This window comes from Eupeodes corollae, chromosome 2, assembly GCF_945859685.1.
Source record: "Eupeodes corollae chromosome 2, idEupCoro1.1, whole genome shotgun sequence".
Classification (NCBI taxonomy): domain Eukaryota; kingdom Metazoa; phylum Arthropoda; class Insecta; order Diptera; family Syrphidae; genus Eupeodes; species Eupeodes corollae.
This window is the reverse complement of record NC_079148.1, coordinates 154,266,546-154,388,466: the sequence shown is the minus strand read 5'-3', so window position 1 is coordinate 154,388,466 and position 121,921 is coordinate 154,266,546. Positions and strand designations below refer to the sequence as shown.

The window sequence follows — 121,921 nt, the reverse complement described above, 5'->3', positions numbered from 1 at the left end:
CTTTGGGACATTGCAGTATTTTTTGCCGTAATTTTTGGTCATGTAAAAATTTGGTCCGTCGAATATGGGCGTTGCAGGCCTTCCTGGCTTGCTTGAACTTGTTTGTTTTCCTTAGTAGGATTGGCTTTAGAACAACGGAAACTTACCTTTTTAACCCTAATAACCTCTTTACAGCTCGCATCGAACCATGCGTTTTCCTTAGGTCAGATGCTTTTAACCCTATTCAGGATAAAAGTTCTCATTCCCAGGAGAATCAAACTTTTGATCATATCAGCGCTGGCGTCAACGTCACTATCGAGGAAGCATAGTGACCAGTTAAAGATCCTGAAGTAATTATTGAGACCGTCCCAGTTGGCTTTCTCGCATTGCCAAACGGTTCTCTTAGGAGCTCTTTCTTTAACTGGAGAGTTTTTACACGAGAAATTTGCTGATATGACACAATGGTCAGATGTGCCTAGAGGAGATAGAACACTAATAGTGTACTTACCAGGGTCAAAGGTAAGAAACAAGTCAAGAGTGTTTGCTGCTCGACCTACCACGTCCGATATTCGAGTGGGCTCGTTGACCAGCTGAGTTAGGTGGTTTAACTCAGCGAAGATCTCAGCACACACTCCTTCTGGTGTTAACTGGCCCGAATGTTGAAGCCATGAAGAATTGTGTACATTGAAATCGCCCGTTACAACGATTTCAGTGCGAGGATAGGACGAAACAATTCTTTGCATTACTTGATTTGTTATGTATTCATCATAGTCTGCAACGGGATGGGTCCGATTTCCCGGATTTTATATTTGTTTCTTAAAATCCCGTTTTTTTTAAATCCTGCTTTTAATAATCCCGATTTTTTATAATTCCGCTTTTTGTAATCCCGTTTTTGACTGTTTTCATATACGACGCGAAAAACCAGGATTCAAAAACACTTCTTAATTTAACTATCAAACCTTTGGCTTTGATTGTCATTTAGTATTTATTTAAATAAAAAACGGGATTGTCTGGATTTTTCGGGATTTTAAATATTGAGATTCTTTCTAATTGATCGGGATTTTGAATAAGCAGGAGTTTAAAAGACGGGATTTTAAAACTTTTTTTCGGGATTTTTTGAAAGCGGGATTCCGATACGCTCCCGTCTGCAACCTATATACGTACATAATCGTGTCAATTTATTTGGAATGCCGAAATCTCTCCATGAATTTGTATAAGGATCTGTCCTGGCTATATCACCGCAGGCGGCCTTAAAGTCCAAAAACATCAGGTGATAACTTGGAATATTAAATTCTAGACATTTTTTAACATATAATAATACTTTTACCATTCATTATCAAAAATCTTTACGTAAACTATTTCAAATTTTTAAAAAGCTTGATATCTAGTCCACAAAGTATTTACATATTTATTTTATAACGACCTTCTCTGTCATTTATAAATCCGAATTTGATTCTACATGATAATTAAGCTTCTTCTTTTTACAACATATATACATGTGTATCTTATAGATAACTCGTATTCTATGAATGTAGAATGTATCTATATCAAACCTTCTTCAGACGACCATCATCATTACCTAAATGTAAATTTCTCTCGTTAAGAACTCGCAGTCAAACTGCAAATTGGTTTTATTTATATTTTATTTTCGTCAATCTTCGAAGTTTGTCGTCTTCGTTTTCGTCTTCATCGTCGATTGTATCTGATGCAATTTCCCATGTTTTTTTTCGCACTCTCAAACACGTTACAGTTTTAGAAACCACAAAAGGAATCGCAATAAGTACTCAACTCAGTGATGAATAGACCGATTGCGTGTTATACTCGAGTACCAAGTCGTACCGACATACAAGTAGATACTACCTATACAAAAATAAAACGCTCTTCCTCATTGTCATTCAAGTCAGCGACAATCACAATCAGATCTGAATTTCCAAAAGAGTATTATTACCTACATAAAACTGTGCGACTGTTGGTTGCTGTTCACTCATAATTCATGAATTTCGGTTAATTTAAATTCACTGTTTAAGCCCCCATCATCATCATCATCGTTGTCCATACAGCTACTCTATACTGGTTCTATATGACCATATCACGATCATGCGAAACTGGCCGAAATAAAAATACCAATCAGGAAAAAATTTAAATTCTGTTGAGGGCGTTCTGACACTACTCTGTCCATTTTTAGTACAGGTGCGTTTGCGTTTGTATAGTGCTGTCAGTTCAGTTGGTGCTCGGGACTACGGACTGGGACTTGGGGCTGAAGACGACTGGGGATACTATAAAACACTATAAAAGAAAAAGTCCAAAAGCCATTTTAAGCTGTGAAACAAATTAGATCCTTATCCAGCATAAAGTATGTGTCAGAGAACTATGTGACATATGTAAATCATTTTATAGGCTCAGCTAGCACGTATACCTACCTTAGTTAGGTACCTACAAAGCAGCCCAAATATGCAAAGTATTTATTGAACAATGATCAGAGAACGTTCGCTATAAGAGAACGTCAGATATAAGATACATATATATACATACTGATCGTATAGTGAAAACGAGGAAGGAGAAAGATCTTTTATACCTACAAAGAAAAAAGTTGACTTTTACCATATCCATCCACTCTAGATTTTTGGTACATGCGTTGTCGACCGACCGACCGACGAACGGCGACGTCGACGTTAAAGTTGATGTCGTCGTCGTTGTCATGTTGTTCGATCACTGAATACCTGTATTCTTTCTCTTATATACCTCACAGTTTATACATTATGTACATCTACTTGTAGGTAGGTAAGGTATATAAAATGTATGTCCGTTTATTCGATATTTTGTGAGCCCCCGAAGTGTATAAATAAACAGAAAATAAGAATTTAAATGAACGCAGCGGCAATCGACTACGATGATGGTGGTGATCATTTTTGTTTAAGCCATCCTCGGCTATTACCGGTTAAAATATAAAAAAAATAATAAAATACAAAATAACCCCGAGATACAGGTTCAGGTATGCACACGGATTTGGACAACACACCACTCAGAGAAAGACTCCAGTCACCATCGCCACCATCATCACCACCGTCACTGATTTACCAGTATGACTATGGTTGCCAGATTTTGAAGAAGTCAATGATTTTCTCCTTTTAAATTTTTTTAATGTTGGTTAAGTTTTAAACCTACTTCAAACAGTACAACCAGGGTTGGGAATAAACGATTAAAAACAAAAGAAACTTATCATAAATTAGTGACAGCTGTCAAAAAGACCAACTCCGAGAAAAATATAAAACTCTATTGTCGGGGAGACTCTACGGAGGCGACATCTATAGGCTATGACAAAGTTAGCTCATGCAGACCCATGCAACAGTTCCACACAAACGAATCCGTCAAAAGCGTCAATCGGACTGCGGTTGATAAGTTTGACGCTTATACTTTATGCTCCGTAATTTATTGAGTATTTCAAAATCCGAATATTTGGAAGTTAACAAAGACCAGCGTATTCTTAAATCTTCTTCAAATCCACCATGGTCTTATTAAAATAACTAGTTTAAATGTTTAATCTACAAAATTAGGGGTCAGTAAGGCTTTCATTTACTTAGTTTTAAGTATGTAATAAAATACTGGTTTTTATGTCCATGTTAATTTCAGAGTTTAAATAAGTATTCTACAATCTGACAGGTAAATGGCTGTTTTGTGCTACAAATGGTAACGTAGTGTGAGTGGTAGATGTAAGAAAAGGGGCAAATAACGTTTGAAAATTAAGGAAAAAGAAATAATTGTATGAAAGTCTTGAACCCGTGGCTTGGCCTCCAAGATTGTGCGATTTGACGCCGCTGGGCTAGATAGATAAGATAGATTGATAAATTCTTTATTTTTTTCTTATTAAAGTTTAACAATAATTCTGAAGTAAGATTAAGGACTTGGAAATTCTGCCGTCTGCCTGGTTTGACATTTTATAATACAAGAAAAATATTAAAAGTTAACTAATTGAACTAAATAATTAATTTATAATTTAAAAAATTTTAAGAATTAAAAAAAAAACAATAATAATAATACAACAATATGGTTGGATTCGTATAGTAAAATAAATTATTTAAGCAATAGAAAAAACTTGGTAAGCAATCATTATAATAATAACAATAATAACATTTTTAATATAATTAAAACATAAGATCAATTGAAACACAAAATAAAAAAGTTTGAAATAATGGTAAATGGCCGAATGATTAGACTTTACGTTGGGAAACTATTTCGGAAATGTAGGGCGTGCTTACAGAAATTATACAGGATGGACCATCCTGGCGAACCATTTAATATCTCCTGAAGTCTGTTTACAGTGAGATGGCTTTTATTTAAATGTAATCGACGGATTTCCTGTAATATCAAAAATAATGTATATCTTCTATTTTTCGTCTGTTACATAAATTACAAATTTGTGGAAGGCACATAGTTAAAATTGAAAATTTCAACTCGTGCCCTGAAGATATAACTTATAGCTTCGGGCGATAATTCATTATTGAAATAGTTAGCTTTTGATGGTAATTGGTGATTGAGGTTCCTATAGGTGTTCCTGAAGGATGTTGACGATGCTTTAAAAAGATGCTGATTGTAATTTCTTTCATCAATTTTAGCAGTAATATTGGCAAACATAGAGCTCCATTGATCTACATTTGACTCCTATAAAGTTAAGTTAGGTTCATGTGAGATAGCTAGCTGACTCCATTCTTAGAAAGGGGTTTTAGCAAGATGGTTTTACGAAGACTTCTTTCATCTCTTTTTATTGAGGTATTGAGTTTATATTGGCGTTACGCCAGACTTCACTTAAATAGCATAATTTGGTGTTGAATTTGGTAGTCTAAACAAGCGTTTGAAAAATGTCTTTGAATTGCTTCAAACTCCACGAGAGCCAAGTATCCAAAAACTTGAGCACCGTAGCACAAGATGACACAAAATTGATTTTTGGATTGACAAAAAACTTTGGCCATAATACCCTCAACGCAATTTTAGCCTCTTTGCTTTTTTGTTTGACATGCTTAGAAAAATTTAAATGGTGCGTAAGCAAAACTCCAAGATATTTAAACTCTTGTACTACTTCAATATGTTCTTTATTGAGTGACCAGTTCTCTTCCGGCAGCCTTCTTTTTTGACGCGCTTCAAAAATCATTATTTTCGTGCAAGCTCCACCTCTCCACCAGAATTGGTTTAATTTGTTTATTTGTAGCTGCAGAGTGAAAGGATTTTCAGCTAGTACAATTAAATCGTCTGCGTATAGCAAAACTTTCACTTGGATATCGGCAAAAAGTATTCGTCCTGGAAGTTCATCGCAGATATCGTCGACAAAGCAAACATTATTGGGCACAATAATGGACTATTTTTTCTAAAGTCGCTTGTCTACACAGATAAACCCGAGACAATTGACGCCTTGCATGAGAACATTAGTTGCGTTTTGTTCCAATTCCTGCCACTTACCCGAAGTCTTTTTTAAAACATAGTTGCGAACCCTTATCTTTATTTTTAAATTTAAATTTAGACAGCGCTTGTAGAAAACCAGGGTCTAATGATTTGCAACTCTCAATTTCATTCCTGTGCTCAAGTAATGTCAGGAAGTGAGGGACCTACAGTTTATATGTTGAATTCGAACGGCTAGTTTGAGAAAGCTCTTTCCATGAGAAGAATTACTCTTAGAGGATTTATCAATTACTCGAAAAATACAGTACCCGTAAAAAAATTTTAGGTGGCACAGAGAGGAATTGAATCCAAGACGTCTGGCATGGTAATCATATTAAATATTATCTGTTTTACGTCTTCTCGAACACCACACGTCTTATAAGGCTATCTTGTTTTTTACTTTTCAAACACTTTCTGCCTCTTTTCTTTCAACTACAGTTCACACTACCTTACCATTTGCATTAGACACCTAGCCGCTTATTAAGATTTCAATACTAAATGAAAATTCTTGCTTACTTTTGTACTATAAATTAAAATAGGATTTTTGAATCATCTCTTTTTGTTTAAAATGGCGCCCAGGAGATAACTTCTTAATTTAAAATCTGCTTCTTTGCCTTTGTAAACCATTTGATATCACTGTTTTTTATCACTCTTGGCAATCATAAGACATCAACGTAGGTATAACTGTCGGTTGGGAGAAAATTATTCGTATCTCTTGGAAGCAATTTAAAGAAAACCAGTTCTAAATGTTTCAGCCATATAGGAATACCAAATTTTCTGTACTGCCTGTTTTCCCTCTTTGCTGAATTATAGTCGGGCCTGCCAAGCAACATCATTGACTTTTTAAATCCACAGACTATATACCTCCCTAGGGAGCATATACCTACAATCTTATACTTATATGTATAACTATATACTTCTCTTTTACCCGATGAAGTAAAAAACGATACGATGAAAATAAAATAAAAATTAAATAAACGTCCAATCGATTCGAATCGGAAAGACAATGTTTTTAACCTTCATTGAGATGCTTTGCTGTTGCTCTAGCTTCAGCCAGCAGCGGTGGCTGCCGGCGGCGGTGGCGGAGTTGCGTTGTCTTCGTTTATAAACTTGGCTAGCTATGAAATGCGTACATATATTCAATTTTATTATTTACTTTTTTGTTCTTTCTTTTTTAAATTAATGATCAATCGAATGCGAACAAGTTCTATAATATATTTATTGGTAGTATACGTACAATGCGTGTGTACTCTGCCTACAATTATAGTTATAGTTATTTCAAAAGTATTTACACATTTTCCACAATTTAAATTTACCGACTAATCGTTAATGATTCAATTAGATCACCGTTTATAACGACGATGTGATAGAGCAAGTGACGATGAAGTTGCTGAAAATGTTATACTGGATTAGGTGAAGTTAGAAACGAATACAGGGAGCGATAATATTTGAAACATTAAAGTACAATAAAAGGACATTGACATGGTGTTATATTTTTATTTTATTTAAAAGTTTGCTCTTGATTGAAGTTTTTTAAAGCTTAGTTTATACTATGAGGCAAAATGAAACTTCTATTTAAACAATTCCAGTTCGTCCATAGTATAGTACCTCTGGTGTTATAATTAGCGCGTGGGATTTCTTAGGGCCGAAAGGCATTAGAATTAAACATTATTGTTTAACTTAGAGTATCCATATCTGAACAGTAAGTTAGTTGTAAGTTACTTAGGCTAGTTTTATGAATTTAATTTACTTTAACATAGGTTTAAGATTGAATTAATAAAAATGAATTAAAACAAAGTGCGTAGGGCTGTAATGCCAGAGGTCTTGGGTGCAATAATTGCCTGAGCCATCTATAGTTTTTTTTGTTCACTGGTACTGCGCCTTGCGAGGAATTGACAAATACTCCAAGAGTAATTATTCTTGTTATAAAAACTGTTTTCTCAAAAAAGTCATTTGGATTTGGCATAAAAACTATAGGTCCCCTGCATACCTGACATTACTTGCACAACGAAATAGTTGAGAGTTGTGTCTCTACGAGCTTATGCGCCACCTAATTTATTTTTATTTTTACTCTCACATGTGCAGTCGCATACATATGTCCTCGAAAACTTCAAGATTCTCATCTTTAAAAAAAAATTAAGGTTTTCAATCCCAAAATATCGGTGGACACTTGTGATAAAACGGTCATAACAATTTTCTTTTCTTTTGCAAAATTGTGTAAAAATTTCACCATTCTGGTAGTAAATTTTATCAATACAAATGCGTTTTTGAAGAGTCTATCGTTCCATTTTATGTAATGGCGTTCTTATGGGTTTAATTTATAAACGCAGAAAATCTGCGATACTACAATAATTTAAAATATTTGTATCAAAAAATTATCAAAATATTTGCCATTACTTACATTCTTTGTTGTAAAAATTATTTTTTTAATTCCCGCTCTTTCTGCAGCCAAGGAAAATTCAGATGCACAATCTGCCCGACGCTGACAACAGTCTGACGTTTATGAACGGTAGGTACTGCAGTTCGACTAGTTTAGTTCGATCGAAAATCTGACTTTATGAATGCAGATAACTCAGTTCTTAGTTACACTGACGTTTATGACTACACCCATACTTTTCACATATCGAAAGATGACAATCATATTCAAAGTGACAGCTGTCCAACTCACAGACTATTATTCAAAATGATACTTCTTATTGGAAAAACCTATATTAGCAGGTCTTATAAAAATGTTAAGAACATTAATGATTTTTCCACATCAAAAAGAAAAAATTAGTTTAAGGTTTTTGCTTGTGAAACTTTTTTAAAAACTTTAACTGTGAAGGAATAAAATCTTATATAAATACTAACACAAAATATACATAACTGTTGAAATATCTCTTCTCCTGGTTTCAGTAAAAATCTTCTTTTTTTTCTTTGGCTTATTGATCTACTAAGTGATCTGAATTGACATTCAAAAGCTTTCCAAATGTATTTCTTGCATTAACAATCTATCCAATATTCAGGTCTTATCGGTGCAAAGGAAGAATTTTTCTACAAAAAGAGATTCGCAAGGTACATTTGTGTAGTCCTAAGAACATGATGTGAAAAATATTGTTTCAGAGATATTCCCTGCGATCATCACTCCACGATCACATCGTGTTTAAAAAGTTGTTTTAGTTTGGTATCGATTTAATGTATTCCAAAAAGGTAGATTGAATTGCTGAATGAAGTCATTAATAAATGTTATAAAAACTAAAGCCTAAAGAAGTTCTTGCAACAGTTATGGTGCATTTTACTGCAGTCAAATTTCGATTGGGTAAATTCGGATTGTGTGATGTAAAGCGAGTCTTCTTACTACACCTCATGTTCAAAATATCTTAATTTAAGTGATTTTTCATTATAATAACAATTCTCCATCTTTTCCTTTTCAACAATAGATCTAAGATGGTGTGATGATTTTTCTTATTTTATTAATGTGTAACTACATTTTTTTCAGTTAATTAATTGTCTTGATGAGGAAAAAAATCCCTTTTTAAAAAAAACTCTCTCTAACCCCTTGTCAAAAGAATGCAGGAAAAAATGATTAATGAAACAATTTGGAAAGGTACAATGATTTGATTTGATTTTTTTTTTGGAAAATCTGAATAGAATTATGATTAAGACCAAAATACCTTTAGCCTATACATAAATCTGATGTTTATTTTTCTTAAATTCATTTAAACAAATTGACTTTAAATGAATCTTTCTTACAGGTACATATATGTACATATATCCCAGCAGTTTAGATACTTTGAAAGATCAGGTAAATTTAAACCCTATATAGTAACATAAAAACTTGAACTACCTGTTTCTTTGTCAATAAATACAAAGGGTGCAAACACTTTCAAAATACGAGTATATCCTATCCTGTGTGGGAATGGTTCTTTTTTTTCAGATGTTTTTCTTTTTTGGTTTTTCAAAGAAGGGTGCACATGATTTAATGTTATAATATGAGGTTTACCATGTTAAGTTAGAGCTGGCGATTTAAAATATATGGATGCAAGAATTGTACTTCTCAGTTAAGTTTTTAAGTTAAAATTCTAGCCACGCAATCAAATTGAGTTTTTTTTGGAACAAGGTGCAGTCATTTGGGTCTCCTGGAAATATTTCGTTTTCGCAGCGTTTTCAGAACAAGGTGCGGCTATTTTGCTCTCAAAATTCATATCGAAATACTTCGTTTTTGCAGAATGTTAATAGAGCCTTAAATTACTTTCCATTTTACGAAATCTTTGATTTTTTTAACTACATAATACGAAAACTCACCTTTTCTGGGTATACAATATACTTTGTTCAGGTACACAGATTTTTTGTAGGACAATAAACAATATTATAAATTATATATGTAGGTATAAGTACCTGTTTTGTTAATACTTACCACTAACATTTTCCAAATTAAGGAGCACCAAATAAAGTTCAAGACGCAAGAAAAACAAATACAAAGCTTGAACTTTCTTTTCATTACCTTTTTATTATACTCGTAATATTAAGGGATATCAATGTCCAGAGCAACAAACCACTAAGATTGTTATTATTCGTGGTGTTAGCCGTTGAAATCAATTAACATAAATTGCCGAATCAAATTTAAGGAAACATCACAAGATTCAAAGGCTAATTTATCGAAAATATCAATCGTAGAGCGTTTGTTAGGACCTTTTTTGTAGAATACTAAATTTTTTATAAATTTTTTTTTTTTTTTTTTTTCTATAAAACTTGCGATGTAAGTATAAAAAATAAGAAAAATGAGGAATATGGAATTGCGAATACACCCTACTTTTGTAGAAGTTCTGAGAAAAACACCTTCAATTGACCAGAAAGTTATAATACCGAGTTTTCCAATAGGGACTCGACAACTTTATATTCAAGCTGTGAACACACCTATTTATTAATCATCAAACTGTCATTGTCAATTTATTCAGCAAGTTCAACATTTTCATCCTGATAAGGTACGCGAACATGCAAGGTCTAAAAATTATATTAAATTGAATTTTGTCCCAATTCTCGCCCTAGAAAACAGACCCTTACAGCATCAAGGTGACTCAAAATTGAAGCCAATGGGTTATTTGAAGTGATGTAAGTTCTCCAATTTTGGAAGAGATGCACCAACATTTCAATCCAAAATTATCTTCAGTGCCAGCGCTATCGTGTAATAATTACTTATTATTTTTGGCCCGAATTGGAAGATATCGGAATTGACTTGACCACATATGGTTTTAAGGCGATGCATAATGCCACAAGCCACATTTTTGGTAAGTTTGATGAGCGTCGATTGGCCGCGTCGTTTGTACCTCTAGGCTATTTTCTTTATGGCTACGTTAAGTCATTGGTTTACGCAAACAATCCGATGCATGGCGTTTAAAGTGCTCAAAACTATAACATTGAACATGAAATAGCAAACGCTTTAGACGAAATGTGTACCCGATCTAACGAAAATTGGGTCTAAGCAATCTACAGCTGCAAAGTCGAGTCCATTCATAAATTTTTTTATTCTACTTCAAGTCAAAAATAAGATTTTTGAAATATCTCAAATGGTTTGTTTTATTTTTAAAATAATTTTAATAATTGTCATAAGCCCTTGTATAGGACATTTGCTATAAAGCACATAAATCTGTGGCGTGAAGTTCATAGTCTTTGTTTCGAGCATTGATTTGTTTTCTGATTAAACTCGATGGATTTAAAGCTCTTCTCAAGTCATTAACGAAACACCATTTGATGATTTTTTGTTTTATCATCTAAACATCGACAAAATTTGATAAGGAGCTTTTTTAAGTCATTGGTTTTTGCCGCCAACTCAACAGGTCTTGACGTAATGGAAGGTAATTTTCTAGTGAAAAATTGGCCTGATTAAATTATATTAAAACAAAAATGTAATGAAATTATTTAACAGTTTTACTAAAAGAAATGAATTCCAACAATATTTCTGTCTAGTATTATTACACACTTAAAGTTCTCAAGCTCATAAAAAAACACCCAATACATAATATGTTGCAAAATATAATTAAAAACAATTATTACTACAACTCTAGGTACATGTCCATAAAAAATAAATAATAATAAAAGTGATTAATCCAATATTATATGGAACTGAAAAATTCTTGTCTACTATACCCAGCAATCTCAGTATCATAACATCTCTATATTTTTAAACGATACTTACATATAACTAAACTAACAATACATATATTACTAAGTCATCACTTTTGTGATCAAGATATCATCTGATTAGGCATCTGAAAATAAAATATGACATCACCTCACTATCGAACGTCCGTTCTGTGAAAAGTGAAATCAATAAAATATAATATAGAGATCCAATAATGATTCAACGATTTTGATTTCAAACCATAATATTTTTCAGAGATCAGATAGTGTTTTAGAAAAATCACACATCTTGTGATTTATGTTTTCACACCTGGCACTGACACTGGCACTTTGACACCTGCCACCTTTTCAACCCACATAAAGTAAGGCTGTGAAATGCAATGTTTTTGTATTTATATTTATTTAAATTTTTTGAAAGGAGTAACATTTCTTCATCGTGTTCGCATCCATATATACGATCACCGGTCAAGATCACTTATGACGGACCGGACGACCGAACGTCGACGGACGCGACGACTAAGGTTCGGTTCGGTTCGATTACATTGGTATGTGCATTTTTTATGGCATTCTTATTTTTTTTTTTGTTCTCTCTCTTTTAATATATTGTTACAAAAAATGACCCCTCCTCCTTCGCCCCATCCACTTTTGAAAACCAAAAACAAATTAAAAAAACAAAAGGAACCACCAAAAACCTAACAAAATATCAAGAAGAAAAATCATTATACCCAAAAAACCTAACTCCTTTTAATTTTTGTTTCTTTTTGTTATCTTTTTTTGTTTTTCTGATTCTTCACAGTTCATCCGCATTTCACATTTTTTTGAAAATTTAAATTTCAAAAAAAAATAAGTTAAAAAAAAAATCTCAAGAAATGTACACCGAAAAATGCCTCCACCGAGTCCACATCAATCCAATCCATATACAAACGATTATCATTCACCATCTTCTTCTTCATTGCAAAGGTATACAAGATCCATTCGAGAGGTTTTTGCTGTACATAGTTGCTTAGATACTTTACCTACGTGTTTTTTTTCTGTTTTACCTTTATATACATACCTACCTGTATATGAAGTATCCATCAGATACTCTCACATTTATTTATTTAGATGGGAGTAGGTAGTGTAGAGGTACCTCAAAAATAATAAAAATAAAAATTAAAAGAAAAAATCTCTACGTTCAAACTGATTTTTTGTCTTTTATACGTTGCCGCTCTTACAGCGCTGCTCTGCCGCTGCTGCCGCTGCTGCTGCTGCTAACTCTGCGCTGTCCATTCTCTGCTTTGAATCTTTGAGATATTGTTGTTGTATTATTCTATCTTACCTTTAGTCTTTTGCTTTTCATTTGAAAAATTGTTTAATGCTGAAAACTGGTTTCTCTCCTTCTCTCTTATTCTCTTAACTCCCGCATTTATTGAAGAAAAGAAAAAAATCAATAAAGGTAAGATAGAAATTATATTACGACCAAGACTTCACCTTTTTTCCATCCATTGTATATTCATACCTGTAGCTAGGTATAACAGGTAACAAAATACACGATCCACGAAACACACGAACTTAAAACAACAACACTAACAACATTAACTGAGAATGAGAAATCCAACAACAAAACTATCTTTGCCGTCGTCGGCGTCCGCGTCGTTGTCGTCGCACAGCACAGGTATGGAATCACTTCGAGAATTGATCTGGAGCCCGATCGAAGTCTTAAAACCGAAACTAAAATTAGTCTAGAAGTGTTTGGCGTTGAAGGAAATACCAAATTAAGTGAATCCGAGCATATTGCCAAGTTTATTTATTTTCTGAGCCCGGATCTTTTTACAATTTTTATACCTACAGTATTTGACTTTGCACGGTATTTTCTTCTTCTTCATGATCGAGATATTTTTTAAAAAAGTATTACTTTCGAAATATAAAAGTTTTTTCTCTCGTTAAAAAAATATTTTCTTTCAAAATTTTGTCCTAAATTATAACTAAAAATAAACCCATGACGTTATCATAACTAATTCGTGTGAACACAAATTTCGTACCTACTACATCCGGCTTCTGAAATTTTTTCTGAATTCAAAATATCCTAAATATTAGAAAACGGACCTCATGATGATAAAACTACTAACTTACCTCTGATTTTTAAATGTGTTACAAGTACGAGTAATTTTACCGAATTTAAGTTCTAATTTTATATTTTTTGAATATTGTGTGATGATGGGACACTTTTAGAAGAGAGTGACCTCGTGGAAGGTAAGCAACATAATTTTATTAAATTAAATATAACAATACAAATTTTATTAGCGCAATAATAGTAGTTGTTAAATAAATATCACACCACCACGTGGTATTTAAATAAGTTATAAAAATTTCCCGATGCTTTGATGGGAAAAAACGTTGACGTTCGATGGCCGCAAGTATAGAAGCTCGCGCTTAGCCGGAGTTAACGTGTTTTTGTAGTGGGGTTGTTGGACTTCCTTATTAGCTTGGCTCTGTAGGTATGATTATTGCGATGATCATAATGTAACTACTCTACGCGATCAGTCATACTTACATAGTACTTGTTTTGTTAATAAAAATAATGGAATGAAAATAGTTTTGCAATTTTGTTTTTTACTTTATTTGTCATATTTTCACATAAATGTACGGATGTTTGCATGCGAGAATTTAAGATGCGTCACTAACTTGATAGGTATAAGCTTTTTTTTAAATTATTTATCGAATTTAAATTGTGTTAGTTTTAAGCGGTAAAAGCAAGCTAGAGGTCGCTTTAAATAATTAAATATTTATCAATTTGCACCAATTCTGGTGAAATTTAAGTGAGTGAGTCAATATTGCTAGTTGTTGATTTTTATAACGACTTGAAAGTTTCTATTAAGTTAAGACATAACTAAACGTTAATATGTACAAACTTGTTTAAAACGTTATGAAACCAAATTAAATATATTAACTTGTTTTTTTTTTTTTTTTTTTTGTGGCAGAAGTATTTTAGCATTGAATTTTTATTCGTTGAATTGAACATTTTTATTTTTACATTAAAATTAAATTTAAACTAGTTCAAGCTTAGACTTTAAGAAACCAAATATTGAAAACTATATTCAAAATTGAGATAAGTATCCCCTTTTGTTTGTAACTGCGGGAGACTTTTTATCTTTACATATTCGTATGTAATGTCGAGGTTTTGCCGCCAAATTTCCATACCTATACGACGCATTTCCAATATCCCATCAGAAAACAAATTACTCAAAACATATTTTCGTGTTTTGTTAACTTAACACCTGTTAACAATAATGGAATATTTTTAATTATTACTTTAAACTTTTTGTTACTTATGAAACTAACTAAAAACATGTTCTGGTGTTCTGGATCATCATCAAAAGAAATCAAAGAGAGTATTTCGGAAGTTTGTAAACGAAAACTTCTAACTTTAAAAAAAATTTGTAGATGGAACTGAAAAAAATTGTTTTAAAAGAGTAAGACGTTTGTTTTTTTCATACTATAATTAAGACATCCGTCTACAAAACCGAGAACATGACTTACTTTACTTAAATTGGTGCTATGGTCTGATAAACCAACATACTTCTGGAGCCATCTAGGTCCCAGGCTAGATGTCTCCAGAACATAAAGAAAAACTTAGTTTAAAATATTTTGTTCTTTAAAATATATTTAAAAAGTGAAATTTTGAATGCGTTGAAATTTGCAGAGATGCAAGTAAGTTCTTACTATTTCTACCATTTTTGTATACGTCTTGTAATTATTGACACCTTTCCGCCATTTTATCGTATCACATTCTAAATAAAAATCAAACTGAATTTATTAATTTAACTTAACCTAAAATGTGGCAATAGGTTAAATGGCTTTATTTGTTACTAAAGCAAATTTGATTTTCAATAATGTCTAAAGGCATAAATGGTTTCTTCGACTAGCAAGCTTTTGGTTCGTAGCCAACGATACATATTTTTTCGCGCTTATGATAATTTGGTGGAAAGGGCTTGACTCCATGTGAAATAATAACTCCAAGCGAAAAACAAGAAGTCCCATTAAAAAGATATCATTGTTAAACTTAAAGGTCTATAAGGATATTTATTATACACCCAAATGAATGTCTGCGTATAGTAAATTCAAAAACATCTGACATTTTTTAAACTCAAATAAATATATGAAACTCTCAAAGAAAAACATAATACTTGGGTTTTTCCATAATTGTCTTAGAGATATTGAAATTTGTCAAAGAATTTTAGTGGCAAGAGTTTGAAATAGAAATAATTGTATTTAGTGTTTTTTATCAGTAATTAAATATTACTCGTAAACTAAGTTTTCAAAGCAGGATTGTTATAAAATTTATATTTTAAATATTGTTTAGTTTATTGTATTTTTTTTAGAAAGGTGCATGCTTACTCCTTAAAATATGAAGATTTTTAGGTAAACATATAGAACCGGCTGATTTATTCTAGTTGTATCAAAAGATTTCAACTCTCTTTGGTAATACTTTAAATGATTTAAAATTTGTCTTGATAATATTTAAAAATCCATTATCAGTTTGACTTAATTTGTGTTGCTTACGGACTTTTAAATTATTTTATTCTTAGAGTAAATTTCCTCAAAATTCAATGTTTAACATTTAATGAAGACTTTTTTAAATCGTGTTTTTTTTCTCCAAACTGTTCTTTTTCTTTGAAAATAGCTTAAATTTCTAATTTACCTTTTTTCTTAAATCCTACAATTACTTATTGTTCTAAATAGAATCAATGACTCGTATTCATTATAAAAGTTTTCCTTATTCCCACGGAAGTTCATTAACTCGAGTAAGACGATGCAATGCATTCGAACTAAATAAGCTCGTCTTTGATTTCTAAAGAACTTTGCGGTTTTGCTTTTGTTTTGTTAGCATATAACATTTCTATATCTTGATTTTGCTTAAAAGATTCTATCATTTTCTTTTGTTTTCCGATTCATTAAATTAAAGAACAATCAACAGTTAAAGTACCCACGCAGTTGAATGTACGCATTCAACCCACAATTTTTTAACAATGAAAAAATTATAAATACAATTCAGATTTTGTTGTTTTTTCCATAAATAAATTCTTAGTTCATCTTCATTCGAAATGACCCTTGAAGATTTTGAAAAGTTTTTTTTTCTTTTTATAATAAAACAACGCCCAAAGTGTAATTTTTGTATGATAATAGCAAAAATAACAACAACAACTTGCAAGCTATAAGACTTAGTGAGTATAAGACCAAAGGCCTTTATGATGAGAACTCGATCTTTAATTTGACTTTTGTTTGTTTTTTATTTTAATGAAACTGAAAACAGAAATTCATGGTTGACCAAAAAGTAAAACTGAATTATTCCATCGTTCCAGTCACTTGACCAACCGAAACACCTAAAGAATGCAAACTTACTTAACCATCAGGAAACAAAGTGTATTTTTCTTTTCACTTTGTAAAAAAATGAAGAATTATTTAGTCTTCAGTGGAGTTTTGTCCTCCAGTCTAGAACTAATTGTATATAATTGTTTCTCTATTTACATACATTTTTTTTCTGTTTTTTGTATACCAAAAATTACGTTAATATATTAAAAATGAATGTGTTACTTTTCATAGCACATTTTGTGCATATAGTGTGTTTAGTTTAGTTTGTACATATTTTTAAAATTGTGTGAATTATATTTAAATTATATTGATACAAAATTTAAGAAACTTTATTTTCAGATAACAAAATAAAAAATATATTTAAATTGTGCTATGGTTCTCTTTGGTTATCTAGCTGTATGAGTGAAATATAACGTCATAAAGCTAGCTTACCGAAGTTAATATTAGCGCTAAGTCCACCAAATATACAAAAACATTTAAATAAGATTCTTTTTGAATCAAGGAGTATGTGTTTTGAAAATAAAAAATAAAGTAATAAAATCAAGGTAAGATGTTTCATACATAGTTTCTACATCGAAGTGAATACTAATCGAAATCTAGATAAAGTTTTAAAAAATAAATACATTTGGAAAATATATTTTGTTGCCGTTAAATTGTAATATTTTTTTTTATTATTTTGTATTTTAAAATATGCGATTATTTCCTTTAAATTTAACAAACAAATCCTGATAGAGTGGGTAATGTAAACATAAGATGTTATATTTAACACATATATTTGGTCAAAGAAGTTTTACTTTTTTTTTCAAAAAGCAACTAAAATGTTCAAAATATACATATATGGCACACAACTTTGATTTAATTTCAATTTCTGAAATTAATTGGCTAACAATCTTAAGAAAACAAATAATCTGAAATGCAACAAATTTTAGCAGAAGAAATAATTTAAGGTTCGCTAGTCAGCTCTTTTGTTTGTTAAAACAAATTTTACTCAACAATGGATATATTTTTTTAGTTTTAGTTTTAGTTTTTTTTGTACTACTTAGAAGAGTACAAAATAAGTTCTTTAAATATGTAAATTTAGATATATGATGCGGAAGTCGAGTGTCTTTGGTGCTTTAAAATTATTTGTCAAGCCTAAAAGGTACACGCGCTTTACAACGCTATAAGCAGTATGCTATACTAATTTTTTTTTGTATTTATTGGACTTTGAGAAAATAAAAGTTGATCATTTATATTTACTTGAGAAATAATTTCTACATTTCTTTAAGGTTTTTTTTACAAATTTGGACATAAAATAAGTGAAGAAGAATTAAGCTTATACAAAATTATAGACGAAAGAAACATTTTTAAAAAAATCTGAAACAAAGGAACATTTCTGAAATAATTCTAAAATGTGTACGTCATTGGTTATTAATGTACATATTAAATGTCATAAAAAGTGTGGAGCAACGAGAATGTTACTCAATTGATGAAATGCAATTTTTGTTGAGATCCGAAGACGAAGATTTTAAAAATAAAATACAAAAAGCCGAAAATGTGCCTAAAGGTCGGAACATATACATAAATTATGAAAAAGATGAGTTAGCAAATAAAATAAATGATAAAACACTTGTTACCTTTAAACAGTCTATTTTCTACTCTTTGAAACAAACGAGAAACATTTCAAAAACGTTATTTTAAACAATGTTTCTGAAATGTTGCTTTGGTGTAAGCACATATTATTAGGAGAGGTTTTAAATTCTGTTAATTTTAATTTTCAAAATTCTGAGTATTTTATTATTTTCTGTCATTTTGTTCCTTACTCTGCCTTGTTTCAAACAAAACACATATGTATGTAAATGTAGCAATATCTGATATGTTTCAAAGATTAGTCATGTGTTTAATATTTGCAAAATAGATACATGCTCCTGATAAAAATAATAAAAACACATTCGTTCTTTCTAATTAATGTCTATTTTTAATCACAAAAAATACATTTGAAAACTGCAAATTTTAAGGCAGCAATCAATAAATTAATAGGTTGCTAATTGATCGCAAACTAATAGCTACAAAATATATTAGTCACTTATTTATTAACATCACTTTGCATGGAAAATACGTTTTTGTTTCAAGATATTTTCAAACACAAAACAGACCATTAAACACTCGAAAAAATCACGTGCTTATATTAAGTTATCTTACACTGATGAGAATAAGATCTTTTTCTCCAATTTACATATATAAAAGTTCAACTTACAGTATTTGATAGACTAAGAGAAAAAACTAAACTAAAAAGGATAACATACAAATTAGTATTAATTTTGTTTTAAAAAATTTAAGACGTTTTAAGTATTTTTTTCTTATTTCTTTCAATTATTTTCAAAGCCTCTCAACCATTAAAAATTTGAACTAAAACACCAAAAGCATTTGGAATTGAACCAGAGGCCATGAATCACAGGACCCAAAGCGCAATAGAAAAAATATTACAAAACACCGGTTATGGACTTAGTTTTATTATTTTAAACATACTTTCATTGTTAATTTCGGAAAACTATACTTTTCTCCAACATTTTTCTTTGTAAAATCAAACTTATGCTATGCTCCAATTCATTTCGTTTATTTTGTTTAGTTGTTTAAAATAAGTTTAAGATATCTTTTTTATCTACGTAAATAATTTGTACCTTAAAAAAGAATTGGTAGGCTAAGAAAGGTAAGTTTATATCCTCAAATTGTATTCAAATGCTTATTTTACAAAATCATAGATACGATATTTCTTGTATTATAAAAAAAACTAACCAAATTTAATTTAATTTTTCAGATTGTTGTACATTTTAATGATAAATCAAAAGTGTTTTGAATTTAAAAAAAAAATCCATATATAAATAAAGGTTTTTTAACGAAAATGGAGTAAGACAAACAAAAAAAAATATTTTTATTCTTAAACATATTAAAATATGATTAAAATTTGTGTTTTCGTTACAATAATAAAAATCGTAAAATTTATTTAAAAAAATGTATGTTTATCTCAAAATTAACCCAATTCTTAAATTAAAATCGTCTTCAGCTATCAAAAGATTAAATGGATAAATTTGCAAAAAAGAAAAGAATGTTTAATTAAGAAACTTTTATTGTTAAATATTAGTTTAAGCTTTTTTATTTTAAGGTTTAATAAAAAAACATAAAAATGCTAATACACCCTAAAAATAGAAAGAAGCTTAAATTTTATAACTCAAACTAGACTTTTCTGATATGCTAATACAAGTATTTTGTCCCAAAATATTTTTGATTCCCCCAAAAAAGGATTGTGTAAGCACTAATAAGGTTATAAACCCTTAATTTAAATGGAAATAAGAATCTTTTAAATAAACTTATGGTTACAGTAATTATAAACCATTAAACGCGCCAAAACTTGATTTCACTAAAAAGAGTTATTTATCTTCCTTCATTTAAAAAAAAAAAGAAACAAATGGGTAAAACCATTTACATGCCTTGTAAGCTATTCATAGAATTTAACCCCTTAATAATGACGTCTTCATCTGGGACTTCGATACAAAACTTGAACCACTTTTAAGAAATGCCACACCTAGTTGTAGGTTGTTAAAATTTGTATGTACATATACACTTTTGTATCTTTCAATCAAAACTATTTTAAGCTCCAATTTCTCAATGTGCAATATTTTTGCACGACCAAACGATTTTATTTATACACATATCTGCGTGTGTACAAAGCTACGTACATTTATGTATCTATATGAAATGAGAAACTTATGTATTTTGTCTTTATGTAAGACAAAAATCATAAAAAAAAACAAGTTATCTTCGAGCGCAAAATAAAAAAGGCGAAATGAATTTTTAACTTCAGGTTATTGTGCTGTTAGTTACGTCTACGTGTAGCCTTTCCAATCTCTAGAGATATGCATAAATATTTTGTATTTGAATATTATGGACTCATGCTCTGAAGTGGCAACCCACTTAATTTTATTTTAAAAGTATTTTTATTCTGTTTCTCTCTCCTTTCTCAAGATTTCACAAATACAACAAAATAAGAAACAATTTATCTACATACATATATATTCTTTTCATGGCGCGATATTTAGAGTAAAAATGTATAACCATAGAAAATAACTGAAAGACTTAATTTTTATACACGCATTTTCTATGAATAATTGTCTTTTTGATTATCAACAATGAATAGTTCTGGGTTTCTTAAAAATACTGTGTAAAAGCCACGAACATTTTATTTAAACCCTTGACTTGATAAACCTGATTCAAAAACCAATTCAAAAATTAACCAATCTTACCGTTCTACATTAGAGCAGAGAGGAATCAAGTATGGATAGTATGATAGTGGAATATCGTGTGTGCCGGTGCCCAGTAAGTTACTTTAAAATTAAACTTCTTAGCTGCCACAGGTAGAATGGAACATGCATTACCATCACGAGAGCGTTATGAACCAACCGTGCCCATCACGTCATCATCATCATCAACATCAATTGGGACTGGGCTTGGGACTGGGAGGCAGGATAATAAATGGTGTTTAAAAAAGAATTTGAACTCTGGATCTGGATGGCAGCTACATTGAATTTGGAAATGAACGAAAGATTGAAGTAAAATGAAATAAAAAAAGAAGGGAAGAGAAGATAATATTGAGTAGGTACATTATGTGAAAAATAACGACCTACGTAAAATTTTTGACAACCTGTAATCATACAAATTCCATTTTTCGGACATACGCGTACATATGTAGCATGTACTGTGTAGGTAGGTAAAGAGTGGACAAATAAAATAACAAATTACTACAAATTCAAGAGAGAAAATAAATTAGTTATCATTAGGAACACCATTTTAAGTTTTTAGTATCGCATTTTTACATAAAAATGCACTTAAAATCGAGTGTGTTGGGTTTTTAAGTAGTGAACCCACTGGCAAACAATGTAATACGAAAAGTCATATCATTTGACATTTTGAACGATTGTCTTTTTGCAAAAATACATGTTAAAAAATAAAAATTGACATTAAAAGTAAAGAAGTTCAATATTAATAAAGTTTTTTATTTGCATTCAAGAAGCTAAAAGCCACTGGACGCTTAAAAATACTTTTTCTAATTCTAAAAAAGTGTAGCTTTTCCCTAATTAGTTAGTTTTTTTTAAGTAGGTATGTATGTATGTATGTTTGTTTATTTAATTTTTCCAACTATTAATTTACACATTTTATAATATATATTCCTGTTTGTGCGTGTTTAAAAAGAGCAATATGTAAATAATTTAACAACAAATAAATAATTTAACAATAAATATGTAATTTAATAATTATTAAATTAAATAATAAATAAATAATTTAAACAATAACTTAGATATGCAATTACTAATTTTGGAGTTTAACAAAGTTTATAATGTTCCTTTTAAGGCTGTTGTAATTGGTTTCGGATTTTAAAATTATTTGGCAACCTGTTGAAAATTCGAAGTCCTTTAAAAAAAACACTATTCTGGTCTGCACTTGTTCTTGCAAATGGAAGGCGGAAGTCTTGGTTATTTCTCAGAGATAATGGTTGAACATAACCTACATAGTTGAGGAAACGACAAAGATAAGCACGCATTAAATTATGTTTTAGTTTAAAGACAAACAGTAAAACATTCATTAAAATTCTTTGTTCAACATTAAGCCACATTAACATATGTAACATATAAGCGATTGGAGTATAAATATGGCACTTTAAAATTGTTCGCATTGCTTTATTTTGGAGAAGATGAAGCTTATTAATCATTTCTTGATTGCAAAAAACAGAATTGATGGTTGAAATATTTTTTTTGAATTCTTCTCAATAAGTTATTCTCTTTCGATATTTTTTGCACTGCATAGTCTATGTGTTTATTAAATTAAAGTTTGTTGTCTATAACAACACCAAGGTACTTTACTTCTGTTATTATTAATAAGTTTTCATTATCAACTTTAATGTTTGTCACACTTTCACTTGTCTTATTATTATCAATAATTATCAATTTAATTTTCGATACATTAAATTTTAGCTCGTTTGCTTTAAGCCAAACACTTGGATAATCAAAATCTTCCTGCATTTAAGCGACACCTTCTTTTAAATTATCACAACTAACATACAACAACCCATCATCCGCAAATAAACCATATTCACTGTTTTGTTTTACACTGCCGATGTCATTGATATAAACGTTAAACAGAAAAGTTCCAAAGATGGACCCCTGTGGTAGATTTCATCTGATAAAATCTTGTTCACTTTAATATTTTGCGTTCGACCTGATAGATAGGAAATCATCCAAGATAGTGATTTATCACGCATTCTACTATTCTGTCTACTATCTCAAAAGCCCGTTTTAAATCAAGAAAAACACATTTTTTGTTTTTGCATCGAGTTGTTGTTTCCAATTTGCAATGACCATACTAAGTGCATCTTCACAAGAATGCTGCTTTCTAAATCCCAAATGATTATCAATTTTCAACTTATGACAATCGAAAAAAGATTTCAGTTGGAAGTGAAATAGTTCCAGAGATATTTTAACAACTTTTACTTCTTATCATGAGCATAGATTATGCTATCAGCAAAGGGTTTTCCAATTAGAGGTTTTTCAGTTTGATAGTTTAAAAAACCTAGTATTTTTGAGATAAGTCAATGCATGTTTATTTTACTGTAAATAACAGAATATCCCACTGACAATGGAAAACGATGTCAGCCAAATGGCCGCTACGGCTAAGGGTGCTTCAAGCCAATCCAAAAGTGCTTAGGTTTACCCACTTTGACTGAAAAATGTTTACCATTAGTGACTTTTAAGAATTTCAATTAATTTTTGAAGAGGACATACCTCTATTAATAAAACCCTTTTATTGGAACCTCTATAATGAGGGCTATCGTGAATGGAAACTTCTCTTGGAATGTCTCCCTCTTTCAAACATCGTGAATGTAAGGGATGCTTAAAATGTTTCCTCTGATTTATTGCCTTTCGCGAAAAAGTATTCTAGGAAAGTATTTAACTACTTTTGCATTGAATTTTTGTTCGAAAGAAATTTATCTCCAGGTAGTATACTATTGGAGAAAAATTACAGTTTAAACACAAATTTTCGAGGGAAACAACTTTTTTAGGCGTCTCACACATATCAAAAGTTCGTTCTTAAAAAAAAACATCAGATGTTAAAACATAAAATTATCTTACAAAATTTTGAAATATTTATCAATTTAGATTTAGAAGTTTCACGATTTACTTTCCAGTTTTTCATTTTTTTCGAACAGCTTTTGGACTAATCTGCTTGTAGAATTGTTTTGTTTCTTTTTATTAGTTAAGAGTTATTACTAATTAATTTATTTAATATTTTGTATTCTTTTAACTTAGCAATAAATAAAAAATAATTTTAATAAAATAAATTTATTTGTAGCAGCAAACAGATACAATGTTTTTTTAAAATGAGTTTAATTTACAAGGTTTCTAAGGTTTGAGTACATGAGAAGCTTATTTTGTATCGGTTAAATCATAATAATAAAGATCGTTTCAAAAATCACTTTTTAACTTGTAACATTTATATCACCAAACAAATCTGATTCTTTTAATAAAACAACAATATCACCTCTCGATGATTTTGCAAAAAAAAAAGTTATTCTTTCTTTTCAATTGATTTATTGTATTCCTTGTGCCAATCCAAATTCATTTTTGCTACACTTTCACCTCGCTTGGCAGCTTGTTTACCACTATATATCATAACTATACATCCTATAATTGTTAATCCCATCATAATATTTGCTAAACGAATTCGAATACGATTACGGCAACGTTCCATCTCATCAAAGCTGGAAATAAAAATAAAATATTATAATTTTAATTTCAGGTTTACCCGGAAAGAGTGTCAACCCAAATAAATTCATTAATTTAACGGTAATAATTTTTGAATGTTTTCCTTTTGGTTTTTGATTTTTCTGAGATGATAAATTCAAATTGGATATTGATTAAAAGAGATTTTAAAAAGTGCATTCTCGAGAAACCAAAGGAGAGATATATATAACATTGGAGTAGGGTCGAGAGACATAAGGATGTTTATTTTGATAAACTAACCTACAAATTTAATCAATATCTTTAAAGCTACTAATGACAAAATGTAGCCCTTTGGCAGGTTTAAGGCTAAAACACCTACATAGTTTTTTAAAACATACAAAATATAGAAGATATTGTGTTTTGCTAAGATTTTAATATCAATGTTAAACATTCATTTTAGTTTAAACATGATTTATTTTTTTGATTATATTTTATAAAAGTTAACCTTTTTATTGAAATACCTATTCACGGGGCCTTATATGGTCTCGTGAAAGGAAATTCGTAGTTCATATCACTTCCGACAAGGCCTGAGATAAGGCTGATTAAAAATTTGGACAACCAATTTGAAAATTCTTCTTTTGTCTAATCTAATATTTATGATAATCTGGGTAACTTTTCTTAAGATATATCAAGCAACAAAATTATAGAAGTAAACTTATTAATCTAGACTATGTTTCTCATAGATTCTACATTCTACATTATTTAATTACAGGTTTAAAATTGTTGCAAATAGAAACATGAACAAATGTATTTTTCAATGTCAAGGACAGAGTTCATTCAAAACAAAATACAAAACTCTCATTTTATTGAAAACAGACGCTGCCCTTCAATTTATTTATATCTGACATGCATTCGCAATGTTTTTCTTTTGTCTTTTTGTCCATCTACTCTCTACAAATCGCCCTAGTAAATTAAAAAATGAAGAAAATAACCAACAAAAAGTATTTCACAACTAAAAGTGTATTGGATGAGGACAAAACATTTTCTTTTCTTCTTTAAATTAGTGTGTACCTACTAATTTTTTGAAAATTACCTCACATGACTGGGAACTTCTTCAACTGACTTATATTTGCCAGTCCACACAAGGAACCTTCTTTCCCAGTTATCGGGACTATGATTCTTTGCTTGTTGAAATCGGGTTGAATTCAATGAGAAGTATCTCTGGGCAAAGAATCCTCTAGTTCTTGTTAGATTAATCAAGCTTCTACCAATCATCTGGAAAAACAAAGAGAAAATCTATTAGACAAAAATAGTCCACAATTTAAATTAATTTTAAGTTTATTTACGATTGAATTTTAAAGGTAGAATTTTTAAAGATAATAATATTTAGAGAAAAAATTAAAAATTATTATTATACAACTTGTTCGGCGGTTTAATTTATATGATCTACTTTTTTGACATACGCCAAAATGAGCACGTAACTTGTGGAGACTTTTATCAGCTGCTAAATGGGCGCGTTCGAAGATGGATATATTTCTGTATATAAAGGCTAAAAATTATTTAATATCAAACGTTAAAAATGATTTAATTTTAAACATTGATTAATATATGTTTAATATGAAATTTTGCGAAGCGGGACAGTTCACCTCCGCCGGTTTACCTCTGCCAGTTTACCTCTGGACAGTTTACCACCGCCGGTTTACCTCCAGAGCAGGTAAGGTAGTTTATTATTTTCAAAACTACCTTCTAATTGAAAACTTTTGACATTTAGTTTTGTGTTCTTCTTTATTTTTATTCTTTATGAAATGAATTATGACACTTCCACAACGTTTTTTTTATAAAGCAAAATATTTATTTGATATTTAAGTAAGTTTTTGTGTTTTTTTGTTTTGTAAAGACAGTCTTCTATCCTCTGAAAAAGTAAGTAAATTTTAATCCAGTAGGTTTCGTAAAAATTGTTTAAAATAAATAAACTCTCTGCCGAGTGGCACTAAAATATAAAACGCCAAAAGCAGTAAGATTGGGCCTTTCATTACCAAAGAAGCACCCTGTGAGCAAAATAAGAGACATTTCAAACTACCTTACCTGCTCTGGAGGTAAACCGTCCATAGATAAACCGGCGGTGGTAAACAGTCCAGTGGTAAACTGGCAGAGGTAAACCGGCGGAGGTAAACAGTCACGTACCGATTTCCGATTTTGAGAGATTCTTCTTGATAATAAAAATGTGTTTTTCATTTGCTTTGTTTTTAAATTTTGAAAAAAGTTTGTTGTTCTTTTGCTGCACAAATAAATAATCATGAAGTGAGTACATACTTTAATTAGACTTTTATTTCTTAAACTAAAATCTTTCTGGATCGATATACGAGGTGAGGAGTATGATTGACTTTATACATCTAAAAAAACCTTAAGTCATCAGCAAATAGAAGTTGAACAGAATTTTCGAAAATATCAGGTAAGTCATTGATAAAAATTAGGAAAAGATGGCTACCTTGGGAAACACCTTAAGATACTAAAACTGGACTTGAAAATATATTTTCAATTTTAACAAATTGAATACGATTCTTAAGGTAAGAGTCCAACCATTTCAAAAGATTTGAATGGAAACCAAGAGAAATTAATTTTCTCAACAAAATTGAGTGATTTACTCTCTAAAAAGCTTTCGCAAAATCTGTGTAAATTACATCAATTTGGTGACCTTTTTCGAGTTTATTTAAAATAAAATTGGAGAAAATAGACATATTGGTGGTTGTTGATCGGAACCGTGTTGAAATGGTGTAATCTGTTCTTTCACGAAGAAAGCTAACTTATTGTATATACATTTTTCAAACAGTTTTGGTATACAGGATAATTTACAAACTAGACCATAATTGTTTATTTGACGCTTTGATCCAGATTTATTAGAATTGGAGCTAAAAATGATTTTTTCCACACTCATAGAAACTCACCATTAGATAGAGAGCTTTTGAAAATAAGAAAAAGAGGTTCTATGATTGCTAATGCATAAGGATAATCGGTGGTATTTCATCCGGACCTAGATTTATGTCTTCATTCAAACTCAAAGGGCCACTTTCTATTTCAGACATACTTAGCTCTATTTGGCCAATATTCACCTTACAATCTTGAAATAAAAATTCCCTATTACTTGAAGTAGCTTCGTCAGATCTAGTGTAATTTGATTGGAAATAATGAGCAAATGAGTTACAAATAGATCAAAGATCTGAATGTGTTGAATCAAGGTTATTCATATTACTAGGAATGCCAGAAGAAGATTTTTGTATTTAAGATAAGGCCAAAAACTTTTACTGTTTTTTTTTTTAAGTTTGCTTTAATTGTTAAAATATAAGATTTAATCAGAAATTTGTTAAAAACATCGAATTTTCGTTGTAATCGTAAATAAATACCCTTTAAATCATTATTATTTCCCGATACACGCATTCGTTTATAAGCCTTGTTTTTTTATTACATAAATTACAAAGCCTTATATTAAACCAGGAGGCTTCAAGTTATTTTTTACTTGGACTATTGGTACATACATATCAATTGGCAATTTCATATTATAAATAAAATAATCATAGAATTGCGATAAATTGAAAGAATTAAAATTTTCGTGCCACGGAATATCAGACATATAACTCGCTATACCTTCGAAATTAACTTTTGTGTAATTAAATTTTTCCTTATTATAATTTGAAGACTTAACGTAATCATAAAATGAAAAATGTATATCAAGAGCAGTATGGTGGATCGAGTTATATAACTTACAATGACAATCAATACATAATTTGTATTTAAATTGATTTTAATTATTATTTGGTCTTTATCATATAAACCAAAAGAATGGGAAGACGGCAATTCTAATTCCAATTTAATACAAGGGTATAAAGAGTTCACTGCTATTAAAACCTCTCCTACTCTTTCTAATCGAGTTGTTTGCGAAAAACGCTCTTTACGAAAAATGGAATAATTGTTTTTTTTTTGCAAATTTCTGCATTGTGATGATTTTATGATTACATTTATCAATTTGAAGAAACTAGTGAGAATGCGAACGACGAAGAGACGATGATGATTGTCAATTGAGAGGCGGCTGTTGTAATGGTTGTATGGTTGATGACGACGATGACGTCGCTGCCGAGGTAGATGGTGGCGGTGACGGTGCAGGTAACGGCTGAGATCGTTTTGATGAAATTATACCAATCTGTTCGCATGTTCTGAATTGATAATAGTTCGCATGTTCTGAATTGATAATAGTTTTAGTTAAAAACATCAAACTACGAGCGATTTGAAGAATATTCAAACAAACTATTAATCGTATTTTTGAAAATTCGGAAAATTTTCATATAAAATATTTAAATTTTTCAATCTTTTTGGCAACATTATATTTCTAAGATTTCTGAAATTTTTTTCAAACAGATTGACAGGGCAGGATAATAAAACGTCAACACAGCTCACCATTCATACTCATCTAGCTTGTTCTGTATTGTGCTATAGAGAATTTCGGAGAGATCGAATCATAAAAATTCTGGTTCTCAGAAATCTGACAGTAAAATTGATAAATTTGTATGACTGAGATCTTAGAAATATAAACTGGCCATGTGATTCAGCATTTTAAAATTTTAAGTTTTGATATATTTTTTAGATTTACTTATTACTTTTACCAAACTGATGATAAACCTCCCTAGAACTTTAATACTAATGTTATTGCAAGAGCTTTTAAATGCTCATTATTGTTTACACCATCGACTTACGGTGCATCGTCACAAAGCAAGTAATTTTAGGTGAAAAATAATTCTTCTATATTTTGATTAGATAATAAACTATTCGACTATTTTTGTTTTCAAATGCAAACCGATCCGGCTATGGGGTATTTTATTATTAAAAAATATTGTAACAAACTTGCTTTAACGTACATAGTGGCTACCACTTTCAAGCAACTACTAAAAGTCAATATTTCTCTTGCAACTACCTATAAATTATATCTCTGTTATAAAGCACCAGCGCTAAAAAATGCTCTGCAGCGCTCATTAAAAGCTTTGTATGATCGATCTTTAACAATATCTTCTACATTAAGTTCGGATTGGAGAACTCGCAACTGTTAAATAAAACAGAAAGAAAACATTAAATACATTTCTAATATTCAAAAACCAATTTCACCAACCTTTCTTTGCTCAGATTTGAACTTCTTATCAACTTCGAAATCATCTCGATTTGATTCTCGTGCTTCTTTAAGTTTCTTTACCGACTCAGCTGCTACCAAAATGCAACGTTTTATAGCCTCTTCCCGGTGTTGATGGCCCACTCGAAGTTTACTGTACAAATCATGGCAGGTTCTTTCGGAGTCTACTTGTCCCTTGAAGGATTCTGTTGGTAATGACGTGTTCAAGACGTAGATAATCTTATCATCGAGATCTCGCATCTTCTTTAAGGCTTCCTGTGAATGCATTTTTTGTTTTAAGTGTGTCAAGCCGACAGAGAAGTAGGTAAGTGCAACACATTTTTAAATGAATAACTTTGTTTCACAATAGTTTTACCTGAAATTCCAAGAAGTCATTGCACGAATATGATATTGCCATTGTTTAATCTTATGCAATATAAATTAATTTTTTTTATTTTACTTATTATTTAAAAAAATTACTTTTTTGATGTAGCTATTTCCTTTATCTTTTCGTATTTTGACGTAAATTCTAACCTCACAACAAAATAATGTTTCTGTTCCAGATGGAAATGAAATGGCAATTTTCTGAAAATTCCTAAGGAGGAGCTTTCACGTGGACAAGAGGTGCGTTCGAATTACTATTTAAAGATCTAGTAATATTTAGATTTTTGTAATTTGATTAATGTGAAGTCAGTCTGGCAATTTAAGAAGGTTCCGGCTCAACTCCACTACCGCAGTGCGGTTTTTTTATTTGATAGATATGTGCAAATAAATACTAACTATAGCATTTTCAGAGCGAGGAAACATTTATTTTTATTTAATTTTCAAAGCTTACTTTTTTACATACAAAAAACGCGAAAATGGTTGATTTTGACATTTCTTCTCTGTTTTTTATTCAGTGTTTCCATACTTGCTTTTTTATTTTGGGGATTACTTTGATTTTAGTGCTCAAATGCAAAAAGTACTTTGCATATACCCAAACTCGCACCCACCCCAAATCCTATAGTGATCCCAAGCAGGGGGTTGTTTACCTAGCTGTAAGTACGGCGTGCTATCAAAAAAAAAAAACTTATTTTAGGCTCAAAAAATGCAATACAAAAAAAGTAGGATTACGTCAGAAAAAGAAAATATTTTTTTTCTATGACTTAAAGTTGTTTCCTCGCCTTAATATTTAAAACCTGTTCTATTGAGACCCCTAACTAACTTTACAAAAAAAATCAAAAGGAAATTCGTGCTGCGGTAGTGGAAAGTTGGCCCGAGTTAATTCGACTTATAACTGCAATAGAATAAAACAGAAAAACGTCCAATGATTGATAGTTACGTCTGCCATAACATACAAAGAAATAGCTCAATTTAGATCAGCAGGATACAAACGCCTTGAAGTATAAAACAAGGTTTTCACCGGTTGAAAGATTAGTTTAATCAATTGGTAAGTTATATTTCAAATGCATATCCTTAATTGTAACCCCATCAATATTAGCTAAAGCACCCAGTACCACCTGCGTTGCGTCTTTGATATTATTGAAATCATGCAATAAACTCATAATTTCCTTTTTCTGGTCATCTTCATTTACAATCGTCTCACTATCAATTTGTTCTTGCAAAATTTTCAACCTCTCCTGCAACTCATCAAGTACGAAATTCCCATTTGTCTCCATTTCTGACATTCCACCAATCTGACAACTAGCCCCGTCTACTCAGCTACTCTCACTTCCAGTCTCCACTATTGAAAGGGAAAGAATTTCCTAGTCTAGTTGCAGGTTCTTACACTCGCGTGTTGTAATTCTCTGTGAAAATTTATAAAATCCAGAAAAGGTAAACATCTACTATGAAAAAATAAACAACTGACATTGCAAATTTATGAATTAATTACCTGTGAGCCAGTGAAAGTATCAAATTTAATCCACGAGCGACGTTTTTTGGTGAGCACTATTTAACGATGGGATGTCGCTTTCAAGATGGTTGCTCTGGAGACTGGATAAATATATATTTGTAGAAAAAATGACAGTACTCGTGCTGATTTTCTGACTGCGCTTTTTTCCCGTGAAAGCACGGCACCCCGTGTATTCGCACTTTAATAAACAAATTTATAGAATTTTTGTTTTTTGAAATAATTTCATGCAATTTGAACGGAATTGAGTTCTTTTTCCAGATGTCGACCACTCACAGACACCGTTATAAAAATGTTGGATTGGACTCGAGCGAAATGCGCCGCCGAAGGGAGGAGGAGGGCATCCAAATCCGAAAACAGAAACGTGAACAACAATTGATCAAACGAAGGAATGTCGATGTGCCAGTCAATATGGAAAGTGACAATATCCAGGTAATAATTAATTTTATAAGTTGCACCTCTCGTAGCCCCACAATTCTCATTTCAAATGCTATACAATCATGACAAGGTCATTTGTTTGAGGCAAATGAAAGTAAAAATGTATTGCTTACTCTAGGAGGAGGAGATGCAAATGCACCAGAATGACATCATAAAGAAGGAAATGATCGAACAGCTCTACAGTGACGATGAAAGTCTTCAGCTGCTAACAACTCAGAAATTCAGGAAACTCTTGTCCAGAGATCCTAATCCACCGATTCAAGAGGTCATTCAGAAGGGAATAGTTCCACGTTTTGTGACGTTTTTAAAAAACAATTCAAATGCATCGCTGCAAGTAAGTTTATTAAGCTTTAAACTTTAACTCGACAAAAAAGAAGATATTTAACAAGCTGTGTTGTGATTGCTTTTTTTAGTTTGAAGCTGCATGGACATTAACAAACATAGCATCGGGAACATCTCAACAAACTAAAATAGTTATCGATTCGGGAGCTGTTCCGATATTCATTGAATTACTTTCTAGTCCTCATGACGATGTTCAGGAACAGGCAGTATGGGCGCTTGGTAATATTGCAGGTGATTCGTCTTCGTGCCGGGATCACTTGCTCAACTCTGGCATACTTCCACCTCTACTGCAGTAAGTTAAGAGAACATTTTTCTTGTATTTGATTCGGTTTAAATTTCATCCCAATGGATAATTCAATGGCCACAATTCAAAAAGAAAAAAATTATTTCACCAGAAAAGTTAAAAAAAAAAAAAACCTATCAACTCAAAACTTGTTAATCCACAAACAGGCAAATTCAAAATGTAGATGGCTTCTAAAAATGAGCAAAAGTAAACAATTTTGTGTAAATGACTAATATACACTTTCCAGAAATAGTATCGACAGCAATACCAATATTATGATACATCCAGAAAGCACTGCAAATCTTTTTGCCCAAAATTGGGCAAACGCTTCAGAAAATATCAATTCTCTCAACCCCTTCTGCCTAAATAATGGAGAAGATAATCTCTCTAGCCTTATTCAAGTGGCCTCTAGCCTTATTCAAGTGGCGTTTAAAGACTAGATGATTTACCTCCTTCCATTTATGTCATTCCAAATGCTCCTCACGTTGAATGCCACATGACCCACCGGTGGGTCATGAAAATTATTCCCATGAGGCCACATGTACCACCGGTGGGTCATGCTCTATATGTTTTTGTTCCAGCATTATTTCAGTGGGGCAAGAGTAAAATACTATTTTTTCTTTCTGGGCACCTAGTTTAAAGTCAGTTATTTTACAATAAGGAAAAAAAAGTGATATCTCGAAAATTTTGGATGTTATTGGCACTTTTATTTAAAAAAAAAAATAAAAACAATTCATAAATAACTGAAGTTCTTGGACTTTTATGCAAAAAATAAATACCTTAACTCTTAGATACACAATATAAGGCATAAAAATACATTGAAATTAATGTTTTTTGTTGAAGCATTCCAAACAAAATGCTGGTTTTCCTTCACAGGTATTGCAGAAAGTTGAAATTTTTTGGCTTTTTTTCCTGCTTCATTCCATTTCATAGTTTTTGACAACTCCTCGTAGCAGTTCGAACAACGTTTTCTGAGTTTGCGGTTGCTTAGGTCTCTTGTTTTGAATTCTTCGAGGACTTGAGAAGAAGAACGTTGTTGTTCCACGCGTACGTTGGTGCTTCTTTGATCACACAATACTTCACAAATTGATTACCGAAATTTGTATGTTATTTTTCATTTTTTCCTTGTTAGTTACCAAGGCATTGACTACAGATGTTGACACGAAATATTCGAACGAAATTTTGTGGTACCATCTTACTGTTTTTCTCAACGGAGAGAAATAGCATGAAATTTGGTCAGAGATGTCTATTCCTTGTTTGGTGTGGTTAAATTCAACTATTACTTTTAGTTTTTTTATGACTTCATTATTTCGGTTCCTTTTTCCGGTAGGTATCACCTCAAGATCATGCTTTGTGCTCAGCATCAGAACTTCCCGCTTATCTCTCCATTTAGCTACTACCACAGATGTATTTTCCCGTCCGATAATATCTCCTTTCCTTAGCTTCGCCATTTCCTTTTCGATTTTTACGCAGGGTTCCAATTAAATGCGTCTTGCTAAAGCGACAGAAGTATAAAAATTGTCATTCGCTATAGTTCTGCCTTTGTCCAGATAGCACTCCGCTAAATCTATAACTGTTTGGGTACTATGCGATGTTGATTCCGATGCTACACCTGTTTGATTGAAACCGTTATTTTTTCCAGCATATACGGAACTTGTAAAAGTGTAACCAGTAGGGTCACATAATTTGTAGATTTTGACCCCGTATTTGTGCGACTTACCAGGATTATATTGGTGGAACTGAAGCCTTCCGCTCCAGGGTATCATCGATACATCCACAGCTAGTACCTCACCAGGTGTTCGAGAATTTACAAAAAATTTTTCCAATATATCCAAGAGGCCGCTGACTTTAACCAGACGATTGTTTCCAACTGTTGAATTGTTTTAAAAGTGAATAAATCTCAAAATGAGTTGAAAGCGGTTTCGGGACATAACTTGGGGGACAAATGAATTTTTCTAAAATGGATCCTTGTTACAATAATCCTTTATACATGGATATTTGACGATACCCGTGTAAATGACAAGTCCCAGGAACTTTTTTTATTTCAGTGACGTCCGTATCGACCCATCTCTTCAGCCGTGAATTGTTCTGCTGGCCAAAGTATTTTGAGCATTTTGATTTGTGTTTTAAACAATCAGCTCTTAAACTTCTTGGGTCACCATAAGAGAAAAAAAGTCATAGGGTTCTTTTCTATCACTGGAATCTACAACAGACTCTAAAGTCTCCTTAAAATGAAAATTTTTCAACGATCTTCCATGAACAGGTGTCCAAATATCAGCAATAGACACCACCTGTTCCTCCTTTTCATCTTCATCCGAATCAGTTTCAGATGGTACCATTGCGTTGGAGTCACTGGAAGGTTCATTGGAATCAGTTGGCATATACTCATCATCGGAGTCCGATTCTTCAAAGTCCACATCGCTTTCTTCATTTGAGGCTGCGTTAGCAGAAGAAGAACCGTAAAATCTTTTAGTATCCATTTTTCAAATCCTATAAGAAATAAAAAATTATCAAAAAAAAAAAAAAACAGTAAGACCACCGGTGGATCATGAGGCACTGTACACATCAATATAATTGTCAAGTGCCACATGACCCACCGGTGGTCATGGTACAAAAACACTGAATAACGGCACAATTTCACTTGAAAAAACTATAAAACACATAAAACAAACACTAAAATAAACTTTACCACAGAAAAACACAGTTGGCACTTTAATAATATTTTTTTACTTGCACGTTTGCATTCAACGTGTTTAAAACATATTTTTTAAACACATCCAATGAATGACCTTCGTAAATTTAAGGATTGATCGAAAAGTACAAACAAATGTCGTTAGCTTTAGTTTTAAAGTGCAGACAATTCAAGTTAAATTATGTGTCTTTGCATTTGTTATTTTAGAATTAAAACTATCTAACTTGGTCCTCCAATTTATGATTTAAATAAATTCCTCCTTCCTTTACTAATTACATAACTATTTTGTTGTATTTATTTTTTAGAGTTTTAAGTAAAGAAGAACGACTCACGATGACAAGAAATGCCGTTTGGACTTTATCAAATTTGTGTAGAGGAAAAAATCCACCTGCTGATTTTTCGAAAATCGTCAAAGGCTTACCAACGCTAGCCCGTCTCCTCAATCACAACGATGCTGATATTCTCAGTGACACTTGTTGGGCTATAAGTTACTTATCGGATGGACCAAATGACAAAATAAAAGCTGTCATTGATGCAGGTGTTTGTCGTCGTTTAGTTGAACTTCTTATGTACGTTAATTTATTTAAAATATTTATTCCAATACAAAAGTAATTTAAAAAAAAATATCACAATTGAAGGCACCCCCAAAACAACGTAGTTACTGCAGCCTTGCGAGCTGTTGGTAATATTGTAACTGGCGATGATATTCAAACGCAAGTGATTTTAAATTGCAACGCATTACCCTGCATAAGTGCATTGTTAAGCTCTGAACTCGAAACCATCAAAAAAGAAGCCTGCTGGACAATTTCGAATATCGCTGCCGGCAATCGTCAACAAATTCAGGCTGTCATTGATACGAATATATTTCCAATTTTAATGAGTATTCTCCAAACATCAGATTTTAAAACAAAAAAAGAAGCAGCATGGGCCATAACAAATGCTACAAGCAGTGGTACAGCTGAACAAATTAGATATTTGGTAAGTTAAAAGTTATATTTTGAGTCGTTTTTAAAAAAGTTGTTTAATTTTGTATGTTTTTTTAAAAAAAAGGTTCACGTGGGTTGCATTCCACCAATGTGTGATTTCCTAACTGTAGTGGACTCCGATATTGTGCAAGTAGCATTAAACGCTTTAGAGAACATATTAAAGGCCGGACAAAAGATCACAACCAAACCTAATCCTTACGCAATGATGATCGAAGAGTGTGGAGGTTTGTTCTTTTTGATAAATCCATAACAATTTGGTTGTAACATTACTTTTTGTTTTCAGGACTTGATAAGATTGAATACCTTCAGGCACATGAAAATCGGGACATCTATCACAAATCGTTCTACATCATTGAGCAATACTTCGGCAATGAAGAGGAGGATTCTCGCGTTGCACCTTCAGCGGAAAACAATCAATACAACTTTAATCCCGATCAGGCAGCTCCTCATGGCGGTTTCAATTTCTAACCCAACTAACTATAAACACTTTTGGGAATTTACAGTTATTTGTCATGCACACGTATTAAAAAAAAAAGAAGAAAAATCAACAACAAAATCATCTGAAAGATTTTTAAACAAAAGAACAAAAACTAAAACTAAACAGCTCATTTGAGAACGAACGCATAAATAATCCTAAAATGACAAAAAGTGCTACCGAAACTATAAACAAAACAAAAGAAAAACCGAGTTTCGCATATTGACACTTTGTTGTTATTTTTTAAAATGTATTTTCCGTTGAGTTTAAATTTTTGCTAACAAATTTTCATAACTTCCTGTTTGCTTTTTTAAGAACTTGATTTCGTGTTACAATATTTTTTATTATTAATTTTTTCAATTCTTTTTTTTTTTTGTTATGTATAATGTACATATTATAAAACATTTAAAACTATGTATATTTTATTTTTATTGAATTTTGAGATTTGTATTTATTATTTTCCTTTGTTTTTTTTTTTATTTTTTCTTTTTAATTCTTTATTATTTGAAAAAGGCTATATTGATTAATTAAATATATATATATATGTATACATTTATAACAACAGCCATATTTGCTCATTAACTATTATTTTGTTTTTCATTTTAAGGGTTTTTAACTAAAATGTTTGTATTTTTGGTTGGAAAGTAGATTGAAAAATGAATATTTGATGAGTGAAGTTATTTAAAATGAACACGGCTTAAAAAAAAAGAAACTTAATACAACCGAATAATAAAAAGAAAATAAGGTATGTAATTCCTCAAAATAAAAAGAAAAGTCATCTTTTTTTTTCATTTTGGTTCGTATGTCCGGCTTTGTAACAATTTTGAGGTTAACAAGATTTCCCTGGAAATATTTTAGACGTTCAAAAAATTCATATCGTGAATGGTGTTCGAAATTCACTTCGTGAACAGGGTCAACATGGGAAATTTGTTATCATTTCTCTGCAATTTGTCCGAACTTATTTTGTTTATGTTTATTGGAAAAATTAGGTTTTCTTTCGGCTTTTTTGGTCACTATGATCGTTGCAATGAAACAAATTTGTTACATTAGCTTTTCCCGATGTTTCGGCAGGGGTTGCAGCCTTCCTCAGGGGAACTTTATTACAAATGAAATATAAAACACATAGTACAATATTGTGGACAACAAGAATAAGAAAAAACTTACAATTTAACAATTAAATTTTAAAAAAGTGTACAAAAAAACACTTCTAATTAAGAAGTTCAGTCTATAACTACAAAAAACAAAGAGAAAACTCTTATGAGGAAACAAGTGAGCAGTATACAGATGATATACTCTGTGTGTCTTGCCTGCGATTCATATTGTTTTTGTTGTTCAGGATAGGGAGCGTTTCGAGCGTATATCGATTGAGGTATGGTATACTTTAACACCATCGAACTCCGTAGAATGACCTTTGTCTATTGAATGGGCCGCCAATGCGGTTTTAGCCAGGTTATTGTTTTTGATGTCAGATTTGTGGTTGGACAGTCTTTGGCGCAAGAATTGTTTGGTGGTTCCGATGTAGCAAAGGTTACATGTTTCGTCAGGTTTACCTTTGCAGTTTATTTTATAAATGACGTCAGTGCGTTTATCTCTGTCTATTTTGGTCTTTAGTTTGGTGAAAAGGTGTCTAATTGTATGGTTAGATTTGAAAGCCAACCGGACATCTTGAATGTTTTTGGTGACAACTTGCTTAAAACTCTCAGTCAGTTTATGAACGTAAACAATGCTTTTGAAGTATCCTTTGTTGTTATCCTCACTTTGTTGTTTAGCGCGTCTGCATTGTTGTTATAAAATTAAGCCACGAATAATTGCTGGCGGGAAACCGTTGTCGCTTAAAATTTTGGTCACTTTGATGGTATTTGAATGGTGGAATCTTTCGTCACTTAACGTGAAAACTTTGTTAATTAAACGGGAAGCTGTGTTGAAGATTTCAACATCGAACTTATTTTGGTGAAGATTGTTATTTTACAACCTTATTATGAGTATCAATTGGATTTCGGTCATTTCTATCAATTATTTGATAAGTTGGTATTAAGGGTAGCAACTGGTAATTTTAGACCGATTGTGAATATTTATCAAAAGTTCATTGTGATTTGTGAATGAATTTTATGCATTTTGTTTGATGTTTTACGTGTGTCGTATTTATTATTATTTTGGCCACTAAAGAAACAAATTTCTTGTGCGAAAATTTAAGTTCCCTTTAAAAGAAACTAGACTAAACAAACCCGGCGAACTCCATTTCGCCATGAGATGGCTTCGTTTTTTGTAACATTTAGTTTGGGGATTGAAAGATGAAGACAAATTATTTTTTTCTTTTATATTTGAAAAGCAAAATTTGTATTTCATTTCACAACAGTAATGAAGTGTAATTTAGTTGAACTTCTCTAAGAAAAATAAAAATAAATACTGAATCGAAGCGTTATATTTGTCAGCATTATTATCAACAAAAGCTCCCGTGGTACAACAAGCAAATAATGAATCTGAAAAATTTAAAACGTAAAGCTTTTAACAAATTTAAGCGAACTAACGATAATTTAGACTACGGTAATTTTAGCAAACTGCGCAAATATTTGTTTGGTCTTAATAAATTCCTTCACAAGTGTTATATTAAATATTGAGATTAACATTAAGACAAATACTTCTTCGTTTTGGACATATATAAATCTGAAAAGAAATACCTCAGGCTACCCAAAGCAAATGACATTTGGGGACACTGAAGCATCATACACATCATCAATACTTTGTCTATTTGCTGACTTTTTCAATCCGTTTATTCACCTGCTAGAAATTACAGTTATAGTACACTCTTGGATAATTCAACCTGTAGCGTTGATATCGGAGGATTACAACTCAGTTTAGAAGAAATACATTCAGAACTCCAGTCTATAAAGCCCAAAACTATACCTGGAGCCGCTTTTTTCTTAAAAAATTGTGCTAAGTCCCTATGCTATCCTTTGTATTGCATATTTAATCAATCTCAATCTCAGGGTATATTTCTAAGTGAATGGAAAATATCTTATCTTGTACCAATTCATAAATCTGGAACTAAAAATAAAATTGAGAACTATCGTGGTATTTCCAAGTTGTCTGCCATCCCTAAATTGTTAACCCGAGAGCATATATCTGACCGACAACATGGCTTTGTTTCCGGTCATTCTACAATAACTAATTTAGCTCTTTTCTCAAATTAAGTGTTAAATTGGTTTGAAAGTAAGAATCAAGTAGATGCGATATATACCGATTTCAATAAAGCTTTCAAAAAAACTTTATGGCTTACATTCTACTCTTCTTGATTGGCTGTCATCTTATCTAATGGGAAGATCTCAAAAAGTCATAATAAATAACACTTTTCGAGATCTATTCAATGCAGCTCAGGTGTTCCTCAAGGAAGTCATTTGGGTCCGCTCCTCCTGATAAAATATTCTCAATACCTCCTTTACGCTGATGATTTGAAACTCTTCTTAAAAATCAATTGCCTCCATGATTGCAAGCTGCTACAGGACGACCTTAACCATGTCTCCGAATGGTGTAAATTAAAATGTTTAAAATTAAATATAAAAAATGCAATGCTAACTCCTTCTATAGGTCCTATATCCACATTAGCTTTGACTACACGATCGATTCTAATGTATTATCTTGTGTAGAAAACATAAAAGATTTAGGTGTTATATTGGACAAAAATTATTCCTTTAAAAGTCACAATGGATTATGTCATGGAGGAGCTAACTCAACTGCAGGATTTATAAAACGTAATTGTGTTGATTTCAGTGATCCTTACGCATTACTATGCCTATATATATCTCTTGTGAGATCTATATTGGAATATGCAGATGTCATTTGGAATCCGGGTTTTAAGACCTGCTCTGATCGTTTAGAAAAGGTTCAAAGGCGGTTTACTAGATTCATATTTTATAAGATGAAGTGGACTTTTATCCTCGATTATAAAGCAAGATTCCTTTCTCTAGGTATTAAGCCTCTTGAATCAAGAAGAAAAATTCATGGTATAATGCTTGTGAGGGATTTTTATGTTATCACGTACGTTGTCCATCTTTGCTTTTAATTTTAACAATTTATGTTCCGTCCAGAGCTTTGCGTGGTAGAAAATTTCTGTTTGAATCTTTTCACAGAACAAGCTACTGTATTAATGAGCCGATTTGTAGATCTATAAGGCAATTCAATGAAGTTTGTCAATTTATTGAATTAAGTAATTATAGGGATTTGTTTAAGGCCAATTTACTTTTATTGTTTACTTTTTAATATAATTTTGTAATATTTAAAATTTTAAGATCAAATCTGTTAGCTTTAAGCTTGTAGATAAATAAATTATCATTTTTTGTTTTTTGGTCTGACGTTAACACAAACAAAGCGGTTTGTTTCCCAACTCGTGAACACGAAACGTATAGCTGTCCATGTGAAAAACAATGATTTTCTAAATTTATCCCGCAAACACTAAGCGATTGGCCTCGCGACTTGTTAATTGTCATTACGAACGCAAGGCGAACCGTTTGAAGTCAAACGGAAGATCAGTCGGAATCATTGGTATTCGAGGGGTACTTTCCGTTAATAATGGTTGCCTCACACATTTTCAATAAGAGCTAATTGAGAGTCTACAAGTCGTTGGTAAGAGTAATTAATCCAGTTGTCGCATCAACTGTCACTTCCATTTCCAACAGCTAACAATTGTTTGGAAAATTTGGAATTGTGCAGCATTTTGATCATTTTGAAGTTGAACTCTCATATTAGTGGTTAGCGATAATGTTTTTACGTTATTCCACGAAATCGCCTTCAAAAAATATCATCAAGCTTCCAAAGATGTTGTTACTTCATCGAAGATCCTTGATCCTTGTGAAGTTAAGTGCTTCAAGTGATTTCTTATGTACAATTGTGCACTCATCCCAAAAAATGAGCTTGCATTGCATCAACTGTTGGAGTATCAATTGCGTTTAAATTGAGTGTCAACTTAAGCGCAGAATGTGCAGTACGACCGCCATCTAGAAGAGCTGCCGCAATTCCAGATGATGCTAACGTAAAAGCTACATCACATCTTAATCAAATAGTGGCCATAACCAATGAAATGATAAATGTTTTCCCTGTTCCTTGAGATGCGTCCAGGAAGAAAAGACCATCAATATTATTGTCCACCGTTTGCATTAATGTTTCACCAACGGCACATTATTTCTAAAGAATTCCTGCAATGTATCAACATTTTATTGAAGCTCTCGATTTAATTCTTGGTTCAATGCATCGTGCATCTATCGATTTGGCGCAATTATTCCTACTTCAATCAGTAGCTTGTTTGCAATAGTCAAGCATTAATCCTCAATCAGAATCATTTCTTTGTAGATTTCATCGGTTATTTGCATGTCGGGATTATTCAGTTTTTTTATTTAAAAAAAAAAGATAACTGATTTTTTTTCGAAATTATACCAACTTTGCTCAGAATGGTAACACAAAATTTTATATAAGTAGATTTGGGGTCAACGAAATTTTTAACTTTTTTCTTAAATTGCTCTATGATAAAAAATCTCTCACTAAGTTTTTTTTAAAAGTCGTTTTTGCATTTTTTCTTATTATCTTTAAAACAAACGTTATTTGACGTCGATTTCTCTGACGTTTCTAGAGATATGGTTGACTAAAAAAGGTTCCCAAAAGTAAGCTTTGGTTTAGAATATATTGCCCTCGAAACGTAAAAAAAATTAAAACAAATCGGAACTTTTACAATAGCTATGGGAAGCTAAACGGAATCCACAGCCTTTCTGTTAAAATTTGTCCTGAATTTGTCTGCTATAAACCTCACCTTTCCAACCGTCAGGAAGGAAAACCCGACTTATTTTTATATTATAGATTATAGAAATTCTTAACGTGATAGTCCTATATTTGAGAGCATAATAGTAAGCAACAGTTAGAAAAACTGTTGAGTTGATGGAAGAGAGTCTTTGTGTTGAAAGGGAAATGTTGAAGTAAATCCGATAATTCATATAGAACGACTAACACTGCTGGTTGTGTCATGCCAATATTAAAACTATTTCCAACGCTCAATTGATAACTTCCTTGAGCAAAGAATTTTAAGACCGCTGCTAACTTAATTATATTAAGAATGAAATGCTGACTTATGATTGGTTTAATTTATTATAAATATCGTTTAATAGCTTCAGGAAGACTGGTATGAAAAGTCTAAAGTTTTAAATGAATTTACAACTGATTCTTATTAGCAGAAGTACAATGTTAAAAAAAAGTAATTAACTACATGTGTTCGTTCAAATTCATTGGGTCTGTAGACTCCCGTAATGCCCAGCGGATTTTGATTTGCTGATTTACATTAGCTTCATTCTCATCATAATTCCCTTTAAAAAGCAATTCTATCTAAGCCCTTTTTAATTTGTTTTTCCTCTTTAAAATCCCAAAAAAAATATTTACTTTTCAACCAAGAATTTGTGGCTAATAAGATTGATTGATTTGATCTGTTTTGTTGATATTCGTAATACCATGTCTATCAACAAAATCATTCACAATAATGATAGAATCTAAAATGTTAAAGAAGTTTGAAAATGCTTCCGAGAATGTGGACTGGGTAAGATTCTTATCGTGGTCCTTGGTACCCGCCTTCAGAAAAAAGAAACAAACGCTAACATTTGCTTAGCCTGGCAGTTTGAAGCACAGTAAATGATGTTTTACCATAGGAAAAGACTCGGAGACCAGAGGTTTGAGAATTCTTTAGACCAACGTTTGATGAAGCCAGGGATGAGTTGGCCGTGTTAATAATATAATCAAAATGGGCTCGTACATTTAACTAATGACGCAAATAATTTCTAGGTCTCGAATAGAACATATTGCAGACCGTAAGTTCAAGTCTAAAATGAGTCGGATCATTTTTGAGTAAGACAAAATCAGATGGAGTAGAAACAACCTTTGTTATTATGATCTTATCAAAGTCCAAGGACTCCTGAGTTTGCATAAATGGGATCGGAGATTGAGAACCTGAAAACAACTATAGCAGCAGCTCTCAAGGTTTGATCTGAGCCATGAAAAAAAAGGGGTAGGAAGTTTGAGATAAATAATTTGGTGACTGATAGTGGTAACGTCCACTTTATTCCCTTTCGTTTATAGTTTTGGACACAAATGTTTAACATTAAACCACCAACTTGGCTCCGTAGGCCTCCAACTGAAGAAAATATAGCAGCTTAATCGGTCAGTGTTAAAAAAAATGTACGGAAGAATTTAATCGTGAAGCCTTTCAAAATACAATTGGTGCAAAAATTGCAGCCGAATTTTATGTGGATAGGCTTTCGACAAAGCGCATTTCCGGTTGAATGAATTAGTATCCGGGATTTCTTTTTTTTGTATTTATTCCTCCTCCGTCGCATGTAAAAGAAAGCGTACGCTATGCATTTTTAAACTAAACATTTAAAAATTCACAAAATAAAAGAAAAGAGGTCTTGACCTTGAGGTTGTTGTTATGTAAATTTTTAATTTAAAAAAATAATAAATATTGAAGAATAGAAACAAATTTATTCTGAATGAAAATTTCCCAAAGGTTCCCAATAGGGACCGATGTTTACCAAAGCATTGTTTTGATGTTTTCAATTAATCCACTAGAAATGATTTGGGGACTTGATTAATTAAAAAAAACTAATCTTTTGGAAATAGCCTCGTGGAATGGATGTTTTGATTCTCTCCGCTGCAATTGGAAGAAAATAGAATTGTTGGCACACTTTCTATATCAAGAGAACCAAGATCCCTCAGGTGGGTTTTAGAAAATGTAGCATATATGGAAAGAATCTCCTCCCGCTTACTACGAATGTTTTAGAACATTGGAGAACTTTTAGCAGGAATTCCTCTAAGGAAAACTAGCTGGTACAGTTTTTGCAGATCCATCAGCTCAAGTTTCAAGTGGAATGGGCTTTTAGTGATCTTTCCAGTTATTATTACAAAAAAGTTCAAAAGCGATTTAATTTAAAACTTAAAAAAATATTTGAATACATTTTTAGTTTGATTAAAAATAAATTATATTTTTTTGTTTTAATATACGATCACTTCGTCAATGGATCTTAATTTGTTTGTAAATACAAATTTCAGAATTTTAAAAATTAAGCTTTTTGATCACGAGTATGAATAAAATGTTTCCTCAGTGTCCTCAGAGCCCTTTTTTGAGGCAAATAAAAGTCATACAAGCTTTTACTTAATATTATTAACTTTATTTATTGTTCGTATCGTTTAATTCTACAGAATTCAACGCTTGTCTGCGAATTTCAAACAAAATCAAGGACAGGGCACAGCTTGTATTGAGACTCTCAACCCCACCAGCTAAAGGAATATGAAGAAACGCTCCATTGTCTCCTGCGCAGTCCACAAATCTATATGCAACAAAAATATATTAAAATCTTTTTAATAAACAATGAAATTCGAAATAAAACTTACTCATATGCCGTCTCACTAATTCCATGCGTCTCTCCTCCAATTATAATAACATAATGGGGGCTTCTTCCACCAACATCTAAATAGGGTTTGATTAATTGTTTCTTGGGATTTGCGAATCTGTAGTTCTTAACTTTGTCTAAACTACTCTCAGCTGCGAAGGTTTTAAACTCGTCGGGAAGATGATTAAGAATTCCATTCCATTCGACGTCATCCTTAATTTGAATACGAAATTGTGCACCACAGCCGCCTCTTAGAGCTTTAGTTTCCCATGGATCGCAACAACCCTTCAAGACTATCACCTGCTTACAAGGAATTGCAGCACAAGTCCTGATGATGCTTCCTAAGTTGTTGGGCTCCCGAATATTATCGCAGATAACCGTTATGGGAAGGATTTCATCGTCTGGAGAAATTTGTATCTTATCTGGTGAGGGACGTTCGAAAATGGCGAGTAGACCTGGTGGTGTGGTCAATGATGACCATGTTTTTAGATCATGCTGAGGCACTTTGTAGATCTCTATACTTTTTCTCAGAGGTTCGATACTCTCGCTTATTAATTCCAATTGTTCTTTTTGGCTAAATATTATTGTTTGTAATTTAAGTCCACATTCGAGTGCTTCAACAATCAATCGTCTTCCTTCCATTATGATCTGCCGGTTCTTGGCACGCCGCTTACTCGAACGTACGACTGTAAGGAGATTGTTCAGTATGGGATCGTTTAGTTTGAGTTTAGTAAAACTCAGTCCGAGAGTTTTATCTTCAACAACTGTTGGGACATAATTTTTGGAATTGAACTTTGGTTGAACATTAAGTGGCAGTGGAATTTGAGCGGGTTTCCTTTTTTCTCGAGACTCTGATGATGAGACGTTACGAGATCTTTTTGGAACATTTTTCAAAAGCTGTCTTGGAGTTGGAGCTGTTGCCGGTTGAAATGACTTTGAAGAATTTTCAAAGAGACTTGTCTCTATGTCCAAGGCGGCTTCTATTTCCTTTCGAGCCTCTTCTTCGGGCGATGGAAAGGATTTGTGTGTTTGATTATCTACATTGGCAACGAAGTTTCTTGTTAGACAAGACAATAGTGTCGTGTGCCTGTTTATTGATGTTTTATTGAATACATTTCTTAATTGAAACATTTTTCTTTAAATATTTTAAACAAATTTACGCAAAGTTTATTTTTTTTAAATAGCATGGATCTTAAAGCAGCTGTTAAGACGTCAAGAACTTAACGTAACATAACGTGGAGTGTATCATGTAATGTAATTCACAGTTCTGTTTTTTTACTTTCTGAATATGTACATTTGATGGTACTACAAATCGTGGAGAAACAGAGCTTATTTTCTAACTCAGCCATTTATATGTTCGAGTAATGACAAGAATGTAGGAGAAAGATTTTATGCAATAGGATTATTTGAGAATTAATTTTAATGACAAGAATAACTCTTGGAAGTTTTGTTAATTCATACGACATGTTTATAATCAAAAAAGACTTTTTTTAATAAAACCCTTTTTAAACAACATCATATGCAACGAAATAAACTGTTCTTAAGCAAAGCAAGTATGTTACATTCCTTTAAACTTAACAACAATTTAAATTTATTTTATAGAGGTCATTTTTGTATATGTTTAGTTTTCGAACAAGCAATACTTTTTAGGGAATTGGTCTTTTTGACAGGTGTCACTTGATTAGTGCTTAAGAGGATAATAATAGCTATCACTGAAATCGATTCGGAAAAATGTTGAATCAATATTTGACGGTGTTTCCCTTTGATTAGAAAAATAAATTATATACTGATAAATCGGAAATCACACAAACGAATCGTTTCACTGATCTGTGTTCCAATTTCACATTATTCCAATGACAGTTTTCAATCAGAACATTTTTTTTCAATTATAAACGACCTGTCAAAAATTTAATGTTGGTTTTCAATGATGAAAACCAATGATAACTATAACTGGCGCCTAATTTGGTTTGTTATTTCATAATAGACTTACTAATGTATTACCAAATTAATGGGGCTGTCCCATACAGCTATAGAAACAATCAGTTAATTGAAGGAAACTTTTGCTGAGCGCCTGTGGCGTGACCTCTTGAAATGTGACAACGCTGTTTTATTTTGTGTGGGGACAAGTAAACTCTTCTTTGACTTTAGCTTTTGTATTGAAATTGTCTTCTGTCAAGTTAGTTAACGAAATTAAATTTTTGACGGAATATATTAAAAAATAAATAAATTGCTTGCTCATAAATATTTTCAAAAAAATTCTAGGATGTAATTTTCCCAACAACAACGTAAGTTCATATTCCAAAATAATATCGTTTTGTAATCCTACATTTGTTATTCAGCACTCACTAGTGTAGTTACAGCATAATGAATTTTTGGAGTTATTGACAAGTTTGGTTTCACTTAAAAGATGCACAACCAATAATGCCAAACTACCTTACCACCCTTAAAAACGCAGAAAAACATTTCAGCGGAAAGATGCCATCTTGATTTTTGTCAATCGAGTCAGATCTGGAAAGCGGACAACACCATCGTATAGAGAGAAAAAGGATTGGAAGAGTGATTTTTTACCATCCATCACTCAAATAAAATAATAACAACAGTAGTTGAGTCCCTCAATAATAACAGCTATAAAAACATTATTAAACAATCAACGCTAAAACAAGGAATTCAAGTTGAAAATCCGATTGTGAAAAATGGCAGACTCAGAGAAAATACCTACTGAACAACAGCAACCATTGCAAGACGATTCGCAGGTCGACGAATCTGGGAATCAGCCTCAACCAAAGCCGGTTGCGCCACCAAAACAAATTATTGGTAAGTTTACTAATTTCCCTTTTTCTAGTTGTAATAAATTTAATCAAAAAACCATCAACCTCGCTCCAAATATTAAATTTATTTAAAAAAAAAAAAATGGGGTTACGCATTTACTTTACCGGCGGGCGGCCACATTTTTTCTTTTCTTCATATATTGATTTTCCGAAAATAAAAGGACACCGCCATTTTGTTTCGTTTCTAATGTAATTATACTACCTACCGAGGGGGAGGCTGTCGCTCTTGGTCTTGGTCTCGCTGTTTCTATTCCATTTGACCGGCAAAATGAAAATAGTGAACGAACCGAACACCTTGGGGTGTGATTACATTTTTCTTAAAGAAAAATTCAATTAGATTTTATTTATTTTGATTCGGAATGTGTGTTCTTTTTTTTTCAATATGATGTCTAAACTCATGGGAGCAAAATAACCAGTTTTGCGAAGCCGTAGTAAAACTGAGATGTTTTTAAGACATAGTTTGTCATTTTTGTATGTTTTTTTTATATGCCAAGACTTTTCATTTAAACAAAAGAATCTTTTCAAAAGTCTCCTGCATTTTTAAAAGAAAGAGTTGTACATACGCATTTATTTGTATTAGTATCAGTTCGGCATTTTGCAGGGTTGATTTCTTTTGCTACAAAAGTAGGTTTGAGTTTAACAGATTCTCATATACAAAATTATCTCTCCCAATAAAAGAAAAGAAGAAAATACCGGTTAAAAACGCCAATATACATATATCAATTTTGTATGGACTTAATGACTAAAGCAGTTTTGATTACAAACAAATTTCATTTGATGTTTAGTCCCTGAGTTTCTTTTATTTTAATGAATGTGAACATTCACAATTAGTTAACAAATGATTTTCCATAAGAGCTTCAATATTAACCTGCTTTAAAAATATTTTGAAAATAATGGTATTTACGCAATGTGGTAAGTTTTAAAATTTTGCTTGAACGCCCTTTAAAAAATTCACCTGATTAAATTTCGTGCTATTGAATCAGCTGTTGGGTAAAATTATTCATTATTTCGTTTTTTATAAACTTGTACAAAGTTTTAAAAAGTCAATATTTAAAGATGAAATATATTAAAATACATACAGGGTTATCCATTTTGCGGTTTCAAAAGTAAACTGAATAAAATATCAAATATTTTTTTTCATGATATTTCGCTTTTATAAAAAATAAAAAGTTTAAGCGTTGAAGTTGAAACATTACATCATTTAAATGAACACTCGATTTTTTTGTTTTGAAGTAATTTTTGACACATATTGGGAGGTATTCCACCCATAACTTGACGAATGTTGGTTTTAAAGTGCTAAGAGTTAAACAGCCCTGTTCTGCTATTTACTTGGAACGTATATTCGATTCCCTTTCACACTGCCTTTGCATTCTGCTATCCATCGGGTGAACTACATTATCGCAAACCAATTTGACATTAAATAAACAGCTGTTCATGTAAAAAACTTGGAATGCTTGATAAATAGTTTTGATTCATACAAAAATTAAGTTAAATCAATCCACCTAAACATAATAATTTGTGTAATTTTTGAAAATAGGAAGTATTGGATTTTTTATTCCAATTGTAAGCAGAGGAATAGAAGAATACACAGCAGCATTACCGATGTTACCGACATACACAGATTCACTTCAAATGAATTGCAGAATAATGATTAGTGAAAATTCAAGTAAAATTACCCCGATGAATAGCAGAATAGGTGAAAGTCTTATCTGCATAAACACGGTATTTCGTCTAACCTTAGAAACAAAAAGTCCGGCTGTATCAAATCGCATGATCTTGAAGGCTATTTGATGTAATGGCCTCTCTTCAATTACTTGAACATTCTCAGAACCACAAAAATACGTCATAATGTGCCGTAAGACAGACTTGGCAACACTTATTTATATTGTGCGCGCTCTTAAGGGGTTATGAATACCCTAATAATGATTGAACACAGTGCTAGCAATTAGGAAGGAGGATAGGATAAGAAAGGAGAAACCGATGCACATTAGTTTTAAATGTCTCCACATTGTAATGAGTGGGAAATATTGAGCCTGTTAAATCATTCCACATTCGTGTAGTGCGGCTAAGGAAAGAATCTTAACAGTACGTCCGAAATTAGGCTCAAGGGTAAACTGATGGGCATTCCTAGCAGTACGGGTATTACGGTTGAATTGTTCAAGGGGAGGAATGCAACTGGCTATTTCGCTAGAGCATTGTCTATACAAATAACGGTACAAATATGACACGCATGAGACCTTGCGGCGGTGTTCAAGAGAAGCAAATGTCGCGGTAAGAGAACGATCTCCAATCATTTTTAGAGTTCTTTTTTCAATTCTATCCAGTACGTTATTGGAGCACCAGCCCAAATATGAGTTATATAAGAGTATACTTTCACTTACATCAGCAATATTTTCATTGGTTTTATTTGTAACCTTAAGATGTCCTCGAATATTCTTTCAAATTCACTGCAGAAATATTACATTATTTTAAAACCAAATAATTTTCATGGGACTTGCATTTGAACCATGAAGTAGCTTAAATATTTAACTTTATTCAAAAACGTTAAAATATGGAATACCTGAAGTTATATATAAATATATGGGTAATTAAAACCATAATTCTTATTGCTCGGATACTCGAAATCTCACCGAGTTCTGAAGTTCATATCGAAAACTTGAAACTACTATGTAATTTTTTTAGGCATTACCAAAAGTAATAATTAACAAAGGTTAATAGAGTCATTATCAAGCTCTTTATTCTATTTTATAATTTAATTTGTAATTGATTATTTTAAGAGTTTTAAAGTTTTACAACATGAAATATTTCATTTTGAGTACGCTAAAACAATTCTAGAAATTGAACACATAAGAATATCTTTTTTCTTATAAATGTTTTATATTTTTTTTAATCTTTTTAAAGCCACCAAAGTAACTGGAACTGTTAAGTGGTTCAATGTAAAGAGTGGCTACGGTTTTATTAACCGCAACGATACTAAGGAAGATGTATTCGTTCATCAAAGTGCTATCGCTAAGAACAACCCCAAGAAGGCTGTAAGATCCGTAGGCGATGGTGAGCTGGTTGAGTTTGATGTAGTGATTGGAGAGAAGGGAAACGAAGCTGCAAATGTGACTGGTCCATTTGGTGAGCCAGTGCGTGGAAGCCAATTTGCGGCCGATAAGAAACGTTCATACCATCGTAATTATCGTAGCCATCGTAACCCCCAACAGCGTCGTAATACAAACAACGCTGAAACCGGAGACGAAGGTGAAGTTACTGATGGTGGTGCACAACAGCAGCAGCAACGTCCACAAAGGAATTATCGTCGCGGCGGAGGCCGTGGTCGTGGAGGACGTGGCTACAATAACTACTTCAATGGGTCAAGACGCCAACAAAGACGCTCCGTGAATAACCAGAGCGGCGATGGCGGACTCAGTGGCGGAGAGGGTGCAAACGAAAATGGTGAATCCAATGGTCATCGAGGAGATGGTCAGGGTGGCCAACAACGCCGTGGTGGAGCACCAAGACGTTTCTTCAGACGTAAGTTCAACTCTGGCAACCGTGGACCACCAGGAGGTGGACGTCGTCCCCGTAGCGCTGATGGTGGTAATGAAGATTGTAAGCATTTTTAAAATTACAAAAATTTTTAAGTCATATGTATAATAACAATCTTGTTTCTATTAGACAACCAAGGCGGTCAAGGAGATGCCCCGCGTAATCCTCGCACTCGACGCAACCCCAGGAAGCAGAACAACGGTGGGGGTAATTCAAATGGAGGTGAACAACAACCTCAACAGCAGGTAAATTAGAGTTAAAACACGCGAACCATAAAATACTAAGTAAAAACAAAAAAGAATATAAGAATAAATACATACTGCATTCCATTTCATTATTGCGTACATTATTACATACATTATAAAAGCAAGTGTCTAAAAGTCGTTAAGCTATTTCTGTCGAAATGTGTCCAGCCCTCATCTCGTGTTTTAAAAAGCCTCACTTACATCTAATGAGCTCTCGACCATCCAAGAACAATAAATTCATCGATTTATTTAAGTTTAAAAAACTAAAATTGAAAATCACTTTTAGATTGATGAACCAGCAGCCGTTCGACAGGAGCAGCTTAACGTCTAATCGTCACTTTTTAAAAAGTAACATTTAATTCAGTGCACCAAATTAGTGCTAAATATTACGTTTTTTGTTTTACTTTTTCTTTAATTTTTATTTTTAATTTATGATTTTTCTTTTATTTTTTGGTTATGTTCTCCTCAAAAATGTTGTATCCAACAACAAACATCGTCCTTTAAAAAAAATTAAAAACAAACAAAAACTAAACAGCAGGACGCTGGTCAGCAAGTGCAAAACACCACAACTGAAAGTTCTGCATAAATTCAAATTTAATACAAATATGCATTACAAGAATTGAAGTTATATTTAGACAAAGTAGTACCCAGCATCGTGTGTATTTTGTTTTTTTTTAGAAATTGAAGCACCTGATGGACTTTTTTTAATATTTTTTGTTTTATATATTTTTTAAAGAAATCTCTTTATATATTTATTATTATTTTTTTATTTTTTAAAAAATATAAATCATACAAAAATATAAGAATTTTTTTTTTAAACAAAAGATAAAAACAAAATCCAATTCATGTGTAATGCATTATTTGTGTTTTATTTAAAAAAAAAAGAAAAACAAACATATTTTTTTCCTAAATTTTTTTTCTACCTTGTGAAAAAGTACAGTTTGCCTGAGTTTTACAAAAATCAATAATTTTCGAATTTGCGTGAAATTAAAAACAACTACTAATAAATAAAAGAAACAAAAAGTTGTATCCATTGGTGTTTAGTACTAAACAAAAACAAAAAACAACAAATTATTGTATGTTAATATGAGTTTTTTCTTTTAAATATGATTTTATTTTCTTTGTTTTTATTAAATATTCAATATTAATAATTTTATTCTTCTCATATAAAAAAGATATTTTATAAAAAAAGAAATCAATTGTTTTGTCAACATTTTTAAGTCAACATCTTTTTAAAAAACAACAACAAAAAGAAAACTTCAGAAAAGAGTGCATACTATGTTTTTATCATTATTTTATTATTTTAATTTTATTTTTTGGAAAATCACTATTATTGGTTAACACTTTCACCAGATTCCTTAACCAGGTAACTGAAATATAAATATAACATTCATTTATGGGATGTAATTAACACTCAATAATATCCTTTTTTTATACACTTGATGTAGAAATAAAATTTGAATTTAAGTGCATAATACCATGGAATGGTGAAATGAAACAAAACAGAAAACAAAAAAACATGTAAAATACAAAAAATTGGAAAATAAAACAAAAAAATTGTAAAACATGAATATAATATGTCTATTATTGGACCGACTATTGTTGTTCGTTTTGATAAAAGCTAGGTGTTGGGTAAGTTGGAACCGCTGCTGATTGATTCTAAAAAACTTGGATGGGCTAGCACAATCATATTGTGAATATTCGGACGACTTTCTTTTCCCTTTTAGTATTTTCTTGGGCCTGGGGTGGTATCGGCTAAAGTGATTGATGATAAATGACAATCAAAATGATCGAATTTGATCTACGTAAGGTGATAGTCAAATTGATACCTAAAAAGCTGTCACAAAAAAATGTAATAGTCGTTTTCAAACAAATATGTTTATTCCGAATAGAGCTACCAGACGCTTACACAAACGACTGGATAATTTTCTTAGTTCACTTTGTTTCTTTTAAAAAAATACATTCCTGTGACCGACAAAGCTTACGAAATTCGAAAAAAGCCTAGAAAAGGAAGAATTTTATCCAAAATCAGCCAAGTTGAAACTTTTATTTAGATATTTTATAAGAATCAATTTAAAATTTCACCAAGGCAACAACGAATTTTGAGAATTTGAATCTGAAATTGTTCAATCGAATTGAATTGAGTTGAATCAGCTTACACAGACGGAATGAAAAAGATAGTCAATTTGACTATCAAAAAAATGATGGTCAACTGCCATCTTAGCCGATTCCACTCCTGATTATGATGTTCGCAGTGGATCGTTTTTAATTCGACTTGCGTTGTATTTCCTTATTAACTAATTCGCGCGGCGAAGCGAGAATAGTTCTTCCTATATCCCAGTGATTTGACTTTTTCTTCCTCTATTCCAGTGATTTGACAGCTTTCCACAAATTTTGTTTTGTTTTGATTGAATTTGTGAAATTTACGGTGATTTACTCAAAACTTAATATTTTATTATGGTTTGCGGATTAATTATACGAAAATTAAAATAAAGCTAAATCAAATGTTTACACAACATCAAAAAATTGCACGCACGTACAGCAATTGAAAATGAATGGTTTTCCCTTACACTATGAACATCCTACCACAAATCTAAGCTTAATGACTTTATTTGATACAATTTGATACAATTATAATGTACCTATAATAGGAAATGCAACAAAATGTTCGAGCTTTGCCTTATGTTTTTTTTACCGTTAGTAGAATTTTGCCAGAAATGTCAAAAAACTGCTCGTACATCAAACAAATGTTCGTACACTGCTATCTTCTCTATCAAAATGGAACTAACGGTTCTTTTTGGAATGTAAATTGTGTACGTAATGATATTGAGAGATCTAGGCTCAGTATGCCGTGGTATATTGATCTTTTCAATTGTTTTTTTTTTTAATGGAGGATTCTCATAAAAAAAGTACCTCTTGAAGAAAGAAACCTGATTTTTAAACTAAAAAACGACGGTAAAAGTTATGCTGAGATATCGTCAACTATTGGTAGACCACGGTCTACAGTTCAATATGTATTAAAAATTATTTGAAAAATAAAATCTTTGAAGTGGCCAGAGGAAAAGGTCGAAAAAAAATACTAGACGTTCATATGGAACGAATAATTGAGCGAATGGTAAAGGCTGATCCCAAGTTTAGTGCTCCTAAAATAGCTTTTTTGATATATTGTATATAATTAAAATCTAGAAAGAGTCCACGAAGTCGAACAGTGAATAATAATAAACACTCTTTAGCCTGCGAATACTCCAAAAAAAGCTGTCGGAATTCAACTCGCCAACAAACATTATGACGTTTTAAATTAGCTATCGAATGCGTTAATTGGTCAACTTCAAAACGAAGAACGCGAAGCGAAAGCAATAATTGAAAAATGGCAAACTCGATAGCAAAACAATTCGCCGCGAATACTATAATCAGGCCCCTGCCATAAATTATGGGACAAACATCCGATGCAACTAACTTTGCTTCTTACTCTTTACAAAAACAACTCGAACGAAATGCAAATCAACTTGCGGGTACTGGATTAGCGGTAAATAAATAAAAGGCATTTTTCTTTTTCTGTTCAGAGCTTTGAACTATTGGGTCTTTAGAGCATGCTGAACATGGTCTAAACAAAGTCTGTATTTGAGCATTGAAAAGTCGATCGAGTAAAATTGAACTCAACTCTCCAAATTGTATTGTATTTTTAATACTAAATTATAGTGATTTGTTGTTCCCATTTAAAATTTAAATTTACTGTTTTCTCGATTATAATTTATCTATTCATTACAAAGGAACACAACTTTGAAGCTCTGAACAAGTAAATATAACCTATCACTGTATTTAAAGAGCAAAATTTATACTTACTATTTACACATTTAGAAACTATACTTCGACACCAGAGTCTTTCCCAATCGATATTTTCAAACTGCTTATCGAAGAGAACAGCAAATGTGCTAAAACACAGAGGAAATAAAAACGCACTAATATTTTATATTTATTTTATTAAAAGCAGACTAAAAATAATAATAACAATGAACAAAACTGTTTTTTGACTGATGACAACTGCTTTAATTTCAGTTGAAGTGATTTCGAAAAGTATACGAAATTATAAAATCGATAGAAATATAGAACCATGAAAACAATTTCACTCGATATTCAATTACGATTTTATTTCACTCGATTTTGGTAAAATAGGGCTTATCTCCCTTGGAATTTTATTTCCCTCGGAATTGTTTCCTAATTGGAAATCTCCCTGGAAATTAACTTCCCTCGACCTGTAAAAGTTATTACAGATTTCACGGGAGTAAAATTAAACTTCTAATTCAAAGTGACAGGTAAAAAAATAGAAGTGTTAAAGAATTGAGTTTAAGTAAAGTTTCCCATTTGAATATGAACTTTTCAACCTTTTTTTGTATAACTTCTTTTTTGTTATTTCTCTCGTAGGTTTTAAAATCCCGTAAAATTTTGTTGTAAATTAAAAACTGGATAGTTTGGAAAAAACATCACCATGTAGTTTGGAAAGAACATCATCCAATATCTAATTGGTTAACGATGGACAATCGTTCAATTATTTAAAAATATACAAAAATTGGGTGTTCAGACGAGTACAAACGATTTCAAGAAGTCGGATAATTTTTAGATAGACAATTTTTCGACAATTGGTTGCCAATTTTTGTTCTTACACTTTTACTTACTTACTTAGGTCCTCAGACCTGTTAAGTCCGCTGCGGACCCTTTTAGGGGCATAGGACCTCTAATACGCCTCCTCCTTCCTTATCAAACCAAGTGACGTTGATTCCTCCTCAACAGTCCTGTGTCATGCTTCTCGGTCGTCCAGCTTTTCTTCCTTTTTGACTGAGGTGTTTACATGGTTTAAATTATTTGCGAAATACAAAGAAGAAACCGAGTTGAAATGTTGTGCCGGGCAAAGTATCCCATTTGCATCTAAAAAAAGAATCTCTGTACTTAACAATACGCGCATTTGAAGACTTAACCTTTAAGATATAATTCTTTAGGATTAGGGACATGGAAAATCCAAGAAATTATATTAAGAAAGATAAAACCTCTTTTTTGCCAAACTATTTATTTTTAAATTAACAATCCAAACAATAATTTATTTAAATAAAATAGAAGGAACAGTAAATTTATTATTTGAATATTCTGCATTTTAATCGCTTTTTAGTAGAAATACTTGATCAGTTACTCGTGTTATAATTGGATCCAATTCATTTGCCTTCATTTTTCCCTGCCAAAGTTTTTTCAATTCATTTTCAGCAGTCTCAATTACATTCTCTAAAATTATAATAAATAGAATATGTTAGTGTTTTGCTATTAATTTAGATCTCTGTTTTGAAAATCGATTAATTGCTTATGGATTTGATTGCATTATTGCTATCAAATAAATCTTTTAGTTAAATAAAATAACTTACGATCCGCATTATGTTGTTTCGTAGTCAATGTAAGCAAAATAATTACTTTTTTCACCAAAGGTGTTACTGAATCGCAAATTGAATGAAGGGCCTTAGCTGCTTCACCAGGAATCTTAAAGAAATTAATAAAATTTATTATAAAATAATGATCTATGAAAGTTCTGTAAAATAGATTTTAATAAACTTTATTAAAAAAAAATAACGGAATATATCTATAGTAAAACCATAATTTTAATTCTATTTCTGCTCTCAATTAATAATTTTCTTGATGGTTTCTACGTAGCCTTAACATGTACCAAAGTATTTAAAAATCCAAATGACTCGCCTGGGATCATCATCTGATTCCATCTTACCTCATTGAGATTTACTATTAAGATAACATTTCCCTCTTTGACTGTCTTCTTGTATGAAGCGATAATATGTCCATAATCTTCAATGGCTTCCCTTGTATTTAAATCCACTTTTTTTATGGCTGGTGGGGAACCTGTTTAAGAGAACAAGAGCTTAGCTTCATATATTTTAATTTTGAATATAAAATGATGTTACCATAACAATCAGCTGAAGTTCGAGCAATTTCGTCCACAAGTTTATCAGCTATTCTTTTGGCGTGGTGTAAGAATAGAAACACTGCGGGTTCATCACCTTCATTGTTTAATATGTATTCATTTCCGTATTTTAGATGCATCCACAATTTGTCACTTTCTTTTGGATATTTTGCTTTTAGTTTGTCGAAAGAACATTCACGAATACCGTTTTTTTGTGCTATAAAGATCGGTATAAAGACAGTTCCCAGTAAAACTACTAAAATAATCACAGCCTTGTATGTATTTGATTGTTGTTCAACAATTGCTGATTCTAGTGTAATGGAATTGTTTTGATTAGCTTTGAAGGAGGATTTTAAATCTTCACTGCGTTCACGTCGTCGTCGTAGAGGAGATGATGTTCTTTCATTGATGCAAGACTCATTTCGCTTTTCGAAATAATCGGTCTGACTTGATTGTTCATCTAATGATACCTCGGATTGTTGGGATTCATTTATAAAACTTGATTGATTTAAATCCTCACGCTCATGGGAACTTTTTCTGTTTTTTGAAGAGTTGACATTTCTAGTTGGTGTATCCTTTCGAATACTTGGTCTGCCTTGAACTTTTGGTCCCGTCATTATTTTGATGTATTTTTATAATAAATAACAAAACAAAAGGATCAAGATTTTATTTGCACAAAAATATCACACACAATAAAATAGAGTGATCTCCTGGACCATAAATATATAAAACAGTCTCTCAGATTACGAGAAGAGGACGATGTTTAGATTTGTTTACTCGTGGTTGGTCGGCAGCTGCAGACCAGGGATTCATCGGCATTTCGGCATCAGTGTTGCCACAAGTAAGTTAATACTTATAATTTAGGAATGTAGTAAAACTTAATCAAAATATCGAAAATGGGATGTCAAGCCAATATTTTAAATCATTTTCTTATACCTTATAATTAAAAGTAAAATTGAATAAACGTCTTGATATTAAAGAAGTGTATAAGTAAAAACTTGGAAATATATAAGAGAGGTAACAATTTTGTTATTATTGTAACACTGTGGCAACGCTGTTCGGCATCAAATTCAACTTCAACCAACAAAAAAGTCAAATGTCAAAGTTTAACAGGGATGGTCGCAAAAATATTTCTTAAAATTATTGGGTGCGTTCAACATCACTTTAGTACCTGAATTTTCATAAAGTTTATAGTAAATGAAAAGGGAATGTAAAGTAGGGATAGATTTTCACGTCAGGCGTATTCATTCAAAGAGGTATAAGGCGCTAGTTATAGATATCATTGGTTTTCATCATTGAAAACAAACATTGGAACTTTTTTGACAGGTCGTTTATAGCTATCATTAAAAATGTCTGTCATTGAAAAAATGTTCTCATTGAAATCCACCGAAAAACTTTTACTGACAGAAATCTTTCATTGAAATTGTGTAAAATTGGAACACAAATCAGTGGAACGATACGTTTCACTTTTGAACACAAAAGTATCAGCTGTTCAGAAAAATGAATTTCCACCCGGAAAATACAAAAATACGTTTTTGAGAATAATAAATCCGTCCTTACACTTTTTTTTCTTAAAAAATAATTTTTGTGTTATTTCCGATTGATCAGTATGTAATTTTCATTTCTAATCAAAGGGAAACACTGTCAAATATCAATTAAAAAATTTTCCGGTTCGCTTTCAATGATAGCTATAACTGGCGCATAACCCTAAATGATTTTTAAGGGGTATCCATTCAGAAGTTCAGAAAATTATATCTCTTTACTCAAAGAATTTTTTCGAATGAAAATATGCAATTAATAAAAGAGATTTCCCTGTAGGAGTTTCTAAGCGGGACAGTTCACCTCCGCCTGTTTACCTCTGCCAGTTTACACCTGGACAGTTTACCACCGCCGGTTTACCGTCAGAAAACAGTTAATTTCAATAAAATCTCTAAACAAATTGTCGAAAAAAATTTCAATGATGAAAAATAGTGACCATAAACGGAACATTTATCTTTCTTGTTATTGGTCTTTGTTCCTGCGGTCTTATAACTCAAATAGAAACAAACAGTTCTAATCGACACTTTTGACGCTTTGTCAATTAATTCTTTTTTTTTTTGAAAAATTCAGACATTACCAAAAAAAAGAAAATTTTGCTCCATTTTGGACTTAAAATTAAATAAATTTTTGTGGATTATTATTTTCACTTTTGTCATCATGACTGGATTTTCGCTAAAGTTAAAATCAAAAAATGGCCAATTCGTTGTTAGTGACCTAAACGCTGGCACAACAATAGCAGATCTAAAAACAAAGATATCCCAAGTTACGCAAATCAATCCATCATATCTACACATATTGATAGGTTTTCCTCCAAAGCCATTGGATTTATCTCATAATGACAATAGCCTTAGTGCGACTGGCATCTCAAGTGGTGACACATTGATTGTGGAAGAAAAGATAATACAGAACATTGAAGACGATGCTGCCTTTGCCCGACGACTACAGGAGGAGGAAGATCAAGAAATGCTATCAGCATCTGAAGTGCCAAGTCAGGATCCTTCGAATCCGTTTGTTGGAATTCTTATGAAAAAAATCGTACCTGCAGATAATTCATGTCTTTTTACAAGTATCGGCTATGTGCTTAATGGCAAAGTGTCTACAGACTGTGGAAGCTTTATGAGGAAGATTATTGCTACCCAAGTGTCGGCAGATCCAGTATCGTACAATGACGGAGTACTCGGCAAACCTAATGCCGAGTATTGTGAGTGGATTCAAAGATCCGAGTCGTGGGGCGGAGCTATTGAGGTGGCTATACTTTCAAACTTTTATGGAATCGAGATCGATGTTGTTGATATTCAAAATTCTATTATAAATCGTTTTGGAGAGGACAAAAACTACGGCCTGAGAGTGTTTCTTCTTTTTGATGGCATTCATTACGATCCACTCTATATGGAATCGGCAGCGGTAAGTTCAAATGCTAAGTGTCATAGTTGAATCCTATTGATAACATAGAATAGGTACTAATTCTACATAATAGACTAGATTTTAGTCACTGATAAAGAATCGATTCCCTTCGATTACTGAAATCAATTATAAAAGAGCGCGGAAAGAAAAGAGAGCTATCAGCAAACTGTGTTCTTTCTTCTCTATCCGTTTGTCTAATATTGTGTCACTATAATTCAGTGCCTCTACTGCATTTTAACGAGTTGCTCTTAGTGCTAATTAAACATATGAACTCATCCATACTTACCTCACAAGCTTCCAAATACTAATTTCTTCCAGGGAGACGTACCTGCAACAATGTTTCCTATTGAAGAACTTGGCGTTTACCAACAAGCTGAATTATTAGCAAAAGAAGCCAACTCATCACGACAATTTACTGATGTGGAAAAGTTTTCTCTACGTTGTATGCAATGCGATGTTATGTTAGTTGGACAAGTGCAAGCCCAACAACACGCCAAATCAACTGGTCATACTAATTTCGGGGAAATTTGAGTATACACCGTTGCTGTTATCAACCTCATTATATTTATATTGGTACTCATTTTAGTTCTTATTTAAAATTACATTTTTTTTAAACAAATAGAAAAATAAATAAATGCAAATTTATATATTATTTTAATTTTTATTAGTTTCAAAATTATTCAACTTATATTTTACTATAATTGCAAATTACACATATTTTTTGTTTTGGTTGCTTCGCATGGAACACATAATAATTATCTTTAAAAAAGAACTTAAAAACAATTTTTAGTTTTGAATATTGTGTTATGAAGCCCATGGTGGTGTCATTGGAGCTGGATTTTGTAAGTAGGACATTACAACTGCACTTACACTAAGCATAAATGATGATAAAACCTTAAAAGAAAAAGAATACAAAAGGTTATTTTTTTAAAAAAAAAACATCTCAGGCAACAAAATAAAATAATATAAAATCCCTGGTGGGTTTTTTCATATTTTTGATTTGTTTGAAAGGACAAAAGTTCAAAATAGGAATATTTCAGGTATATTGAGTTAAGAAACTAATATTAATTATTGATCTTGTAAACAAACACAATCATTTCAAGATCTGGGGTTATAAGTTCATTTGAGCAACATTTTTCAGACATACAAGTGTGAAAATAAGACATGCCTTTGATTATTTGTTTTCAGTTTAAATAAAAGTAATTTGTATTGATGTCATTTTATAAAGTTTAAAAATTGAAAAAAAAACCTTTAAAACATTGTAATTTTTAATTAAAGTTCATTTCACATCTAGATTCTCGAAATATGTGTTTATTGATGCACAAAAATCAATATTTGAATGGGTCTTATAGTTGGAATTTTAGTTACCCATTTACAATTATCATTCATAATATTTTAATAAAAGTTAGCTAAGTTGTGGTACATAATAGATTTATATTTATCTTTGGTAATATTTGATGTAAATAAAATGATAAAAACCTGCATTTTTGTTTTGCTAAACATAAATAATGTAAATGATATAATGTGAAATAAATAGCCTTCCAAAAAAAAATATTCTATATACTGAGATTAACAAAAACACTATTTGTGCACTAAAATTAAACTCAATGTAAGTTGTTCGAAAAATTACAGAAAATATCAGAAAGGTGCAATATAAGGTGTTTTATGAGGAATATCTTTAATTTTTTGTTTAAATTAAGTTCAAACATTCTAAATAACAAAAATACATTACTAAATGTAAGTCTTGTTCATAACATGTTGAGATCAAATTAATCAACCTATCCTGCTCTCAAAAAGTTCATTAATTACAAAAGAAATATAATTTAAATCATTTCTAGAGAGTCATAATCTCGAATGAACTTGCACAGAATAATAAACTGCCTCATAAAACACATTTCAAGTGCTAAATTATTCTAACTTTACTTGTAGGGTAGGTCTATAGTATAGTCTGTTCATAAATACACTTTATTGTAAATAAACTGAGTTTATTTTAAATAGTTTACCAATTTGTGTCATTAAAAAAGAAGACTACATTATAACAAATATATTATGGCAATAAATAAATTTGTAATAGTTCTGTCTTAATAGAATTTTTTTTTTTTGAAAATTAAATATCTTGTTCAATAGACTAACTGAAAAATAATTAATTAAATAAAATATTTTCCTGAAAATAGATTATTTTTTATTTTTAAAGGATCATTTGGTATGATATACCTACCTATCAATAAGACAGAAAACGTTTTAATGATTTGTCTTTGGTATATTGCTCGAAATTGAGGGCACTTGAACTTTAAGTAGAATTCTATTGATGTTTACCAAAATCAAGTAGTTTCAGAGAAGCCGCCTCTGATGTGCTGGGTTTCAAGAAACCACAAACAAAGAACCCCTGGTTTGAGGAGGAATGTCGGCAAATGAAGCCAAACAACAGGCACTTAAAGCGGCGCTGCATAAAAGGACGAGAGCTGCTCATGAGCTCTATGAGCCGAAGAGGCGAAAGGAACACCGAGTTCTGAGAAGGAAAAAGAGAAGGCATGAGAAGCAGGAATGAAGTTCGAAAATTTTATGAACTGGTGAAACGAAATTGCAAGGTACATAAACCTAGAACCGAAGGCTGCAAAGACGAAAGTGGAAGCATCATAGTGGAACCGCAGTCAATGCTGAGGATATGGAAGGACCACTTCTGCAGACTGTATAACAGCGACGACGAACCGAATTCTGCTGTCAGGCAGGATGATCCATTCAACATAGACTACGAAAGCCAACGTTCTCGTCCTCCCTACTTAGACGAAGTAAAGATTGCCATATCTAAGCTGAAGTCTAATAAAGCCGCTGGAGCAGATGGCTTTAATGTTGAGCTCTTTAAAGCAACTGGAAATACGTTGATTAGGAACATGCACCAACTTATCTATAAGATATGGTCGGAAGAAAGCATGCCCGATGAATGGAACCTCAGTATTGTTTAGCCGATCCTGAAAAAAGGAGACCCTCTAAACTGCACCAACTATAGAGGAATCAGTCTACTTAACATCGCCTATAAAATCTTCTCTGCCTTCATATATGAACGTCTTAAGCCCATCGTCAACAACCTGATAAGTCCTTATCAGTGTGGTTTTAGACCAGGAAAGTCAACAGTTGATCAAATATTCACATTACGACAGACCTTGGAAAAAAAACAAAGAACACAAAATCGACACCCACCATCTTTTCATCGATTTCAAGGCCGCATATGTGAGCATCTACAGGGAGGAGCTGTATAGAGCCATGTATAGTTTTAGCATCCCTGCCAAACTCGTCCGTTTGTGCAGGATGACCATGGAGAATCCACGCTGCTTTATAAAGGTTGGAAGCATCTTGACAGGACCTTTCGATGTCAAAAAAGGTTTTAGACAAGGTGATGCGCTGTCATGCGATTTTTTTAGCATCGAACTTAAAAGAATAATGCAGAGCAACAACACTAGAGGCACTATCATTCAAAATGTTTGTCCAATTACTGGCATATGCTGATGACATTGACATAATCGGAAGAACTCAGCGTGATGTCAATGGGGCGTTTATGAGAATTAAGGCAGAGGCGGCAAAAATGGGTTTAACAGTTAATGAGGACAAAACAAAGTACATGCTGTCGTCAAGAAAGGGCCTACAACACCGACGCCTGGATCTCAGCACATCAGTGCTGAGATCAAACGCAGAAAACCTCTTGCTGACTGCTATTTCTTTGCGCTAAGAAAGTAATTGAGTGGAGTATATAAGACCCTTATCATCCCCGATCTGCTATACGGTGCAGAAGCATGGGCTATGACAAAAGCGGATGAAAGCACCTTGGGTCGTTTCTAGAGAAAAGTTCTTCGTGTGATCTACGGTCCCATATGCATAGAAGGGGAGTGGAGGAGAAGATGGAACGGCGAGCTGTACAGCGACTTAGACTTAGCCAGAAGGGTAAAAGTCGAACGATTAAGATGGCTGGGTTACGTAGAGCGCATGGAAACCAATGCTCCGGCCCGGAAAGTCTTCGAATCCCCACACACAGGACAGCGCAGTAGAGGAAGACCGCGGATCGGGTGGCTCGCACAAGTGAAAAGGAGCTCACCCAACTTGGAGCGCGAAACTGGAGACATTTAGCTAGGGACCGAGCTAGATGCAGAAGTTTGTTGGGTGAAATCCTAGTTTACACAGGACTGTAGCGCCACCTTTAGTAAGTAAGTAAGTAGTTCCAAATTGCAATATTTTGAGTTATATATTTTGTAACAAAAGTAATTACAAAAAGGGTAATTTCAGCTATAATTCAACACTTAGTGACTTACAAAAGGAAATTAGTGTTGAACGTAAACTTGTGATGTAAGGTTAATTATTTTAGCAAACGGGAAAATCCCACGACTTTAAAACATTCTTTATATAGCCTCAATAAATGGGTTATCTAACACTGAAATAATTTTTAAAATCGGACTAGTAGTTCCTGAGATTATCGCATTCAAACAAACAAGCATTCTTCAGATTTATAATATTAGTATGAATATGTACAGGTAAATAATCCTTAAAATAAATTATAAATAGCATTATTCTAAAAAAAAGTGTTTAGCATTCTTTTTCAAATGTAAAATAAATTATCCAGTTATTAGGCATTTTTTTAACTAGTTTTGGTTGGAGAATTTTGAACATTAGGTTAGGTTAGGTTAAAGTGGCTGTCCATGATGGAATCGGACACACTTAGGCCAGTTTAATGGCCCATTGTGATACCACATGAATCTTAAGGCTTTCTCCTAAGCTCAATGGAAATTTCGAACATACAGCAATATGATTTCTGGCGGTAATGTTACTACACTGGCGTTGAAGACTTATAGTACCTTCAGGTTTTTTTATTCATTGGATAGTCTTACCTCGCATAAATTTCTTAAATTTGTAAGGCCCAACAAAAAAAAATGTACAAAATACTTTCGAACTGGAAAATCTCAAACAAATTTGCTTTTAGGACGGATTTCTTGATACGTTTCTTCGGAATTCGTAAGTTTTCGATTACAATGGAATACGTGATTTTATTTTAGTAGTCCTGGACCTTAAGATTACCTTCTTTTGTCGATTCAAAACTTTTTCTATTTCGTTTGCTACAATTGAATAGTTTGTTTTTGTCCTTAATTACTTTTTTAACAAAATCCTGGAGTTCATTTTAAACAAATCTGCGTCTTTGCGTTCCTTAGCTTCTAAATATAAGGCCTGTTTTGGTTTCAGTTTTAAAGTTTAAGGGAAGAAATGCCTAGACATTAATAACAGTTCAGACAAAAGACATGTTAATAAGTTGTAAATCTGAGAAATTACAAACTTTGATCGATTTTTTTTTTCAAAAGTGTCAGGCTACCGGGAGTGTTGGTTTTTGACAATGTAGGTATTCAGAAGTGACGAAGGTTTTAAAAACCCCATTAAGATAACGAATAGAATGTTTTCTTTTTCACATTTTTTTTTCGATATTTTTAAGAAGTTTGTAAATGAATTGTAAATGAGATTATTTGGGTTAGCATTTGTAATAACAAGAATTTAATATCATACGTCATCAGCTAGAAGAAAAGGACCCCAAATTTTGTGTTTCAAACTTTTCTAATGAACACATTTGTTATTTATCTCATTTTAACTTATTAATTTATTTTAATAACGAAATTACCACCATTTACTGGACTTTATGTATAAGAAAGTAAGGAGAAACTTACCTGTTTTGCATCGTCACTAACTCTAGAACTTGCGAAACTAATGCAGGAACAATATAGGGCAAACCATGCACACCATTTAAGCTTCATCATTAGGCCGCACATTGAGAAAATCATACCTGTGGACATTGATTAAATTGGTAGGTAAAATTTAGATTAGATTAAACTTAAAAAGAAGAAAAGTTTTCTTGCTTTACCTAAAATATTCATGTAGTCGGGCATAAGATCTTCTCCATTTCCGCCTTGAGCTTGATTTTGTGGTGGTTTGTAGCGAACAACTTTGTCCTTGCGACGAGGATCAACAAATACACTCATATTGCTATCAGTTTAAATAATTGTAAGAAATATTAAATGAATATTTTTAATAATTTGATTCGAATGAATTAATGAAAATTTGTCTCTCCCTAGTTTAATTAATCTTCGTAGATGAATGAATATGAAATGTAGTAATTGACAAGAGCTGTCAAAAATGACAGTACTTCCAGTGCTGCCGAGTGAAGTATGGAGTAATTTTTAATACTATATTGGTCGCGTTCACATAGTTATCCAAAATTTTTCGAATTGTGTTTTGTGTTCTTTTTAAGTACTTGATAACTTTAAACGATTATACAAGCAGAAATATTTCTGGATTCATTGTTTTTTTTATTTGTCCAGTTTATATTTCTAAGATATCAGATTTTTGTATTCTTAGAAATATAAACTCTCAGAGATATTTTTAACTTTTTCTGTCAGAAATCTGAGAAGTTCATTTTTTTGATTCGATTTCTCAAAAATTTTCTATCACATAGTTTAACTTGGGGTCTCCATTGAACATTTCCGATGACAGGACTATCACCCTGTCATCAGATAATCCAATAGAGACCAACAATCCAACATCCAGTCCATGATCCGGCCATCGCAGTTTGGAGCGGATCAAAATCTTGTCATTAAATTTGACGTTTGTGTTGTAAATAGTAGTGAGCGTCCATTTTCCACAGTCTTTTTGAAATTAAAATTTCATTTCGTTTAAATTGTCGTCTTGTGCGGTCATACCTTTATTTATTTTTTATATTAAGTGAGTAGAATTAATTAAAGAAAAGTAAATATATATTTGATTTCCTATATTGTTGTTGTTTAATACATATTAATTTCAGATAGCTGTCGTTTAGTCTGCACCGTCCCCCCATAATAAGTCCTTGAGAAGGTGCGCCTTCAAATCATGAAGTTCCCTTACTTCGAGAAATGGAATCACCCAAAACCTGTGTTTTCTTGTATCTTGAACAGTTAGCTGTTGTAATTAAAGCGTTAAAGGGCTACATTTTGTTTACTCAAAGGCATTTTTTTATATAATTTGTTTTAAATTTAATGTTGTAAAAAAAACAACAATCACCGACATAAAAGGTAAATCAAAAAAAGTAAACAACAGATCAACCGTTGTGTCAAATGTGACATTTGAGGTTTCTCATGGAAAGACATAATATGCTCAGTCAAAAAAAAAACACTGGATTGCGGATGAGATTATGGAAGAGAAGTTGGATTGGATTTTACTCTTGTGGAGCCTCAGGGTAAACAGGAAGAAAAGAAATACAAAACTACTTAAATTTTTGGGTAAGAATTAATAGTGAATTTTGTTTATATTTAATGCTCTGTCAATCCGACTGATAAAACCCCTTAGAAATTTTAGAAGATAAGAGTTTTCCACTATGTTTCAAAAATGATTGCGAGTGGCAGCTGCTGTTGGCTCGGAGCATTCGGAGCCGTATGTCAGCAATAACGCGCCGAATATTCTCTTCCAAAACGTCAATCTTCTCGTACTTATAAGCGACTTTACATAGCCAAACAAAAATAGTCCAGCGGTGTTAAATCGCTCGCGCACAAGACGCAAGATATGTAACTCGTCAAAAGATTTCCTTCAATAAATTGATGGGCCGCGCAAACTGAACCAATATTTTGGTAATAAATTTGCACGTTTTGTAAATGGCAGACTAAACGGAGCATAAATCAAGTGACAACTGTCAGCAAATACCAACTTCGAAAAAAGTATTGCCATATTCTTTTTTGTCTTTTGATGTGGATCCAATAGATCTTTCGAAACTATTTGTTGAACGTTTTGAATCTCTTGAAAAACAATAATATAAAAGACTTTCAAATTACTTGATCGTTTTGAAGAAAATCCTTTTTTTCTTTTGATCATTGGTATATATTTCATGCTTTACTATTTACATTTATTTTTATATAAATTACTATGATTATCATTTAGTCTATAATTTAATTTTCTTTTTATTAAGTTTGTTTTTTATTTTCACAGATAATCTGAATTTTTATTTTGGGGCACAAGAAAATCAAAAGCATGCTAAAGTGAAACCAAACAATTTTAAAGTAGCTTCTAAATATTTATACTTTTCTTTTTATTGTAATTTGCAAATGTTTACATAATAAAATCACAGTCAGAGAAGTGGGCGAATAAAATTTCTTTGTAAGTTAAAAAAAAAGAAGATATAGATAATAAATTTGTTCTTTAAAGCGACAATAATAATGAGATACGAATAATTGATCAAGAATTTGTATATGTGATTATATATATCTATAGCAAGCCCCATCAACTCTTGTAAAAAATAGATGTAACAAAATTAACAACAAAATATTTGAGGATATACAGAAAATTTAAAGTTGTCTATTTTACAATTTTCAAGTGTAGATTACGATTTAAATTAATATTAAATAATAAAAAAATATATAAATATACTTATATTTGTATATAAACACAATTTGCTATATAATTTTTTTAAACTAATAAAAAATAATGGTTATTTTTTGTTTTGCATGATATTGAGTAAATAAATTATAACATTTTCTTAATCAAACAAAAGACCATTTTACTTGCTGCTTACATGGAAACTATATTGACAGCAAATGTAGTCTTAGTTGAATAAGACTGTGTTAGGATCTTCATTATCCATTTGTTTAACGTGCCGAAGGACATCCTTTTTGGTTATAACGCCAAGTAAACGACTATAAAACAAAATAAATATTAAAGAAAATATTTTCAATGTATGTATATAAATCAGCTTACCCATTATGCGTGACAAGTGTTTGCCGGAGGCCAAGCTTTCGGAACATATCCACAACAGTTTCCATTGGAGTTTGATCGGTCACTGTGATAGGTGCCATATCAAGAATTTTCTTAAGTTTTAATGGTGGTGGGCCTAAGTTCTGCACAGGTGTTGCTGATGTAAATAGCACTATTGAGGCACTGTTTATACCCTCAATAAGTCTTTTAGCATTTCCTAATAAGTTCAAATTAAAATTATAAAAGACAGTTAAAAGGGAATTAACACAAATTTTACCGATTGCCAAATTTAAGTCCCTGCGTAGAACAAATCCAACTAAATATTGATTCTCCTTTGATACCACAACTGGATAACCATTATGTTCGGTTTCTTTTAGGAGTGATTCAATATCATCGACTGTCATTGAGTCCTGTGTTATTACCGATAGAGTTTCATTTCTCCTACAAAACACAGAAAAACATTATCAAATTAGTTTTAAAGACAGTTAATATATAGTTCATTTAATAAACTGACTTTGGCTGCATAACATCAGCTGCTAACGTTGTATGGGCGAACTCATCTTTACTATCCAAAAATGGATAACCGTTCAGAGCAATGTGCGCATCATAAATACCCTTAAATAAAAAATAAAATATTTGTAGAATTCAACAAAACAACAAGTCTTTCTTGTGTTTACTTGTCTTCCAAGAGCATCTCCAACCCATTTTGATGCCATAGCGGCAGCCATTAATGGTACAATATAACCCACTCCTCCGGTCAACTCAAACATAATAACTACTAGTGAAACCGTCATTCGTGTAACTCCTCCTAAGACAGCTGCTGCTCCTACCATTGCATATAAACCTGGGGTTATCAGGTTATTTCCAGTGGCACATTCACCCATAAAGAACCACAGTGTTGGATAGTTATAGGCCAATTGTTCGACACCTTTAATAAAAAATCATTAGTTAAAAAATCTATAACATAGAAATAAATAATTTAACCTATGCCAACAATTCGTCCCATGATCGCTCCGAGCAATAACGAAGGAATAAACAAACCACAAGGAACCTTCATACCAAAGGTAAAAACTGTCAGAGCTAGTTTAAGGAAAAAGGCCAATATGAGAAGCCAAATGGCCTTATAAACACCTGGACCAGGTTCTGCAACTTCTATTGCTGCTGCTAGCCCACTTGTTATGTTGTGGCGTGTGTAGTCACTGTAAAGCAAAATATTTTCTTTCTTTCTTTCAGACATAAATTTAAATTTTTCTTAACTTACCACAAAGGAGTACTATCATTAGCTCCACATTGACTAAATAGTAAATAAATCAACTCATTCATGTTCATCCTAGTGTATGGATTCGGATAACATATAATTCCAGTAACTAACGTAACAACCAAAACTTCCATCACTGGATATTGACCCAATTTACTGAATTTCCTGTACCTGCACCACCATAGGTTAGCTTTGATGAATACTGTTCCAGTTATTCCCTAAATAATATAGATCAAATATGTTAAAGAGAAAACTTATAAAACAATGATCAAATTTACCCCTAAAACTCCAAGTAACACAAATGGAATAAGTTCAAAGAATATCCAAGGTTTATTGTATTCAACGAAAAACAACACCGAATGTTCATTGCCAAATGGTGTAATTGAACGCAAAACAAAAGCTGCTATCAGGGCACAAAAGAACGAACGCCAAAGTGTTTTCAATGGGAAATAATATGAAACTTCTTCCAAACTGAAAAGCACTCCCCCGATCGGCGCAACAAAGGCAACCGAAACACCAGCTGCAGAAGCTGCCGAGAGTATTTCACGCTTCTTAGCTTCATTGCGTCCATATTTGGGAAAAAGATGAGAGAATATATTTCCTATGCAACTGGCGATATGAACCATTGGGCCTTCCTTGCCCAAAGTAAGCCCAGCCGATACGGAAAGCATTAGACCAACTGATTTTATAAGCAAAGTCCATTTCCCCAGATAACCGCGAATTATGAAGCCCGAGAGGATGGTCTTTATTTCAGGTATACCCGAACCACATGCATAGGGAGCGAACATTCTGACAAGCGATGCACTCAGAGACGCAAACAAAAGTGCCCACAGTATGTAGAGCAGGTACGAAACGATGTAAGATCCTGCTCCATTTCTCGATTGCCCGAATACTTCAGGCCATGTTTTCCACTAAAAATGTGTTCAAATTAACATAGAAAGTAGAACTGATTTTATGAAAAAGTATATTAACCGTTGTGCAATTTCCGTCCTCAAAGACACTTTCCTTAGAGGGCCAACAGCACTGTTCTCGATTAAACCAGAATGCTATAGGACATATTCCATGTTTCAGGTCAGACATCCAACTTGCTCCGATATCCACCATACCGGCAACCATTCCTGCAGCGATTCCCACAAGTAGAACACACAACCAACCTGACCAAGCATCATGAGCGCCCTATTTTAAGAAAAAAAAAGAAAAAAATACACAAATATTAGAATAAATTGTAATTTTCTAAGTAATTGCGATTTTACTTTAATCAAATCCCAAAGAGAATCCTGTCGCTTCTTAACTATGTACCTATGTCGCATGCGATCTCTAGCAATATCTCGCTGCCAGTCTATTGTATGAAAATCATCATATTGTCCTATGCCAGGTATATCTTCATGGGGTTCTAATATAAATAATAATTAGGTAAATTTTGCAACAAAGAAAAAAATAAACAATATTGCTTACCTTGGGAACCATAGAATGATATTGCCCCTGAAAAATACAATTATTTATTTATGTTTTAAAATTCAAGGTTGAAAATATATAAAAAAGTAGAAAGTTTTGAATCAAATATTCAAAGCATTATTTTTTGACTTCTTTATGATTGAAATCTGAGGTCGGTTCTTTACTTTTTTTTAGTATATAACTCTAAGCAGTGTTGGCCTATACTTCCCTAAAACCAACGCCAAACCAAAACGTTACAGTGGATGTGGAAAGCTATAGAGCTGATTACTGACGTTTTTATTCATCAAACGTGCCACAATTTGATTTTTAGAAGGAAACCAAGCTTAAACTAAGTTAATGTAAAAACTTTACATAGCTTGACGTTACAGTGCCGTGAATTGGTCTTCAAGATCGTGCGATTCAAGGACACTTGACTATTTTCCGGAGAGAGTGACTATTTAGAGGACAACATTCACCGCTTTATTGCCGATGTTCGGACACAAAAGTTCGAAAAAAATTACACTTCCAGTTTAGACTACGCACGAGCCAGCTGTGGCGGTCATATGCCAGAAATCAAATTCATTTAAAATGATTATTTTTCGAATAAATCCTTTGTAGTACCCGTGCATTAATAGCTAGTTTATTTATTGAATTCGTTAAACAAACTAAAGTTAAAACTTAAGACTAATATTACATTTATTCTTAGATTAATATATTTATAAAGCTTTAATCTAAACTGAGGTATTGAAAAAAAGTGAAGGAACTTGTCTTCTAATACTTGAACGGCTACAAATAAAGTTTAATTGTTCCAAAATTGATGGTGATATGACTGACATATTGATTAATTTTATAATAAAGCACAGCTGAATGTACTTTCTGTGTTTAGAAAGATGAGTGTTTTATAATAGAAGATAATTCGTTAACGTACAAAATAAACAGTAAATGTTCTGAGTGGCTACCTTGTGGTACGCCAGAGTTGGTATAAAAATATGATGATCGCTCATTCCCAAAAACTACGCTGTATGATCTATTATATAAGTACGACGAAACCCAACTAACAAATTTATCGTTAAAGTCTTGATATTTAAATTTGGAAGTTAATGTTTTATGGCATAATTTATCAACGGCCTTACTGAAGTCTGTGAAGACACAGTCAACTTGTTTCCGTTTTTCAAACGAATCTAAACAAAAAGAACTGAAATGAGGGATTAGTAGTTGAACAAAACCATGTTAACTGTTACAAATTACAGACTTACAATATGACTTTACAAATAATGGACTCAAATAACTTAGGGATGACGGACAGTTTTGCAATGGGACGATAATTTTTTATTTCATTTTTACTACCCTTTTTATGTATCGGTGTTATGTACGAACTTTTCCAAATTTCAGAAAAAATTGAAGATTTGAGCGATTCATTAAAACGAATATGAAGATAAATGGGATGCACATTTTTTTAAATATAAGAAGGTACACCATCTGGACAAGGGCTATAACAAACGTCAAGTTCTGAAGCTTTGGGAACGATTTCATCTTCAGATATCCAAAGACTAATTGAATTCAAATGAGGACAATTTTGTGAGAGGGCCAATGACTCAGGCGTTTGACAGGAGTTCGCTACTTCGAAAGCATCTTTAAAAAAATTTGCAAACATATTTTAAATTTTTTCAGAGTCATGGCTATGCATGCAGTTTGGATACCTGTCAGTAAGTTTTTGTTAAGTTTTCATAAACGTTGTTAGGAGAGCTTGGAGGTGATAACTTATAGCAGTCCAGTCACAGTTTTAACTTTTATGCAAATCATTTCTACATCAGATTAATAAAAGTCGTCAACCAAAGTGCATATCAAGCAATTTTTTATTGCTATAGACTGCCATGTCAGAGGTCTTGGGTTCGATCCCTGCTTATTCCATTTCACAGGTACTGCCTCTTGCGAGGAATTGACAAATTTTCCAAGAGTAATTCTTGTCATGAAAAGTGCTTTCTCAAACTAGCCGTTCCGATTCGACTTAAAACTGTAGATGTCTCCATTTCTGATAACAGTACTTGCACACAGGAATGGTTGAGAGTTGTAAGTCAGTAGGCCCTAGTTCTGACTGTTGCGCCACCCAATTTATTAACATTGGTATCTTTGTCTTATTTCATTTTATAGGTCTATGACTCAAAAAAAAACACTGCACTGCACATTCACTGCTAATAAATAAAATAATTGCCATTTTGCTGCTAAAATATTTCTTTTCAATTTGGTTTTCTTTGAACACCAACAATTCTTTGAACAATTAAAAATCTTTGATTCAACATTAAAATTCAATAAAAATGACTCAAATCAAACTCTAGTATTTCACTAGGATAATGTTTTATAGTTAATTTTATTCTTTTTTATGTCAATACAATTGTATTAAGGTTCAAAAAAAATAAATTCATGTTTTCGTTAATGCATTTCAAAATAATCAACTCATCCCAGCTTTCACCAAAACATTATTCCGCTTTATGCTTTTGGAATATGTAGGATTAATTTTCCGATCATTTAAAAAAAAATTAAATAGTCTGCAAAAGAATCAGGTAGGTCATACTACATACAATCGAAATGTCAGTAAATTACAAGCAGCTGATTTCGAAAATAATATTCATTTAAGTTAACTTTGTGAACACATTCTACAATGAATATCTTTCGTTCGAATGTGAAAATACATAAAGTTCATTCGAATGAATAGATCTATTCTATCGAATGGGCTATTCATTCGAATCTCAGAATAAGGCTGAATATTTTAAGGTACTTTCTTTAAAAAATTGATTAGTAAAACATTATCAATAAAAATGCACATGTGAACTCTTTGTTTTCGTTTCGAACAAAACTAACTTCAATCGTTTTTACATCAAATGCAAAGAAAAATGGCACTTTGTATTTATTGAAGAGATAAGATCATAGCTATAGAGTAAAACAGTTAATTCTATTCATTCAAACGTAACACAGTTGATGTCATTTATTTTGATAATACTTATTATAAATCAATTACGATTATCATTAACGAACTAATGATGTATACTTTTCCATACATAACCTGTTTTCTAAACTAACATAAGTGTAATTGCAAATTGTATTGTCTTTTAGCATATTAACACTTAAACCTGTTTTGAGATCTTACTTTAAGAAATTAATTAAATCATAAAAATTTGCCTTTATTTCTTAGAAACAAAAAATGTGACATTATTTTATTCAAAATAAAATTATAATTCTACTTACCATCTGGGTCGTTGTAATCACTTCCAAAAGCACTGTGAGTTGGCACATGGGATCGATCCATTTCTGTATTTCTGCTAGCGGCGTTATTTAAATTCGTATTTGAGTTAGCTTCAATTGGACTTGTGCGTGGTGTGATATCAATCATTTCATCATCATCTGCGACGGCAGCAGCAGTTAGTGATGTTGTTGTCGTAGCAGCCAGAGGATGCTGCTGTTGAATACTCGACTCTATATTATGACCGTTTGACTGGAAATTTATTTGATGTATTAGCGACTTGCCAAATTGGCGATACTAAAATTGTTGTTGATATATGAAATAATATTCAAAGAAGTTTTGAATCAGTTTCAAACAAAAAAAAAACATAAATAAATATTTATTGGGTTGTAACTTCGTTTCTACATACGAGTACGAGTACCCACCCGATCCTTGGGTTAATAACATTTAAAGCGTGTTTTGTTTTTGTTGTTCTGGTTGTTGTTTTGCTTCGTGGGAAAAATTGTTTAAAATTAAACCTAAATAAGGAAGATTTAAGGCGATTTGGTGTTGAATGAATGATGATGTAAATTGTTTTACATTAATTAAAAATAAAACATTGAATAACTCAGCGACTGGAAAAATTCAAACTAATTTATTTTTCTCCAACAAACAGCGACAAAAATGACAACAAGAAAAGAAATAAATTTTAATCAATTATCATGTGAATGTAGAATTTTGCTGCAAAATAAGAAAACATTTGAATTTCAATAAAACTTATGAATGGCAGGGGCCATTCCAGCGATATCAAAAGTCCAAGGCTGACTAAAGGCGATCTCTTTTTCGATAAAAATAAAAAAACTCAAGGCTAGCAGTTAGCTTTATTGGATTTCAAGGTTATATTTGATGTCGATAGAATGCTTTACGGCTTCAAATGTACGATTGTTTTTGGCAACCACAGGAGAGTAAAAGAAATCAAAAAAATATAATTTTTAACCATTCACAGTGATGAAAGGTGAAAAAACCAACTTCTTGTTATAAATCATTTTTAAAAGCAGAAAAGAAAAGAATAAGCCTTGACTTTAAACAATATATGCGCTTCTATTCTCAAATACATGTGTGTACCTATGTTTTTTTATTTTGGAAGTTATTTTATCAACTTTTTCTTTTACATAAATAAATAAATAACCAGGTTCTAGCGTCTTACAACTCTCAACTATTCATATATGCGAGTAATGTCAGAGACAAAATGGGGCTTTTAAGCATAAGGGAAAAACACAAAATAGTTCTTAATAAAAATTATCAGTAAGTCTTAAGTTTTTAAAAATTCTCAAAAATTACTTATTAGTCCTCCATTGACTCTTAATAAGGTTTTGAAAGGCTTTTAAGGTTCGGCATTCATTGATTTGAAAATAAGTTTTAGAGTTAATTTCTGAAGCTGATTTATGTCTTTGGCGCGGATCCGAACTCCGTTTTTATATTTATTTTAATATTCAATTCAATTCAATTCAAATGTTTCTTTATTTTCACAAATATTAAAGATTTATAATAGTTTACCCACAAAGCAAAGTTCTTATCTGCAGGCGGTTATAAACAAAAGTTATTATTTTATTTTACATAGTGATTGAATTCATGATGCAATTGAAATTTTATTTTGAGAATAAAAAACTACATAACCTATTAGGTATTTAGCATTACTTATTTGACTTATAGAACAAAATACAATTCTAACAGGTGTTTTTTAATTTTTTTCTTTCATTTCTTAAAATTTTTTATACTTTTCAGATTCTGTGGTAATTCATTAATTATTTTTGGAACAATGTATCTGAGCACTCTGTTCCTATATAAGTTGAAAGTAGAGGGGATTTCAAGCATTCCAAGTGCTCTTCTTCCAGTATTTAGATTATGTCTTATTGGCTGTAGGAATCTTTGGTCATCCATACAATGTTGTAAAGTAGTCATACGATATATTGCGTTTACATCTAGAACTTTGAAGTGTGCATAAGAAGTTTAATCAGGCGATGTTGGAGATTCAGTATCTTATCGAGATGTGTTTTGAAACTTTTCCTAGGCCAGGATTCCATATCAAATTCGAGATTCCGCGAATAATAAACTTGCTTAAGTACTTCGAAGTTTGAAAATCTTTTAAGGTAAACCAAGGCAAATAGGGTGCTTTTAAGTTGAAGGCGTAAAGTGTTAATGTGTTCATACCATTTTTCATGATTTCGATTGGTTGGTTGTTGGCTGACAATGGACAGTGATCGTTTCGGTGATACATGTTGAAAAAAAAGCGAATGTGAATAAATTTTGTCTTTGAAGCATTAATAACCAGTTCATGATCATTGGACCACTTGGATATACTCGTATTATCAAAATGTTTTTGAAGTATTTCTATTGCTGAATTCATACTTTTGTGTTTAACTGTAATGGCTATGTGGTCTGCATATGCATATGCTGTATTAGTTTTAAGCAATCGTAGTAGTTCATTAGTATAAAGTATGAACAAAATCGGTCCCAGTTTTGATCCTTGTGGATCGCCATATACGGTAGGTTTTTCTTCACTTAAAGTTGATGTTACCTTAACCTTAATCGACTTTTCAGTAAGATAGCTTTTGAGCCAGTCTGATAAACAACCTCTGATACCAATTTTGTTCAAGCTTTCAAGAAGTTTTTATGGGCTGAGGGTGTCAAAGGCTTTGCTGAAGTCTATGAACAGGATAAGAACGTGGTGATTACGATTAAGGCCTTCAAGAAGTGTATTTGTAAATTCCCCAAACAGCTTTTTCGTACTCTTTTGAGTCGTTTGACAATTACTTTCTCCAATCATTTTTTTACGGCTGACATGATAGCGATCGGTCTATAGTTTTCGGTTTTGCTTTTTTCCCTATTTTATAAATAGAAAGAATAATCGACGTTTTCATAAGTTTTTCGTACACAATCCTGGATTATGCTGCGATTTATTATGACTTGTACAACCGGTGCAAAAAATTTCGGCGTTCATTTGGAAATCAATTGGTCTTATGTTATATGCCCCAGTTCCTCTTTTTGGTGTTTACATTGCTCAGAATTTGAAATATCTCTTCTCTACTGCCCTCAATTGAAATACTCTGCTGTACTTGTAAGTTTTCATGGTTCATCGTTTGTGTTTTAATGTTTTAATGTTGCACATATCCATAATGTTCACTACTTGGTTTGCAAATCAATCTGCAAATTCTTCCACAATACCTTTTTAACTATTAATGTTGGTTGAAAAGTTGTTTTGTATAACGTGATCGATTGAGGCTTCTTCGACCATTCTATTATCATTTAGGACTACTGCAGCGTAAGGTATGGCATAATGATCGGCGAGGTCAGTTTCAATTTCTTGTTTCGTTAGACTTACGTATATGTGATCAATCGAAGTAGATGTATTTCGTCTTAGATCAAGACGTGTAGGCTTTTTTATAACATTCGTGAGTCCTATTAATGCCATCATCTCCACATATCTTAGCACTAGAGGGCTATATCGATATTTTCCTTCTCGACATTGATCACTATATACATTTCTTCAGATACTAACAGCATTGCTGATACTGAAAACTGTACTAAACCAACTAACAGCTAAAAATAATTATTTTTACATTCCCTAACATTCCTAAGAAGAAAACCAACGCTGATTTCGTACCTGTATATCTTCATAGAATACCATAGACAAAAAATAATGAATAATTACAGTTGATGAGGCCTTGAGGTGTAAGGAAGTAAGAAATTTGGAAATACTTTAAAAACTAAATTTTTAGAGGACACATTTAAACTTATGTTTGAAACTTAATAAAATATAAGGAGCAAGGAACTAAAACCATTTGTCATGTTTTTAGCTCCTTGTACCAATTAAGAATAATTAAAAGTAATGTTTTTCATATTCAAGTTAACCTTAATTATATATTAACTATCATCTCGAGTCAGAAAGGAAATATTTTAATTAAAAAAAATTTAATTTTAGTGAGTGAATCGACCTTAAAATAATAATATAATCAAGGTTAAAGTTAGACTTTAAGAAAAAGAATATAGGAACCACGCTTAGGTTTAAATTTGAAAGTTTCCAGTTTTTTGAGTTGCTGTTTTTTTGAAAATTAAAATGGAACCTAAAATAAATATTTACAAATATGATACCTGCTAAAAATAATAAAATACATAGATATTGAGCGAGAAACGTTGGATAAACATTATATTCACATGACCTTACATTCCATGAAAATAAATATCTTTTATTTTATTATAGGTACCTTTCATTTTGTTTTATCACAAAAAATAATAAAATAAAAGAGAGATGTGATAATGATTGATTTGCGGGGCATTCTACCTGTTAATACCATCTTAGGCGCAAAGTGTAACTAAGTGAAGTGAAGGTGCAGCTTCTAGAGTGACGAGAGTGTAACATGATACCGAATATATAAAAGATTGCGATTACTTAAAATATAAAATGGGGCGTTTTTGTGAAGTATTTATTTATTTATTTCTCCCTCAACTTGCGTCTAAATGCATAATTGAAATCTTTAAGACACATTACTGACTGTTGAATAAACAAAACAAAAAATAAGATGAAAATAAAATATAAACTCGAGCCAATTGATGCGTTTAACAATCAAGTAAATAAAATGCATTCCAAAACCATTACGAGTAGAGTACCTCTACATCTCTTCTTACAGGGTTGACTTACCTTTTTTAGAACGGATTGATATGCAGTGATATAGTTATTTCCCTCAGCAGCGACTGCTCGATTGCCTTTTAGTGGAAACTTTTCCATACTAAAAATTTATTGATGCATTTGTTAGTTTTGCCGAAAATGACGACAGCAAAATGTTGTTTTTTTTTTGTATTTCTTGTAAATGTCTCTTTTTTTAGCCAATTTCCAATTTTTTACATCATTTTCTTTCCCTTTTCTTGGACTTGCGGAGAACAAAATTTCTATTGGCAAATGTAAGAAAAAAAAAACAACAAAAGAATCAAACAAAGAAAATTAAGAACTTTTTTTAAGTTAACTTCCAATTTTGGATGAATTAATAGAGAAATTATTTGTTATGATTGGAGTGCACATACTTCGAATTAAAATTGAATAATTATGCTAATAAATAAATTATATTTGATAACTTTTTTGCTAGAAAAATTTGTATAGAAAACTAGTGACGTGCTAAATTGGAAGCAAAGCCAAAGGAATGACAGTTGTGACTTGTGACAGCTGCTAATGACAGAAAAGCTTACTGAAGTTGTAGATGAGCCAAAATTTAAGGGACCTTTTAAATTATGATATGAGATTTCAATATTTATTTTTTAACCAAGGTACAAAACAAACCCACAAAACACAATAGGGCATATTCATAGATGTTTGTTAAACTCTTACTAACTTGTTACTAAGCAAGTAAAGAGTTTAAGCCATTTAAATTAAACCTAAGTTTAGGGCTAAATCTGTGGTTTAACTATAAACATAGCAAATTCTGTGTTTAAGTAGTTTTTATCACAGCCAAATGTTATATTTGATTTTTTTTTGCAAATTGAAAACTGAAAAAGTAAATTTGATGTCCAGTAAAATGTCGATTAATACTGCAATTGAAGAATATGTATATAGATATGTTAGAGGAGTTTAAGTTATGTCATGATCTGCAAAATATGGAACCAAGAAAAAGAAAAATATAATTAACAATCCATTTATATTAAGCAACAATGATTTCTACAAAATATATCGTTTGGATATAGAAACAGTCACTACGGAGTAAAAGAGGATAACACGTTTCTGACAATTTCCAGGTTTTAACAGCAACTTTTATAGCCTGCGGCCAAGATCATTTTTTTTATTATAATCGTAACATCATTTCCCTTATCCTCGACAATGTTGATGTGCATGCTAATCGCTTTTCTGGCTGCGACCAGTAAGAAAATATTATAAAATGTTGTTAGTTGTTTTTTTTTTATTTTTTATTAAATACTTTTCTTTTACTTACTTTTTTCGACATTCAATTTGAGAAATGACAGAGCAAAATAACAAGTTTGCAAATATAACATGTCATTTGAAGTATAATTGTAGTAGAGAACAACCTTAACCTGGGGTTTTACTAAACACAACTAGAAAATTGACTTTGAATAAGAACTTTGTTTATTTAACCAATAAGCCTTAAGGCTGTATCAAAAACAGAAGTTCATCAAAACATCTGCCACTTATTCCGAAGTAATTGAAGAATTTGGGATGGATCGGAGGTCTAGATACATTTTTTGAAATTGCCCTTTCACAAGGCCTTGTGAGTTCAACGGGTGAACCCAATATTGCCTTTTTATTGCAAGTTTATTCCTTCTTTTTAATTCAAACGCACATATCAGTGCCAATTTGTAAAAATTCATACCTAGAAAATTTTATTGACTTTCAAAAAACAAAAAATATGTTTTATATATTTTTTTATTCCAACAATATATCTACTCTTTTCTTTCATAAGCACAAGAGTAGGACAAATTTGAAACTATTTCGTTTGTGTATTGGTTTATTTCGTTCATTACTTTTGGAGTTGCTTATGTGTGCGATGTTTAGGCAACTAACGATCGAACTATTTGGTTTCGAAAAAGTTGTATGTGCGCGCCTAGCCTAAAACTATAGATTAAGATATCACAACTTTAGTAACTCTCTATGAATACGCCCCAATATATATTATTTACAGAACCTTTTAGAAATTAAAATACAGTTATTCTCCAACTCAATCAAACGTAGGCCATAGCCATAGAAAATTTAAAGAGGAGCCGTTTTGAGACTATTTTTGTAAAATAAATATAATAACACTATTATTTTTCTTCTGCTGTCAACGAATGAAAGCTTCCACACGGCTTGCATTTTTCCAAAACCTTCAACAGTTATCGAAATCTTTCAACAAATTTCCAAAATATTGTTATTATAACAAATTATGCAAATTAATCTTCTTAAGAAATTGTTAAGTATTTTTTTATGTTCAATCGAATATAGGGTGTTTTTATAAACGTCAAATATCTGCGATATAATTAAATCGGGCTTTGTTGCACTAATGGGCACATCAATTCTACAGAACATATGCAACCCTGCTGAAGTAGTCACTGAAACGTCAGATAAAAATCAGAAATGGGCAGGTTCAGACAACATAAGGGACTTGAAAGTTAGGCAAGTTTCTAATATCTGATTGGCCAGCTGCCAAAAATTACCTTCCAATTAAGGCAAATTTAATGGAAAGTTGACTGGAAAATTAGTCAAGAATAATCTCCCTTACTATCAAGTCAAGTCTACTTCTATTAAAATGACAGTTGATAATGTTTTTTCATTCAACTGAAAGCTGAACTTTATTACTCTATGATTTATTTATTTTCTGTACAGCTTTATTAAATGCTTTCTGTAAAATGATTCCTTATCAATTTGGAAAAGACATAAGTAATATTTCTTTACAATACAAAATAAAATCGTGGTGGACTTGTAGCTTGCCTAAGGAGTGTTTTGAAGACAGTAATTTTGTTGGAACTTTTTGTACTATGAACTTAAAGTAGAGATTTGCTAAGCAAAGTTCTGAATTTAAAATTGATGACACTTCAAAAACTAAATAACTGCCTTGGTCAAATTTTACGTCCAAAGAATGAAGTTGACTGCAAATGAAGTCCCTTATATTGGCTGACGCTGACGTTTTTTCTATCAAGATTTCAAATACAATACTCAGCAGTAAAAAAAAACTGCTGTCATTTATAACTTTTGTTAATATATCTTTTCCGATTCATCTGAGTTTGTTCGATGTTAAATCTGACTTTTTAAACATGTCTAACGCAGATCAGACAGACGTTTATGAAAACACTCATATAGACGGTCAGGTTAACAGATGCGTTAGGGAACTTTAAGTTATAAGCATAATGAGAAGTTATTTAATGTAACAAAATTTCAATAATACAATAAACTATTTACAAGCTCTACAGTTGATAAAATCAGTCTGAAGCGTTTTATTTGTGTTTCTTATCAATCAAAAGCCAATTAAAATTACCATCAATGAGATAGGGTGGAGGGAGCTATAAGAAAACACATTTTTTGAATTGTGCAAGGCGGGTCATAGATTTGTGAAAAAATGAAAGTTGATATATTTGATAAATATTTTGTCCTATAACTATATTATTTTGGTTATTTTTTAATTATTCGGAACGGACATTTACTTGGAAAAAAAACTTTAAAATACAAAAAAGTGTATGTATAATCATTTAGTTTTGATTGCTTTATTTAAATGGTAGTCATAAGGTGCCAATTATAGCTATCATTGGTTTTTATCACTGAAAACAAACATTGGAATTTTTTGACAAATCGTTCATAACTATCATTAAAAATATATGTTATTGAAACAAATTTCCTAATTGAAATCCACCGAAAAATGTTTAGTGACAGCAATCTGTCATTGGCATTGTGTGAAATTGGAACACAAATCAGTGGAACGATTTGCTTCACTTTAGAACTTAAAGTATCAGCTCTTCGGGAAAATAAATATCCGTCCGGAAAACAGAAAAATACATTTTTGGAGAAGAATAATAAAATAGCACCTTTTTACCTAAAATAATTTCATTGTGTGATTTCCGATCGATCACTATACAATTTTCATTTCTAATCAAATATCGATTCAAAAATGTTTCCGGGTCGATTTCAATAATAGCTATAAATGGCCTCCAAGTACCATTTCCTAATTGCCTTTGTTCAAAATATGGACGTTAATACTAAACATAATATAAATTGTTGGGCTCTATAAGCCATTTAAGCTTGTTGGATTTAATGTGCATGGTAATATTGTTTTATTAATGTACTTGCATGATTTACGACTAGTTTTTCGAAACTTACCTACTATATTAACGAAAGATAAGCCATTATTTAACTCACTGGTGTAATATATTGCCCGCGGACATCTCGTGACACACTTAAGAAGAAAACTTTTTTTTACCTTAATATATTAACATTAAATATGTACAGAGTGATTCACAGCTCTAACAACAGAAGACAACCATTTAAGTTAATAAAAAGGTGATTTTAAGCTGGAAAACCTATGGGGTACAGTTGTGTTCATAAAAACAGCAGTGCTGGTCACATTTTATTAGATTTTCGATTATTTTAAGAACGGAAATTCTTACAAAAAAAAATTGACATGTTACTTGCATCTAACGGTCTTTCATTTTCATATAAGAGACACCTATTATTTCAGGCTCTCTGGATATAGAGTGTTCATAAAAATAGCAATGCTTTTGATTTTATAATTAAAAAGTGTTAAAAATTCATCATATTTTTAAGTAAGTAAATATTATACTATATAAAGTATTAAAGTATTTGTACCATACTAGCACATAAAAAATTAATAAATATTAGCTCAAAAATAAACAATCGGATGGGCAAGACACTGAACCGAAGAAATTCGAAAACTGAGTTTGGAGGGAAAAACCTACCAAAATATTTAAGACATCCTAGGCTGCTCAGTAAAAATGGTCAGTAAAGCCTTTAAATGGCAAAGTAAACCAAAAACGCGAAGCCCAAAAAGGATGACTACTGAAAGAACTGACAGAAAAATTATTCAGTTAGGAAAACAGAACCCTTTCACAGGCTCTAGGAAAATAAGAAATGGACTTCGACTGTCTGTTAGCGCTGTCACAATAAGAAGAAGTCATTTAAGAGCTAAGCTACCGGTCCGAAGTCCACGCAAGGTAATATTCTTGACAAAAAGGCATTTGGCAAAGACAATGGAGTTTGTTAAAGCGCATAAAGATTGGCAAAAAAGAAATAAAGGGATGTTCTGTAAAGCGATGAAAGCAAAGTCATCCTTTTTGGGTCCAATGGTCTTCGAGAATATGAGAAGACCCCAAAATGCAGCTTACCATCCACTGTACACTTAAAAAACAGTTAGGCATGGTGGAGGAAAAATTATGATATGGCTTTTCATATTACGGGGTCGGGATGCAACCGAGTATGTGAACAATCTCGAGGAGGTTATGTTACCCTATGCTGAGGAGGAAATGCCGTTGGTTCGGGTATACCAACAAGACTATGACCCAAAGCATACGTCAAAAAAGGCAAAACCATGGTTTGCGCAGAAGAAGTTATCCGTTATGGAGTGAAACGCTCAATCCCCCGACCTTAACCCAATCGCAAATTTGTGAGAGGGTGTTAAGAACGCAGTTCATAAAGCAAAACCCTAGAATTCGAAATAATTGTGTGAAGAAGTGGGTGATTTGTGGACCGCAATACCAGGCGAATGGATTTAGGTTTTACTGAACTCGATGCCATGTAGATGCGAAGCATTATAAACAACAATGGTTAAGCAACAAAGAACTAATTGTAAGCTATCATTATTTCTACACTTTCATAGAACTTATTACAATTTGTCTTACTTCTTACGTAATAGATCTAGTACTTTGTCATGCACTGCTATTTTTATGAACAGCCATATATTTAAAAAAATGTTTTTACTGTGACAGAGCTAACGGTAAAAAATCTATAATACTTATTTCCTATTATTATGAATAAAATATTTTAGTTATTTAGAGAGCACTGCTATTTTTATGAACACAACTGTATGTTTTAACGGACTTTACGCTTTTTAGATTGGCCCTAACTTTAAACGATCCTTGAGTTTTTATTTTAATGTTTTTATTGGTTTCTTAATAAAACTTATTTTTGTTTTCAAGCAAAAACATTATAACGTGCAAAAGGAATCGAAAACGAGAAAACTACCATAAAGTTTTTTGGCTTAAAATTAAAATAACGTCAAAAGCCATGGTTGTCTTATGTGGTGAGGACAGTAAGACACTCTGTATACATAAGCATGTATATTAAAAATTAAAAATATATGTATATATACTTCAATAAATAACGTTTTAACTTACGTATTAGTCATACGCCCGCTGCGGGTAGTGGGGGGCGTTTGGTTTTTAGTTATGCAACATAAATAACTTCACGGAAACTCAAAAATAACGTTCATATTCACAAATTCAGTAAAACCGTAAAGTAAGTGTTTTTTAAACAAAGCACTTCAAAAACAAAACTTTATCAGTATCTAAGGCAGATCTTGTTTAAACCACATGCACTCATATCTATAAAAACTATAGTGCCTTCAGATTTTAAGGCCATTTAGACTCAAACTGATTGTGCATATACATAATTATGACCTTTTCGAATTTGAACACCCTCGAGTTTTTTGGTAAAAGAGATGACAAGCACATTAAATATTATAAACGAATACAAACATTTGTATATAAGTTATACAATTTGTTTATAATAAAATAAACGTTACATACATATGTAAACTACACCTACACCGCCATGCATATAAGTTCTTGCTATACAATAAAGCACAGCAAGTTGGATCACAACCGCACAAATAATGAAAAATTTTGTGTCTGGAAAAGTGTAATAAAAAAAAGAAAACAAAAATACATATTTGCATTTGGCAAACGAAGTTTTATTATAACCAAGATAAATATAAATAAATGCGAGGCTCCATCATCCTTTTACCTGCAAAAGCACTTGTCACTAGCAGAATGGAACAAGCTGTGATGAAATAATATCACATCCCCCATTGTTAGTTATAGTATTTAAAAGAAATGTATCAATTCAAATGAAACGCTGTTTTGTTGGTTGCTTACGAGATGGACGACTAAATAGGGATGACGATAGAAGCACATTACAATTTTGTACCTTTTTTTTATTTTTTAACTTTTGAGAATATGTTAACTTGGTTTTTAATGATATATTAATAATTTCTAATAAAAGATGTTTGGTGATGATTTTAAAATATTCACTATCAAACTTACTCACCTATCAGGCTTCCAACGCATGCAGGTACTCAGCCTCACTGATTGCGGTAACTTGCAATCGTAGAGACTTAGCGCCTGAACCCTGTAGCGGAGGTTCGTCGAATCTAGAGACTGGGATTCAAAGATTTTCTTTGTTAAATCATTGCATTGCTATGCATTAACTCGATGTGGCCAAGGCAGTTAAGTCGGAGTGTTTTGGCTCTTTTAATGTTCCCCATGTTGGTCCAAGTAAATAAAACACAATTTAAATTTACCACGAGACACTTTATTTCTGGACAACACGTCCTTCCAATGTCATTATTTATAAAAGAATAGTTTGTTTTTGCAATGAGTGAATGGTGGTTGTGTAAAATAAAAGAACAATGGGGTGGCTGAATTAAACTACAATTCAACACCCCATTCGTCGTATTCGTACTATAACTCTAATAAAAATTATTAATCGAAATCATAGTTAAAACGTAAATGAGACATTTTTTATAGTACCTCGTTCATTTAGGCTTCCAACTGAATTGAAAATTCCCTCAAAACTGATTACACTGGTCGACAAGTTTTTGTTCCCGAAATTGAAATTAAAGTATTCCGATGGGAATAGATGAACCTAATTAAAATCCGACTTCAAAATTAAATTAATCACATCAGGTTTTTGATGTATTTCCTTCTTTAAATTAAAAAAAAAAAACGCATACATATATAAGGCTTTCGAGGTCATCTAATTTAAAGAAGAAGCATTTTTTAAATCAAATTCGTGATGATTTTCAAATCTACAATATCTTACTTCAATAATCCTTTAACAAATTTCTAGTAACTTATTTTTTTTTTTCAGAATATCTAGCTAAAAGCCTTTTCCTGCCACATAAAAACCTAAAAAGAATGATGAAGCATTTATACTAAAACGGTTCTGAACAGAAAAACTCAAAACGTTATAAAAGTTATTCTTGTTCTTATAACGAGTTCGTAGTAGTAGTCAAGTTCTTGGAATAAATTGAGTCAATTTAAAAAAAATATAGAAAATAAAATATAATAAAATAAATTGAAGTTCAGATTCGTAATCCTCATCATTTCCTCTAAAACGAATTTTTGAAAACCATACACAAATTACAATCAAGGATTTTCAAAGCTTCATATAGAGCCAAGTGAAAACTCATGAGTCATAACAAATGAGAAATAAGGCAAAATATGTGAGATACCAAAATAATTTAAATTGTATCTTAAAGACAAATATTTTTACTTTGCTAAATCATCTTTATTGTTTTATTGTTTGCCCGATCCTGAAAAAAGGAGACCCTCTAAACTTCACCAACTATAGAGGAATAAGTCTTCTTAACATCGCCTATAAAATCTTCTCTGCCGTAATATGTGAACGTCTAAAGCCCATCGTTAACAACCTGATAGGTCCTTATCAGTGTGGTTTTAGACCAGGAAAGTCCACAGTTGATCAAATATTCACATTACGGCAGATCCAGGAAAAAACTCAAGAACACCAAATCGACAACCACCATCTTTTCATCGATTTCAAGGCCGCATATGACAGGATCTTCAGGGACGAGCTGTATAGAGCCATGTCTAGTTTTGGCATCCCTGCCGAAACCGGTCCGTTTGTGCAGGATGACCATGGAGAATTCACGCTGCTCCATAAAGGTTGGAAAGAACTTAACAGAACCTTTCGATGTCAAAAAAGGTTTTAGAAAGGTGATGCGCTGTCATGTTATTTTTTTAACATCGTGCTTGAAAGAATAGTGCAGAGCTCACACGTCAACACTAAAGGCACTATCTTTCAAAAGTCTGTCCAATTACTGGCATATGCTGATGGCATTGACATAATCGAAAGAACTCAACGTGATGTCAATGGGGCTTTTGTGAGTATTGAGGCAGAGGCGGCAAAAATGGGTTTAACGGTTATTGAGGGCAAAACAAAGTACATGGTGTCGTCTAGAAAGGACATACAACACCGACGTCTTACGACAATCGACAGACGTAACTTTGAGGTAGTCAAGGACTTCGTCTACGTAGGCTCCGCTGTAAACGCAGAAAACAACACCAGCGCTGAGATCAAACGCAGAATAAAAAAACAATTGAGTTGTAAAGTCCTCTCTCGAGGGACCAAAGTGTTGCTATATAAGACCCTTATCATCCCCGTCCTGCTATACGGTGCAGAAGCATGGACCATGACAAAAGCGGATGAAAGCACCTTGAGTCGCTTCGAGAGAAAAGTTCTTTGTGTGATCTACGGTCCCGTATGCATCGAAGGGGAGTGGAGGAAAAGATGGAACGACGAACTGTACGGGCTGTACAGCGACGTAGACTTAGCCAGAAGGGTAAAAGTCCAACGAATAAGATGGCTGGGTCACGTAGAGCGAATGGAAATCAATGTTCCGGCCCGGAAAGTCTTCGAATCCGCACCCATAGGACAGCGCAGTAGAGGAAGACCGCGGATCAGGTGGCGCGCACAAGTGGAAGGTGACCTCACCCAACTTGGAGCGCGAAACTGGAGACATCTACTTAGGGACCGAGCTAGATGGAGAAGTTTGTTGGGTGAGGCCCTAGTTCACACAGGACTGTAGCGCCACCTTAAGTACGTAAGTAAGTAAATCATCTTTAAATTTATTGTTACTTTCAAAAAATATTTTAATTATATTAGACTTCATATGACTTTCTTAAAGAAGCACATTGTTTTGGAAGAAAGGGTACTTTTTTGCACTCACAGAACACAAAACGATTTTTGTAACCGTCATTAAACAAAATATAATATCTTTTCATTATGACTTTATTTACATACATCAGGTCTTTGAGTACATTTCAAAGTCAACTTAAATTTATGAAGCACATTTTCCATTCTGGGAGGAAGATTTCTCAAAACTACCTTTTATAAACATTGAAAAAAGGTCATTTAATCATGGTTGATTTAATTTGTAGGTATTGAACCCATTTTTATTATCCAACGATATTTGTCCTGAAATTGGCATTGTCGTCGGTTGTAGGTATCAATTTTGGCTTTGTTCTTTTCACTATAAAAGAACTAGAACAATCCACAATTGTTATCAGTTCACTACTTGAATTCAAACCAGATAAACATATCTCTTCTAAAAAAACAAAACTAAAAACAAGTAAAAATGGTTAAAGTGGCTATCATCTTCTTGGCTGTTGTTGTAATTTGGTTGGGACTTTCAGTTGCATTGCCTACTCCCGATGAGGAAAGATTTTTGGATAAAGAAGTAATATTTTAATATTTTCTTTTAAATGTTGAAGATATCATTTTCATTTTTTCTCATTCTGTTAATATTCTTCAGTATACTCGAGAGCTCCTCAATTGGCTATCAACTCTTCAAGCTCCAGTTTCTAACAATCCCTGCAAATACTATGGAAATGGAATATCTGGAATGATGACCAAACGCAACTCTGAACTAATTAACTCTTTGCTCAGTCTTCCCAAAGGAATGAATGATGCTGGCAAATAAAAGTTTTAACTTAACATTATATTCTAGCTCAATTGAAAAAAAAACATAAAATATTTGAATAAAATTATATTAATTATAGCCCTAATATGAAAAGGTAACCTAATTTGTTGTTTTGAACTGACTTTAAAAGATTTTGAATGGATAACTTGTTGCAGATTATATTTTAAGTCCACGTTATATATGTTTCGAAAGTTTATTCATTATTTTGTTGTAAAATCTTTTTTTTTCATTCTATTGGCACAACGTTGAGCACTTACAATACCGTTTAGAATATCGCTTTGTAAAAAAATATCCTTAGATTTCTAATTTTTCCGTAGAATTTCGTTAACTAATTTTGAAGCACAGTGGTGGTCCAGTAAAACGAATGCCGATATAACGAATGATTGATATTACGATCACTTTTTTCTAGTCCATTAGGTATTCTATATAACGAACAAATAACGAATTTCAGATGGTAAAACAAAAATGACTGTCGCACAAACGTCTTACAATGGAAGGAAAAATTGAAATTATTATCAATTATAAAAGAGGAGTTTTGCTTTCGGACAATTTGAAGAAGTTTGGAGAGATCAAGGTTCTCAAAAATCTGAGTTCATTATACTGGACCACCACTGTAATTGAAATCGCTGAAAAAGACGTGTGGAACAAAATTTACATCTTAATAATTTCTAATTGAAATGAAGAATAGTATTCAGCTTTTTTGGTAACCCATATGAGTCAATCTTCTAATTCAACTAAAACATTATCTCCCATATTAAATGCTTGATAATTTTCTCTATTAAAATCATTTAATTCATAAATTTGTCTCCTGAAATAACGAATCATTTCAGTTTTACTCCGCTGTGGGTTTCATTTTTAAGAGTTTTTCAAATTCCTGTCGAATTAAAATGTTTTATGTGAAATATTTTCCAGGGTGAAACTCAAAATATATTATTTATAAAGTTACAATAACCGTCCTTTGCATTACTTTTTGAAAGCCTTAAATAACCCACAGAAAATAACAAAATAATAATGACATAAATTAAAAATTTCATGTTTTTTATTGAAAAATACTAATTTATTTAAATTTATAAAATGCTACTCTACAAGTTGCACAAACTTCTTAGTCAACTGTTTACTAAACTACTATATTCTCTTGCAGCCTTATTATCTGCGGTCCGCCTTAACATTCGTTCTAGGTTGGTTGTTACGCGCAACACGATTGGGCTTCTGCTGGACATTAGTTTGCCCCGACATCCCTACAATGGGTTTGGCTGCGTCAGCTGTTGGTATGGTCCGACTTTGTTGGGTTTGTAACTTTTGTCCTTGACTAGATAGAGGAGGAACAACATTTGGTGCCGTAGAAGGAACTGCCAGAGGTCGATTCTGAACAATTTGATTGCCATTGGCAGCACCATTATTCGAGAGTAATCCAGGAACTGATATTGTCATTTGAGGATTCAGTACCATTGGCATTTCTGGTCGTTTAGGTTCGCTCATATTGAGTTGTTCGTTGAAGGTGAGACAGAATTCACCCATCTTAAGGATATCTCCATTCTTTCCCGAATACAGAGTGAGACAATGACGCCAAATGGATGCATAGCCTTTGGTTAATTTCACAATATCACCAGGTTGGATTAATTTACCGGGTTCATCCCAAATTGATACATTTATACAAGCTGTCGGATCACCAACTTTGAAATTACGAACTTCACGATTTTCTTTTGTCACTGTTGCTGTTCCTATTTCCAAGACTATGAAAATAACGTTGATATTCTTTAAACCAGGTTTTATATCTTTGATTGCTATGCATTCATTGTTGTACATTTTATTTGTATGAGTAGAGTTTTATTTGTTTAAAAGTCTGGCAAAATTTGTTTTGAAAAATTCTTATTTATCCGCTATTGCAGTTTAATGAAACTTTGACAATTGACAAGAATATAAGAAATAAAATAACCACTTTTGCGTGACATTTAAGTGGTGGGTACGTTCCGGGCTAAACAATTTTTCAACGTTATTTTAGGTTCGTTTGACAATAACACTCGATGTATTTCTTAGGCCTGTACCTACACTGTACTTTTTTAATCGCTGTTCAAACCGAAATAATTTACGTTGGTGATATAAAGATTTGGATTTATCAATAAATTTGCATATTGGGTTTAAATGATTCAAATTTGAAGACATGAACGCTTCATCAAACAGACTGTTAAAAATTCTGTTTGCAAATACTTTGTTTTATTTTTCTCGTTTGACAATATTATTTGACAACATGAACAGATATTCATCAAACCTACACCAAATTTTATTTTGATGGAAGATTTAGAGCTGTATACGTATAATCTTCAGGACAATGGATGCTTCAAGTTTCTTTAGATCAATTTAAGTTTAAGAAATTAATTAAAGGAATGTCTTCACTCTTTAAAATTAATGTTTTATCTCGAATAGGTTCCATCGGTCAAAATTCAATTGCAAAGAAGTCCTTATGTTAAAAATTGAATGTATATTTTGTAATAAAATTAGAATTAATCTATTTTTTAACAAATTAAACTACGCCCTGGTTGCTAGTATTTAATACAAAACTCACATCAGCCCAATCATAAAAAGCTTTATAAAAGGATTTTTTTAAACATGTGGTTTAAATTGATTGTTTCGTTTTTCTTTACGGTAACAAAATTGGCCGCAGTTAATCTTTTATTATAAAATGGCATAACAAACTGAGCAAACATCAATTGACAGCTGTTAAAAGGCCAAATCTGAAACAAGTATTGTCATATTGGAAATAATACCAACTCTAAAAAACACCCATTCGATTTTGAGATAGATATTCGTGTAAGATTTGGAATTTTGCTTTGAATAGTTCAACAGCTTCTGGCTTGTTTTATTTTTATTTTCAGAAAAAAATGAATATATTAAAATCTCAGTGAGAAAGTCAAATTGGAATTTGAAATCTCGTGTTGGTATTTCCTTTATATTTAGTTTTGTACCTAATTCAAAGTCAAAAACGTCTCCTCTCTAGTATGTACTAGATGAACCAAAACCACATAAACGTGAACATAAAAATAAATCTTATTAGAATAAAAGTACCAAATGCCTTGTGTACACACGTTAAATTCAGCTAATCAGCACTTCATCTACTTTTCTCGTTCACACAACTGTAATCAGCTGATTTCCGGCGAGCGAGACCATCCAACGTTGTTTTTTCGTTGGAAGCAGGAGGTAAACAAGAAATTTTCCTTTTGTCATCCAAAAACCAAAAAGCAGCAGCGACAGAAAAACTCCAACGAAACGAAAAAATATATTCACCAAAAAAAATAAAACGCTGCCCTAGAATTACAATATACACCCAATCATACATTTTCAATTAACTGTGGAAAAATGTATTAATTTCATTGATTCGCTAAAGCGAGTTTAATTGTAATTCTAAACTCCAAAACTTTTTCCACACACAAAAATCAAAAAAACTTAAATTTCTTCCTTCGACTTCCACTTCGACGAAACACGAGACGGACGACAAAAGAAAAACCAAATACAAATTAAAAAGAAAAAAATTATATAAAATCGTATCAAATCAATCTTACTTGGAAAAGTATGGATCATCTGAAAATAAAATTCATTGGAGTCCTGCGGGAGGATAATACGGTCAACATGAACAACTTAGCTGGGATTTTGCACTGCAAACGTCGCCTCGAATGGACACGCGAGTGGTTGCGGAAGAACCAGAATCAATTCACTGCTAAAGAAAACATTCTCAAGGAAATCCAATTCCGCAGCAACGAAATCTATCATCTGAATTGTTTCTTCGACATCACGGAGAAGCAGTTTCGATTTTTAGTCAATAAACTGGGACCACTCATTACAAATTATCAGCCACATCGCAAGAAGAAATTCTTCAGTGCCGAGGAACGTCTCGCCATAACGCTTAAATATCTAGCTACAGGTAAGTTTACAGTTTATTTATAAAGAAAAGTATTGTTTTCTTTATGAAAATTCATCATAATAACATCATAACTTGGTGGTCGTGTTCCTATTGATGGAGGCCATTTTTAGTAGGCTCTGCAATGCAATGTTTTCATATGAAAATTTAGTTATTTTTCTTCTCCCAAGGGAACATCAGGTTTTTATTTTTTTTTTAATGATGATTTACATTTACATAATGCACTTTGTTCCCGGATCGGGAATTCTGGGTTATCAAAAAATAATATTGGTGGGGTGTGTCCTTTTTTTGTGGTAATTTAATTTGGATGAGATTTGGTCAGAGAACAGACACAGAACCTGACACAGAGCTTGACGTGATTCACATCACGCACGAACTGTTTGTTGTTTTTCTTTTCTCATCAAAAAATCAACAACAAACCAGTCACAGTCGCACAGCTCAACAGAGAGATAATAAAATTCAGATATTAGGCCTAATTAAAAACTGATTTTTGGTTATCAAAAAGAATTAAACAAAAGCAAATAGCAAACAAAAAGGTTTTGCATAAAATATAATTGAGAAAAAATCGATGGGGAATTATTTTTTGCAGGGGATGATTTTGTGTGTTTAATTGAGAAATTAGGGGATGACTTTTTTCTGCTTCTTCAATAAAAGTGATAATTCAAACTCGGTGTATTGCATTTTTGGTATACTATCTTTTCTATCTACTACGAGTACCTAATGCACATTTCAAAGCGTTTGGAAGTGAGGAGCAGCACAGTTTGTTGGCTTTTGAAGAATTAATTGAAAACGTTTAGAATGCATCATTTTCTGAGAGTTTGTCTTCTGTTTCTTTTTTGACATTTTTAATTGTTTTAATATTTAAGAATTTATTATTGATAATTAGGTTAGTATTTCGTCATGTTATTTAATGACGACGTATAGTAAGTAATAGGAAAAAAAAGTAAATAATCGCATACATACTCAACTGGTAGAGTTGGTTTTATAGTTGGGCACTTCTATGTATGTACACTGGTTTTGTTATAATAGAGAATTAATTAATTTATTTTATAATGTTCTTATGTTTTTGTGACGTTTCTGTAAGTTGTAAGTTAAGGTTGGAGATAGGTAATTATTTTAGAGTAAAATAAGATTAATCAAATAGAGTTACCTAAATGGTTTTTAATTGATTTATATTTTTGTACATATTTATTGTTGTTGTATAAAACAAAATTAAACGTAGGTATAATTAGTTTAGTATAATAACTTTAAAGAAACTTAAAATAGTTTATTTTGAGTAACTTTGATTAAAAAATAGATTTTCGATGTTAAAGAGATCTTGTTGATCGTAGGAGAATAGAATATTTTTAGACTCGACAATTTTAATTTTTACATTTAGTTAACACACAATAAAATATGAGAATCCCTTTCAAACTCTTAAAGTTTAAACATTTTGCAAGGTACAGCTCTAGACAAAAAAATAAGTATAGTATTTTTCTTAGAAAAATCATGTCTGTCAAATTTACGCTAAGTGGAATAGTTGTAATAATTTTGTTTATCTTCTGTTATGTTGTCTCGATTAATTAATTTTGATCTCATTCCTTAAGGGGGTATTCTGGTCTAGAGACATGAATTTTAGGTAATTTTTACAATTTTACCATCAAATTTTTTATACGTTATTTATTCACATTAGAAGCATACAAAAAAATAAAAAAGTAAAAAAAAAATAAAAATTCCGTTAGTTATCAGCTGATGGAGTGGTGCGTCTTAAAAATTTGGTGCGTGACCATACCCACGATTTTAACTATCCTAGAAATCTGAAATCAAAAACTGAAAAAGATTATTAATCTACAACAATGTCGCAATGTCTGGAACTACGGAAAAGTTACAAACATTTTTTTTAACAAAATGGCGACTGCCTAAAAAAAAAATACCACTCTTTTGAACATTCTTCAATTTGTTAAAAATAGTAAAAATAAAAATTTGGGGATGGACGGAGTTCCGTAGACAAGTCCCTAAAGAAGACTCTCTTTAAATTTCAAGTAAATCGGTTCGGCAGAACCTGAGAAATCGTGGGTATCAGATTCAAAAAGACAGCACTGAGAAAAACGCGTTTAAAGTACCCTTTATGTCTTTTGTTCTATTAGTTGCAGCCCAACCGATTTGGATGGCTGCTCAGCAAAATACTTTTTTCTCCGAAAATAATTTGAATTTGGGAAAATCCTCTCGTAGACATATTCTTAAATAGTTAAACTATGAAAATATGAAGAAAAAAAAATCGATTTTTTTTATTTCTAGACCAGAATACCCCCTTAAAAGGAAATTCGCAAAATGATTTCGATAAATTCAATGTTTAAATGCGAAATTGACGTATCAAACTAAATTGTATTGTGCGCGCACTAAAGGGGTCATGAATACCCTTATAATAATTAAACACAGTGCGAGCAATTAGGAAAGGAGGATAGGATAAGAGAGGAGAAACCGATGCGTATTAGTTTTGAATGTCTGCACATTGTAATGAGTGGGAAATTGAGCCTGGTAAATCATTCCACATTCGTGTAGTGCGGCTAAAGAAAGAATCTCTGTACTTAACAGTACGTCCGAATTTGGGCTCAAGGATAAACTGATGGGCATTCCTAGCAGTACGGGTATTACTGTTAAATTTTTTAAGGGGAGGAATGCAAATGGCTATTTCGCTAGAGTATTTTTTATAAAACGGAGGTGTTCAAGAGAAGCAAATGTCTCGGTAAGCAAACGATCTCCAATCATATTTAGAACTCTTTTTTCAATTCTATCCATAAGACTCAAGTACGTTATTGGAGCACCAACCCAAATATGAGAGTTATACTTTAGTTTCGGATGAATAAAAACTTTGGAAATTATAGCCAGGTCAGGATGGGTAAAAAAACTTCTTGCATCGTCGGAGAAAACCTAAACTTTTAGCAGCATTTTTGGCGATGTTAAATATATGATCACTCCAAAACAACTGGTTTGTGATGCACATCTAGGACTGATAGTTGTTCCGTCTACTCGATGCAAGTATCACTCATGGAAAGTGGCATTGGGGGATGATTACACTTCGGCGACAGTAGTTTTTTGATTTTTATTGGACAATGCTGTCAAGATCAGAATTTAATAGCTTATCATACGCTGCCGTTGGTAGTCCACTGCCGTCAGCGAAACAATAATAGATCATTTATAAAAATATGGAAGAGCGTCGGAGATAAAACGGAGCCCTGGGGCACACCAGCGTGTAGATATTTCTTAAGCTGAAAATTGAACACCGTTTCCATGACCTTGGAAAGAAGAGATGTAAGTGCAATTGGACGATAGTTAGAGGGGAAGGATGATTCGCTTTTTTTAGGGATAGGCTGGACAAATGCAGTTTTCCAGTTTTCAAAGAGACCAGTGGTTTTGCCAGCGTTGAAGAACACATTTCTCAATTCACAAAGAATTGAGTTTGTAACCTTATCTGCGCTGGAATCCACATCACTATCGAGAAAGCATAGTGAAGTGACCAGTTAAAGTTCCTGAAGAAGTCGTTGAGACCGTTCCAGTTGGGTTTCTCATATTGCCATACATTTTTTGGCATGAGGAATTAGCAGATATGACACAATATCTACCTTAACCTTACTTTACATACATTCCAAAAAATATTTCTGGGAATAAAAAATGGTCCTTGGTATATAAAAATTAGCAAAGTATATCGCGACCCTTACATTGAAATAGTTATAGAAGTGATTTAAAGCATGATGTATCACAACAATCACATTCTTTAAAAAGAAGAACCAAGAGATGAGCTGATAATCTAAAAGCTATTGAAAAGTATTGCAACTATAAACATCCGTCCCAAATAGCCAACACACTGAACTGTTCGTGTTAAAAGGGTTCATTTTGCCATTTATTTAGTAAGAGGAAATGAAGATAGAAGGACCGGCGATTACGCGACAACAAAGCGCTGAATTAATGCTTTCATTTTCATTGTGATTTTTTTTTTGTGCAGAACCTGAAATGTCTGGTAATTATTTTTGAAACCTCTCCATTGGAATATGCCCATAAAAACAACTCGTAAGGTTTGACAAGGTCTGGTGACCGAGCCGGCCTGCAATTTCTGCGTACTTGCTGATCAATTTATGTGGAAAAATTGTGCTAAGCCTTCCCATCCGAAGCGAAGTGGCACCGTCCTGTTAAAATCGTGTTTGGTCTTGTATTCTGAATACAGCTGCAATTAAGGTAACAAAAATTCATCTATTTTACGGCATTACACCGGCGCAGTCTTACCTTGGTTAAACAAATTAAGGGTTAATTATCCCGCTCGCTGAAATGGCATACCCAACTGTCTTTTATGTCGTTCGTTAGGGATGTTGCATATTTTGTTTGCTAATATACCCATTAATATTGAAATGTGTTTCATCACTGAATAACATGTTTTCAAGCTTAAGTGCTCTCCGAAAATGTACCAGCATTGTTGTTACGATGGATTCTCGCGAAGGATAGCCACTTTCGTTGAGATACTGAACAACTTGTATTCTGTAAGGGTGGAGTTTTAACTTCTCTTTTCTGTAAAAATCGCAATCTTTTTTATTGACTTTTTGATCTTGAGAGAATTTTGAGTCAGAGAAGCCCGTCACGTATTCGTCGAATATTAAAATGAATACAAAAAATTGGGACTTGCACTTATCAATGATTCACCACACTTCAAATATTTCCTTGAGAACGCTAAGATTTTGTTTCATCACTCCTAATAATTTTGCGAAACATTGTTTGCCTTGTTAAAGTAATTCCCTTTTATTTTGGACAACTCTAAGCATTACATTTGTCTTTTTGAGTTCATATAAAATAATTTCGTTATTATTGTTGTATTTTTTCTTAGAGATTAATTTTAAGAAAATATTTTATCAATTTAAATAACTTTGTATTTTCTTCAACAGGCGAGTTCCATTCATGTAGAAACTACTGTTTCCGAGCATCAAAACCTGTGATATTGAAGATGATCGGCGACATCTGTATGAATATTTATGAAATACTAAAGGATCATTTCATTTCCACCCCAAAGACTGAAGAAGAATGGAAAACCATTTCCTGTGCGTATTACAAAAAAACTCGAGTTCCAAATTGCATTGGTAGTCTAACAATGAAACACATTACGTTTAACAAACATCCCCTCAAACAAAGCGACGGCGAGGACACTTTGATATTAACGGGCATCGTAGACAGCAATGATAATTTTGTTTATGCCAATGTCGAACCCAGCCCCAATAATGGCGAAAAAGTTTTCGAATCATCCACAATCAAAGACCTAATAGAACAGGATCAGCTAAATTTGCCAAAACACCCCGACACTGGACCGAATTACTTCTTTGTCGGTCACGGAGCCCTGCCTGTTAAACCATACCTCTTGAATACTCTCAAGTACGTCCCGTACAGTAGTAGTGAAAGTTCCACGTGGTTCAATTATGGCAGTCCCGAATACAAATACTGCTGTGCCATGGATCGAGTAGAATACAACTCGGAGAGCGCTCTACGCATGCTGACCAATATATTCCCGATACTTTCGTCGCCCTTTCGAATTGACAGCGAGAACGCAAGAAAGATCACTTTGGGCTGTGTTGCGTTGTACAATTTCCTACGAAAGACCGAACGTTCGTTTTTCAAGAGTTCGGAAAAAATCAAATGCGAAGAAGAGTGCATTGTCGACGATGAGGAGGAACTCAAGGAACTGGAAGAGAATAGTCCCAATATATCCGATTCGATGTGCCTAAAAGTACTCCGCAAGCAATCTGGTGATGATGAAACGGCCGATGTCGGACGAAAATGGCTAATCGAATATTTTTCCGATCGAAAGAATCAGATTTTTTAGATATGGAATTATAAACAAATTAAAATTAAAAAAACAAATATATATTTATAAGTTCGTATATATGTATATAAATATAATATATATGTACATATATACAAACATATATTTACTTTTATGTATACTCGCTATCTTCCACCTTGATAATTGAGTTTGTTGGAAATTACTAGTTGTTTTATTAATTCTTTTTTAAGTTCATATTTATATACATTCATATATTTTCAAAAACAAAAAATAGCGTTTAAATAGGAGGAATTAATAAAAATGGAATACTTACGAATTTCCAGTATTACAAAGAAACAAAACTAAAAAAACGAGTATTTTGAACTGAATGCTATCTTTATTTATTGCTGTCTTCTTTTCTGTTGTTTTATTTCTTTATTTCTCTTATTTTTGTATTAATGCTGTTTTTTGGGGTAAGGATATTTAGCGAACAAAAGAAAATTAAGCTGACGACCATTTTGTAGATGAGTTTCCCAATAATAACTCATCAAAATTATTCTCTTCTTGAAAAAAGATATTTAATAAAAAGAAATCTGATTTACTTAAATAATGCATTTTGAACTAGAAGTTTGACCATTTTAAGAGAGTGGAGAAGAAGATAGAACGTTGAACTATACAGCGACGCTGAGCTAGTCACAAGAATAAAAGTCCGACGGCTTAGATGGCTGGGTTATGTTGAGAGAATGGTCCAGTCTGAAAGGTCTTTAGCGAATCCCTAGGAACTGCACAGTAGAGGAAAACCGCGACTCAGGTGGTGCACGCAGGTGGGAGAGGACCAAGCTGGCTGGAGACGCATGTTGGTTGATGTTTATGTTCGTCCCGGAGAGTTACACCACTTTAATCAAGACTAAAATGATTTTTCAAAACAACAAAAATTGCATTTCCCCCACTCCCAAATTTTGGGATAAGATATTTTTCACTTTCGATTAGAACAAAAGTACTCATACGCCCAGGTGTACGCTAAAAAATCAAATGAGCTAAAACGAAGGCGCTCAAAAGCCGATACCACTAGGTCTGTCTTCAATCAATTATTTAAGAACATGTCCCTATACTTTATCAGTCAACAGTCATTTAATTGATATTTGAGTGCTTTATGCGGCTATCATAAGTAAAACGAAAACATTTCTTTTGTGATTCCCCAGCTGAAGTAATTTTGATAAGACTAAATTAAATCGTCAATAGTGCAAATACATTTGTTAGGTCAGTTTCCGTTGTGTATTTTGTATTACCAGTCGTATACACGTAGTGAAGTTAAAACGAATAAACATAAATTCGTTAAAAATGGCAAAATTGATTTTAAGCTTTTGTCTTTGTTTAATTTGGACATTTGGTGCAACTTGCATGCAATTGATTTCAAGATCTGAATGGCAAGCTCAAGAACCAGATGGTGATATTGATAACCTTAGGATTCCAATTGATAAGGTTATAATAAGTCATACTGCTTCTGGTCCGTGTAACGAAAGGGTAAGGTCAAAATTTTGTGTACACACCTTTGCAATCGTTTTCAGTAAACGCAACTTAATTATTTTTCATTGGTACAGAGGGTCTGTGAAGGTAAAATCAAAAACATCCAAAAACAACAAATGGACATTTTAGGCTTCAGTGATATTGCATATAATTTCCTTATCGGAAACGATGGCAATGTTTATGAGGGAAGAGGTTGGAGTAAAGTTGGAGCACATACAAGGGGTCATAATGCTGATAGTATCGGCATATCATTTATTGGAACTTTTAGCTATGAAGAACCTACGGAAAATGCACTTAACATAGCCAAATCATTAATAGCTGAAGGTGTTCGCTTGGGAAAATTATCAAGCGGCTATAAACTTTTTGGTCATAGGCAATTCAGTTCTACAGATAGTCCAGGGGATTCCCTCTATGCGATTATTAAGAAATGGCCCCATTGGAGTAAGAAATAACAATACGTGTCATAATAATAACATTAATAAATAAAATGCAATTAAATGTTTAAAAAATCTTTGACTTTTTATTTAAATTTTTATTTTATTTTAATTTACATTCATAACTGCAGTTCTAAAAGTGATCGAGCCATTATAATGAGTCTTTTGGAAAAGATTTTAAGCCCAGGAAAATAAGAAAATAAAAATAAGAAATATCTGTAAGTGTAGGTATTGGAAGAGGTCCTAACCTTAATTCCAATCGGAATTTTCACAGAAATGAAAGTTTCTGTTTACTTACTTACTTAAGGGGGTATTCTGGTCTAGAAATAAAAAAATCGATTTTTTTCATATTTTCATAGTTTAACTATTTAAGATTATGTCTACGAGAGGATTTTCCCAAATTCAAATTATTTTCGGGAAATAAGTATTTTGCTGAGCAGCCATCCAAATCGGTTGGGCTGCAACTAATCGAACAAAAGACATAATGGGGTACTTTAAACGCGTTTTTCTCAGAACTGTCTTTTTGAATCTGATACCCACGATCTCTCAGGTTATGCCGAACCGATTTATTTGAAATTTTAAGATAGTCCTCTTTAAGGACTTGTCTACGGCCATCCCCAAATTTTCATTTTTACTATTTTTAACAAATCGAAGAATGTTCAAAAAAGTGGTAAATTTTTTTTTCTTTAGGCAGTCGCCATTTTGTAAAAAAAAATGTTTGTAACTTTTTCGTAGTTCTTGATTTCAGATTTCTAGGAGAGTTAAAATCGTGGGTATGGTCAAGCACCAAATTTTTGAGACGCACCACTGACCACTCCATCAGCTGATAACTAACGGAATTTTGATTTTTTTTTTTGTATGCTTCTAATGTGAATAAATAATGTATAAAAAAATTGATGGTAAAATTGTTGCTTGCTTTTTTTGACAGCACTTCAAAAATTACCTAAAATTTATGTCTCTAGACCAGAATACCCCCTTAAAGTGGCACTACAGTCCGGGATGCAACTGGGTCTCAACCAGCATGCGTCTCCAGCCAGCTCGGTCCCTAGCTAGCTGTCTCCAGTTTCGTAAGCCAAGTTGGTTGAGGTCTTCACCCACCTGAGTGCGCCACCTGAGTCACGGTCTTCCTCTACTGCTACGTCCCTCGGGACAGCCATCTAAGCCGTTGGACTTTAATTCTGCTAACTAGGTCAGTGTCGGTGTACAGCCCGTACAGTTCGTCGTTATATCTTCTCCTCCAATCTCCATCTATGCGTACGGGACCAAAAATCACCCGAACATTTTTTCTCTCGATGCATCCTAAGATGCTCTCATCTTTCTCTGATAGGGTCCAGGCCTCAGCGCGATAAATGAGAACCGGGATGATGAGTGTCTTGTAGATGCTGATTTTAATAGTTCGAGAGAGGACTTTACTTCTCAATTGCCTTCTAAGTCCAAAGAAGCAGCGATTTGCAAGAGTTATTCTTCTTTTGATTTCAGCGCAGGTGTCGTTGTCTGCATTAATAGCGGTGCCTAGGTAGACAAAGCCCTTAACTACCTCAAAGTTATAGTTGTCCATGGTGACGTTTTGTAGAAGACGTCGTTGTTCAATGTCCTTTTTTGATGACATGATGACAGCATAGACTTGGTCTTGCGCTCATTGACCACTAAACTTATCTTCTTCGCTTTCGTTTTCAATGCTTAAAAACGCTCCACTGACATCACGCTTTGATCTTCCAATTATGTCAATATCATCTGCGTATCCGAGTATTTGGATGGACCTTTGGAAGATTGTGCCTCTAGTGTTGACGGTTGAGTTTTGCACAATTCTTTCCAAAGTTTTTGTTTACCACTTTAAAAAATTAAGAGCACTTGTAACTACCCAAATATAAATCTATATTGTTTGACTGTCGAAATTGTTAAACTTGGTTAACATTGGGCAGGTTCAGACAACATAAGGACTTTAGTTGCAGACAACTTCATTCCTTGAACGTAATTTTTGACCAAGGCAGTTAGTTAGTTTTTGAAGTGTCTACATAATAAGGGTAGTTATCCCTTTGAGTGTGCGCTTATTAAAAAAAATGAATTTTAAATTCAGAACCTTACTTCACAAACCTCTACTTTAAGTTCATTATTGTCTACAGACTCACTTCTCATGCAAATCCATCACGATTTATATTTTGTATTGTAAGGAAATTGCAAGGAACCCTTTTACAAAAAGCATTAAATGAAGATGTGCAGAAAATAAGAAAAGAAGTAATGAAGTTCAGCTTTCAGTTGAATAAAAAAAAACATAACCAACTGTCATTTTAAAGGAAATAAACTTGTCTTAATAGTAAGGGAGATTTTTTTTGACTAACTTTCCAATCAACCTTCCATTTAAGTTGTCTTAATTAGAAAGTAATTTTTTCCACCTGTCCAATCAGATTTTAGAAACTTGCTTTCTTTCGCGTTAATCCAATATTTTGTGTATTGAAATTCCAATTATATTTACAAAAAAGTTAAAAGCACATAAAAAGTTGCATAGTCTAAAAATCAATGCGCAACCTTTCTCCACGTTCCACAATTATTTACATTCCACAAAACACTGCCACATGTAAGCCCATTCTACTTCTAATTTGCGAAATTGTGGATGGAAAGTGGACAATATTAAAAGTCAACCGTGTACCGTGCCTGCCGTGCCCAAGAAAAACTCCCCGAGTTACTTAGCTTTGAATTAAATTTTCTAGTAGAAAAACCGGAAATTAATCAAATAATTTTACATTAAAATAATATTGAAACCGTCAGAAAAGTTCTCAATAGTGTAATTTCTAAGCAGGAGTGTTTTTTACGGTCTATTTCACATTGGAAAAAATCCTACCAAACATTTTTTCTATACTCTGTCTCCAGTCATCTTTTTGCGTGAGTGACAAAGGAATATATATGTGATCTCTTTTCTTCTAAAACAAAAAGTCGTAAATAAAATAAAACCTAAAATAAGGTGACAAAAAGTGACAGCTCAGTTTTGGAGGTTATGTTTTGTGACCACTATCACTATCAGTTCCACTTTTCGTCATCCAAACCACATACTTTTTATCTACAAAGGAAATAAACTTAAAAAATCGTCCTTTTAACTTATAAAAATCCAATCAAATATAGTTTAACATACAAAAGCGTTAGCGTAGACTTGAACGAGGATCTATAAACGCAAATCCACGCACCACCAACATTATCCCAGTAGCAAATTCCAGAAAGCGTATTCCAAAAGAAATTTCAAAATGATTATAAATCTTAAAGTGAAGACTCTGGACTCCCAAACACACGAATTCAGCATTGACAATGAGGTAAGTTAAGTGGTTCGATTTTCGATTTAATATTGTTAATCTTCTAGTTAATCGATTTTTGCTTTCGAAAATGCATTTTCTTTTTTTCTTTTCTCTGTTTTTCGATCGGTAAGATGAGTTAGAGGTAAGTTACGGGTGGGTGAGTCACGACCATTTGTTTTCCTGTAGTAGGTATACACAGAATGGCTGGTGGAAGAAATTTGACATAAGATGAACAAGAAACAGAGATATGCAAAATTATATTTTGCATTTGTATTTAAACAAAAAAAAGGGAACAAAACACAAAACCGCCAGCGCCAGGGGAAAAACAAGAATGCTAATAGAATAGGGCTTCCATCTTACCTCTATACCTATTCGTATAAACATAAAGAAGGTTAAGTTTGTTTGGGAAAAGAGGAATCTGATACATAAATTAATAGATTACTAGGGTATTGATGTACTGCGAACTGGAGATTCTATTGTGCAACCTATGGGACTGGATGAGAAACCCCATTCTAAAGTATAGTCTTCAAATAAGTTGATCTGAAGAAATTAAGTATTTTAAACGATGATGAACAAATAATGACTCCAAAATTTGGTCGGCCTCGGCCTCTTTCTCCTCCTCCTTTTTGATATTTTTTAATCACACTTTGTTCTATCCCACAACTCCATTAAGGTTGTCGTTGTTTTCTTTTCATCCAAGAAATCTACTTTCTCATTGTTCTAGCCACGATTAAGTAAGTATTAAAGTTATCTGCAATTGTACAGCCGGAAATTTTAATATTACAACACGGGGTATTCTTATTTTCATGGTTACTAGTTAAAACTTTTTTAATACAGTTTATTACAAACTGGAAAAGAGCATCTTTCCGTCATGGAGACATACTGCACTAGAGAAAGTCACATACTACGACAAACTCAGCAGAGTCCAACGCACTGCATGTCTCTGCATAAGCGGGTCATTGAGAACCACACCCTCAGCAGCGTTAGACACTCTCCTCCATCTGACATCCCTCCACATCTTTAGCAAACAAGTGGCAGCATGTACAGCTATAAGACTCAACGCGTCATTTCAAAGGACCAACAACAATGTGGGCACTCCATCATTTTGAACCTCTTTGGTTCTATACCAAATTACATAGGCTACACTATTCCTTAACCCCAATTTGAAAAAAAAATTTCCAGGTATCAATTTCATCCAAAGATGAATGGGAAGGCAAAAAACTCCTGGATGACAAAAGCATTCATTTGTATACAGATGGATCCAAGACAAATGAGGGAGTTGGTACTTACTCAGAGAAGCTTATTCTAAGCATCTTTTTCCGCCTCCCTAATCATTGTAGCGTCTTCCAAGCGGAAATTTATCGATCAAAGAGGTCCTCCCCTGGCTAAGACAAAACGTGATATCAACGCGTCTTCTCTGACAGTCAGGCTGCTATTAAATCTCTTGACGGTGTCTCTACCAAATCTCAAACGGCCCTCGATTCTCGATTGTCTCTTATGGAGATGGCGCAGCAATTAAACATTGGGTGCCGGCCACAGAGACATCACAGGAAGTTGTAGAGCCGATGAACTCGCTAAAAATGGAACCGTCATACCTATTTCACCTGAAAGGAAGAAGATAGGTATACCGATAGCTGCACGTAAACTTCTGCTTAAAGAAACAGCTCTTACGATAACAAACTCTAGGTAGCAGAATTTACCAACGCGCGCAGCCACAAAACTCATATGGTCTTTACTAGACCTAAAGCGATCTTAAGACTTGTTATATCAAAGCAGACTTCATATTAGCTCCCTAAAGGATGTCCTTACGGGAGACTGTCTTATAGGCAGACACGCAATACGACTTGGTGTAGCCTCAAATGACTTCTGCAGGAGCTGTATGGACGGGAAAGAAGAGGAAACATTCTCTCATCTTCTCTGCTCTTGCCCAGCTCTTTCACTAAGACGCAGACTTCATCTGGGAGACTACCTTTTTGGTAATCCCAGTAAACTAGCTAATAAGGATATCAAATATCTCCTTCGCTTTATAAAAAGCTCAACATGGTTCAACTAGTAAGAAGTAATTCTCTGGATTCATGTGGTATCACGATGGGGCTTTTTTTTAGCCTAAGTGTGTGGATTCTGTATCCGCAACCACTTTAACCTAACCTATGGTTTTCGAAGTTCCTCTAGCAAATTATGCTATTATGAACAATGTTTCCCTGTGAAATTTGTCGTAATTTTCCGCATTTATTTTGGGGGAGAAATTAAGGAGATGAATAATGTTGGAAGAAAACGAAGACCGAGCTCGATAATTGAGGTCCACCAATCACGTTCTATCTGATTGGAAACAATTGTGTTTGTATGTATGTGTCTTGAATGCACCTCCACCTACCTTTTAAAACCCCATTCACACAAAAATTATTCGAAACAATTAGAAACATCACTGTAAAAGTAATGTTTTGAGGTAGAAGGAGTTAGTTGTTTTTCGATCTTTTAATTAAAAATAAATATTAAAGACTGGGAAATGAACACATCGTTCAAACAAAAAATCTTAATGGCAACATACAAAAATTCAATTATATTGTTAGATAGAACAGATTATACTCTCAAAATCGAAGCTAATAGTTTCCTTACTTCTTGGATATTATTGGTTATTTTGTATCTCGTTTTTTATAATTTAAAATTTAAATAGACTATTTAAAGCCAAACAGGTTTTAATATAATAAACAAAGACTATTCATGGATAGCCAAGCAGCAATCAAGGCCTTCTCCGCCATTTACACAGCAAAGCTTACACGATTACCATTTCAGGACATTGTGACATTACAGGAAATGAAGGAGCAAAAAAAGTAGACAAAAACGTATCAATGCTTCATTACAGCCAAATTGCAGCAATGACTTATGCACGAATAAATCGGAAATTTTAAAAAAGGTTCCTAGAAATTAGGAGTAACTGATGGTCTGCCTTGGAAGCTTGCAGGATATTAAGTCTATCCGAATATTTCCAAATAAAAAAATAGCTACATTTTACAACTAAACATGACTCAATAATCCCAATTGATAGGTATGCTAAAAAGTCGCAATTTAATAGGTACCCACATCAATAATCCCAATTGATAGGTACGCAAGAATAAATTGAATAGATTGGGTATAAGCTCATCTTATTTATGTAGAGTTTGTAAAGAAAGGAATATGGAAGAAGAACCTTTCACTTTCCTTGCGAATGCTAAAAAAGAATGACAACAGCAAACAATAACTTTTTTCGACCACCTATGCGACGTTTAAATTCACAGTATTCAAGTTACAGTGATGAACAAAAATTAAGCATACTTGAAGAAGTTAAGAAATATCTTTATTTTACTTATATAAGTTTTGTTCTAAGCAACTTTTAATTTCATGTTGGCTTTTTAAAAGCATATTAAAAACTAAAAACTGTTACTCTAAATAAATAAATTTGTTTGCGTTTTGAGATTACTGCATAAGTTCGTAAATCAAACTATTTTTAGCTGGACATAAATTTAGCACATTTTAGTCATAATTAATTTTTTAATCCTTTTAGTTGAACAAAAGTGCACTTTTCGAGATAATACGGTATTTGTTAATATCAACTTATTAAATAAATCAAAATGTACTTAAACAGTAGTGGCAAAAGGACAATGGTGCTCAGAAGATAAACGAAAAAAGATTTTGCAGATGAAAGACAAGGAAGGGATAGTTTCTGTTGAAGTGCTCCAGAAAATTGGTTTACAATACGCTTCGGCATTTTGAGATTTTGGAACCATTCTAAATCTCGAGCAATGTTCTCGTAAAAGGAAGACCACACCAAAAGAAGACAAAATAATTTATCGTTTGTCACCCAAAGATCCATTTCAGAGTTCCAGTGCCAAAATTTACCACTTCTAAGGAGATTTGTGCATGATAATGACCCTAAGCATACATCACAATTTGTGAAGAATTGCTTGGAGGTCATTAAAATTAACGTTCTAAAGTGGGCAACGCAATATCCCGGTCTTGACACGATAGAAAATTTGTGATATGAAAAAAGAAAGCCGAAAAATTTGCAAGAATTATGTCAGTTTATTCAAGATGCATGGCATTCCAAGACAACAATGTGTGGATTAGGTTGAAAGTTTGCCTAGAAAAATCGGTGCATTCATAAAAAAGAAAGGATTCCCTAACAATTAAAGAATCCTCCATGATGGTAAGTTGGATACATTAAAAGTTATCCATCTAAAACTAAAAATGTGCTAAACAAATGTCCAGGTAAAAGAAGTTCTTTTTAACATATTTTGCAATTTCTTTTTTACAGGTATAACTTGAAAAATGTTCTTTTCGGTAAAAATAAATATCCCACCATATTGCATATAAATAAAATAAACTTGCAGCTTTCAGTGCAACAGAAAATTTTAAATACAAGATTTTTCATTTCATTAAATAAGTGTGCTAAAATCTTGTCCACCACTGTATATTTTGACAATGCTATCTTTTTCTGAAACAATCAATAAAATTATGTATAATTATTGTAATAGTTATTTTCAATAATAAAAAACCCAAATAAAAATTCTTTCTCTATTTATTCTTGTACAGATAACAATAAGACAATTTAAGGATAAAATTGCTGAGAAGACAAACATTGCCGCCGAGCAGCAACGAATAATTTATTGTGGACGAGTATTGGCCGATGATAAACAAGTCAAGGAATATGGTACGAATAAAATTTGACTTTTCACTTAAGGGCAGTTGTGTTCTAAATAAAATTTTCCCTCGAAATGTTTTCTTTTCTCGAATAATAAGAACTTAAAAGCTGTTCAAATGATTCCTTAGGAATTAATTAAGTTGTTATTGCATTTAATTTTTGATCAGATTCATAATAGGGCCTTATATTGAGTTGTTTTATTCATGTTTTACTTTTAATGTTTTACTAGATGTCGATGGAAAAGTGGTGCATGTGGCCGAAAGGCCTCCACCATCCACCCGGACTACAACAAACACGACCAGCGGAGTTGGAATCAGACGTTCAGAATCTCGGGGAATGCGAAATTCCCCACTTTTCCGAGCTTTGGATGGCATGGTGGTTGGTGCAATGGCGATTCCGATGAATGCTGGAGTTGTAAGTTTTTAGGGAGTAGTTTAAAAAAACAAGTTAATATGTTTATATTTTTTTGAATAGCAAAATCCGCAAACAACAATCAATCCGTTAACATCTTCCTCCTCGTCTTTCTGCATGAACAGAATAACTGTTGCCAGGCATATGCTCAATTGTGCTAATAACATCGCAGCTTACTTGGAAGATCCAGAAAGGGTAACTTGAAAAATACATATTCCAATTTCACAAGCTTCATTTACGATATTTTTCTTTTTGGCTTTATAATTTTAGGGTCTCAATAATACATCACTTGACATTTTGGCTCAAGGTCGTTGGACTATGGAGTCAACCGTAGTCGAAGTTGGCATCACGGACATTCAACAAAATCAAACTCAAAACATCGTCGAAGCTCTGCAAGGTGCTGTTTCCGCAGCCCTACGTCAAAACGGCAATGCTAATCTTACAGTTGTCCAATTACCCAATGTATTTAATCCAAGTGGTTCTGAGACGCCTGAGGCTGATGCTGAAACTTCAAGTATGACGGGTGGAGATTCAGGTGTTGTTACTGTTGAACCAATGGATGAAACTCCTTCCGAGGATAATACAAATGCTGAAGTCGAGGAAAATGCACCTGAACTGAGTACTGGTGAACCCAATGCGCAGAGAGATGAGAGTGGTCCTGCTGCTGCAGCATCCACAACAAACGCCACTGGTCAGAGTCCAAGTCGTCAACGGACCGGAACACATGTGTTAGCTCAAGTTATTCAACAAATGCGAACAGTTCAGGCGCGTTTGAATCCCTTCATTGATCAGTATTATGAGTTGCTGCAAAACGAACCGACATTTGAAGAAAATGTAAGAATTTTCAACGAGTCTATTTTTTTTAATATTCTCATTCACTTAAAAAAAAAATATTTACAGGACAATACTGGTCGTGAGAATACTCAAAGGCTCTTCGATCGAGTTTCGGAGGCTTTCCACTATCTGTCACATGCTCAGCATGCTATTTCGGACTTAATGTTGGATGTATCACGACCAGCACCACGTTACTTGTGTTGTCGTCCAATTTTGGTCGAACAAAGTGGTTATGTCAGCTCCAATAACTACACGACCTATAATCCATCGGGCAATGGGCCAATCACTATTCAAACTGGATCATCAACTCCAAGGCAACAAACACCTGCTTCGGCTAGTTCTACCCCTGCTACTACTGCTTCTGCATCTGCTCCTGGTAATGCGACAGCGAACGCTACGGCTACCGCCTCAACGTCGGCAGCTGCTGAAGATTCACCAGATAATGGCAATACTGTGAGTGCAGAAGGAGCTACTGCTACCCCACCATCCACACCTGCTAATGCTCCAAATGGTGGGCAAGCTGCCAATGCATCTTCGCCTCTTCAAGGCTTATCAGGTTTGTTGTAATTACTTCCTTTAATTTAGTTTCTTGGTACTTTTTGGTATTTCCTGCTGCTTTATTCTTTATTATCTTTCTTATATTTTTTATTTTAGATGAAAATGAAGTTGAGGTCGTATTTGATCTTGCTCCAAGAGCAGTTTTCGTTCGTATGTTTATTTAATGTATATTGTCTTCATTAATCACATTTTTTGTGTGAGTTGTGTTGTAGAAAAATTTGTTTTGAGTTCAGCATTGCTGAGTGTTTAACCATTAGTGACTAGTTAAGGAAGTTAACCAATTATCAAGTGTGTAAAGTGGTGATTTAGATACAGAAAGTTCCTTAGTCCAAGTTTAAAATAGTTTTTGGGAGGAGAAAAACTTAGATACTTATTTGTTTTGCGTTTCTATTTCGCCATTATCGACCACAGGGTAAAAACCTATAGGCCATGCATTTCAAATGTGTGGAACTTAACAAGGAAAATGCTTTTATTTTTGGCACTTTGGCTTCTAGTGCGTTAACCCATGCAAGCTTGTTGCTACAGATATGAGCCTTAATAGTCATAGTTCCGTCAGCTATCCGAACCAAATTTGTTAAAGCCCATTCAGCAAAAGTTTGACGTTATGGCAGGTTATTTGGCTTCAATTCTTGAACTTTCTGAACAGAGCATCCATTTTGATTACAAAATTCAATAATGTACTAGCATTTTTCGTTTTTAAGACGATTCATCCGAAAATTATAGACTAAACTAAAAAAGTTTGACAGTGACACAAAAAAAAACGAAACGTAAAAGAGCTGTGAAAACCAGATTTACACAAACAGAAAATAAGAACTCACACAATAAATAGAGAGCCTTTTCCTGATAAAGGAGATTATGCGTCCTATTTTTATATGACGCAATCTGATATGTTCATCATTCATTATTTTTTTGTTTTGAGTAGGAATTTAGTTTATTTTTTGTGTTGTTTTGTTCTCAATGCTTTTATTTTAACTACTTCATTTTTTAATATAATTAATTGTTTTTCTTTGTTAATTGCCATACGTTCTATAGATCAATTCATTATATTAAAATAAACAATTTGGTGTCCTTCTTTAGCTAATCATCAACTCCAAGTTGCACGACTTATTCAAGCTGTTGTCAATTCAGCCCCAATTGATGCGGATTTCCATGTTCAAATAAATGCACCGAGTATTCTCTCGATAGGTGTACCATTGAATGCAAATATGCGTCCTTCAGCAACGCAAGCTTCTTCAACAGCTCCAAACACTACGCAAACATCGACAACTTCGCAGTCAACGGAAACTTCTTCAACCGAAGCAACAGCAGCAACAACAAATGCGGCAGCATCTAGCACCGCTACCACATCAGATTCAAATTCAAATTCAACTGGTTTAAATCAAGCTCGTGTCGATACAACCACACATCCAACAACAGCGACTCAAACACGCTCTACAGCTCGTCCACAAGTTCAAGTTGCAAATATTCCATCGGCTTGGAATAGTCGCGTGATACCAGCGAATATGTTATCATCGTTTGACAGGTAAAAACTAATTACACATCTAGGAAAGTTAAAGAAAATTTTGAGTCTTATTTCTTTATTTTTGTCTCTGTGCAGATTTTTACCTTGCAATAGTCATCACATTCGCGATCCTGAGGCACGTGAAAATGGCACCAACAACAACAATAATAGTGTAACTCAACCTTTTGCGCCACCACGTGTGCAAACTCGTATTCTACGTCGTGTCCGACGTCCAAATTCGACTTCATCGCCTGGCAATTTAGATGGAATTGCCTCATCTACCGCATCAACTCGCTCTCCGTCTCCTTCGGTGCGTAGTAGTAGCAGCAGCAGAGCGTCCGTTTCCCCTAGTGCTGGGCAAACAAATTTCACACGCAATTCCCTGCGAAGCCAACTCAATTCTTTTATCGCTTCGACAATGTTTGATGGTTCACCAGTATCCGAAGTTGGCATGTCGGCAGCTGTTGAGAGAGCAATCCAATATCTAAACGAAATTCTGATATTTTTGCCTCAGTACGATATGCAAGAATACAATTCGAGGGCTTCGGTTGAGAAATTAGTTCGTGTGAGTGTGCCCCTGATTATTAATCTTATCAACGATTCCTCGGACATCAATGACTTTGAATCCCGCTTGCGTTCGGAGTTCAGATTGTTGTTTGATCGTTTGTTTGTTATTTTATTCGTTTGTGTGGGACAAATAAATGCGGAACTTTACTGGGGACAAATTAAAAATGTCGTTTTGCTTGCAATTCGTAAACGTAAGAAAAAAAAAGAAATTGGGGAAAGAGATTTTGAATTTAATCATTGATTTCAATAATTGCAGGCTTTAAAGGTGAAGCATTGACATTTTTGAGTATTCAGATAAAAGACCGAAACTCTGATACTGTCACTGCACCCTTGCTGGAAGATGTTAAACGGTTTTTAGTCTCGAGAGATGCAAATAATAAGACAACTTCAAATAATGAAGTAACAGTAAGTGGATAGATTTTTGTATATAAAGAACATTTAAGATTGATTTGTCTTCTTTTTCTTAGCCTATGGATACAGATTCTGCTTCGGGTTCATCTTCATCAAGTAGCCACTTTGAGATGTCTACTCCACCACCTCAGCCCGAAGAAGAAGTCCAACCAGTGATTGTTGGAAATCACACATGGCACAGAAGCTTCCCAGCAGCCTGGCTCCCAGTTATAACAAGAGATATTACCCTACACCCACGAGAGAATGTATGTATCATATAAGTTCCATAAGAATCTATTAACTTTCTCAAAATGAGAGTCTCTATTATTAAATTATATTCTTTCTTTCTTTTTTTTTAAAGGCACCACAGCCACCATTTTCAGATGCATACATTTCGGGAATGTCTGCTAAAAGGCGAAAGCTTATCCAAAGTACGAAACCACCACATGATGTCAAATCCTTGCTTGCAGAGAGTGTTCGACGTGCAATCCAAACGACTGGTCTTCAAAATCCATCCTCATCGAATCCTACCCAAAGTGTCGATGAAATTTCCAATGCAATTGCCACAGACACAACAGTGCAAGCTTCATTCTGTGAAACTCTTCGTTCCGGTGTTAAAGAACGCCTCAAAACCGACACTGATTTTAAAGAAGATAAATTTCCACATACATCGAAATATTTTAACAAACAAAACTAATAATCAATTCGCGCACTCAAACAAAAATCAATCATTCAAACAAAATCAAATTAAACAAAAATATATATACACAATTTAGTAGAAAAAAAAACACAAACTGCTAATCACAAAAGGTGTAATGATTCCGGACTTCTTTAGCAGCTTCTATAGGAAGAACGGAAGAGAAGAACTATCATTTCGGGTTTACTTTAATTTTTGATTTTTTTTTAGCTTGTCAAACATTTGGAATTTTGTATAATTATTTTTAAACATCTTTCCTGTGTTTTAGTTGTTATTTTCGCAATTTTAATATTTTTAATTTAAATTATTTGTGAAAACATAATTTGTTATTATAATATCTAAATACAATATAATAAAAATGTATACATCTTAAATTAAGTTAAATTTGTAAATTGGTTTGGTTTCAAAAACGAAAACAGAAAACAGAAAATTATTCCTCGGAAAGCAGATAAATACACAACTTTTTATACAACATAGTTTATTATATCTTTTTAAAAAACAATTGTGTATTATTAATTTTGGTATAGTTTGTTTTATTCTTTTTTTTAAGTAGATTTTGTTTGCGTTTATTTTTGTAACTTTAGCTGTATTAACAATTATTTTTCTTAAATATTAATTATTGTTATTTAATAGGATTTAATTAATATTTTTCTCTGTGGATGACTGAAAATAAGCTTCTGTTGAACGTGAATACAGTTTAATGATGACAAAAATAAAAAAAAAAGAAAACCAATACATTAAACATTATTTAACAACAATTTTGTGTAATACGTAATAGTAAACACTTAAAACTTTTACTAAATAAAGTTATAAAAAAAGTAGATAAAAAACAATTAACAAAGTCCAATTAATGTACTTAAAGGAAATTTCTTCTGTAACTAAACTTAATTATAGCATACACTTTGGATAGTAGGTTCACCTTTAGTTTTTGTTCCTTTAGACAAAATTTCATAATCATCATTTTCCTTTTTTTTTTTCATATCGTTTTTTTTAAGGGGTTAGGCCATTTTAGAGGCCGAAAAATTAGTTTTTTTTATTTTTTAAGAAATTCAATCGAGGTTACATTAACGCGATTTTATTTCACATATCCCTGACTTTTTATAAAACATGTTTTAATCGTTTTTGCGATGACATCTCATTTTTTAAATATGTACAAATAAATTTAAAAAACAAGTTAAGCGGCGATCCTATGTACTGCAAAAATTAGTGGTGTTAAACTCGAATTCACTATCTTTAACAGGTCGTCACAACCACTGCTTGGCTATGTGGACTACAAAGCTATCAACATACAAATACCCCTATAGCCCATTGCCGAGTCGAATGAATAAACGTGTGAGTGTGAGAAATTTGTATTACCGCTGGCGAATTAAATATCATAAAGTTTTCGAAGCTATCGAATGTCCGTTGACTTGAACGTCATTCGTGCTTTTTTTGTCGAACTTTCATATTGTGTGAGAAAAGGTCGAATCTTATGTAAAAGAAATGTCAAAAAATAAATCATTGTAAGTTCATTTCTTTTATAAAATAACATGAATCCATGCATTTTTATTCAGCTGCAAGAGAACTAATAAAAATCAGTACAAAAACGAGAGGTGTTGCGATAGTTGGGTTCTTCAAAGAAAAACCAAAAGGAATATTGGGACCAATTTGCTACAACCCTCAACTCACTTGAGCCACATACTAGCGATGGAAAAGAAAAATTATTGAACGACGAAATAAAAATATGTAAATACTACCAAGGAATATTGAACGTTCTCCTCTTTGGTACCACGTTTCAAGAACTGACTTAAGATCACTGGATTTCCATGGGTTGATCCAGAATATCTTGAATCAACATAACGAATACACATTTTATGGTCACAAGCCTTAAAAACTTGCTCTAAAAACCAAAAGCTATACTCGGGGAAAAAACTAACTATCATTGCGTTAAAACTGTAATATTCTTTTCTGCTAAGATACTGATGACGCAACTCAATTGGAGCAACGATTTCTATATGGGTTCCATCAACACATCCTATTACTCCTGGTGCGTTTTGTTTCTCATTGAATGAAATGTTGAGACTGATCCATGTTGGACATAATTTGTCTTCAATTGCAACTTCTTTTATTACTAAGGAAACTGAGGATTGTGACAGGCCTAAGTCAAAATCTTTTCCTACGCTGGCTGCTCTGATAAATTCAACTAGCAAAAAATATAAGGCACAAGCTAATTTTAGTATATCAGGAGGTGCTTGCATTTTAAATTGGCCTACAAATTTGTTTAATACGAATTCCTTATTCAGTCGAAAATATGATCTGAAACTTGAGGAATTAATTCGAACTTCCAGCAGGTACAAAATATTTGTTCTACTAACAGATTACGGAGTTCCATGAAATTAGAGTTGTCTCGAAAATTCTTTCGCAGTCGAAGCATTCTTACTTTTTTTCTGTAATTATCATTTTCTCCAAAAACCAAATCTATGTTGCTTATCATATTGTTTTATTTTGTAATTTTATGAAATATGTGATTATCAATTAATGAACACAACAGTTCTATTTTTGAAATTTCATGAGTTGACTTTTATTTATGTCTGTTATATTTTTTTGTATGGTAGTACTGAATTTCGAACTCGAATTCTAAAGTCCGCCAACCGTAATATGTCGAGTGTGTTAGTTCGCTAATGAAAACATCTCACTTCGAACGTTCGATTCGCCAACCATAATAGGGGTAAAAGCCTCACCTAACCATCGCCTAGAAAAAACTTCAATGTTGGCAGCACTATTTTCGAGGTAGTCAAGAAGTTCACCTACCTCATCTTTAATATAAATTCCACGAACGACAAGTTATAGAAATCCGACAAAGAATTACCCTAGGTATACCGAACCGCTTCTACTTCCGTTTGGCCAAACAAAAGGATTCCAAACTCTTTTCTCGAAAGACAAAATGCACGTTATACAAAACCCAAATTTTCTTCTCTATATGCGAAGTGGGCGAATGGAGGATAAGATTTAATCGTGGACTGTGCGGGCTGTATCAAGACGTGAATTAAGTAATGGACTACTATGGTTCGAGACGAGGGGGTTACTGATCCAAGAACTCTTGGTCTGTATGATTGGAGGGAGCTTGAAAACGATATGGAGAAACGCAATATATCAGACGAAGACCTTCCATGGATCGGGAACCGGTTGAATAGATAAATTAATACTAAAATTCGAAAACCGAGTACTTTGCAAAGGTTTTGCCTGGACCTATATTTGGTATGACCAAACATTTAGCTTTGTGTTTAGGTTTTCTCCGAAGATGCAAGAAATGTTAACCTCTTTTGATCTGGCTATAATTTACGAAGCTTTTATTTATGCTTATCTCGAGTATAATTCTGATAATTGGGATGTTACTTCAATAACGTAATTTTTTTGGATATAATTGAAAAGAGAGCTCTAAAAATGATAGCCGATTGTTCTCTTACTCATATATTTCCCACTCTTAAACACAGCCGCAAGCTATTTTCAAAATGATCTATAGTAATACCCGCACTTCTAGAAATGAGGTTCTTTCTTTAGCTGCACTACACGAATCTATCTATGTCTAAAAAATAGTTAGTCTCACGATCTTTTAATGTTAAAGTATTTTTTTTTTTTTTTTAATATGCAAATTAACGTCACGCACACCCACCTCCTGTGACGCGTTTTTTTTTTAAGTTTTTCACGTGGGCACAAAAAACTATACCAACGATTCTCTATATAAAATTAATTTTATTTATATATGATATCATTTATATCAAGTGACGTAAAATATAAATTTAATAATCTAAGATTTATCATCGATATGACAACCTAATTTGGGGCACCTATTTCCATCAGGAATTCCTCATATTCAATTCAATAAGACACACGTGTATGATAAACAAAATATATTATTTTTGTTTTTATCTGAAAAGGTCAAGTGCATCGTGGCGCCCAGTGAAGCTACCATAATAATATTATTTTTTCAAGGTGCGGGTTTTATTTATAGCAGAATTTTAATTTCGAACAATAAACAAAAAGAAATCATTCTATAAATAAAAGTCATTTGTTTGTATCAGAAATAAAAATAATCCAATTGTTGTCATCATAATTTAGATTTAAAATTCCTGAAAGTAATATTAATAAATAGAGATGTGAGATGATGTGGTTCGCTTGATATTATACGAGTTAATAAAAGACTAATAAACTTGCTTATGGTGACATATTTAATGAAACACATTCCATTTCCATATAGCATAAAATAGCACATTGACTTAAGGTGTTTTTAGGAAAAATAAAATAAAATTTGTTTACTAATTAAAGTCTGCATATTTATGTGCTTCGAATATTGTAAACAATATTATACATTGTATTTAAATATTTGTTTATTTTGATTTCTTTAGCTGGGAGTGAATGTTGACCACTTTCAAATGGTCCCATTAGCTCCCCCAAAAGCAGGATTATATTCCCAATCTGAAAGGAAACTTAAAAGAGTATCAAAAGTAAATCTTATCAGCTGAAAAATTTCCATGCAATTATTATACTCGTACATTGGGGGAAAAGAAACAAACAGACATCCGGCGCCTTAAATCTAAGTCAATTTGTTAAACGATCCATCGGACACATATTGCAAGCTTGCAGTTAATCATCTCAGATGTGCATATCTCAAATCGCGCGTACGGAAGTCATGTTATTTCAACGCACAAATATGCTACCACATTAACACAGCTCTCGGTCTGCTGCAAGCAAAATTGTTGGCAAGAGGCAACAGTAGCTGCATAGCCATCAGCAACAATATTATCACGATCACAGGGATCAGCAGACACCCAATTACCATGGCATTAGTGATGCTGGTCGGGTTTGGGGTTGCCATCATCAAGGAAACCAAGAAAAGAAAACCTAAGTTTTTAATTCTTAAACATTGCAATATTTTATTTTTTTATGTCAGCTGTACCTATGTACATCAAGTTAAACTTATAAATAGTACAGGATTTAAAACATTGATTTAAGATACAATTAACAAAAGATATATTTATAAACGTGTGAGAACAAAGTTAACAAAACATTGTTAAAGTTAATTTATAAATTAAAAATTGACAAAAATTAAGAATCAAGAATTTCAGAATGCAACAGAAAAAAAACAAAAGATATGTTAATCAAAAGTTATCTGAATTCAGGACGCCGGGAAAATAAAATTGAAAATGATTAAATTTCTATTCTAGACCTCATATGACTGGGAAGGTTATTTCACAGTCTAACTCCATGAACGAAAAATTGTCTGCGCGATGTCAAACACGTAAAGGTCGACGAGCGCAATAAAATGAAACAGCTAGAAGCACAAAAATTAAGTCTGTTACCTATATAACTTGGCATCTTTATTATTTATATACATATTTGAAGAAAGCTATTAGATCCCAATTGAAAAGCTGACGACCTTGAAAAGAGACATGATCGAACTTACGTAGGTTAAAAACAAACCAAGCTTTTGCATTAGATGCCACCTTTAGTTTGTGAGCTGATTGAGAATTAAGATCAGCAAACAGATCACACCCGTATGTTACTATAGGAAGGACAAGTGCTTTTACCAGCTTTAATTTAATATGGGTAGGTAGTACGGATAGCCTAATGAAGGGAAACGACATCGATCGTGGTATTTCATTCCATATTCGCCCGGTACGGCTGGAGAACGAATATCTGTATTTTACAGTACGTCCGAAGTTGAGCTCAGGGAAGAACTGACTTAGATTAATTACCATTAAGCTTGAACAACACATTTCCTTGGTACATTGGATTTTTAATTCCTGAATAGAATATTCAATGACTGGGAAAGACAGACTGTATGGCAAATCATTTTCCAAACTCGCGTAGTTCGGCTAAAGAACAAATCTCTGCATTCCTGGAGGCGCTTGTTTTTCCTGAGGGGAAGAATGCTTTAAAAGAGTAACACAAGAAACTTTAGGATGGAGTTCAAGTGACTTAAAAGCGTTACTCAATCAACGAAGATATTATCAGGTTGGCTTATTGCTTTCAATTATTATTTTTTTAAATCGTTAATTGGCTTTTTAAGTCACAAGAACAAAGTATGGTAACTCTAGTATAAGTAAACCCTCTTTCATTTAAATACAAAAAGAAAACATATGAAGGAGTATGCCTCGAGCTGAGCCGAGCACGCACAATAAAGTCAGCTCCTTCTTCATTACCGTCCGTCGTCGCGTTGCTCCTCACCCGTCCTCGCAGCTTCCTCATGATTAATACACACTGCAGCGCCACACTTCAGTGATCAGTGCAGAGATGGATTATCTTGTTTAGATTTATCTCGGCACATTCCCGATCTCATGCGTCCGATGCATGTGACGCCACCGGCCGGCCGGCCGCCCGCCAGTAGCCACATCATTCGCATTCCAAGTCTCTGCCACACAATCCCACAGCGCCATCCACATCACATTTCAGATTTTACTAAGTGACGTTTCTTCATTTCTGAGCAAAATCATTTGGGAATTTTTACCACGAGATAACATAACAGTGGTGCATGGTGCTGGTGATCCACGAGCTTAGGACTGGCTATATGGTAGTTGGTAGATGGTCGATGGCGCCTGGGCGCCATATTCCTGTTTAATTGCCTGCACTCGCATTCATTTCAA

At 32.7% G+C, this 121,921-nt stretch overlaps 14 protein-coding genes and 2 long non-coding RNA genes across 21 annotated transcripts; 8 read left to right on the top strand and 8 right to left on the bottom strand.

Annotated features, from left to right (window-relative positions):
* The first annotated feature begins 11,817 nt into the window (after positions 1–11,817).
* Positions 11,818–12,465, top strand: LOC129947189 (uncharacterized). The gene is made up of 3 exons (XR_008781692.1): positions 11,818–11,891; positions 11,948–12,074; positions 12,326–12,465. It is a non-coding gene; the product is annotated as an uncharacterized LOC129947189 (long non-coding RNA).
* Positions 12,466–24,232: 11,767 nt separating this feature from the next.
* On the bottom strand, positions 24,233–26,139 carry LOC129945928 (UPF0389 protein CG9231). Its single transcript, XM_056055903.1, has 3 exons — positions 25,979–26,139; positions 25,726–25,907; positions 24,233–24,670 (listed from the first exon to the last, which is right to left on the bottom strand). Exons 2-3 carry the CDS (start codon positions 25,905–25,907, stop codon positions 24,478–24,480), a joined length of 375 nt encoding a protein of 124 aa, XP_055911878.1. The 5' UTR covers positions 25,979–26,139; the 3' UTR covers positions 24,233–24,477.
* A 3,316-nt stretch (positions 26,140–29,455) lies between these two features.
* Positions 29,456–30,326, bottom strand: LOC129945600 (protein MIX23). The gene is made up of 3 exons (XM_056055433.1): positions 30,161–30,326; positions 29,788–30,060; positions 29,456–29,721 (listed from the first exon to the last, which is right to left on the bottom strand). The coding sequence occupies exons 1-3, from the start codon at positions 30,200–30,202 to the stop codon at positions 29,614–29,616; spliced, it is 423 nt and encodes a 140-aa protein (XP_055911408.1). The 5' UTR covers positions 30,203–30,326; the 3' UTR covers positions 29,456–29,613.
* Positions 30,327–31,330: 1,004 nt separating this feature from the next.
* LOC129945601 (uncharacterized) lies at positions 31,331–31,819 on the bottom strand. Its single transcript, XR_008781504.1, has 2 exons — positions 31,658–31,819; positions 31,331–31,571 (listed from the first exon to the last, which is right to left on the bottom strand). It is a non-coding gene; the product is annotated as an uncharacterized LOC129945601 (long non-coding RNA).
* On the top strand, positions 31,444–37,665 carry LOC129945599 (importin subunit alpha-7). Of its 2 annotated transcripts, none has more exons than XM_056055432.1 (8): positions 31,444–31,599; positions 31,925–32,107; positions 32,232–32,447; positions 32,527–32,747; positions 35,736–35,999; positions 36,069–36,408; positions 36,481–36,640; positions 36,700–37,665. In XM_056055432.1, the coding sequence occupies exons 2-8, from the start codon at positions 31,937–31,939 to the stop codon at positions 36,882–36,884; spliced, it is 1,557 nt and encodes a 518-aa protein (XP_055911407.1). In that variant the 5' UTR covers positions 31,444–31,599; positions 31,925–31,936; the 3' UTR covers positions 36,885–37,665. The 2 variants fall into 2 exon arrangements, with proteins under 2 accessions (XP_055911407.1, XP_055911406.1); XM_056055431.1 differs by having other exon boundaries at positions 31,445–31,599; positions 31,937–32,107.
* A 7,399-nt stretch (positions 37,666–45,064) lies between these two features.
* Positions 45,065–46,519, bottom strand: LOC129945618 (rRNA methyltransferase 3, mitochondrial). The gene is made up of 2 exons (XM_056055456.1): positions 45,310–46,519; positions 45,065–45,245 (listed from the first exon to the last, which is right to left on the bottom strand). The coding sequence occupies exons 1-2, from the start codon at positions 46,437–46,439 to the stop codon at positions 45,086–45,088; spliced, it is 1,290 nt and encodes a 429-aa protein (XP_055911431.1). The 5' UTR covers positions 46,440–46,519; the 3' UTR covers positions 45,065–45,085.
* Positions 46,520–47,791: 1,272 nt separating this feature from the next.
* LOC129945209 (Y-box factor homolog) lies at positions 47,792–53,491 on the top strand. Of its 2 annotated transcripts, none has more exons than XM_056054867.1 (4): positions 47,792–48,122; positions 51,038–51,733; positions 51,800–51,915; positions 52,451–53,491. In XM_056054867.1, exons 1-4 carry the CDS (start codon positions 48,002–48,004, stop codon positions 52,499–52,501), a joined length of 984 nt encoding a protein of 327 aa, XP_055910842.1. In that variant the 5' UTR covers positions 47,792–48,001; the 3' UTR covers positions 52,502–53,491. The 2 variants fall into 2 exon arrangements, with proteins under 2 accessions (XP_055910842.1, XP_055910843.1); XM_056054868.1 differs by lacking the exon at positions 52,451–53,491 and adding an exon at positions 52,202–52,410.
* Positions 53,492–56,958: 3,467 nt separating this feature from the next.
* Positions 56,959–58,869, bottom strand: LOC129945950 (uncharacterized). 2 transcript variants are annotated; one of them, XM_056055935.1, is made up of 5 exons: positions 58,805–58,869; positions 57,870–58,720; positions 57,677–57,807; positions 57,324–57,435; positions 56,959–57,186 (listed from the first exon to the last, which is right to left on the bottom strand). In XM_056055935.1, exons 2-5 carry the CDS (start codon positions 58,483–58,485, stop codon positions 57,062–57,064), a joined length of 984 nt encoding a protein of 327 aa, XP_055911910.1. In that variant the 5' UTR covers positions 58,486–58,720; positions 58,805–58,869; the 3' UTR covers positions 56,959–57,061. The 2 variants fall into 2 exon arrangements, with proteins under 2 accessions (XP_055911910.1, XP_055911909.1); XM_056055934.1 differs by lacking the exon at positions 58,805–58,869 and having other exon boundaries at positions 57,870–58,772.
* A 1,086-nt stretch (positions 58,870–59,955) lies between these two features.
* LOC129945788 (ubiquitin thioesterase OTU1) lies at positions 59,956–62,986 on the top strand. Its single transcript, XM_056055708.1, has 2 exons — positions 59,956–60,811; positions 61,130–62,986. Exons 1-2 carry the CDS (start codon positions 60,065–60,067, stop codon positions 61,340–61,342), a joined length of 960 nt encoding a protein of 319 aa, XP_055911683.1. The 5' UTR covers positions 59,956–60,064; the 3' UTR covers positions 61,343–62,986.
* On the bottom strand, positions 61,462–66,945 carry LOC129945789 (protein Asterix). The gene is made up of 3 exons (XM_056055709.1): positions 66,702–66,945; positions 66,508–66,623; positions 61,462–61,705 (listed from the first exon to the last, which is right to left on the bottom strand). Exons 1-3 carry the CDS (start codon positions 66,817–66,819, stop codon positions 61,616–61,618), a joined length of 324 nt encoding a protein of 107 aa, XP_055911684.1. The 5' UTR covers positions 66,820–66,945; the 3' UTR covers positions 61,462–61,615.
* A 1,688-nt stretch (positions 66,946–68,633) lies between these two features.
* Positions 68,634–80,678, bottom strand: LOC129945317 (H(+)/Cl(-) exchange transporter 5). Of its 2 annotated transcripts, none has more exons than XM_056054973.1 (14): positions 80,542–80,678; positions 80,162–80,409; positions 75,489–75,780; positions 72,267–72,293; positions 72,065–72,204; positions 71,784–71,987; positions 71,090–71,722; positions 70,815–71,029; positions 70,538–70,752; positions 70,231–70,481; positions 70,068–70,168; positions 69,831–69,994; positions 69,557–69,770; positions 68,634–69,495 (listed from the first exon to the last, which is right to left on the bottom strand). In XM_056054973.1, the coding sequence occupies exons 2-14, from the start codon at positions 80,246–80,248 to the stop codon at positions 69,405–69,407; spliced, it is 2,634 nt and encodes an 877-aa protein (XP_055910948.1). In that variant the 5' UTR covers positions 80,249–80,409; positions 80,542–80,678; the 3' UTR covers positions 68,634–69,404. The 2 variants fall into 2 exon arrangements, with proteins under 2 accessions (XP_055910948.1, XP_055910949.1); XM_056054974.1 differs by having other exon boundaries at positions 75,489–75,735.
* Positions 80,679–90,296: 9,618 nt separating this feature from the next.
* On the top strand, positions 90,297–90,828 carry LOC129947666 (protein PDF). Its single transcript, XM_056058302.1, has 2 exons — positions 90,297–90,482; positions 90,558–90,828. Exons 1-2 carry the CDS (start codon positions 90,381–90,383, stop codon positions 90,723–90,725), a joined length of 270 nt encoding a protein of 89 aa, XP_055914277.1. The 5' UTR covers positions 90,297–90,380; the 3' UTR covers positions 90,726–90,828.
* A 918-nt stretch (positions 90,829–91,746) lies between these two features.
* On the bottom strand, positions 91,747–92,649 carry LOC129945824 (SOSS complex subunit B homolog). The gene has a single exon (XM_056055755.1). The coding sequence runs from the start codon at positions 92,529–92,531 to the stop codon at positions 91,872–91,874; it is 660 nt and encodes a 219-aa protein (XP_055911730.1). The 5' UTR covers positions 92,532–92,649; the 3' UTR covers positions 91,747–91,871.
* Positions 92,650–93,878: 1,229 nt separating this feature from the next.
* Positions 93,879–101,024, top strand: LOC129946370 (uncharacterized). The gene is made up of 2 exons (XM_056056525.1): positions 93,879–94,641; positions 99,549–101,024. Exons 1-2 carry the CDS (start codon positions 94,293–94,295, stop codon positions 100,475–100,477), a joined length of 1,278 nt encoding a protein of 425 aa, XP_055912500.1. The 5' UTR covers positions 93,879–94,292; the 3' UTR covers positions 100,478–101,024.
* A 633-nt stretch (positions 101,025–101,657) lies between these two features.
* LOC129946371 (peptidoglycan-recognition protein SD-like) lies at positions 101,658–102,405 on the top strand. Its single transcript, XM_056056526.1, has 2 exons — positions 101,658–101,941; positions 102,019–102,405. Exons 1-2 carry the CDS (start codon positions 101,759–101,761, stop codon positions 102,394–102,396), a joined length of 561 nt encoding a protein of 186 aa, XP_055912501.1. The 5' UTR covers positions 101,658–101,758; the 3' UTR covers positions 102,397–102,405.
* A 2,615-nt stretch (positions 102,406–105,020) lies between these two features.
* On the top strand, positions 105,021–116,131 carry LOC129945324 (large proline-rich protein BAG6). 2 transcript variants are annotated; one of them, XM_056054992.1, is made up of 13 exons: positions 105,021–105,258; positions 105,496–105,680; positions 110,232–110,349; positions 110,570–110,754; positions 110,815–110,946; positions 111,022–111,585; positions 111,652–112,141; positions 112,240–112,293; positions 113,221–113,665; positions 113,741–114,402; positions 114,468–114,616; positions 114,679–114,867; positions 114,963–116,131. In XM_056054992.1, the coding sequence occupies exons 2-13, from the start codon at positions 105,615–105,617 to the stop codon at positions 115,296–115,298; spliced, it is 3,390 nt and encodes a 1,129-aa protein (XP_055910967.1). In that variant the 5' UTR covers positions 105,021–105,258; positions 105,496–105,614; the 3' UTR covers positions 115,299–116,131. The 2 variants fall into 2 exon arrangements, with proteins under 2 accessions (XP_055910967.1, XP_055910968.1); XM_056054993.1 differs by lacking the exon at positions 112,240–112,293 and having other exon boundaries at positions 105,021–105,680.
* The last annotated feature ends 5,790 nt before the right edge of the window (positions 116,132–121,921 follow it).

Excerpts from the sequence above, each read along its gene's own strand:
- LOC129945928 (XM_056055903.1), bottom strand. The coding sequence starts at position 25,907 with ATGATTGGTAGAAGCTTGATTAATCTAACAAGAACTAGAGGATTCTTT. Across the intron at positions 24,671-25,725 it reads GAAGTTCCCAGTCATGTGAG|CTTTGATGAGATGGAACGTT; the intron begins GTAATTTTCAAA and ends TTTTATTTCCAG.
- LOC129945600 (XM_056055433.1), bottom strand. The coding sequence starts at position 30,202 with ATGGCAATATCATATTCGTGCAATGACTTCTTGGAATTTCAG. Across the intron at positions 30,061-30,160 it reads ATGACTTCTTGGAATTTCAG|GAAGCCTTAAAGAAGATGCG; the intron begins GTAAAACTATTG and ends ATGCATTCACAG. Across the intron at positions 29,722-29,787 it reads TCAAATCTGAGCAAAGAAAG|TTGCGAGTTCTCCAATCCGA; the intron begins GTTGGTGAAATT and ends TTTATTTAACAG.
- LOC129945599 (XM_056055432.1), top strand. The coding sequence starts at position 31,937 with ATGTCGACCACTCACAGACACCGTTATAAAAATGTTGGATTGGACTCG. Across the intron at positions 32,108-32,231 it reads TGGAAAGTGACAATATCCAG|GAGGAGGAGATGCAAATGCA; the intron begins GTAATAATTAAT and ends TGCTTACTCTAG. Across the intron at positions 32,448-32,526 it reads ATTCAAATGCATCGCTGCAA|TTTGAAGCTGCATGGACATT; the intron begins GTAAGTTTATTA and ends TGCTTTTTTTAG.
- LOC129945618 (XM_056055456.1), bottom strand. The coding sequence starts at position 46,439 with ATGTTTCAATTAAGAAATGTATTCAATAAAACATCAATAAACAGGCAC. Across the intron at positions 45,246-45,309 it reads ATTAGTGAGACGGCATATGA|ATTTGTGGACTGCGCAGGAG; the intron begins GTAAGTTTTATT and ends TGTTGCATATAG.
- LOC129945209 (XM_056054867.1), top strand. The coding sequence starts at position 48,002 with ATGGCAGACTCAGAGAAAATACCTACTGAACAACAGCAACCATTGCAA. Across the intron at positions 48,123-51,037 it reads GCCACCAAAACAAATTATTG|CCACCAAAGTAACTGGAACT; the intron begins GTAAGTTTACTA and ends ATCTTTTTAAAG. Across the intron at positions 51,916-52,450 it reads AACAACAACCTCAACAGCAG|CAGGACGCTGGTCAGCAAGT; the intron begins GTAAATTAGAGT and ends AAAACTAAACAG.
- LOC129945950 (XM_056055935.1), bottom strand. The coding sequence starts at position 58,485 with ATGACGGGACCAAAAGTTCAAGGCAGACCAAGTATTCGAAAGGATACA. Across the intron at positions 57,808-57,869 it reads AACTTCAGCTGATTGTTATG|GTTCCCCACCAGCCATAAAA; the intron begins GTAACATCATTT and ends TCTCTTAAACAG. Across the intron at positions 57,187-57,323 it reads GAAACAACATAATGCGGATC|AGAATGTAATTGAGACTGCT; the intron begins GTAAGTTATTTT and ends TTATAATTTTAG.
- LOC129945788 (XM_056055708.1), top strand. The coding sequence starts at position 60,065 with ATGACTGGATTTTCGCTAAAGTTAAAATCAAAAAATGGCCAATTCGTT. Across the intron at positions 60,812-61,129 it reads TCTATATGGAATCGGCAGCG|GGAGACGTACCTGCAACAAT; the intron begins GTAAGTTCAAAT and ends AATTTCTTCCAG.
- LOC129945789 (XM_056055709.1), bottom strand. The coding sequence starts at position 66,819 with ATGAGTGTATTTGTTGATCCTCGTCGCAAGGACAAAGTTGTTCGCTAC. Across the intron at positions 66,624-66,701 it reads CGACTACATGAATATTTTAG|GTATGATTTTCTCAATGTGC; the intron begins GTAAAGCAAGAA and ends CAATGTCCACAG. Across the intron at positions 61,706-66,507 it reads TTAGTGACGATGCAAAACAG|GTTTTATCATCATTTATGCT; the intron begins GTAAGTTTCTCC and ends TTTTCTTTTAAG.
- LOC129945317 (XM_056054973.1), bottom strand. The coding sequence starts at position 80,248 with ATGGAAAAGTTTCCACTAAAAGGCAATCGAGCAGTCGCTGCTGAGGGA. Across the intron at positions 72,205-72,266 it reads ATCATTCTATGGTTCCCAAG|AACCCCATGAAGATATACCT; the intron begins GTAAGCAATATT and ends TATTTATATTAG. Across the intron at positions 70,753-70,814 it reads AATGATAGTACTCCTTTGTG|TGACTACACACGCCACAACA; the intron begins GTAAGTTAAGAA and ends TTTGCTTTACAG.
- LOC129947666 (XM_056058302.1), top strand. The coding sequence starts at position 90,381 with ATGGTTAAAGTGGCTATCATCTTCTTGGCTGTTGTTGTAATTTGGTTG. Across the intron at positions 90,483-90,557 it reads AAAGATTTTTGGATAAAGAA|TATACTCGAGAGCTCCTCAA; the intron begins GTAATATTTTAA and ends AATATTCTTCAG.
- LOC129945824 (XM_056055755.1), bottom strand. The coding sequence starts at position 92,531 with ATGTACAACAATGAATGCATAGCAATCAAAGATATAAAACCTGGTTTA.
- LOC129946370 (XM_056056525.1), top strand. The coding sequence starts at position 94,293 with ATGGATCATCTGAAAATAAAATTCATTGGAGTCCTGCGGGAGGATAAT. Across the intron at positions 94,642-99,548 it reads GCTTAAATATCTAGCTACAG|GCGAGTTCCATTCATGTAGA; the intron begins GTAAGTTTACAG and ends TTTCTTCAACAG.
- LOC129946371 (XM_056056526.1), top strand. The coding sequence starts at position 101,759 with ATGGCAAAATTGATTTTAAGCTTTTGTCTTTGTTTAATTTGGACATTT. Across the intron at positions 101,942-102,018 it reads CTGGTCCGTGTAACGAAAGG|AGGGTCTGTGAAGGTAAAAT; the intron begins GTAAGGTCAAAA and ends TCATTGGTACAG.
- LOC129945324 (XM_056054992.1), top strand. The coding sequence starts at position 105,615 with ATGATTATAAATCTTAAAGTGAAGACTCTGGACTCCCAAACACACGAA. Across the intron at positions 111,586-111,651 it reads AACCGACATTTGAAGAAAAT|GACAATACTGGTCGTGAGAA; the intron begins GTAAGAATTTTC and ends AAATATTTACAG. Across the intron at positions 113,666-113,740 it reads ATGTTATCATCGTTTGACAG|ATTTTTACCTTGCAATAGTC; the intron begins GTAAAAACTAAT and ends GTCTCTGTGCAG.